Here is a 136,390-nt window from a genome sequence, read left to right as displayed (position 1 = left end):
TCTGAATCTAAGGCTTAAAAAGACAAAAAAAAAGAAAGATCCGTGCTTGATTTATTCAACAAAAATGATACGATTCATACCTATAAATCTGTACTGAATGTCTCACATTTCTATTCATCCAAAGAAAAGCTCAATCTCCCTTAGTTTCTTGTGCAAAAACCTTTTGCCATTGCCTTCATCCACTGTTTTCTTTTTGTGGAAGCAAACCCACATTTAAAGCCTATGATAAACCCTCCTTGCGGGGTTTCCTACTAGTTAGGCTTTCAATTTTCGGCAGAAGAAGAAAAATTCTCTGGTTTTCGTGCATTTCTTTGTTAGGAGGAAGAAGAAATGTTCTTTTCTAGTTTCCTTATCTGCTGAGGTAATGAAACCCTACAATAAAGTATTTATTAGGGAAATTATACCTCCGGCCCTGTCTTACCCGGGACAGCCCCCCATCTTTGTAAAAGAACAGGCATAGACACATGAAGGTGGCTGTCCCAAGAAAGAAAAATGTGGTACAGTGCATTAAATGACATGTTGGGCCCTTGTTCTTACTTGGGACAACCCCTTTAAGTTAAAGAAATGCTACAAAGTACAAACACACTTGAGGACCTTGAGGTGGCTGTCCTGAGTAAACAATGGAGCACATATAGTTTTAAACTTTTAATAAAGTGAGGAGTGCCTGAATCAAAATACAATAGTGCTGATAACATTTCCCTAAAAAAAGGGGAAAAAAATTCAAAATTGCTTTGACAGCCAGACCCATTTAATGCCATTTATTAAACACAGGCGTAGCATAGCATAGCATAGGTGTACTGGGCGGCTACCCATTTTTCTATGAAAAAGTTAGCTGCAATTAAACTTTTAATGTTGCATAATCCAAACCGTTGGATAATCCCCTGTCATATCTATTTTAATTGGTTTGATCATCTGAGCCGTCCATTTGATAGGTGACAACGTAAGTAGGTTATGCTCAAAAATTCATTTCAATACTTATTACTTTAAATGGCTATAACTTTTGGATGATCTCTTTCTTGTATGGCTTATGCCATAGGATGATCCAAATTGTCCATTAGATGGGCCATAGCCTAAATAGGTTATGCCCCAAAATTATTTCCATTGGTTGATTCTAACCCTCCGATCTATAGAGGGTTAGGATCAACCCTCTAACATTCAGATTGGAGGGTTAGGATCATCCTATGGAAATGATTTTTGGAGTATAACCTATTTAGGCTATGGCCCATCTAATGGACGGTTTGGATCATCCTATGGTGTGGGCCATACCATACTTTTAATAAAGTGAGAGTGCGCTCATAAGAAACAGTAGTGTTGATAACATTTCCATCTGTTTTTTATTTTATAAGAATTTGTTACCGAGCTTCTCCTATGGCAATTTCTCGGCAAGTGGCCATCGTGGTGCAAAGATACGCACATGGCGAATGTCGCTAGCAAACGAAAAAAAAAACTGAAAAAAAAGTAATCATTACACTGTAGACACCCCATTTTGACTGGACCCAAGTTCATGTTGATTTTTCAAAAAACCTCGTCAAATCAATCCATTAGGACCCCAAATTCAACCCTAGGCTAGGTTAGGGTCCCCCTTAGATCCCTGTAAAATTTTGTTGGAATCCGAGCTTGTTTGATCAGCGAACGGATCGAAACAGTGTCGTAGTTTAAACCTGTAAAGGGGGTAAATAATCTGCAGAGGGGGTGTATTTTCGAAAATCAAATAATGGCTTTTTGTTTTTCTCCTAATAAGACAAAGCGGCGGGGTGCGCTTAGCGAACCGCGCGCCCATCAAAAACAGTAGTGCCATTATCAACAGCCTTCTTTTTATATATATAAAAAATCAGAAAAAAACAAGGAGAACACTGTTCATTCTCGTTTGAAAACGCAGAGAAAGAGAGAGAGCGAGAGCAGAGAGGTTTAGGTTTAGGTTTTTCTTCCACCGATCGTTTTTTCTCCGATCGTTCGTCGGAAATCCTATTTCCGATCCGAAGTTGAGAGAGAGAGAGGGAGAGAAAGATCGGAAAAAGGGATTTCCGGATCTTCTTCTCTGGCTGAGAGCTCCGATTGTATTTTGGATCTCAGATCTGGGGATTTCTCCTCTTGAAGCTTGAGAGAAAGTCACAGATCTTAGATCTTGGGATAATTCCTGAGGCTTAAAAGGAAATAGTTGAGAGAGAAAGAAAAAATCTCCCGCAGCCTCTATTCCGATCATCTTCCCCCAAAACTCCGGTCATATTCCGGCGGATCTCCAATCATTTTCCGGCGAAATTCTTCTTCTCAGGTCAGATATTTTTACTAAGCGATCTTTGTTCTACTTTTGTTTTTGTTTAAAACCTTAATTGAAAGATCTGAGAGAGAGAGTGAGAGAGAGAGAGAGAAACCTGAGTTTTCTTTTTTTTTTCTTTTTTTTCCTTCTCCGATCAATTCGTGTTTTCCGGCAAGATTTTATCTGCATCTGACCGGAATCCGGTCAAATCTCTGTCAATTCCATCGCAGATCCTCTGCTTTTTCTAAGCTTTTGGATTTCATCTTTGAAATCTTATTTTGAAAATTAAAACCCTAGATCCCTCTCTAGAAACTCCATTCTTCTTTATCAGATCTGTATTTTCTCAGTTTTTTTTTTACAATTTCTAAACCTAATTTCTATTTTCGTTTGAAAATTCAAGGAGATATACAAAGAAATTAAGAGATCTAGGTGAGAATAGAGAGATCTCATCTTTCGTTAAGAGATTTTTTTGAGAGAAATAGGGAGGGAAAGCTAGGGTTTCAGATTTTCTTATCTCCTCCGGCTAAGATCTTGCTGGATTCCGGCCTTTTCCTCCTTAGCTCAGATCCAATCTTTGACTTCATTTCATTTTCCTTCCCTCTTTCAAATATTCTCAAATCTGATCTATCAGATGAGTTCGTAGGGCATTTTACATTTTCTTTCAAGCAATTCCATTCGGATCTGTAAAAAAAAAAAAAAAGGTGAGCGTATTTTATTTTAATTCCTTGATCCTCTAGTTTTCTTTTATTCATGAAAAAGTTTATTCTTCTTTGTTTGTTCCTTGGATTGATTCGAATTAATTTTTGCAAAGATTATCTGGAAATTGATTAATCCTCGTCTGTTTTTCTTTTGTTCTACATGTGGCATATTTGTGAGATTAAGATTTCACTTCAATTCATTACATTCCAAGATCTATGAAGTATTGATTAATATCATATGTAATGTAATGAACCTAATCCGAAAATTCGATTTCAAACTTATTAAATTGAGGTTAACAAATCTATTCTCTCACTTGATTTTAATGTTTGCATATTTTAGATTTTACATAACTTGGTTTATATGCTCTGGTATCTGTAAAGTGAATTAACACTGAATTCTCAAGTTTATCCTTGTGTTTGCAGTGAAATAATTCAAGGATAAGTTTATATGTGAATGTGGTTAATGAATATTGGAACTGTTATCTTCAACCTTGCACATCTGAAAGTCCATATAGGGTTGGATAGTTGCTTCGTACCAGCATTTGTGAAATTCACTCAGAGATGTTTGTTTCGTTGCATTTTACATGGATTTGTAGTCTAGCTGACATCAAATCAATTTACATAGTCGTTAGAATTAGGCGGCAGGGTAATAAAGTATATAAACATAGTTCTATGCTTCTCACTTTTGTTTCTTTGAATTGATTTGGATTAGCTTAATGCCGATCATTTGAAAACTGATTGATCTTCACTTGTTCTTTTCATATTTTCATATATGGAAGATGTCATTTTCTTATGGCTACATTTATAAATTATGATTTTTTATCTGTGGCATAATTAAGCAAGGCTTTGGTCAAAGAAATGTTCAGGGTATTATTGTCTCTGTTGATTGATCGTTTTCTCAGAAAAAAAAAATGTTATGAGGCTTCCTCAATTGGTTTCACATGTATAAGTGATTTTTGTTGATCGAAATGCATTCAAATGGATGATATTTCAATTGTTTCAAAGAGTTGTTTTTTTTTTATGGCTGAAAATTATTGAGGCTCTTTCAAGCAGTACAGAATAGTGTTTTGGATTGTTAGAAAATTTGTGTCTGATTTTGTAGATATTACAAATTATCTAGCTAGATTTGAAGCTGTTTAAGAAAAGAATTGTTCAGCTTTTGAGAGTAATATGTACGAACCGAGTAGTCATTTCACATGTTTGCTAATTCAATCCTTTATATTGTGGCTTGCTAGTCTAAGCAGCGCTCCCATCTTTCAACTAGTAGACTTACTTAGTCTTTTAGACACCCTTATTCATTAATCCCTCCATTTTAGGAGACATGATTTGTCTCGCTAGGCAGACTCTCCTCTGAGGACAAGCCTCGTTGCTTAGAGCCTCCCCCTTTAGGGAGTCAACCTTCGTCTCATTAGATGTTTTACCCGTAGGAGGCATGCCTTGCCTCATTTATAGGGTTCTTTTCCAAGTTGTATCCCAACTTGTACCTTTGATAGTTGGAGACCCATTTGGTCTGTTAGTTGCCTTAGTCTTTAATCATTGCCAGGGCAATGATAAGGTTACTTGGAGCCCGTCTTTGTGTTTTGTGGCTCACCATTTTCTGCACTTGAATCTGCACAAGTTGATGCCCCCTGTTATGTACCAAAATTTATAAAAATCAGAAATATCATTGCATGCATTTGTATAATCTGTTAAAATTTTTGATATTCTTCTCTTGTACTAAGCTTTGAGTTAGGGTTTGAATACGGTAATAAATGGTGTTCAGGTGAGATTATCTCAAAGCTTATCATACTCATTTCTTTTTATTTTAAATAAATTGTTTAATTGAAGAAGGAAATCAGATGATTTGCACTATTCGATGTCCTTGACACGAATATCGTCTGATTTCAAGGCGGTTTGTAGAAATATTATATGTGTAGGAAATCAGATGATTACTTTGGCATCATCTGATTTCATTGGAGTCCCCGTATTGGGGTTTGTGGTTGGTTTTGAAGTATTTGATATTGTTTTTACTTCATTAGGCTACCCAGCGGCTGGTCTGGGCTAATTAATTTTTATTTTAAATAAATTGTTTAATTGAAGAAGGAAATCAGATGATTTGCACTATTCGATGTCCTTGACACGAATATCATCTGATTTCAAGGCGGTTTGTAGAAATATTATATATGTAGGAAATCAGATGATTACTTTGGCATCATCTGATTTCATTGGAGTCCCCGTATTGGGGTTTGTGGTTGGCTTTAAAGTGTTTGGTATTGTTTTACTTCATTAGGCTACCCAGCGGCTGGTCTGGGCTAATTAATGTTGTTTATCATGCTATGATTGCTATTATTATTGTTTATCTTTTTTAGCTTAACCTCAAGGAGGTTGCTTTGATTTTGATAAATGGTGTACCCATAGGAGGCATGCTTTGCCTCATTTAGAGAGCCTTTGAATCTCTCGTTTGTGTGGTGATGTTATCGGGGGAGTCTTTGACTCATTTGATCTTTATTGATGTTATTAGGGAGTCATCTATCTTGGCTTTGTAAGTAATTAGCCTTTAGAAGGCCTGCTTGGCCTCATTTGTAGAATCCTCTCTGAGGTTGCACCTCAATTTGTTCCTCTGTAAATTAGAGACCAATTTGGTCAATTAGTTGTCTTAGCCTTGCTTCCCCTTTGCAAGGGCAATGATAAGGTTACTTGAAGCCCATCTTTGTGTGTGTTTGGGAGACCCACCCGGTTTCATTCTCTCGTTAGTCCTCTTTGTGCGCCGTTTGGTTTTGGGAGAACACCCTACTCGGCTTGGCTTCATACCCCTACCCTTATGGGTATCAGGTTGCATATTTGTTGCACCCTAGGGCTAGGTAGCTGTCTGGCCCGGCTGGGTGTTTTACCTTTGCCAAATATGCACAAGGTCTCTTATTCTTTTTAGACCCGCCCGGTTTCATTCTCTCGTTAGTCCTCTTTGTGCGCCGTTTGGTTTTGGGAGAACACCCTACTCGGCTTGGCAGCATACCCCTACCCTTATGGGTATCAGGTTGCACATTTGTTGCACCCTAGGGCTAGGTAGCCGTCCGGCCCGGCTGAGTGTTTTACCTCTGCCAAATGTGCAAATTCGTGTTTCCTTTTCTTTTAGAGAGTCTTTGACTCATCTATTCTTTAGTTGGTGTTAGTGGAGTCTTTGACTCATGTTTCTTTCTCTTTTAGAGAGTCTTTGACTCGTCTATTCTTTAGTTGGTATTAGTGGGGTCTTTGACTCGTGTTCCTTTTCTTTTAAGGAGTCTTTGACTCATTTATCCTTTAGTTGGTATTAGTGGAGTCTTTGATTCGTGTTTCATTCTCCTTAAGAGAATCTTTGATTCGTCTGTTCTTTAGTTGGTGTTATTGGAGTCTTTGACTCATGTTCCCTTTCCTTTTAAAGAGTCTTTGACTCATTCGTCCTTTGGATGATTTTGCTGGAGAGTCCTTGACTCGCTCGTCCTTTAGATAGTGTTATTAGAGAGTCTTTGACTCATTTGTCCTTTTAGGAGTGTTATTAGAGAATCTTTGATTCGTTTACCTTTGCTTTTGATAGTGTTATTTGCTTAAGGGTTTCCCCTATTTGCCCTAGGGTTTAGCCCTAGGGTTTTGCTTTGTATATTCCCTTAGGTCTTTGACCAAAAGGGTGGAAAACTCTTTAAATTTCAAAAATATTGGAAAAAGTTTTAAAATCCAAAAACATTGAATATTTTAAAAATTCAAAAACATTAAAAATTTAAAACATCAAAAACATCTGAAAAACCTTAAAAAGCTTAAAGTGTTGAGTGTTTTAGAATTAGTAGTTAGAGAGTTCGTTTCGAACTACGTTGGCTTGATCCTCTCCCACGAGGTACGTAGCGCAGCTCCGGATTTATATCCCAAGTCCAGCCAAACGTTTTTGTAAATAACATTTTAAAATCTTTTTCTTTGAATAAGCAACCTTTAAAAAAACTTTCATTTTCAAAAGATCTTCCTCTAGAGTTAGGAGTTTCTCCTAGATAGAGAGTTTTAGAGTTAGGTTGTGTCTTTTGATAGGTTGTTTGTTTATTTGCTTATCGTGTGCTTGTTTTAGAGTTAGGGGTCTGTCCTAGAGTTATAGGAGCGCCTCCGTCCGATCAGTCGGTGATCCACATCGCCGAGTGATGACTAGAGCAGGATACGCTAGTCCACCTTTGGTTTTCCTTAGGAAATGCAGCCTAGTTACACATAGGTTGTAGGAACCACCTGCATTAGCTTAGGGCTAATCTGCATTTAGTTAGGGAATATAGGGTGTCCTAAAATCCACAATTCACTGGAATTTAAATAATCGTACAATAAACTTTAATAATTGGTCCGGTCTTTTAGATCGAGTCTAGGATAGAGGTCTAGGTGTCTTAGGCATCCTAGCTTAGAATAGGCGCGAAGAACTACGTTGCCTTGATTCTCGTGGAGGCGGGGATACGTAGGCTTCTTTGGATGAATACCAGACCATCCGAGGATTCAGGTTAATAATTTAGAGTCTTAGGATTTGTTGTGTAGTCATTGTATGTTTTGATGTGTTTTCTTACTTTCTTGTACTGATCATGTACCTTTAGCTATAGCTTGCATGTGTTTGTACATCAGAATTTAGACACCCATTAGGTATGTCACTCATAACCTAGCTATGCTTAGGTGGCACATCTTTCATCTCATTTTATGTGTGCTTATTATTTTATCCTCAGGAAATGCATGCTTAGGTAGACGATTCCTGAGGATTATTCCCATTTCACATGATTTTTACCCAAACTTCTTTGAAGTTAATAAAAACGGCATAAGAGACCAAGTGCTTGCACTCGGACGAATTGGGGGTGCTCTCAGACCTTCCCCATTCGTAACCAGGCACGAACCCATATATATTTCTGGTTATCCATTGCACAGAGGATTTGATTTTAGGGTTCCATGGCATATCCATGGATGGCGACTCTGAGTTTATTTCAGGTATGTCTTGGTTTCGAGCCTTGGCTCCGGATCGAGACATATTTCTTTCTTTCTATATATCGCCACTCGTGCTATGCTATGAGGGTGGCATCCGTTTTAAGAGTTCCTTGGTAGAGCTCTCCACACACGTGGATGATCCGGATGGTGTTAGGGACCCGTTCCCTCGCCGCCTATCTCCGGATCGGGGTCCACATACACAGAAAAAAGTAAAATAGCTAAATTATAAAGTTTTAAATGAAAAATTACCTAAAAATGATTATAAAATTGTAAAATTACGAAAAAAATACCAATAAAATATAGAAGGTTATGAACAATCCCCATATTTGCGGCATATTTGCGGGTGACCCGCGGGCTGCGCGGGTCACCTAAATTTTGACCCGCAGAAATGCGGGTCATTTCCTCACCCGACCCGTGGACCCGCACCCGCATCACCCGCGGTTTGACCGGGCCCGACCCACCCGTTTGCCAGGTCTAAATGTGAGCCTTACAGTACTTCTTGAAAAATAATACATCTGGTATATTTTTTTGTATGGCTCACACATAGGATGATCCAAACCATCTATTTGTTGGGTCAAAACATCAATAGGTTGTGCCCAAAAAAATGATTGCCACAAGATGATCCTAAATCTATTGATAACTGCATATTATGGAAAGTTCTATAGATCAGAGGGTTGGGATCATCCTATGTAAATAATTTTTGGGCCACAATGCATTTACATTGTGGCTCATCCAATGGACAGTTGGGATCATGTTAGATTTTAAGCCATATAGTACTTCTTGAAAAATAATGGACTATAGGGGATTACACCATATAGAAACTCATATAATCTAATCCCTTATTTTAGTAATGACACTCCTCTCCTATTTTTACACTTTTCTAGATATAGTGACACACAATGCCGCTTGATCCTGCATGGGAGCATGGGACGATGTCGAATCCACCATCGAGAAAAATGGTGCGTTGTATTTATTGTAACAAAATCACTACCGGTGGGATTAATCGCTTTAAACATCATCTTGCTAAGTTACATGGCAACGTTGCCGGGTGTCCAAGCGTGCCTGAAAAAAGTGATGAAAGAAATGAGAGCTGCCCTCAAAAATTATAAAGAGGAGAAACAAGCAGTAAAGAACGTGAACGAACAGATTGCTGAAGAACGAGGCACACAAGAAGAAGACATGCTAAATAGAGATATGCGTGCGGCGAGGAAAGCTAGTCAACGTACATTCTTTATGGAAATGGAAGCACAACGCATCGCACGAGATGGAGCTGGCCCATCATCAGGACCTTCACGTAGGTCAGATGCAGACCCGTCATTTGCACCTAGACGTAGGTCTGATGCTGGTCCATTTGTGGCAGCACGAAGTTCTGATGTTGGCCCATCGGCGATAGGGCCCACAGGTACGGGCAGAGGTTTTCGTTCAGCCTCTTATCACGAGGTTCCTACAAGGACTGGAACTTTAGACCCACTTACGTTTGTACCCCCATCACGACAACCTACTTTAAGAGCAGCATGGGGGAAAGACTTGAAGAAGAAGTTGGGCAGGGTGGTGGGAAGACTATGGTATATTGCCGGACTGCCATTTCATGCGGCTTCCAATCCATACTATAGGGCGGCCATAGAAACAGCGCAACAAGTAGGACCTGGAGTTAATCCACCAACTCCATACGAACTTGGAGGTCCCATATTAGATGCAGAGGTTGAAGATGTCAGACAATATGTTAATGACTTTAAAAGAATATGGGACAGATCGAGATGTACAATTATGGGCGATGGCTGGAAAGACATCAATGGAAGGACACTGATCAACTTTTTGGCATATTGTCCTCGAGGGACAGTGTTCCTTAAATGCATTGATGCTTCAAGTGAGCAGAAGAACGCAAAATATTTATTCAAACTATTTGACAAAGTGGTTGAAGAAGTTGGAGAAAAATATGTTGTTCAGTTTGTAACTGATAATGCAGCGAACTATAAAGCAGCTGGAAGACTATTGATGGAGAAAAGAAAAATCTTTTTTGGGCCCCTTGTGCGGCACATTGCATTGACTTAATGCTGGAGGAGATAGGAGACTTGCCAGAATTAAAAGAGTGGATTGAGAAAGGAAGAAAGATAACAAAATTTATTTATAATCATTCACAAGTCCTAAATTGGATGAAACATCATACTGGTCAAAAAGATATTGTTAGGCCCGCTGTCACACGATTTGCTATCGCATACCTATCACTTTCTAGAATAAATGAGTGTCAAGCAGGGTTGAAAAGCTTGTTGGCTTCGAAAGAATGGAATGGATCCCGCTATGCAAAACTGGCAGATGGAAGAGAGGTTGAACAAATTATAACAGATCGAAAGTTTTGGGAAAATATTCAGCGAATCATCAAAGTCACACAGCCAATTGTTACCGTGCTAAGAATGGTAGATTCGGAAGAAAGACCTGCTATGGGGTTTATATATGAAGCTATCGATCGTTCAAAGGAGGAGATACAAAAACTAACAAAAAACTTATGCAAAAAGTTGTGGAATATCATTGACAAGCGATGGGCAGCGCAACTCCATCACCCTCTTCATGCAGCAGGTATAAAAGCTAGTTTTTTCTAATGTAATGTTGAGAATTTTGTTGGTAAAAACATCTGAAAATTCTGATTAACTTAACTTTTGCAGGCTACTATTTAAATTCAATATTTCAGTATGGTGGTAGAATGTCCAATCACCCGGAAATTATGGAAGGGTTATTAAAGTGCATCAACCGCTTGGAGCCAAGTTCCTCAAAGCGAATGAACGCATCAATTCAAGTATAAATATTTACCAATCAAACATAATTTATTCATTATAAATTCCTTTCATTAGATTCAATAGTATCTTATGTAGTATTACTGATGCATTCTCTTTTTATTTATAAGATTGCGGAGTTTCGCGATGTTATTGGTAATTTTGGGAGTGAAGATGCATTGAGATCCAAATCATCAATGGACCCAGGTAATTTATTACGATGTAATTGTAAATAACATATGATTACTATTTGACATGATTCTATCAAATTTATATGAATAATTATTTTTTACGTTTTTATTAAATACAGCGGAGTGGTGGAGTTTACATGGTACTAAGCATCCTGAATTGCAAAGGATTGCTGTGATTGTGTTAAGCCAAACTTGCTCATCTTCAGGATGTGAGCGCAATTGGAGTACATTTGCTCACATTCATACAAAGAAGAGAAACAGGCTTGCAGTGAAGAAGATGGAAAAACTAGTGTATGTCCATTACAATTTGAGATTGCGAGAACGAAATGTCAGAAGTGGTCCCAAAGGTCCAATCGATTTGGATATAATTTTTGCTGAAAAAAATGCTGAGGAATGGTTAGTTGAGAAGGAACCACCACTTTTAGATGTTCAGGCAAGTAGACGAAAAGAGATGGAATGTGAGGAGTCACCGACAAATGAAGGTGGGTCAAGTGACAGTTCTGATAGACATCAGCATTGCATAAATGATGAGCCTAGTGATAATGATGATGGTGATGGAGACGACGGAGGTGACTTTGCAGTTTATAATGAAGGTGTTGATGAGCCCAACCCTGATGCGCATGGAGACGCTGCGGGTCATGAATATTTTGTTGGATCTGATGATCAACATGATTATGATGACCGTGATCCGTATCAACACTACACTGGGGACGTTGACGCTTATGATTTGCATGGTGCTCTAGAGATGGATCCGAATATTGGCTATACATGGCAGCATAATATAAACACATTTGGCATATTTCCTGAATATTCTGAGAGTAAGTCGATTGATAACCATAATTACACCGACCAAAGAATCCATCAATTTCCATATAGCCACTACGAGAGTGGCTATGATCCACACTACTGATGTGCCTACTCTTATATTCATCGAGAAGAATTTGTCTAAGCGGAAGCCGTTGTAAAATTTTGAATTTAATGTAACACATTGATCATGGGCTTTCTTAGGCTCTTTTCCTTTTTGTCACCGTATCGACGCTTTGCATTTTTGTCAAATATAATGTATTCATTTTTTGTAGAAAAATATGATCCATTTCACTAATGATTTAGTTACTAATGATACTTTAATACTTATTTTTACATTATTTCTATTTTTTGAATTATTTTTTTATTTTTATAAAAAATTACGGCTCATCTGACTTGGAAATCCTCTCATTCAAAAACCGCCTGAAACCCGACTCCGAAATCCTCTCCTCCTTAAAACAAATATTCACCTCTACCAAAACCCCTCCTCCTCATCCTCCAAAACCCTAACCCTAACTGACCTAAACCTCGCCTCCCAATGCCGAGAAGTCTCCGATCTCTCCCCCGCCTTCGTCCAACTCTCCGTCGAATCCGCCGTCCTCCGCATCGCCTCCTCCATCCTCTCCGACAACGGATTCTCCTTCGCCATCCCTTCTCGAAGCAACGCAAACCAACTCTACGTTCCAGAGCTCGATCGCATTGTTCTCAAAGACAAAACCTCTCTCAGATCATTCTCAAATCTCTCCACTGTTCGGAAAACCACCATCACAACCAAAATCCTAACCCTAGTTCACCAGCTCTGCCTCAAGAACATCCACGTCACAAAGCGTGATTTATTCTACACAGATATTAAGCTCTTTCAGGATCAATCTCAGTCCGATTCAGTACTCGATGATGTGTCCTGTATTGAGTACTTATCCCACTACTGTCTTAGCCTGCACCTATACGAGCTAAAAGCTTCATATTCCTATTCCTTTAGCTTCCTATTCCTATTCCTTTATAGGAGTGGAGTGAGGTTCCTCGTTAGCCACACATCCAAACACACATCCAAACACACATCCAAACAGAAGAAGACAAAAACTGGAATAATGCTTGTTCAAATTAATTTGGATAAGATATAATGTGTGACAAATGATCGGGGCCATTAATCTAGCACCCTGAACCCAATCCATTGGTCCCAATTACATCAGGATCTGATGATCTCTGCCTATCATCGAAAGAGATTAGCCGTTGATTTTCGCAGCCATTTGAGTAAACGGATGATATCGCCGTGTCTCTTGATGGTGGCCCACCAGATCAACACTTCTAACATTACGCCACGTGTACGGCGGATGAGTAATATCTTGATGGTCAAACTTTCTCTCCTTAAAACCACCGCCTAGGGAAAAAAATGGTAAAAAATAGGAAGATTTTTTGCTGTATCAGCTCCACTCGACCTTCGTTTTTGCACTCCAGGTACGAATTTTTTTCTCCTCTCTTTTTGTATCTTGATCGACCTGTAAAATCTAGGGTTTCTGGTGCACCGGATTAGGGTTAGGGTTAGGGTTTGGGTTTTTCCTTCCCGGTGAACGCGAATCCGAAAGGTCACTGTATCTTGTTGAATCGATCTGAATTACAACGCTTCTCCTCTTGACGAGATGTTGGAAGGTTAGGGTTTCAGAAAAATTCGCAGATAAAACCTCATCCAACCATATTTCTAGAGAGGAGGAGGAATAGGTGTTGCTAGGGTTTGTGAGAGAAGAAAGCGTAGGATAGGACTTCTGTTTAACTGTTCTAATGCTCTGCAATTTTTATATATATATATTTTTTGTTAGGGTTAGGGTTTCTTGCATACACCCTTCCTTCTTTTTTCTTGGAGAATCTAAAAAACAATTATAAAATGTTACAACTGCAAATTCTGCAAGAAATCTTTCTCCGGAATTTTTCTAGGAGTACTTAAACGAGGTAATCAAAGCGATTTAACACTCAAAATGCTGATTTTTTATATGTTTAACATGATCTTTGAAAGCATTCCAAAGATTTCAATTTATCTAAAGTGAATACGCTTGTTTGTAATTTCTTTGATGATTCTCCTGGTTTGGTTTTAACTCAGACCACTTAAATTATATGCAGGTTTATTATTTGCATGCAAAAGGATGTCTTTATCTACGGCAATTGTGCCTGCACTCACCATCTCTACCAAGAGACCTCTAGGTACATAAATTTCTTTTTTATGATAGGCACTACTATTAGTATATGAATTTCATGCATATAGGATTTATATAAATTTTTTACCTTGATTAATTGAACTTTACTAATGAATGCCAATGAAAATCTTGTTTTTAGCCCTTCTCTATGTTTGGAGAAGGTTTTTTCATATCTTCTGTCGTGTTTTTTCTGTTGGATTGTATTGTGACCATCTCTGTCTCGGGTTGAATGCTAATGAAAGAGTGATATCCTCTCTATGGAAGGGATAGACCCAATTTGACGTAGCACGTCATACACAAATTAGCAAGTCAATGGCATTAACTTGGATCACCAAATTAGCAATATCATCAGTCGCAAGTTACTTATAATTTACTCTTTTGAAGTAAAGGATGCCTATAATAACAATTCATTTAATGGCATGTCAGTAGGAGGATAGCATTTAATAGCAAGCATTAGATTATTTCCCTTCTTTTGTTCGTTTCTTATATCAATAGGATTTATTTCCTTATTCTGGTTGCTCTTTTATGACAGTAGTATTAATATGTAATGGGAAGCATGAGAAGGCAATTTTGGCCATATTTTGCAATTGCAAGAACTCTCTCTCTCTCTCTCTCTCTCTCTCTCTCTCTCTCCTAGTGGATTCTAGGGCTATTCTTCTTCTTCCTAGTGGATTCTAGGGAATATTATCAGATCGTACGCTTTGATTGCGATTCCCGTTTGATCCACTGCGTTAGTTGGTATCAGAGCCTTGATTGACCTGGGCTGATGGCAACTCAAGACGGAGAGAACAACCCCAATGATGTTGATCGTGGGGAAGTCCTTACGAGGGCAGAGTTTCTTGAGTTCCAACGTGAAAATCAACGAATGTTGCAGTGTTTAGAGGCGGCAATCGGGAAGCTCGCGGTGGAGCCCAATCGGGATCGCAACAACGACAGACCTTGTACCGACGATGGGGCTCGCGGGCAGTCTGTTCTAGGGCGCTTGCCTGGGAACATTCCTACTCCGATTAGGCCTCAAACCTATGAGGAGGACTCCAGTGAAGATGATCAATATGCCGAAGGAGTATTTGCGAGACAAGGTAGCGCTGGAGGTTATCGTGAATGTGGAGATAGGAATTCGAGAGATTTTCGTATGAAGATCGACCTTTGCACTTTCAATGGTCATCTTCATATTGAAGATTTCTTGGATTGGCTTGCAGAGGTTGAGCGATTCTTTGATTATATGGAGATTCCGGAGGAGAAAAGAGCAAGCTTAAAGGGTGGAGCCTCGGCATGGTGGGATCAGTTACAACTTTCCCGAACGCGACAAAGAAAGGCACTTGTGTGAACGTGGACGAAAATGAAAAATTTGTTGAGAGCAAGATTTCTACCACCAGACTATGAGCAAACACTATTTCAACTGTATCAAGAATGTAGGCAAGGTGGTCGTTCAGTGCAGGCATCTATAGAAGAATTTCATAGATTCTCATCATGGAACGATTTAATGGAATCCGAACAACAACAAATTTCAAGATTCATCAGAGGGTTGCGAATGGCGATTCATGATCGGGTTTCATTACAGCCTGTATTTACCTTGACAGATTCTATCACTCTTGCTATGAGGGTTGAGATGCAACTAGAGAGGCCTCCTGGGAGAACACAGGGATCTGCTTCAACTTCTTCTGATTTATCACGTACTACTTCAGATAAAGGAAAGCAGACCGTAACTGCTCAGTCTTCTAAACCACTTGTTGATGGGACCCAGGATGCGGCGGTTAGTAATAGCCAAACAAAGCTAACAGGAGGGATTCCATCAAAGAATCCATATGCCCAACCAGTGCCAGATAAGTGCTATCGGTGCTGGGAACCAGGGCATAGGTCCAATCAGTGTCCCCAAAGAGGTTCAGTGAATTTGGTCGAGCCAGAAAATGAAGATGGTGAAGAGGAAGGTAAAGCTTTAGAATATGACGGTGTTGAGGTGACTGAAGGTGACGACGGAGATAGACTTTCACTTGTCGTAAGGCGATTGTTATATACACCAAAGCAGAAAGAAGATCCTCAACGACACAATATCTGTACGACACGATGCACCGTCAATCAAAAGGTCTGTGATGTAATCATAGACAGCAGCAGTAACGAAAACCTAGTGTCAAAATCGATGGTGACTAAGCTGCAGTTAAAGACGGAGAAACATCCATCACCTTACAAGATTGGCTGGATAAAAAAAGGCGACAAAATAAAGGTAACTGAAATCTGTCGAGTTCCTTTTTCGATTGGAAAGAATTATAAAGATCAAGTGTTATGTGATGTGGTTGACATGGATGCTTGTCACCTAATCCTGGGGAGACCTCGGCAATACGATGTCGATGCAACTCATAGGGGCAAGGATAATGTTTATATCCTTGAAAAAGATGGAAGAAAAATTGTCCTTGGGCCTACGAGCGGAAGAGACCTACCCAAAGCTTTACAAGTGGAGGGGAAAGCCTTTCTCACTATTAGTCGTAGAGATTTTAAACGGGAGGTACAAGAGATGGAAGGAGTTAAAGTATTTCAAGAAGACGGTTTGGGGATGGTGTATCTGCGCAATGAAATTTTTTTGTGGGAACTTGCCACAAATTGAAGTACAAGAAGTGTGGGCCTTATCCGATTGATAAGAAGAATAGTGACCATGCTTATGTTGCTGATATTTCAAAAGAGAAGACAATCCCTCCGACGTTGGATGTTGGTGACGTGATCAAGTACCACCCACCAGATGAGCCGAGCTATTCCATGCACAACTCGAGGGCAAGTTCTTTCCAAGTGGAGAGGACTGACGTAGCACGCCATACACAAATTAGCAAGTCAATGGCATTAACGTGGATCACCAAATTAGCAATATTATCAGTCGGCAGTTACTTAAAATTTACTCTTTTGAAGTAAAGGATGCCTATAATAACAATTCATTTAATTTCATGTCTATTAGGAGGATAGCATTTAATAGCAAGCATTAGATTATTTCCCTTCTTTTGTTCGTTTCTTATATCAATAGGATTTTTTTTTTGAAATGGAATGGATTTTTTTTATTTCTTTTCTTATTCAATAGGATTTATTTCCTTCTTCTTGTTGCTCTTTTATGACAGTGGTATTAATATGTAATGAGAAGCATGAGAAGGCAACCCAAAAAAGATGGGCCACATGTGAGCGGGAGTGTTGAAGTATAAATGATTAAATAACCGACTCTAACAGCTTAAGGTTTTAGAGTAATTGGTTGTTTCACAGGATTGAACCTCTGACCTCAGGGCTGAAGAACAAAGGAGGGGCTGTTTGAGGCTCCAATTAGCAAAACTATCAGCTAAAGTATTTGACCCCTTTAAGCATGACCAGTTCTACACATGCTCAACATCACCCGAAAATCCATGATCTTCTAATGGTTATGCATGAAATGTCTTGCTCCCTTGTTAACCCAAAGTAAGACATTGATAGAGGAACGCTCATGCTTACTCCAAAGCATTTCTTTAAAAAAAATCATGCCAAAGCCTTGATGTTGATGTTCGTGTGCATCTAAGCCGTATCCTCGATATCTTTGGAGTGGCATGTGGCCACTTCAGAGATACTAAATCTGAAATTAGAAGTTGCAAGGAGACACCTCTAAAGCGAGAAGGGAGGATGGATAATTTTTCACCAGCTTCCATATGTGACCGTTCTCATCAATTATGTTGGGATATCTTGCATGAAAAAAATGTGAGTTTTGCTACCCTGCTCTCCCCAAATGGACCCAGTGTTGGCAAAGAAAGAAATAATATGAAGACATCATAGCCTCTCATTGGTAGCCTCCTCCTTCAACGTTGTTGTAACTTATAAGTCAAGCAGCAAAAGAGAATGCCCCAACACAAGCCTAACTGTCTAAGTGCTACTATAAAGAAAGAGCACTCAAGAGGTAAGTGGTGACACATCTCTTCCACTTATCTATATAGAGGGACGACAATTAGGGTGAAGGGGACCACATTGCTAAAGTAGGTCAATATGCATGATATTGATCCACACCATGTATTATATATAGAGGGGTGATATTATATGCATGATCACCATGTATTGATCATTTTGAGAGAAGGGAATTTGTCCACCTACCAAGATCCTATAGAAAGAAATCACCAAGATTCAAGAAGTCAAATTGTCTGTTAAGTCGCCAACCCAAACCCTATTCCATCCCTAACTCACCTCCCTAGAACTCCAGCTTCACTCAACACCTCTCATCAAGACAAAATATCTAAAGGAACATGTTAATACATCCCTACCTCCGTGCATTTAATAAATCCTCCCTCTTATATATTATACATAATATAAGGGACTTCTACTCTACATCATGTGCAGCTGAGGTTAGTAAGTTCATGAAAATAAGTTGGACGTAAATTATCCCCGATTGTTGGCAAATGTGTAATTTTAACATGGTTTGCTGTCATTATGACTTATTCTAGTTCTAATTACAAAACTGCCATAAAAATGATATTTTTGTTACCCTTATTTTGGGGTTAATGTATCCTCTATATCCTCTCTCCAAACTTGCCCCTTCTTCATTTCAAAATGTGAGTTTTGCTATTGGGTCTTTGTTTGATTGTTCTTGCTTGGGCATTTTTATTGGGAATCTATGGTATATCATGCTTTCTTCTCCACCACGGGTGAAAGTGCCTTTCTTGAAAAAGAATGAGGAAAATGATATGGGGACTCCACATGCATATGTTGCTTAGGGCCATTACACAATGTGTTATAGGCCCATGCTAAATGGACGTCCTGCAAGCTCGATGAAGGCTTGGCGTAAGTAGTTGTCAAATTCTTTTTAGACAACCCTGAAGCAATGCCTGTTTGATGAAGTGGTGATCAACGATTGAGTATCATCCAATCATGGTTCTCTTGACTAGTCTGGTGGTGGCCCACTAAATCAGCCTATCATGTTCTCACGTGTAGCGTGGGTAATGCAAACCGTAAAGTTCATTAATCAGGTCCGGTGAAAATTTAGGAGCTTTAACGACGATTGATTCAACAAGGGCAGCAAACATACATTTCCAAACAATTTAAACAAAACATGGTAACTGAAATTTATGATTGTTGAGTTCAAATATCAATAAAGAACTTGATATATCCACAGAATAAATCCATGGTAACTCAAACCAATGATAAAAGAAACCAGACCAGAAAAAGTGCATGTGGAAAAAAAAAAATACAGATCTGAGATAGGTCTGAAAATAGTTCAGACCAGTCCCTAAATAGTGCTAAATGGTGGAAAGAAAGGTGACTAGTTTGGGGCAGGATGGTTGTGGACAGCAAGGAAGTTAGGGAATGGTTGGGGAAAAGAGGGGAGGAAGAAAAGGGGGGAATGTGAAGAAGGAAGAGGGGAGAGGAGAAAATCGTGATTCAAAGAAAAATAAAGAGAAAGGAGAAGGGGACGAGGGAACTAGAGAAGGAACATGGGTGTTCTGAGAGATAGAAAGGAAATGTGAAGGTGAGGGGAAACACAATAAGGGGAGAAGAGGAAAAGAAAAAGGAATGAGGGTGAAGGGGAGGAGAGTAGGAGAAAGGGAAGAGAGAGGAAGAGAGGGGGCGTACCTTGGAGGGGTGATGGTGCCTTTGGCCTATTGTTGTCCACCAAGAGGATGATAATGTGATATGTGAGAGGGAGGGAGGGAGGGTTTGGCTATAAGCTGGTGGACACTGGGTTTGGGTAAGTAGTGTAATAGGTTTAGGGTTAGCCGGTTAGGTCTAGTTGATGCCTGATGGGCCATCTGTCTAAATCATTGTTGTAAATTCCGTTTCGTTTCGTCCGGAATGGACGAAACGAACCGGTTTCGTTACAATTCCGTAACGAAATTCCAAAAATTTCGTTCCGGTGGAAATTTCGTTCCATTCCGGACGAAATTTTCCGAAATCCAGAATTTCGTCCGGAATGGACGAAATTCTCCATTCCGGCCGGAATCGTGCATAACCGCTAGTTTGACTGGATTTTGTAGATTTTACAACAATGCCCCTGGAACCTGGTGCGCACCACGCGTACTCGACATGTCCTGCTTCTTCCTGCTGCTTCTCTTTCCTCTCCTGTACTTCTCTCTACTTTCCTGTACTCGGTATTTACATGTAAACCATTTAAGTAAATGTCTTTACTATTTTAAGTAAATGTCTTTACTTAAAATAGTAAAGACATTTACTTAAGATTTACATGTAAATAACGGAATACCCCCCTTTTGGATTTATTAAAAATAGTTTCAACACCCAAATTTAAAAGGAAAAAAAGTCAACTCTCCAGTTCTAGTACAAAATTCAAAGAAAAATGGTCTGGTCAAAATTTTAACTTTCTTAACTTCCAAACGGTGGGTTATTTTTCAAATTTTAAAAATTCATAAAATCTATTTTGTCCAAACATTATTAAATCCCAAAAGTCCGGTAAAAAAAATCTCATAATTTGGTCTCTAAAAATTATTCATCTTGTCAGGCACTGGTCAACACACTGGTGACAGACTTTTTTTCTAATGAATGATGTATTGATGCCTCATGTTATGAAATATGGAACTTAATCACTTATGAAATGAAGAGTAATATTAGAATCATCCTTTTGGGACACATATTCTAATCATATTTTTTAATATATTTTTTGTGTGAACGAAAAGTTTCGACCGAAATGCACCGAAATGAACGAAATCCCACCGAAATTTCATTTCGGTGGCCAAAACGAAATGGCGACCGAAACGGAATTTACAACTAAGGTCTAAATGGGTTTGGGAAAAGGGTTTGGGGTCTTAAGTGGTGGGCCATAAATTTAAAAATGGGTAGAAGTTAAGGGTAGTGCATGGTTTTAAATTTCGGCCGAAACGAAATATTTCGGTTTTGGTGGAAAACGAAACGAAATTCACAGTGAGTCGGAAAATTACCAAACTTCGCCGAAACGTTTCGGAAATTTCGGCTAATTTCGGAAATTTCGGTGAAACGTTTCGGAAATTTTGTGAAACGTTTCGGTGAAGTACAAAATTTCACCCGAAATTTCGGAACTTTCGGTGAAACGTTTCGGAAATTGGTGAAATTTCGTACCGAAACCGAAACGTTTCGGTTTCGGTGATGTCCGAAATGTTTCGGTTTCGGTGATGACCGAAACCGAGATTTAAAACCTTGGGGTAGTGTGCTATGGGTAGTGATATGGACACCCTCCACATCTAGGTCTGATAAAACGTAACAATGACTATAAGTATAAATAGAATAAAATGTTTGAACAAAACAAACCAATAAATAGAACTAAGGCTTAAATCACATCAGTGAGGTAGGCAGTCATGTAAGACCACGATGGTTCCTTTAGCAAAGCTCAATAAATTCTTTTCATTTATAATAATTGTTTACTTCTTTCATCATCTGTTAGTGTTTACTTTGGTACAGGAAGTTTGTTCTCTTATCAGGAGTGGTGACTTGAGTTGAATACCAATCTTTCCACATAATCTCAGTGATTACATGTGTGCCATTAGGGCTGTGACTATATCTTTGCATGATACTTAATACTATTTGCCTTGATTTTGGAAGTTTTGATTAATGTAGTTTAGATTTAACTTCTAATGTAAGTCAACACATGAATGCAGGCAAAACAGAATTTCAGAATAGGGGAAGGCTTCAGCTTATTAAATCTAGGCTAGAGGTACCCAATACATGTTGTCAACCATTTCGACATGAAAGACCTCTTTCACTCTCTTGTCGACTGAGTCCCTCTACGGTGATATGTGCTGCTGCTTTGGTGAGTTGATATTGTAAACTTTTCTTGTGTGGTAAAACGATGCAGCCTGAAAAAGAGAATGAATTTTCTAGTGTGGAACTGACTGTACACGATCATTATCCCTTTGATGATTTTTTTGAATGGTATTATCCTTCTGATGATCTTCCTTGATATATTCCTCTGCTGTTTGTTCTTCTTGTTTTCTTTGGCCAGCTCGGTCAATTGTGTTTTTGCTGCTTTCTTCTTAATAAAGTTCACCCAGCAATTAACTTAAAAAAAAAAAAAACCTAAAGGAAAATCAAGTAAAACAATACCAACACTCTTCATACAGAAGAAGCAAGCGCGACAGAAAATAATGTAGGAACTAAATTAAGAATAATTTTAACAAAACTTATCCTGTTTGTGCTGCAACAAGCAAAAGAAAGAATAAGGAAACTACAAAAGCATAAAACTTGCCCACACAATCAACTTTTTAACTACCATTCAGAAGAAAAAAAAAACAATCAACTTTTTAACTAAACTCAGACCAGACCTGAAGTCATACTCCTAATCAAACAGCTTGCAGAAATTTGACTAAAACAAGAACTCAATTTTGAAATACAACTTTGTAGACCCCCAAAATCTACTTTAATCTCAATTCTTCATTCTCATCTATCCTAGTCCTTCATTATAACCATTTTCTAAGGACATTACAAACTTTTAAAACTGTAATTCTGAACTGAAGCAATTAGATCTCTAATTTATCTCCCTTCACAAGGCACAGAATTGTGAAATCTTTCCAAATTTATAGAAATACTTGTAGATCTTGAAACAATCTTTGAATCAGGCTATAGACTGCTAGAAACAGATACTTCTGATAAGAAGTTTCTACATCAATCTAAAAGACCTCTTGTTTTTTAACTGCATTATACAGGCATCTATTTTTACTCGTTAAGCCACGGGGTGTTATAAAGTCAGTGAATATTATAACCCAATGAATGAGTAGATGTTTTCCTAAGAGATATTTCATGAGTTGAGTGTTATAAAGTCAGTGAATATTATAACCCAATGAATAAGTAGATGTTTTCCTAAGAGATATTTCATGAGTTGAAATTGCTTAAATATTTGATGGTGGCTTCTCAATACATGGCACTCGTTAACTACTCAGATTCGTCAAGTTTGGTTTCAGTTCTATTGCCAGATGTAGATTGCTTTTTCATTATTATCTCCTTTCATTTATGTAATTGTGTAATGTCATTTTTGCTTACCTCAGCCTTGTAGATATCATAGAAGCCAATGTTGCTAAGAACATCTTACTTCGAGGTCCTAATGTTGATTTTCTTTCTTGGTAGAATGCGAGATGCTCAGCAGAGCAAACTCAGACTGTTGAACGCCAATCATCAACAATTACCATCGCACCGATACAAGGTAATATCCATTCATTGATAATCGTTTGATTAGTTGCATTATTCAAAAACTCAAAATTGAATATTTGTTCCAGTTTCCTTTGTTGACTTAGTTTGATTTGGCCAAGGCCAATGAAAACTCCTTGGTTTTATTAAAAAAACCCGATTGAGCTGATGTGATCATCAGCTCAAGTGATTTTTTTATGAAATTGATATCTGTAATATATTCATGGCCTGGACATATTAAGAACTTTGCGGAATTAGAATTCATCAACAAGCCTTCTTTTTTTTTGAGTGTTTGGCCGTTCACAATCATCATCAAGCTTTTGAATATTGATTAGTTATATTTTGTCCTTGATGTTTCTTGTAATGAAGCTAATGACTTTCTGATGTAGGACCGGGAAGAGAAATAGTAATGAAGCTAATGACTTTATGATGTAGGACCGGGAAGAGAAATAGAAGAAGAGGAGAAAAGAGAAGAGAAGAAGAGGAATAGGAGAAGAGAAGGAGAAAATAGGGCAAGAAGTGAAGGAGATGAGAGGAGAATTAGAAGTAGAAGAAGCATATAAGCTAAATAACAAGTAAATAAGAGTCCTAGAAACTAAATAACATGGAAATAAATCCTAATGGGCAAATATGCCACTTATTGGCCTATTATCTGCATCACTTTCTAATGATGATTGCTTATGTTTAAGGCCTTACACCATATAAAAACTCATATATATATATATATGAGGAAAGTGTTTCTACTCGGCCGAGTAGAAAAGCTTATCTACTCCTCCCTTTAAAAAGTACAGTGGGCCCACACATTGTGGATGATCCAAAGCATTCATTTGATAGGTCTTATCATAGATAGGGTGTGCCCAAAAAATCAGCACCAAAGGGTCATCCTAGCCCTTCGTTTTGTTGGGCCTTGTAGAAACAGAATGGACGCATCTTACGCATCTTACACAGTGCGTCCATTTTGTTTCTACAAGGCCCAACAAAACGAAGGGCTAGGATGACCCTTTGATGCTGATTTTTTGGGCACACCCTATCTATGATAAGACCTATCAAATGAATGCTTTGGATCATCCACAATGTGTGGGCCCACTGTACTTTTTAAAGGGAGGAGTAGATAAGCTTTTCTACTCGGCCGAGTAGAAACACTTTCCTCATATATATATATATCTGTGTGTGTGTGTGTGTGTGTGTTTGTGTGTGTAATTTTTTAATTTAAAAAATTATATGTATATATCTGAATGCGTGATTGGAATTTTCAATTCTTTTGTTTTTGTTTTCTTATTTTTACATTTTTTTTGAAAAAATAATAATCAGAATGTGAATTTCAGGAAAAGAAAAGTCACCTGAACTTGACGACGGTGGTACCGGGTTTCCCCCTCGTGACGACGGCGATGGTGGCGGCGGCGGGGGAGGTGGTGGTGGAGGCTGGTCGGGCGGTTTCTTCTTTTTCGGTCTGCTTGCATTTCTTGGATTGTTGAAGGATCAAGAGAGCGAAGGACCTTACAGGGACGACCGGAGAAGACGATGAATAACCAAGAGGAAGCAATTATTATTATTTTGGTAAAATTGCTTTTATTGTATCATTTTATTTGCATCAAAAGTGGAATTTTTTGTTAAAATAAAATCTAAGGTTTTCTTTGACAGGAAAAAAGTTTTAAAGGAAATCTATCTTGCTTATTTTACTTGCATTTTGCACTTAGACTCTGGTTGGGCTATTTATTCAGCATTCTAGACCCTATGTAAAATGATGGACAGTTCGAAATTTCTGAGCAATTGTTCAGGCTCAATATGATTGCTGTTGTTAGCTTCTCTTTAGTGGGACCACCTGATGGATAAGGTGAATGTTACCGATATCAATCGTATGGCCCCCAATCACTGAATATTAGAAGCAATTAGATCTTGTCAAATGTTTAGGGATTTTATATTTGAAGTGATTGTTGGGTTATATGATCTAAATTGTGGGACCCACTTGATGAACTGTATGGATCTTGCTGATGAGATGTTGGTGGGCCCTATAACTGAACTTATCCCTCTGAGAATTAAATTCGGTAATTGAAATGGTGTGCGGATGTGGCATTTATTTGAAAATTTAACCCTTAACCCAGGGTATTTTGTTCATTCAAACCACATTTTATTAGTGCTTTTGGCTAATATTTTTTTTGAAATGGGTGGTGGTTCAATTGAGTTCAGCCCCAACATGGGTTACAAGCTCTCGTGAGGTTGCTCTGCAATTGGCAAATAATCTCATGAACATAATTTCTAATCAAAAGATTTGGCTAATGGAAGTGTCCATGCCATTTTGGACAAAGCCATTAGAGACCCCACATTTTGCACATCAGCTGAATTTGTCTTGATATGAGGTGGCATCTGTCACCTGAAAAAGAGGGGCTGTAAAATTGCTTTTGGGACAACTAATGGTGACCAAAATTTTTTGAATTCTAAAATTGTATTTACCAAGAGGAAAATGATTGTGAGCTTGAAGCTCATATAGCTCATATGAGCTTGTGGCCCAAACACATGGGTCCTACATTTTTTGTGGTGATCCAAACCATTTATTTGCAAGGCCCCATCATAGATAGGGTGTGTACCAAAAATCAGCTCCATTGGATCATCCCAACCCCTCCAAAAGCAGAGGGCAAAAATGGGCAGATTTGTGGCAAACGGTGTCTGTCCATTTTGCCCTCCACTTTTGGATGGGTTAGGATGATCCTATGGAGCTGATTTTTTGTACACACCCTATCTATGTAAGGGCCTTTCAAATGAATGCTTTGAATCATCCTAACAATGTGGGCTCACATGTGTTTGGGCCCTCAAGCTCATATAAGCTATATTAGCTTCAAGCTCACAATCATTTTCCTCATTTACCAAATGATAGTTTACCAAACTTGATGTTGCATTTGTTTGCCATTCTAGAAATCATTATGGCAGCAGGGAAGAATTGTTTTTCATGATAAATAGCCACAAAATCCCAAAACTATGAAGTTGCTACAACCATGGAAACAAAAAACTCTACTCAAGACGGGATTTTGTTTCCTGGTTTTTAGCAACTACGCCCTCATCTCCACTTCAGAGACACTGATTTATCAAGAAAAACAATTCTTGGCAGTGAAACGTGCCCTCAGCAAAAGATTTTGTAATGGTGTTGTTGAAACCAACAGAATGGAATCTCAGGTGGTATACGGAATGCCGCCGTATGAGCTCTTTATTTGTGGTACGACAGAAGTACCGCTCTTGATATTTGATCCAACAACAGCATCTTAAAAGGGGTATGAGCTCTTTATTTGTGGTACGACGGAAGTACCGCTCTTGATATTTGATCCAACAACAGCATCTTAAAAAGGGTGCTTACAGTATGCCGCCATATGAGAGCTATTATTTGTGGTACGACAGAAGTACCGCTCTTGATATTTGATCCAACAGCAGCATCTTAAAAAGTGTGCTTGTGATGATGCGGTATGAGCTCATAAGGCCTTTCATCGTATAACTTCTGACATTCCCATTGTCTGGAGCGTCAAAATCAGAAAATTCAAAGCAAATGCACCTTGATTTAGTTCTCAAAATCTAATTTGTTTTTTACAAATCCTCCCCAAGTGCTATGTTTACACTACTAATCATGGAATCATAAGATTCAAAGCAAGTCCTATCAAGTGAACGGTTTGGATCAATCAAAGGAAGGATCCACAATGCCATTGTTGATCTTGAGTGAGGTGCTATCAAGTGAACAGTTTGGATCAATCAAAAGTGAGATTAGCTATGCCATAGTAGATCCAAAGCAAGTCCTATCAATCGGACGGTCGAGATCAATCCAAGATTTGTTCTTCTTTGCCATATTAGATCCAAAGAAAGTCGTATCAAGTGAATGGTTAGGATCGATCAAAGGTAGGATCCACTATGTCTTAGTAGATCCAAACCAAGTCCTATCAAGTGAACAGTCCGGATCAATCAACGGTGGGATCATAGTTCCAAAGCAAAGTCATACCAAGTGGACGAATCAGATCAATCAAAAAGTAGGATCCACATTGCCATATAGATCCAAACCAAGTCATAAATGAACGGTCCAGATCAATCCAAAGTGGGATCATATTACATCCAATCAAGTCATATCAAGTGGACGACTCAGATCAATCATAGGTGGGAACGAGTTCCCACCATACCTTTATAACGTCCACCCCGCCGACCTACTTTTTCCCGCCCCTCCCTCCCACTCCAATGGCCGACAAAAAACGCCGGCGACCGGACGATGACTCTGCCGGAAACTCTGCACCCCGACCCAAATCCCGATCCGGCGGCCTCACCGCCGGCAGCAGCGCCGCCCTCTCCTTCAAAAACCGCCTAAAACCCGACTCCGAAATCCTCTCCTCCTTAAAACAAATCTTCACCTCCTACCAAAACCCCTCCTCCTCATCCTCCAAAACCCTAACCCTAACTGACCTAAACCTCGCCTCCCAATGCCGAGAAGTCTCCGATCTCTCCCCCGCCTCCGTCCAACTCTCCGTCGAATCCGCCGTCCTCCGCATCGCCTCCTCCATCCTCTCCGGCAACGGATTCTCCTTCGCCATCCCTTCTCGAAGCAACGCAAACCAACTCTACGTTCCAGAGCTCGATCGCATTGTTCTCAAAGACAAAACCTCTCTCAGATCATTCTCAAATCTCTCCACTGTTCGGAAAACCACCATCACAACCAAAATCCTAACCCTAGTTCACCAGCTCTGCCTCAAGAACATCCACGTCACAAAGCGTGATTTATTCTACACAGATGTTAAGCTCTTTCAGGATCAATCTCAGTCCGATTCAGTACTCGATGATGTGTCCTGTATGCTTGGATGCACCAGATCTAGCCTGAATGTTGTTGCTTCCGAGAAAGGCGTGGTCGTTGGCCGGTTAATCTTTTCCGATGACGGTGATGTTTACTTCTTTTTTTTTTTAATACTGTTTCGGCTTTATTTCTATTGAATATTAGTATAATCTGAAATCTCTATGCATTTCCACCAACAGGCGACATCATAGATTGCACGAAAATGGGAGTCGGCGGGAAGGCCATTCCCCCAAATATAGATCGAGTAAGTGATATGGAGTCGGATGCGCTGTTCATCCTTCTCGTGGAGAAGGATGCTGCATTTATGAGGCTTGCAGAGGACAGATTCTACAATAGATTTCCCTGCATAATTGTCACCGCCAAGGGGCAACCTGATGTTGCGACTCGGCTTTTCTTGAAGAAGATGAAGACTGAGTTGAAATTACCAGTGCTTGCCTTGGTGGATAGTGATCCTTATGGGTTGAAAATTCTGTCAGTTTACATGTGTGGATCGAAGAACATGTCGTATGACAGTTCGAATCTTACGACTCCTGATATAAAATGGTTGGGTGTTCGCCCTAGTGATTTGGATAAGTATCGGATTCCCGAACAATGTCGGTTGGACATGACGGAGCAGGATATTAAGACGGGGAAGGATTTGTTGGAGGAGGATTTCATTAAGAAGAATCCGGGTTGGGTTGAGGAGCTAGGACTGATGGTTAAGACGAAGAAGAAGGCAGAAATTCAGGCGTTGAGTTCGTTCGGATTCCAGTATCTGTCGGAGGTGTATCTGCCACTCAAGTTACAGCAGAAAGACTGGTTGTGATCATTGTCAAGGTAAGAATGAGAAAATGATGATTTTCCATATCCATGTTTGAAGTTTGATCTTTATTTTGTTTAAGATTGTGAAACTAGTTTTAAATATGGATGATTCTATTATTCTAATATTCTTTTTCGATCAAGCTGTAGAACCAAACCTGTCGCAAACAAGGGTACTGGAGAAGAAATTATCACTGATTTCATTTTCTCTCTCACAAATCGCACAAAATTGTATATTTCAAAACCTAGACATCATAATTTGTGATAGAGAACACAAGAAGGCACTGGAATACATGTACTGACAATTTCCAATGAACTTTATCTATCTCAAAATGGTCTTTGCTCTTTCAATTCAACATCAACATTAGGCATAGTACTATAGAGCATAGTTTCAATCCCCCGTGTCATCGCTGAAGCCCCCAAGTCAACTTCCTTTTATCTTGGCTGCGTTCTTGTCAGAGTCAGCGTTTTGCCCTACGAGGCAAATCAGAACTCCTTTGACTCTCTCAAGTTATGACCGCGCTATCAGAGTACTCAGCCGTGTCAACTGAGTACCCGGCCGCGTCGCTCCGAGTCGACTAGTGTAATGGCCCGGATTTTCGGAGGTCCCGAAGCCCGGTCCGTTAACTAAAAGACATCAATTTTCTTTTTTCTTTTTGGTGGTGAAATAACAACCAACACCTAGCAGACTAAACAATGAAATAAATTGAATCATTGTCTTAATATTCCTATAATGGTAACATAAAATAAAACAATCACCAAGTCTAAAATAATACAAAACTAAAAATACATAAAAGGAAACTACCCCTAGAATATGTAGAACGCCGCTCCTTCATAAGTTCCCATCCTCGGCCATATCTTCTTTAAGGTAAATAGTGTCCATCCTGAAAATATTTTTGGTGTGAGTTTCAACCACAGAAACCCAGTAGGGAAAATAAAGTTTTATATCATCTAAAAGCATGAAAAGAACAATGATAATCTATACTTTAATTCATTTTCTTCATAATATTAGCATGAATTATTGCTTATTAAAACATAGTACAATATTACTGCATCATATCTTTATCAATTTCATTTTCTTAAATCATTTTCTTTCTTGTTTTACAAATATATGCAAATATGCCATGTACATAGGATCATGGTTTGCAGAAATATGCACTTATGCTCTTGAAGACTCATGATGCATAACTCGTCATTGTGTAACATCCTATTATTCTTTTAATCACAAATTTCAGCATCTAAATAAAGGGATCAAATATGGGTCAAATATTAACATAAAGATATCATTTTGTCAACTGTATCAACATTCAATCAGGAAATTGTAAAACCAATTAGTGACATTATCACAATATGGTACTGCGAGTATCAATCTACTTAATTTAATCATTTTTTTCTTCACAATGTGTAAATATCAAAAGTGAGGGCTTTTAATTAATAACTCACCTGACTTTAGGATGTTAATATGAGAACTAAGTGTCATAATATCATTATGACTGTTATTTGTAACCCCTCATAAAAATCCTTTTTAAACTATTTCATATATCGTGCCTTTATTAAAAGAGAAGGGTCAATAATTTAAGACTAATCATTGCACTTGAAACCAAACAATCTTAGAGTAAATATCTAGCAATTCTTTTCTTTTTTTTGGTCAACATTACTCTATTTACAATTTAAAAGAAACTTACGATCCTAATAGCTTAAGATTAATCAAATTTTATATCCTTAAAAAGCATATGTAAATCTAATATGTAGAAAAATATGCCCTTCACACAATTAAATGCCACAAAACATAAATTTTCACCTACTTTTTCACGCACATCCCAATTCTGGATCGTCGCGTCTCCAGACGGAATCTCCACTTTTTCCTTCTTTTCTTTTCTTTCTCTTTGACTAGGGTTCCTTTCGGCTCTTTACTGGAAATTGAGCAGCAAGATGTGAGGGCGTTATCCCACCTTCTTGTTTCCTCGCCTGGGTCCCGATCCTTCAATGATGCGGGATTCGTTGATGGAAGCCCCAAGCCCCAATTGTTACACAACTGCTTGCAATTGAGAGAGGTGATGAGATAGAGAGTTAGAACTGGTGGTAGCAAAGTCAGTTGGGCTAGGCCTCTAGGGTAAGAAACAAAGGTGATGAACCTGCTTTGGCTAATATGAGTGGAGACTTAAATGGGAATGGTCGGCTAATGTGGAGGCCTCGGGTCAAACTTAAACCAAGGTGGGACTCATATCATGAGGGATTAGCAAAGGTTTTCAGGATGACATTGAATGGGTGTTGGTAGTGCTAGGCTTAGGTGGAAATATGAGGTAGAAGCGATGGTGGTTTGGAAACAACCTAGAGAAGGAGGTGATTTGTGGGAGGCGCCCATAACATCCAATCTCAGTGTGGCTCAATAGTCAAAAGACATCAACCCGAACCTACCACTACGCCCAACAACATATCCTACATTAAACTCTCTTTCTTGGTTCTTGCTACATGCCCCCTTTTTATTTGAAGACCCCTCCTTCGATTTGCATTGTATGCCATCCTCTGTGTAGAAAAAGTTTCCTCTCTCTCTCTCTCTCTCTCTCTCTCTCTCTCTCTCTCTCTCTCTTAGATATGAGTTTTAACGTGTGGGAAGTCTAGGCAATACATGTTCATGAAAATATATCTCCAAGGAGATCACAACCTATCAGAACCCACCTACGTGCACAACCGTCCAACAAAACCTAAAATAACTCTTGAATCTTTACCACTTCACCTAAAATATAGAAATTCAAACTGTAACTAACACATTTTCTTTTCTTTTTTTGAATTAATTGAAGGACTAGGACTCTTGGTAGCCAATGGAAAGAAACCACTTGTAACTAACCCACTAACTTAGAGAAAGTTTAGGAGTAAAATTCTATAACCACGCACCTAGCAAGAGTTGTGTGGCACGTCTAACGCATATAAACTCATATAACTATTCCTATATGGACTCTACTCCTGGGCATGTGGATTGTAGTACCCTGTCAAACACTCATGTTTTCACTTACCTATAGAAATAGAATACTGGATCAAATAATCCAAGTTGACCAGCCATCTATATGTAATTGGAATTTAACACCAACCAACTAGAACTCATCACAACAGACTCCAAAAGGGGCCACTTGGACATAGATATCTATATATATCATCTCTCTCTCTATATAAGATCTTATATGGTGGAAGGCCTATATATAAGGTCTTATATGATGAAAGGCCCTATAGTCCATTACTTTTCAAAATCTGCTGCAAGGATTGCACCATGTGATGATCCAAACGACCATTTGATGGGCCATATAGAAGGTTTTGCCTAAAAAAAATTCCCATAGGATGGTCCTAGCCCATTCTATGCAAGGGAGTAAAACGGTTGGGTCCATCCTATAGAAAAATGGGCTGTGATTGGCCTATCCTAATGCATAGTTTTGAGTTTTTTTGGGTTTGCCAAGACACTCCTTTGTACTAGTTAGAAACATCTATTTCCATAGCTATTAATAACACCCCCTCATTTTGGCACTACCACCCATGTACTCGGATTACACCCTTAAGCTTACACCCTTGAGCTTTGTTTTGATAAGCACACCCAAGGTTCGATTAAGCGTCCTCACATAGCAATTCATAAGATTAAGAACATTCTAGTATCCTATTGGTAGTTGAATCTTACGGGGAAAGGACCACATCTATATTGCTGACCAATGTTTGATAACAGTTGGCTTCTACATGCAAATCAAAATTGTAATACTTTGGGCAACGGTGGAGGTCTTTTGAAATACTTTTAGCATAGAGATGATTTTGATATTTGCACCCACCTTGCTTTGGTAATTGCACTCCATAATTAAACACCTGTTTCCTTGGCTATTTCAAGCATTTTGGAAGTTGTGGATAGACACAAACACTTATGGAATATGCTTTCTTTAAAGACCTCCTTCTTAGAGATATAAATGTTTAGTGGCATTGTCCTCTAGTCTTTGCATTTGTCATTTTGTGATGATCTAAGCCATTGATATGTTTGCCACTAATGGACTGGTCTAGCATAGCTAGTCCCTAACTAATAGACCTAACCCTCAATTAAAGAAAAAAGGGTTTACTGGGCCTTCAATCCAATGGTTCTAAAGGTGGTCCGATCAAATATCCAAAGCGACTGACATTCCAGGCCATTGATCTAAGCAATCCAAATCCGATGGCCCTAAGTGATCTCATCACAAATCTTAAGTTTTTGGCTGCTGATCTTGTCGATCCAATCACTCCGATCACTTTTGTAACACCTAGCATCTAGTCTACTAAGGTGCACCTACATTGTGACTGATGGGGGGCCAGGTTTTACAACTAGGATTTGCTTTGGCTGCATTTTGACCTGCATCTGCATTTTGAAACACTGCTAGGATGGAGTTTTATCCAACCCATAATAACCTTCATTTTATCATGTTCCCCAATAGAAAGTCAACTTTATGAATTACCATGATCTTGGGTCTAAAACCTTTACACCTTAGAACTTTCTTGAAAAGCACTAAACAAACATTAATCTGGGTTTAAGACCTTGAGATTTTGATTTTTCTTTAAAATCATTGTGTATCTCACGAATTTCTTAATCATGCTCAGAAAGGTGCACTTCTCAAACCCAAATGTTATAACTCACGATTGACATTGAGATGCTCACCTAAATCTTAGGGGGGTTAGTGTTTTTCTGCTAAAACTAATGGAAAATAAGAAGCCGAAGGTGTATACCTACAGCTAGAATAGGTTCTAACTATTGTTTCCCACATAGTTGACCGCAATTTCCAGCTCCCCTCTATGCAGCAGCTGACCTTATCATATTTTTCAGGGTAAGGCGAATGAAACTGTAGTGCGCACTAGTGATCCCCCTCCAATTTCCTGATGCAATGTCCGTAAAACCAATGGCACTCCCAAAGAAAATATTTCTAGGGCATTTCACAAGGGTAATCCTCCAAAGGGGCAACTGAGTTCACTTTCATTTCTCAGTTGATAAAATGAGGATGGAAATATATTGTGGGTTTGGATTTTTCTTTGGGGAGAGGTGAGGGCGTGAACTTCAAGCTTTTGGCTTGATTTGAAAGATAAATGGTGAGAAGAGGGCATTTCATGATTACCATGATGTTTCACTGACAAAATTCTAGAAGTAATTAAGGCTCTTTCTTTATGGAAATTTTACGGTATGTAAGTTTGGCTCTTCTATTACACTCTAGGCATCATTTAAAAACTCGTACTTGGACAAAAGCCCTCACCAGAGAAAATGACTCGAAACAATCAGCTCAATGTTTGAAGTGGCAAGTTTTTTATTGACTTACAGTACTTAAAGGACTTAGCGCCTCTGCTCCCATGGTAAAAATGTAAATGGATAGAGGGTCAACTTTGTTTGATACCTCTCGGGCTATTGAAAAAGCTGTCTGGGGATCCATTCACCAGTATAGAGAACAATGATGTTGATATACAATATTTTACCCAATTTATCCATTTCTCTCTAAAACCTATACTTTCCTTTATCGAATCCACAAAGTTCTCGTCTACGTGGTCGTATGCCATCTCCATTTCAATCTTGCCAATGACTCCTTCCCCGTCTTCTCTCTTCCTGGAATCAATGACTTCATTGGCTAATGAGTATTCCATCCAATATCTACGGCCTTTTACAAAAGCTCCTTGAAACTATGACATTATGACCCCTGTTGCTTCGTTGATCCTTCTCCCTAGCACCTTCGCCAATGTTTTGTTTGTACTATGAGCAAGATTAATTGGTCGAAAATCCCTCAGCTCCAAGACACCCTCTTTCTTTGGAATGAGGGTAGTGACATTTGCTTTCATCTCCTTCCCCATTTTACCTCTATGGTGTAACTCCGACATAAATGCTATAATGTCTTCTTTGATCACTTCCCAAACTCCGACATAGGGAAGCCATTTGGGTCAGGGGATTTATCTTTCTTCATGCTAAATATTACAGTCTGAATCTTCTTTTCTTCAATTTCTCTTTACAACCATCTAACCTGGTCCTGCCTAAGTTGTTTGAAATCCAAACTCTCCAAGCTCATGTCTTCAGTCGTGGTCCTCGGTGTATAACTTGGAAAAATATTGGACAATCAATTTCTTTATCCCATCTTTCTCTCGCACCAACCCATCATCGCCAATAAGGCAATTGTTTCTCCTTGCCATCATCTGGAAAAACTTCTCTCAGCAGAAAGGGGATGTATAAGAGGGTTGGAATTAGGGGTGTAAACGAGCCGAGACGAGCCTGGCCAGGCTCGGCTAGGCTCGCGAGCGGCTTGCGAGCCTTATCGAGCTTGGGTTATATTAAATTCAGTACAACATTTTTGGAAAAATTCTGGACTATACGTGACCTATCAAATGGACGGTTTGGATTATCCTAGTGAGAGTGCCCTCGTAAGAAAACAGTAGTTGATAACATTTCCTTCTTCTTTTTTTATAGGAATTTGCTAGCAAACTTCTCCTATGCCCACTTCTCGGCATATGACCATCCTTAGTGCAAAGATTCGCACACGGCAAAGGTGGCTAGCAAAAGTAAAAATAAGAAAAAAAAAAGTAATCATTACAAAAAAAGTAAAATAGCTGAAGGTATAAAGTTTTAAATGAAAAATTACCAACAAAAGGTAGAAAGTTATGACAATTACCAAAAAAATACGTAGAAAGTTATTATAATTACGGAAAAAATTAATTTCTCATGAGAATTAACCGTTTGATACGCACTGCATTTCGAGAAAGACAAAAACTCATGATGTTGACAAAACAGATGTTGACAACACCAACCTCATGATGATGATTATGCCTCCAGCTGTTTCCTACTGTATTATATTTAGGACTATTCTTTTATACGGTTTTCTTAACGAGCCTTAAGAAGCCGAGCCGAGCCTGGCCTAACTCGGGCTCGGCTCGGCTCGTTAAGGATTCGAGCCAAGCTCAAGCCGAGCTTTTTTCGAGCGAGCTTCCGAGCCCGAGCTAAAATTGACACCCCTAGTTGGAATGTAGAAGAAATGTGCAACTTCTATCCCGCTTGTAGTTTGTTTATGATACACTCATCGTCCTTAAGGAGAATCCAGCTTGCACTAGAAACTTAAAAGATTTTCACGTGGTTTGAAATGACATCGTGATTAAAGATCATTTTTTGTCTAAAAGGCTGTTATTTGAGATCAATAGGCAGGGTGAGGAGGTGCAAGAGTATACCATACTTGGATGCAGGAAGAGTGCCATCACTTGGCTTTACTTTTGTACTAGGTTATTCCAAAAGCAGCCCTGTCGGATCATGTGATCGACCGAGTGGAATGGAAATTTGTCTAATGGAAGAAAAATTATCTATTTTTTGATGGTAGAATCGCCCTTATCAAGACAACACTTGCAAATTTCCTGGTGTACTATATGCCACTTCATAAAATACCGACCAAGGTGGCAAAGAGAATTGAAAAGCTCCAAATGGTCTTCCAGAAGATAGGGAGTGAGGGTGTAAGTTGAAAGTTGAAACATTTGCTGTGTTAGGAGAAAATATTTAGATCAAAGAATCAAGGAGAGCTTGACATTGGAAGAATATGACTAAGAAACAAAGCTTCGTCCGGAAAGTGGCTCTGGGAGTTTGGAGAGGAAGCACTATGGCATAAAATAACCGCGGATAAGTATGGGCAGGAATTGGGGGATTGGGGACTAGGAACATATCAATAGGAAAAGGTCAGGGTGTAAGTTGAAACATTTGCTGTGTTCGGAGAAAGTATGCAGATCAAAGAAACGAGGAGGGCTTGACATTAGAAGAATATGACTAAGAAAGAGTGCCTCGTTACCATTTAAAAGAAAGAAAGAAAGAAAGAAAGAAACAGAGCTTCGATGGGAAAGTGGCTCTAGAAGTATGGAGAGGAGGAGGCACTATGGCATAAAATAATCGAGGATAAGTATGGGCAGGAATGTGGGGATTGGGGTTAGGGGTGTCAATTTTAGCTCGGGCTCGGAAGCTCACTCGAGCTCGGCTCGAATCCTTAACGAGCCGAGCCCGAGTTAGGCCAGGCTCGGCTCGGCTCGACTTCTTAAGGCTCGTTAAGAAAACCGTATAAAAGAATAGTCCTAAATATAATACAGTAGGAAACTGCTGGAGGCATAATCATCATCATGAGGTTGGTGTTGTCAACATCATGAGTTTTTGTCTTTCTCGGAATGCAGTGCGTATCAAACGGTTAATTCTCGTGAGAAATTAATTTTTTTCGTAATTGTAATAACTTTCTACATATTTTTTTGGTAATTGTCATAACTTTCTACCTTTTGTTGGTAATTTTTCATTTAAAACTTTATACCTTCAGCTATTTTACTTTTTTTGTAATGATTACTTTTTTTTTCTTATTTTTGCTTTTGCTAGCCACCTTTGCCATGTGCGAATCTTTGCACCAAGGATGGTCACATGCCGAGAAGTGGCATAGGAGAAGTTTGCTAGCAAATTCCTATAAAAAAAGAAAGAAGAAAATGTTATCAACTACTGTTTTCTTACGAGGGCACTCTCACTAGGATAATCTAAACCGTCCATTTGATAGGTCACGTATAGTCCAGAATTTTTTCAAAAATGTTGTACTGAATTTAATATAGCCCAAGCTCGATAAGGCTCGCGAGCCTAGCCGAGCCCGAGCCCGAGCCCGAGCCGAGCCTTTGAGCTTAACGAGCCGAGCCGAGCCTGGCCAAGCTCGGCTTGTTTACACCCCTAATTGGGGTGACTGGGAACATATCTGTAGGAAAGAGTTCCAGAGCATGGAAGTTCATTTGTGTGTCCAAACCCATTGTTTCAACCTCTAGTTAGATTTAGAGTGGAGAGGGGGGTGGGGACTCTTTTTTGGGTATATCTCTGGTTAGGAGAGTCATTGTTATGCTATGCTTTCCCGGACCTGTCCCTGTTAGCTACCAGTGAAGGAGCCGGGGTGTGCAATTATTTGGAAAAGAAGGGGGTTGAGGCTGTGGGGTGGGATATTAGACTTAGGAGGAACCTTAAGGATAGTGAGATTAACTGTCTTTCATCATTTTTGGGTCTCCTTGAATCCTATTATGTTTCTTCTTCTCACCACGGTTAGAATGTGGACCCCTGCCATCTCTGGTTCCTTTTCTGTGTGCTCGTTCTTTTACAGGTTGTCATATGATGTCGGGTATGCATATAGACTTACAATCATTTGGCTATAGTCGGCCCCACCTTGGGTGGCCGCTTTTGCATGGTGGTGGTGAAAAAAGGATCAACACTTGTGACCGCCTTAAAAATAAGGAAATGTCAACTTGCCAATTAGAGCATTTTGTGAAAAAAAGGAAGACGAATCCCTTGGCCACGTTCAGAAACGGGTCACAATCTTTGAAGACTAAGTACTCTTTGCAACGACGTGGCACACGTGGAAAGAAAGGAACACTAAGATTTTTTAAGATAAAGGAAGGCGTGAGGGAAGAATCACATGGGATATCAAGTTGGATATCATATCTTGGGAGAGGAACAACTCCTCTTTACATTTCTATAGCACTAGGGAAATAGTTAAGGAACAACTCCTCTTTACCTTTCCATAGCACTAGGGAAATATTAAGGAAATAGAGAACTGTGATTTTTGAAAAAGGACAAAAAATATTATAGCTCCAAGGCGGAATCATCCTCCATTAGTTTCACTGAAATTTAATTTTGATGGGAGTTCCAAAAGGAATCTGGGTTGTGCGGGGATATGCAGCCTTTTTGGAGGTTCTAAAGGGCACAACGTCTTCTGGACCAATTGGGTTTAGTGGCTCTAATGAAGTGGCAGTGCGAACTCTCTTGTGGGGTTTAAGATAATTTGCCAAGTCCATGGCTGGTCCTCTTATGTTTGAAACCTAGTAGGAGATTCTTCTAATGCCTTAGCATAGGCGATAAGCAAGGCCCCGGGTCCTTGGCAGCTAGCTGACGTCATCTTGGAGATTTGTGATTTATGCTTGATCATTTAACCGGTGTTTAGCCACATGAAGCGGTCAGCAAACTCGCATGCGGATAAGTTGGTGAATGAGGGAGTGGATAAGGAGTCAGTCACATTTTCAACCGGAATAGAGCGGTTCTATAATTGATGTGAGAGGGCCCCTGGGCTTCAATGGGTGTGTTCGTTTTTTTGGGACATCTTGCCCCACTTATGTATTATGGTTGCTTGTGTTTAATAAAATTTTGTCACGCTCTAAAAAAAAACATCCCTTAAAGGAGTTTTAGATTGACTTAAGTAGGCCCAAAACAGTGTCAACTTGGACGAGCCAATGATGGATTCAAGGAATTTTAGACTGTGATTATTTTGAGTGTTTTTGATGAGTAAGTGTTATGTAGTGAAGTTTTTTGCTTTCTGCGTGCATGGATAAAAAATTTATTGTTGCTTGATTTGCATGTACTCTTGCATCATTTTAGGCTGACTAGAGTATGCAGCTAAACAACTTTCTTCCAGTTCAAAGATAATAAGACTTAATCTCGTCTGAAAATCTAATCTGCTTCTGATATGCAAAGCAGGTTCAAGGATCAAATAGTTTCTGAACAGATGCTGGGGTGATCTCCAGTTCCATTTCAAGTCAAGATGAGTCCAAGTATTCCATTTCAAAACAAAAGAGTCAGAAACCCATACAACAAATGTACAAGGTGCAATCAAAAGATTTAGCTCTTATTTCTGTAAACCATTTGCTTTGTGTTATTTGCTGTATAAAACTCTTTTGGTTTTTGGGTTCCCCAAAGCTTTAGATGTAATGTAGTTATCAGATCAATCAGAGTTGCTTGCTCGGTTTCCATGTAGATTAATGCGCACAAAGTAATCTCTTTATGACTTCGAACATCAGAACTGAATTGTACAAGGTACAATCAAAAGATTCAGTGCTTATTTCTACCAAGCATTTGCTTTTTGTTATTTGCTGTGTAAAACTCTTCTGGTTTTGAGTTCTCTAATGCATTAAATGTGTTGTAGTTATCAGACCGAAAGGGGTTATTTGCCTGGTTTTCATTTAGATTAATACGCACAAAGTACTCTTGGTATGAGATTGAACACCAGAACCGAACTAGTTCCATCTATATTTTGAGCTTGATCTTGAGATGCAATGTTGTATGGTCGTATGACACATTTTTTCAAGATTTGTTTATGAGATGTGTCTGGGTGAATGTATTCACCCTTGAAAATGAAATTTAATGATGTCTGGTAACCCATCTTCGTTTCTTGAATGGTAAAAAATTCATTTAATCGGACCGAGATGGACAAAGATACACTTGACACCAATAATTACAACACACAAAGATGATCACTTATGGAGGAAGAAAATCATACTGCTCCAAGGATGCCAAATGAACACCCCTTCTAGCAAGAGAGTCAGCTGCCCCGTTGGACGATCTTATAACATTGCGAAAAGATGCAGCAGAGGACCAAACAATATCTCTAATCTCATTGAAATAATCCACAGAATGCCAAGAAAACGGATGTGGTCCAGAAAGCCGACGGATGACATTGATAGAGTTCCCTTCAACCGCTATACGATCAAAATTCTCCCCCTCCAATAGTTTAATCCCTTGGCTTACCGCCCTAACTTCCGCCTCATTTGAATCGGTAGTACCCAAAGGACCCGCAAACGACCATTTAACCTCACCCATCTCATCCCGCAACACCCCTCCGATGCCGACTGGTCTCGGATTGCCAAGGCTAGAGCCATCGAAGTTCAACTTAACGAAGCCACTCTCTGGCGGTCCCCAAGGCTGAGAAACGGGGGAAACTATATGAGAACTACGACACATTTCTCTCCAACCATACCAGAGATCGTAGATAGAAACAAATTTAAAGGAAGGGATTTTGCCCAAAAAGTAGTAAGCGCCGTCACCTTAGAAGCAAGGTAAGAAGCACTCCTAACCGATCCCTTAAAAATTCTAGCATTTCTTTCATTCCAAATCATCCATAACACCACTAAAAACGATATAAGCTAACCCATCTTTTTAAGTAGAAGCTTTTTCAGGTAAAAAAATTTCATCAATAAACCTTGAAAAAAATGCATGCTATATAATGGATTCTTTTAAGCATAACCAAACATGGCCTAAGTTAATTAAGTCACTCTACAGTTCAAATATTGACTTAGGAATTAGGAGCTTAAGGGCATGTTTGGTTGCCCTAAACAATATTTTGATGAAAAAAAAAATCTTCCAATGAAAAATCATCCTTATAATATGTCATTTGTTGACGAATTTTTTGTACCTAAACAATTGGATTATTCTTGTAAGCATAACCAAACATGGCCTAAGTTAATTAAGTCATTCTACAATTCAAATATTGACTTAGGAATTAGGAGCTTAAGGGCATGTTTGGTTACCCTAAACAATATTTCGATGGAAAAATCTTCCAATGAAAAAGCATCCTTATGTCATTTTTCGATGAATTTTCTTTTACTTTAACAAATGGATTATTTTGGATTGAATCTAATTCTGCCCTTGTGGTCGATGATAATCTGTCTCTTTGAATCGCCTGTGACATTCGGGTTGAACTTCAAAACTAGATGATACGGATGTGATGTTCATCTTTTCCTTTGACTACTGATATTGGCACTACTATGTTTTACTAATTGAACAAACTTATCTTTATCTTTTATTATTTAAACAGCTGTCAAAGGTTATTACAGTTCCCAAAAAACTCTCAGAAGCCAATTAAAACGTAAAAGACAAGCTGAATTTGTGCAATTATTAAAACATGGTAGTGCCAATATCAGTGCCTTTTTTTTTTTTTTTTTTTAAGAAATTGGTACGTTTCCTGGTTCAGTAACTAGAAAATCAATTATGCTCCTGCAGAAGTATCTAATCGTTACGGAATCTCAGGCCGGAGAGGTGAATCCAGCCAAGTTCTTTCTTTGCCTTATGTATCAGCTGGACTAGTTCGTGATGATCATGGAAACTGCTTTTTCACTCTGTTCGTTTAAGATTATGACAACCGATTGTGAGTGCCAAACCGATTAGATTATGACAACCGATTGTGAGTGCCAGACCGATTAAATAGTGCCAGACCGATTATTTAATCGGTCTGGCACTCACAATCGGTTGTCATAATCTTAAACGGACAGGGCCTTATCGGTTCATTTGGTTTGGATTCAGGTTTTCATTTTGCAACTTTTATACGAACCTGATTTGTTATGGATCAACCTTTTTGTTCATACTGAAAATCTCTAGTATAAAAGATTGTCTTCTAACTTTTTGAATAACAGATTGCCTTCTGACTTTTTCACAGCATTGCCTTCCAACTTTTTGAAAATCTCTAGTATAACAGATTGTTTATGGAGATTTCACAGCATTGCCTTCTAACTTTTTGAGCCGTCCATTCACAAATCTAGAGTTTTTAAGGGTTCGGATCATCCAGTGGACAAGAGACATGGCCTTCCCACTATTGAGGCCAACAAATGAATGGTTTAAATCATTGAATGAGCGCTTTTGATTGCCTGCCCCTATTTTCTGTTTATAAAAATAGGATGGTGATAAATTCACACCCTTATAGTATAAATTCAACCCCCCTTTACAGGTTGTGGTTGTCACATTGTCACAACCGGTTGAACACTTTTGTACAGCAAGTACCCCTCCCTCTCGCTTTGCAATCCCTTGAGAGGAGAGACGACGATAGTAACCGCTAGATTTAGGGATGTCAGTGGGGATGAATTTTGAGCCTTTAGATTTAAATAATTGAGCATTTTTGTTTTAAATATTGATTTGTAGACCACCTAGCTTAAGCTTAGGGTTATGCAGTCGGTGCAATTTTGGCCAATAACCCAACCATGGGCCCCATTCATTTATTGGGCCCTACTTTAGATAGGCAAAATTTCCCTTTAAATGATCTCAACTTTGACCATTGGCCAACAAAAGGTTGGCCCAGCTAAAACAAAATAAGCCTATAATCCAGATTTAGTACCATTGACTGGAGGGTTAAGATAGTCCAAAGAGTTCGGGACATGCATGGTGGCCCACCGAATGATTTTTTGGATCACTTAACAAATGGTTGAACTTTCATGGCTCTTATTTTAGGTGGAGAAACCATATTAATTCCTCATACATATGGTGTCAACATGCACATTAAATGTGACTAACAAAGGCATTTGTCATGGTGTGATGAATGTATATATATATGTGTGTGTTTATGCCTATGGACAACATTTCTTATTCACTTTAGTTTATTTTAGCCAATGGACTTGAAAATTTATTCCACATGGTGGGATATCGGAGGAAACCAACAAAGAAAAGAAACGGGTGGTGACTTTCTACATTTTTAGAGCGAAGGTAATCTCTCCATTCCGGCATTAAAAGAGAAAAAAATTTTACAAAAAAAAACTTTTCTGAGGAATTTTTTCATTTCCCAATTTAGAGTAAAAAAGGTAAGAAATTTTAAAAACACTCACTTTAAAATTTTAAAAACTTTTCTAACATTTCGGTTTCGGCATAAATTTCGGACCTAGCCGAAACCAAAATCCCGAAATTTCAGCCGAAATTCGGTAAAGAAGCACGAAATGTTGATTTTTGGGGATAAATTACCATTTCGGCTGAAATTTGATAAAGGAATAAAAAATTAATATTTTTCCCAAATTTCGCTGAAATTGCCGAAATTTCCTAACCGAAATTTCGGCCGTTTTGGTCCGAAATTTCGGATTTCAATCCAAATTTAAAACCATGGATACAACCAAACCAAAATTAGCAGTTTGAAGCCTAGTTTTTCGACTTCGAACATCCTCAGTTGTAAGTTTCCTATATATTTTTCACCATCCTTTGAGTAGACATTTGCCATGTTTTGAAACCATTAAAAATTAATCCATAAAATATTGGTCGGCCCCATTCTATGAGGGGGAATCGCAGAAATGAGAGAGATAAAATTGAGTCAATGAGACTAGAGAGGGCATAATGCTCGCCTCACTCCCATGCTCTAAGTTTCTCCCTCTCCTGCAAATCGTTTTTTAGAAGCAGACATAGTTAAAATCTTTTACCTTTCCTCGGAATATTTTTTTTTTAAAATTTGGCAAGTTAAGGGAAAAATACACTTAGACCTCCCGAAACCCTATTGTTTAAAAAGTTACAAGTAGACCCCATGTGGTTTCAATTTGTGTAAAGTACACTCTATCAGCTATAGATTGAGGGGTTAAGATGATCTGATGGAGCTGATTTTTTAGGCACACCATATCTATGTCAGCCACATCAAATGAACGCTTTGGATCATCCAAACAATGTGGGCCCACTCTGTTTTTGGTAGTATTTGGATTCTGGTATGGCCCCACATTGTTTGGATGATCCAAAGCATTCATTTGATTGGCCCTACATAGATAGGGTGTGCCCAAAAAATCAGCTCCATCGGATCGTCCTAACCCTTTGGTCTGTGGACGAACCGTCACCTGAGGGAGCCTACCTCGTACAAATTGAAACCACAGGGTCACTTATAACCTTTTCAACCGTCAACTGAGGGGGCCTACCTCGTACAAATTGAAACCACAGGGGTCTACTTATAACCTTTTAATCATGAGGGGTTGAGTTGAATGTGTCAGAAGGTCTAAGTGTATTTTTCCCTTTACCTCTCCTCTTCATAATTTTGGGCGTAATTGTGAGAGAGGAGTTGAGGAGAGGGGGAGACATCTGAGATGCTTGACATCCTCTCCTCTCTCACGTCTCTTCGGCCGATACTCGTCGCCAATAAGGTCTCTCTGTCTCTCTGTGTATCCCTTCCTATTGGAATCTCTCTTTTTATATCCCTTCCTCTTGGAATGTATTTTTTAGGGTTTTTATTTCCAGAAAGCATTGAAATCATTGTCGTTTGGTTGATTATTTCAGGCGAAACACAGCCTAGCTTTCATCATGGAAACTTGAAGATTTAAACATTTGCAACTTTTCCGGTGTTTGAAGATTTAAACATTTGCAACTTTTCCGGTGTTTGGGCTGTTTGGTAAGTAATGTGATTTGAAAAGATGGATTTGACTAGGTTTTTTTTTTTTTTGATTTGAGAAAGTGTTTTTAGTAGATGAATTTGATCTATTGGAGTGGGTTTTTCTTGCAGAATTGTATTGCGATTTTGTTGAAGAGAATCATGTCGATTTTGTTAAAGAGAATCATATCTAACACGAAATTACCCTAAACTTTAATTTTCAATAAATGTTTGATAAAATGCCAGGGAGAGTTTTGCTTATTGGGCTCGATAGAATTCTGAACATAATTATTCTTCTTGGATGTAAACCCATAAAAATTGAGATGGTTTCTAATACCAGTATTTGGTCCAATGGATGTCCTTCGCGCACATCTTTGCACTCGAGGCTTAGCTGTAAATTTTGTTTTGGTCGCCATTTCGTTTTGGTGACCGGAATGGAACGTTTCGATCATTTTGGTCTGATTTGGGTCGAAACTTTCGTTCTGCTACGACGAGGGAATTTTTTTAATACTAAAAAAATCCGAAATTGTTAGAAAAATATAAGAAATAATTAAATGAACCAATTTTTTTAATATTTTGAATGGTACAATTAAATGAACCAATTATGTAAAAGATCCAACATTTACTTAAAAGGAAAATCATTTTCAGCAGAAATGCCTGTGTTGACCTGTGTGGTGTTACAAGATTAAAAAAATTTAAAGATCAAATTATGAGATTTTTTTACTAGACGTTTGGGATTTAATAATGTTTGGACATGATAGAATTTATGAATTTTAAAAATTGGAAAAATAACACATCGTTTGGAAGTTAATATTTTTACTCAGCTCATTTTTCTTTCGAATTATATGCTAGAATTGGAAAGTTGACTTTTTATCCTTTTAGAATTGGGTCTTGAAACCAAGGTTCTGAAAATTGGAATCGAATCGTAGATTGTAACAGGGTTCGAGTTGTATCGAATCCTAAATCGGATCGTAAATCGTAAGATTTTTTCAGATTTATATATAAAAATGAGAAAAAATATTAAAAAATATAAAAAGGTAAAAAATAAGAATAAAATGAGTAGTTATCTATTTTTCATTTGAAACTATTTAAATTAAATATAAATCCCATGATTAGTAATTCAAAGCACAAACCATATTCATTGTACAAAAAATCACTAAACAGAGCACAAACTATATTCGTCATACAATAAATCATTATATAATTTAGCACAACAGTAAACAAAGCACATACTCAAATCTATAATAATCATCATACAAAGAAATATCAGCAATAAACAAAGCATATTGAAATCATAGTCAGTTCTCAAAATCCAAAACAGACAGAATCGTAAAAATCGCAAAAAAAATCATAAAAATCATAGAAGTCGTATGATTCAAAGTCGAATCGTATGATTTTTACGAAAAACGATTCTTCTTTCGATTTGAATCGTTAAACCTAAGATTTTAACAACAGTTCTTGAAACTATTTTAATGAATCCAAATGGGGTTATTCCCTTATTTACATGCAAATCTTAAGTAAATGGACATTTAATATAGTAAAGACATTTACTTGAATGACTTTACTTGTAAATACTAAGAAGAGGGGAAAATAAGAGAAGAGAACCAAGAAGAGACAAGGAGAGCAAAAGAAAAACAAATAATTTTTCAAATTTCGGCCATTTCGGACAAAATTTCGGATGTCGGAAAATTTTGGACGAAATTTCGGATTTCGGAAAATTTCATCCGAAATTACCCAAGTCCACTGAAATCCGGAACGAAATGGTATGTATGGCCATTTCATTCCGGTTTTTGGACTGAACCGAAAAGTTTCACCCATTTCGGGCAAAAATGAAATGAAATTTACTTCCAAGACTCGAGGTCACGTACTCTTCAACAAGTACGGATTGATGAGAAGCATAGTCGCAAATATCTCCGACATTTTTTAAAATGTTGCGATATTTAGTGATTTTTTTGGTAAAATGCAATCCGAAAAGTTTCCCAAGATTATGAAAAATCATCAAGATACTGTAATATTTTATTTTTACCGCAACAATATCATGAAAATATCACAGTAAATCCACGATATTATTTGTTGTCTTAAAATTTATATTTTATATATTTGAACTTTATTTTATTTTTCAAATTTTTTCCAATATAAGCCCAAAATAATTAAAAAAAATCCCGAGTACACCTTTACTCGAGAAATCCCTATGAAAAATATTTGTTACTATCTATGATTTAGCTCACACTTTGAATTTGTTGATGACACATGTGTGGACACGAGACACGAGTCCACACATGTCAAAGCTAAATGTACTTCTAGAATTGTCCGAATTAATGTGGGTGCGTTGACATGTTTCTGTACTATTTCAAGTGTGACATTCTGTTTTATTATTGAAAATTGTGTTTACCTTATTATTTACTCTTCTTTTATTATCACCTCTTCTTTTAGCTCTTCTTTAACTAATATTTGATGCACTATCCCCTCCTCCAAACCTAAAACCCCTAAACAAATTCTTGTTCTAATATTATATTCATTATATCCTATTGATCATCCTTTCTCGTTGCATATTGAAGAGTGAACACAGCTAGATTAAATTGATGAATGCCTTGCTATATGATTATCTCATTTTTGTTTTAGTTTATAGTTGATTAATCATAAGATTTATTAGTTTGTTAAATGAATACCATATTTTATTATTGTAAATTATGATAGTAATCATTAATTTTATATGTATGTGCATGGGTGTGTCACCTTTCTAGATTTTTAGGGGTCGCCATGCCAGACACCTCGTATCCATGTCGAAACTCAACCCACGAATCCGTGTCCACGAATCATGATTACTATGATGAGAAGGGATCGTTTTTTTTTAAAAATGGGCAAAAGGGGCTGGATTTTTTACCAAATGAATATTTGGGCATTATGAGTATTTAAGAATATTTACGACCTTGGAGATTTGCTGGTTTTGTGGCTCAGCTGCCCCCATGGAGATTTACGACCTTTTTTATGAGATCTTTTGATCGGATTAGTGGATCTTTTGTAGTATTCAAGCACGTCAGAAGATCTGCTATAATGGCGTTGTGGATAGGCTAGCCAAAGATGGTGTGGGGAAGGCAAATTTGGAGTTGTTTGATTTCCTTCCCACTTTACCACATGCCCCCTTTTCCTTTTGTTCTTTTTATATGTAATTTTATCTTCAAGTTTGTATTCTTGGGTGGACCATCTCAGTCTCGCCCTTTATTGAATGAAATTGTTGTCATTTTAAAAAAAAAAAAAAAGAATAATTTTTTCGACCTTACTTGAACCGGATCTTCTCTGTAGGCTTATATGTTTGTATCCTTGCGTTCTAGGGAGACATGCATCCAAGTCTAGTGAATGAATCATAACTGTGTGATCAGAGCGCGATTAATGGTTCGGATCTCTACATGAGGACCTAGTTATAGAGTATCATTCTCTGCCCCTGCTTGCCAACTTTGACAATCACACAGTTGTCTGCTAGATATTAACAAACAATGGGCTCTTGGTATTATTAAGTGCCTTTTGAGATCGTGACTATTTTTCTTTTCCAGCCTTGTCTATAGGTGCAACGGAGGATGTAAACTGTTTTAAGCTTATTGGTTTGAGTTTGCTAGATTGGGAAATTTCTTTTTAAAATATCCAAAAATCTGATGTACTTTTTTGTTTGTCCTAAAATTATGGATTTTATAGTGGTCTTCAGCTTTCCTATTGTATGAAACCTACTGATTATTTACTTGATTTCAGTACAATTAGATAATTTCAGTACAATTAGATACTTTGGCTGTAGTATGCTTGTGGTGTTTTTTGTACTATCATTATACAACACTTAGGTGTGTAAATCATAGATGCCGGAGTGAGCAGTGAGTGAGAAAGGCGATGCGGGAAGCGAGGGGTTTAGAAAAGAGAAAATTTGGGAAGCGAAAATCTCTAAAGAAAGTAAAGAGAAAATGGTGGGAAGCTGTCATTTGAAGCCAACTTGGAGCATGTAATAAGCCTCATTGGAAGCAAACAAGAAGTACATAGAGTAGGATTATAGTAGGTTAGGGAGGAATGATTAATATAGGTAAGAATTACAAGCTAACAAGAAGACTTTGCGACTAATTAGAATTACAAGTTTTAGGAATTTACAATTTCACATGTTTATTCACATATATTTAATGTTTAAGTGTTTGGAAAAAGATGCACATAATTTTAGTTTGAAGCTTAAGTTGATTTTCAAGCTTTAAATGTACTCTTTTTAAAAAAAAATATGCTCCTTTAGCATAATCAAAATGAGAAAATATTCTTTTAGGAAGAAATAATTAACTAAATAGGAAGTGTACTCTTAATTAAGAGGAAACACGTAGGAAGCGTCTGGGAAGTGCGCTTCTCCTAACTTAGCTTCTGAAGCGAGTTTCCGGGGAAGCGAGCTTCCCATCCAACTAGGAAGTTTTTGGTGACTATGGTTTAAACCTTGGTTTTTGTTAGTAACGGTGTTAATAGGACTAATTGGAGGTTAGCTTGTAAAAATGACTGATGGAAGAGCTTGGTACATAGAAACGCCCTTGGGGCCTCAAGCATATACTTCGCCACTTGCATGATGAAGGAAGACATGCCCCAATTATTTTATTTTGCTTCTTTTCTTACTATTTCCTGGTCCAGGGTATGCCCGGACCAATTTTTTGATATTTTATAATACGGGATGGGACTCCTGGTCCCCAACGTAATTCTAATATAATGAAAATATGTCAACTTTAAAAAAAATGAGAATTATAAAAATGACTTCATTTTCTTTTCTCTACAAATTTGTTAGAATTGTCTTCATTATCCTTTTCTCTATATCATGTTAGAATTGCCTATCTGATTTATGTGGTTATTGGCCAAAGGATGGGTTTTTGTCTCAAATATATGCTGTTAAACAATACATGATGCACTCTCATATAGCCAGGCCTAATTTTGTTCATAATATTTCCAGTTTTATTTTCTGATCTCTAGTTTCAATGTCCATAATGTGGGTGATCACACTATCTTCACTCTAGTTTGGTATCAATATTGACGATGTCTTCAATGCCAACAATATCCCTTGTGTTTTCTTCCTCTTGAGGAAGTGGGTTATCCTGGTTATTTGCATAGTAATATAAGCTGATCTGGCTATCTACTGTTTGGGTGTTTTGAAGCAGGATTGATGATATATATATTCCAATGGTGAAGGCAAAGTGTAGACAGCTGGCAGCAATAGCTACAGGGAAAGGTACTCTCTCATCCGGCAGCCTCATCAATTCTTCGAACTCTGGAATTGAGGGGGAACTAGACGATGACAGTTGGGTGGTTGTTAGAAAACAGAGAATCACCATTCTGGTTCCTCCCTCACCAAGTATTCAGTCTCGGCCTCAAAGTTCAATGGTGAAACAAATACAGACCAAGCCGAAAAGAACAACTAAAAGCAGATCTCAGATTATGACTAAGAAGCATTGCAAGCCTTCGAGGGGTGATATGAAGGAATCCATTGCTTGCCATTTCAAAAAGGGAATTCAAATTGTTGGACGTAGAGCAGAAGGTTCAAAAATCCACGATCTAGCTGCTTCACCTAGCCCTACCGAAGACCATTTACCTCTGTCCACTTGGAAGACCACAATAAAAGGTTCAGATGTGTTTGTTGGCGAGTCAACCTTGCGACTTTTAGATCCTGTTCTCAATTCCTCGAAAAATTGTGGAAGTACCTCTCGAACACCCATTGGGGTATCAGAAGGTTTGAATACACGACCCTTGTCATCATTTCCAGCTTCAGAGGGACGAGATTCAATTCCAATTTATGGAGGGAAAGATAAGTTATTGCTTAGACAGTTCAGCTGCCTCAATGCATGCTTGTTGCAGAATCATCAGTTGCGAGCATCGAATCTTGACAGGAAGCTCAAAAGGGCTGGTGGATTGAGCAGGTGGCTTGTGTCTCAAGGCCTAGGGAATTTCATACATATGTTTCAGAGGGAAAATGTCGATAAATTACAATTATTGAATATGACTATGGGCAAGCTTAAAGATATGGGAGCAGATGCAGTTGGACCCAGAAGAAAACTGATACATGCCATTGACCGTCTTTGTCAGCCTTATTATATCTAATGCATGGATTGGGAATCCTTTTTGCAACTTACAATGACGTCTCCACGCAAGCGAAAACTCATGGCGATTTATTGGTTTGGAATTTGGTTGTTTCGGGCTGATGATGTGTTATGTACTGGATGATGTTGAATTTGGACGGTCCTATTGTTTCTCACTGTCTTTCTTATAAACATATATGAGTTTTTGTTTTGTATTTTTTTTCTTCATAATCACCGGATGATACTTATTAATTTTAAAACTTGAAGTTTTTGTTATGCCTCAACCAAACATGTTATAATATTTTCTTCGAATGAAAGGAACTACTTATGCTTGTTTTCTTAACACAGATCTGTGTTATCTGGTCTGCTCACCTGCATACTGATTTGCAATAAAGAATGGCAGTGAGTGAACCAGGTAACCAAGCTTTGACTTTCCCAAGTATTAATCAAAAGACTATCAATGCATCATAGCAACCAAACTAGTGAATTTAGGCAAACCAAAAAAATCCACCTCTAATGAACCTGGTTCCTGGTTCTTATAAAAGATTGATGTGAACTGCAAATCACAAATCCAGACCTGAACAAAACTAATTAATGAACAAGGTAACACAATCCAAAAATATGTTACCTAGCTCATCCGTTCGTGTTTTGAACTATCGGTCGATGGAGATACGTATTGGCCGATTTGTATCTGTATCTTTTGATACAATATGGACCCAGTATTGGTGCTCACAAAATAGTTGCTAGTGTGTCGGTTGATAAGCAAAGTGTATCAGCCAATATGACCTATGCGGGGCTGGCATGAATATGATACGACCCCTTGGATAAAAGTAAAAATAAGAGAGAAAGAAACAATGTAGGCTTATTCGAGATGGCCAAATCTCCTAAAACAGTCCTTGCTTTTCCATTCATACGTTAAAAAGAAAGAGATTACATACTTATAGAATGCATTTCTACTATTTAGGAAACAATCAAAACTTCCCAAATCCTAAAGGATACTTAGGAAACAAGATAATAATAAAAGGAAACTAATATTAAGGGGAATATCTTAGCTATAGCAAGAAATAAGAAAATCTACTACTAAGGAAATCAAGAAGATCTTCCAGCTAATCTTGGGTACGTAACATTCCCTTCCTCTTAAGAGTCCTTGTCCTCAAGGACTAAGATCCTTCTACTTTTATTATTTCTTCTTCCTCGTTTTCAAATCCAAATCCTTCTAATATCGCCAACTGTCCTCGACATTGATAGAGTGGGCTATACTTCTCATTGCAATTATAGCATAACCCTTTCTTGCGCCGCTCGATCATTTCGGTAGGTGTTAATTTTTTTGCTGGTAATGGTCCTTCCTTCATGAGGGCAACCGCCGTAGAAGTAGACGTCGATGGATTTGGTAGTGGGGGGCGCGAGTATCGACCACTAGCTAGAGATAATTCCTCATGTAACAAGGCTAGTTGGGATGCATGCTGGAGAGTAATCGGTTGAAACATTTTAACGCAGGCCCGAATATCGTCATGAAGGCCCGAAATAAAACATTCGATTAAGAATGATTCGGGTAATCGTACGGTTCGGTTGACCAATCGCTCAAACTCCGATTGATATTCCCGAACAGATACCGTTTGTTCTAATTTTGATAGTGCTCCTCCTGGATCGTCACTTCCAGGCGGCCCAAACCGAGCACATAAAGCATGCTTGAATTGTGACCATGCCATTACACCCATGGTCTTCTCCATCCAACAAAACCATGGTATTGCATCCCTAGTAAGGTGGATCGATGCCAAATCTACCATACGCTCATCGGGTATTTTATTGAACCTTTGAAATTGTTCAGCACTAAAAACCCACCCGGCTGGATCGGATCCGTCAAATCTAGGAAATTCTAGACGGAGGGTACGGAGATGTGTCTGCACATCTTCAAGATTTCCTTGATTTACTTGTGGTGCTACGGGGGCATCATCCAATTCGTCCTGAACCTTTGATGTGACTAATCTTTGGCATGTTGCATCTAAGGCCGTCAATTTCTTTAGAATATCTTCAAGAATACGTCCGTGCGCTTCATAGCCTTCCTTAAGAGATTGAATCTCTGCCTCCATCCGCTGGTTTCGGGTAGCATGACTTTCATCAGCCATAGCTCTGATACCAGATGATACGACCCCTTGGATAAAAGTAAAAATAAGAGAGAAAGAAACAATGTAGGCCTATTCGAGATGGCCAAATCTCCTAAAACAGTCCTTGCTTTTCCATTCATACGTTAAAAAGAAAGAGATTACATACTTATAGAATTAGCATTTCTACTATTTAGGAAACAATCCAAACTTCCCAAATCCTAAAGGATACTTAGGAAACAAGGTAATAATAAAAGGAAACTAATATTAAGGGGAATATCCTAGCTATAGCAAGAAATAAGAAAATCTACTACTAAGGAAATCAAGAAGATCTTCCAGCTAATCTTGGGTACGTAACAGAATACCCTTAACTTTATTATTTCATTTTTTTTGCCATTTTAGGGCGGTTTTCTTGATTTAAACGAATTAAATCAGCATTGATCTACTAAATTCATCTACCAAAAAAAAAAAAAAATGAGGCATGAATCAATAGATCGAAGATGGACACATATATTTTGGAATTTTTTGGTTTGAGGAAGAAACTTCGTGTTTTTTTCGTTTTCTGTTCATGGATTAATAATAATACATCAAAATCATGCATGATTCATTCCATATGCATGTTTGAGAAAATATTTGAAGAAATTTAGGTGTTACTTAAGCAAGTTTTATGGGTTTTACTTTTCCTTATATTTTTCTATATTTGAAATATCTCATCTTTTAATGATAGATTTAGGGAAATGTTATCAGCACGACTGTATTTTGATGAGGGCACTCCTCACTTTATTAAAAATACGGTATGGCTCGCACCATAGGATGATCCAAACCGTCCATTAGATGGGCCACAGCCTAAATAGGTTGTGCCCCAAAAATTATTTCCATAGGTTGATCCTAACTCTCCAACCTATACATGGTTAGGATCAACCTTCTAACATTCATATCCTAAATCTATGTGTGGCTTATTCTTGTCTATTTTCATAATTTTTTCTTCTGTTTTATTTATGGGACTACTTTTTGCTTATGCGATTATGTTAGTATTTTAGCTATTTTTATTGTTTATTTAATCATTTTTTATTTTAGATAATTGTTGCAACTTTTTTAGTTCAATTAATAACAAAAGAAAAACTTGGCAAACAAGTAGACAGGCAGGCAACTGATATACCTGCCAATGAAATACAAATCTAATAAATCACATTAAAAATATCAAATTTTAATTGTTAGCTTAAGATACATGATTGCATTACTCCCTTTTGTAATCTTTGTTTATTCTTTTATATAGAAATTGGTTCTCTCTCTTCGGACATAGGCATTGTTGTTGAACTGTATACATCTTGTTTGTATGTGTTTACATCATTATTATCTTTCCATTACTTTAAATGTGATCAGGATTTTTGTGCGTCAGATTTTTCTACAAAGTGGTATCATAGCTAGGTTGGATAGATCTAATGGGAGCAGATTGGCATATTTAGAAAGCTTGTTTGGGACATTCTCATTGGAGGTGAAGTTCTACAACAACATCTTTATCATCTATACTTTCCTGTGATTTCTGTAGGTTATTAAATCAACCTAGGATTTTTTAAATTAATTGATGCGTGGAAAGAGAGTTTTTTGCTAGTCTTTCTCGTGTTACTTGCTTTTGTGTGGAGCGACCGAATTTAAAGATTATCATTTAGAGGTGTGATTTATATGAAATGGAAGAAAAGGGCTTAACCTCAAAATTTGAGACTGAGAAATTTGATTAAATGGGGAGATTCACCTTTTAGCAGAGAAGAGTGAATGACATCCTAGTTCAATAGGGCTTGGCTGTGACGTTGAAGGGAAAGGATGGGAAGCCAGAGAAGATGTATATAATGCTAAATCGAGGCTTGTCAACACTATTTAATTTTGTCTTCGTGATGATGTTATGTTTAATGTTATGGAAGAAGAATCAATGCCAAAATTATGTGAGATTTGGAGATGCTTTACATGTTGAAAACTTGGTCAAGCGATTGTATCTAAAGGGGTAGTTGTATTGGTTGAAGATGTAGAAAGGTGAGAATCTTCTGGAACACATGATTGTGTTCAACTGACTCAACTCTACAAGGTTTGGGGAAACGATGAAGGAAGAAAACAAGGCCTTGTTATTTCTTATTTCTCGTCTTGATTCTTACGATAATATGGTTACTATATACTCCTACTCGGGAAGGATACAATGAAGCTAGAAGAAGTCATAGTGGCACTCTTTTCAAATAAGATTAGGAGGAGGCCTAAACGCGATGACGGTCAAGAGCATGCATTGATTGTTTGTGGGGAGAATAAAAAAAGATTGGGAAGGGATAAAGAAGTAGCATGTCGAGATCTAGAGTGAGCGGCACACTGTTATCATTGCAGGGTTACCATCACAGCAGGCATAATTCTCTAAAGTGAGCTGACAAGTCAGTTAGTGATGCTGAAAATACAATGGCGGCGGTAACTGATGGGCAGAATCAGATGGTTGGAGATTTGCTCATAGTCTCTGTAGGTACACTTCTAAAGATGAATTAATTCTAGATTTAGGTTTCTATGTTATATGCTCCAGGATGTTCTATGAGATAAGGTTTCTATGTTCATATATGCTCCAGGATGTCCTTGGATGATGGGTCGACTTGCTACGTCTATGAATTTGTTACTATGAAAATTAGAATGTTTGATGAAGTACACAATTTAGGTTGTGTGGTGAATTGTACCGGGAAATACACTGACAAATGGTGTTCCTAGTATCCTGATGGATGATTAAAAATGGAGTAGAATGCACACACAGTCTCTTTCGCAGTTGATGCAGAGACGAGTTTCTAGGCTATAGATGATGGGGAGGTGACACTCCACTAGCAGGAAGTGTCACAGTGACACTTCTTGCTAGTGGAGTAGACGGGTTGAGGTCCCTCTCCAAAGTTGACTCGGGGCGGCTACACATGTGCATTGGTCTTGTTGATTGAGTTAGTTGGCCGAGAGAATTCAATAGTGTGTATAGCTAGTACTTCAGAAGGCCATGGATGTTTTGCTGCTACAACGAATTGGTGGGGACGACATCATAAAATCTTTAGGATGGTTGTGAAACAAGCTAAGATGGAGATTGTTGGCTTTGGTGTCTTGTTTCCATGCAAGTGGAGTGGGGTCATCCCAGTAGACTAGGAGACTTCTCTCTTTGAGGTTTCCATGTTTAAATAGGGTCTAAGAGGAGATACATTATGCCAAAATATTCAATAGACGGAGAAGGGAAGATACTTCCATGTCTCTTTGCCCTTATGAACAAGAACAAATGATTTATCTCTCCCCTAGTCTCCTTCCTCGTGAGTCAGTCAGTCGCCTCATGGTGGTCTTACTGCCAACCAATTTAGACACTTGGCCAAATGAAGTACACCACCTTCAGACTGAAGCCTCCTCATTTGTCGACTATGATGCCGTCAAGTTGCCTTTCAGCGTGGTACTACATTCGTTGGTGTTGGTTTTAAGTGTCAGATTTATCGAGGAGTTAACGACTCTGGGGTTTCGTTTAACTGAGCCTCATTTGACCCATTCCTAGAGATCCTCCAACTCGACTTGGACGCCTCCACTCATGACATTTTACGAAATTGACTACCTTAGTCGCCCAAAGCAGATTTGAAAGTTGTACTTATTGCTAAGCTGTGAGTTCAATAATGGAAGGCTCACCTCTAGGTACACCCACTTTGAATAACCAATCTGTTAGTGATTTTGGTTTTTTCAAAATCATGTATTTTTCATGTTTTAGGCGTTTTGGAAAATGTTTTATCAAAAGCGTTTGGGAAAAAGAAAATATTTTCTTGGAAAGATTTGCTTTTACAAAAGGATGTAGAAGTGTAGTTGAAAAGATAGTCCCGTACCGAATGAGAGAAAGGAAAGAGAAGGGCTTATAAAGCACTACACTTCTCTAATACTTGTTTGATTGCACATTGGGTTAAACCCATGGTTGGACCCGCGGGACGGTGCAACGCACTGTTCGCACACGCGCGCGCGGCATGGGCAATGGGCTATGGGCTATAGGGCACATAGTGGCGCTTTATTGGCACTTTTTTAGGCGCACTTTGCACGTCGAGAGGAGCGATTGGAGCCTTTGATTTTTCCAGAGCCTTTGATTTTTCTAGATTTGATCTGGACCGTTGGATCAAGATGAAGGTTGACCGGTCGGATGGGTGGGCCAAATGGTTTGTATGAAAAGACACCTGGTGGTCTGTAAAATGTGCAGAATTCGGTCATTTAAGAACAGAATCGAATTACCAATTTCCTTCTGCTATCTGACAGATTCTAAACACACTTCTACATTCTTACAAATTCCCTAAGTATTTCTACATATTGTTTTCTTTTGTTTTATTATTCTAGATACTGTTCTTCTGCAGAAACAGTATCTGAAAATTTCTCTAAGGCTTGAAATTCTGAAGGGCATTTCGGGTTTGATTCCGCTAGTGCGAGGCGTCATCAAATGTTAGTAGGGCTTCCCTACTAGGCTTCATTGTATCTTGGAGGCAATTCGCGGATCCTCTTTGCACACTACTGGTGGGGGCGAATCTTGTCTTAAGGAAAGTGATATCACGCCTTGAAGCAACAGTCTTTAGTTTCTGTTTTCTATCACAAACAGTACCCTCGAATTCTCCAACACAATCAAGGGCAAAGCTTTTTTCAGTTTTCTACTGATTACTGGCCGCTACCAGACTCTTAGGTATTCGCCTAGCTATGATGTCGTTTTTTAGATATGCCAGTAGTGCCCAAACATGTGACACTTGGCAATGACTTTGTGAGTGCTCACTGTAGATTAAGACAGGTAATGCGGCCACGACTGGATTCCGACCCCTCCGAAGCCAAGGGCAACACATCGATGTCTTCATCACATATGCCAATTGGCAACCCTAAGGAAAGCAAAGGACAACACATGACTAGTAAGGCAAGGGAAGGAAAGCGAAGGACATCACATGACATGAAAGGAACGTACAAGAGAAGAAAGGAACGGGCAGCCAAGCAAACTGCTATTGAGGGGGCTGCGAGGCCTTGCCAAGAGGACAACAACAAAGCCCTAAGCCGCCCGTTGTTCCTATCAGGAAACATATAACCTATACGGCGTTTTCCTTCGGGTTGTGAGGCTACGCTGACCGAGAACATAGGCCTCACGGACTGAGAGTTAAGGTCAAGCTAGGAGGACAACAACCAAGAATAAAGCCCTAAGAGGGCCACAACAACAACAACAACAACAAAGTATTCTGCGTAATGATTGATCCGCTGTTTCGTTCCTTGTTGTGCATTTGAACTTATTGTATGCAATGTTTTGTTTTTAGAATTCGTTTATAGGAGGGAATGCAACTACTAAATACCTTGCTTGTAGCCAGGCGTAGCCAGGCCTCGCCACTTGAGAGGAAAAGCCTCGCCGATTAAGAGTCGAGGGTCAAGCTACGCAATTGTGAGGCTTCGCCAATCGAGAACATTGGACTCACCGACTGAGAGGAAAAATTTTAGAATCTCTCCTTGTGTTCCTTGAGTTAGGGAAGTAAAGGAAAAGCAAAATATCTGGATGCGTCTCCACCAGTCTGCTGTAGTAGCAAACCAACTATGGCTTTCTGAAGTACCAGCTACACACACTATCGAATCGCCTTGGTCAGCTGACTCGATCAACATGGCCAATGTACATGTGTAGCTGCCTCAAGTCAACTTTGGAGAGGGACTTCGGCCAATCTACTCCAGTACTCCACCACCCGAAAATGTTACCTTACCCATCATCTGCAGCATAGGAACCCATCCTTGCATCAACCGCGAAAGAGACCCCAACGGAAAATCTTCAGGATGGCTGAGAAACAAGCCAAGGTGGAGATTGTTGGGTTTGATATCTTGTTTCCACGCAGGTGGAGCACCACCCATCCTAGTTTGACTAGGACATTTCTCTCTCTGAGGTTTCCTTGTTTGAATAGGAAACGAAGAATAGGACGGTTGGGAATTTCTCTTGTTGTATCCTAGCTAGAGTAGGAGAGAGTCAGGTGTTTGTCTCTTCTCTGTAGCTACCTAGTTAGACTAAGAAAGGATTTCTAGTTTGACTGTGATATAGGGAGGTTGTGAGCTTTCTTAGTTGCAGCAAGAGTAGGCTTTAGGTTATGAAAAAACTATATGCGCCCAAACTATAGAAAAGAGAAGGTAACACGAGGGAACGACACAAAGCACTATTTCATGAGAAATTACTGAAAAAGTTATTCTCTTGGTCTTGAGTGGGAGATAGGAAGGGTTTTAGAATGGGATTGCCATGGTGAGAGAAGGACATGGTTACGGAATACGGGATTGGTTTAATCTATTTTGCAATCTTCGTTTATTCTTTCCATGAAATCGGTTCCCGCCTTATAGACATAGCCATTGTTGCTAAATCATGTGTATCTTGTGTTTATGTGTATGTTTGCATCACTATTATGTTTCCATTACTTTGCGTGTTATCAGATCAGTTTTTGCCCATCAGATTTCTCCACACATACCATGCTCTATCAACTGTACTTACTTTTGAGAGTATTCAATATTCTAACTACAGTATGAATTGCTCAGTAAGTACAGCCCTCTGTGTTTCACAGGTTGATATCTCCGCCTTGAACACCTTTATTTTATTTGATTTTGTCATGTTGTGCCCACATTTAAGGCACGAGAGGCTGAAGAACTTTTGTAGCATATTTTACTTTTTTCTTGTCTTCCCGAAACTCAGAACATCCTGAGCTTCATTTTGTCAAATTCTGTTGAATTTTTTGCAGCATGCATTATATGACGACCAAATTGTGTTTGTACTTTGTATGATGCTTTTGATTACTCAGAATTTCCTGAGCTTTACTTGTCAAGTTCTGTTGAATTTTTCCAGCATGCATTAGCATGACTCCCAATTAGTTTTTGTATGATGTTTATGATTGCTGTTCAGGGAATGGTTTAGAGCTGAGATTGGTTGTTCCATAAGTGGGTTCAGAATTTCGGGTTAGTTTCTGAGGAGGAGTTTGGGGTTGACGTAAATTTGTTAGATTGGGGTGATTTTTTGGATTTGAGGTGCTTTTTGGCTCAGATTGGTGGTTTTAGAAGTGGGTTCTCTTCATTATGGAGTTGTTTCAGGGCAGAATTTTTTTTCTTCTAGTTTCTAGCCTCAATTTTTTGAAATTCGAATCTACATCAAATACAAATTTAGCATGGTATGCCTGAGCAAATTAATGTCTGCAATTTATGATTGTGTGTTGATTCTTTGCAGATATCTATTATCAAAAATGTATTTTATGCTTATACCTGTTATGAAATTAATATGTTAAATATTGGCTTATTATAGTATGCCATGTATTGGGAAAGCAGATTACTTGTTTTAAGCTGTATCTGTAGATATGAACTATGAAATGTGCTGTAGACTTGCACTTTAAGAACATAAACATCTGATGTATCTTGGATTTCCCTCTCATTCCAGTGTTCCCAATGATAATTGATCTTAGTAAAAGATGAGGGAATTATTTGCTTAACGACGCCCATTTAGCACTTAATTGTTAAGATGCATATAATTGTCACGTTAATTGCACATCTTCTCATTTGAAGGGAATGTGAAGGGGAGAGGAGGATGAAATATATTTTAGCTGGTTTTGTGTTCAATGGATTTCAAACTCAGCCGCGTCAATCTCAATGTTGTGGCCTAGGTGTCGATTTCTTCAATTGTCTTTTTTCTTCTGTTTTACCTTCTTCCATTTTCTCAAGATGATCTGACTTTCGTTCTGATAGAATTAATAGAACAAAAATCAAATGGGTTTTTTGGTGGCTGATGACAGTCATGTAACCCTCACGAAAACTCTCAACTTCCTGGTATTTATGAGGGCCTGTTAGTTTCAGATTGTGAGAACCGATGGGTTAGGGCCCTCACATTTTGATCTCATTTTTTGTGGCCATCTATGGGGGTTTTAAGTGCTTTATCCAGATAATGATAAAAATTCAGTGTTGGGCTTTCTGCTTGTAAGTTTTTCTCCCCCCTGAAACTATCACTAAAGTGGGGTTTTCAGAGAATAATAGAATTTAAAAGGATACTGCAGTTCTCAATGGATGGTAGAGGGACAGCATCAATTCCCAAACAGATTTGAGGTACCCACTTTCAAATGAAAGTGGGAATAATTTCACTTACAGCCCAAATTGATTTAAGGAGGAACTTTAATCCGATGAAACTTTGACTTACAGCCCAAATTGATTTAAGGAGGAATAATTTATCCAGTGAACTTTTCATAATATTTCTAGCAATATAATATTGGGAAATGATATTCCAAGCATTTCCACCCCTTCTGTTTGTTTTCTCCCAAAAATAATTGCATTTCAACCCATTTGTTTTTTCCCTAAAATTAGGTCATTTCAAGAAAAGACAAACAAAAGTGGCTGGAAATGCTGAGATAGGGGGTGGAAATATCATTTCCCAATAACATAGCTCAAGCAACCCCAAAAAAAACTTAAGAGAAACAGTTCAAATACCATATTATGAGAAAAAGTTGAAGAGAACATGTGTTTAGCGCCTTTCCGGTCCCTATTAGATTCCTTATTATCTTATTAACTCAATTGATATAATTATACCCCTCATACATGGATTGAAAATTGGGGAACTAGTAACAAAATTTCTCAAACATCTAGGTTCAAGTAAAGTTTGTTACTTGGAAGACATTTGGAAGATAGGAGTCAAACATTAAGTGGGCACATCTAGTTCAGAATGAATGAAGAAAATAAGGTATATTTTATTCTTCCTTTCTGTATAAGAATACAATCCAGCTTCATGCCCCAAATATTTATATATATTTTATATTAAGATACCAGCCCCAGCTGTTTCAGTTCCTGTGAAGACATATCAAGCAAACACAGCATATATGGATCAAAATGCTTTCTAACATAATATCATATGTTCAAATTTGCAACAGCCAAAATGAACAGATACCTTGTGTGATTTTTCATGAGCAACATGCTTTCAAAATATCTTCAATATCTGGATCATCTCCAGCTTCTTTGTCCTATTTAAAAATAAATAAAAAATAAAAAAGCTAATAGTTTTCTACTGATTCCATGGGAAAAAAAATTAACAAAGTCGATTAGGAATTTCATTGAATATCAAAAGCACCTAAATGCAGAGTGTACTTCACTCATTCACAATCACAGGTAGCATGTGTAAAATATCAATTGCTTGGATGAAAAAATAGCATGTCTAAAATTCTAAAAGTAAACATAAACCATAGGAAATGAACATGGATGAGATAACAGGGTTTCTATGCACATATACATTTGTAAAACTGATTTGCATCCCCTGATTTGAGGTTGGCACACATCTTTTTATTTTGAATCTCTCATTTGAGATTGGCACACATCTTTTTATCTTGAATCTCTCATTGGCTGTTACATATCCCAACAAGCTATCAATAACCAATGAGAGAGCAATCTAAAATAAAGAGGGAACTCACTGTAAATAGAGGATTTATATTTCCATTCCGAACTTTGCAGTTTTGCAACATTCGAACAGGGGAGTAATGGCAGTCCAGCTTCTTTTCTTCTTTTTTTAAATTGCCATATATATATATATATATATATATATATATATATATATATATATATGAGGAAAAGGATTGTACACTCAAGCGTACCAAGCTTATGGTACGCTCGAGTGCCCAATCACATGGGTCCCACAAATTTTGTGGTGATCCAAAGCATTCATTTGCAAGGCCCTATCATAGATAGGGTGTGTATCCTAACCCCTTCAAAAGTGGAGGGCAAAAAATGGGCAGATTTGTGGACAAACAGTGTCTGTCCATTTTGACCTCCACAAATGGATGGGTTAGGATGATCCTATGGAGCTGATTTTTGGTACACACCCCATCTATGTAAGGGCCTTTCAAATGAATGCTTTGGATCATCCTAACAAAGTGGGCTCACATGTGATTGGGTACTCGAGCGTAGATTTACAAAGATTGGGGACAAGTAGTCCCACCCCATTACATACATCATGAACAGCCAGAAGAGTAACCTCCAAACGGCCAAAAACAACAAAGAAGAAAGAACATCATCAAGAACATTCTAAAAACTTCAGTTGGTAACCCATGCTGCATCTCCAGAATGAAGCACAAAATTACAACATCCTCCCATACCCCAAGAACCCAAATGTCAGCACCATACTAGACTTACATTATCAACAAACCAAACCCTCTAATATTTAGAACCCCATACCTTCAATACAACCATAGGCTATCATCCAAGGGCAAGACAAACCATGAGCAGCGAAGAACCAAGGTTCCCACCTCTCGGATATTTCTACAATTCATCCCCTTCAGCATATCAGCCCAGAAAACAAGATTCTTGTCAAAAACCATCATTTAATCAGTTGAAGCTTCCTCCAGAAGCACAAAGAGAAAAAACTTTTCTTAAAGCAAACCATATCATATCCTTTAACCCTAAGTAAAGTAGGGATTAAACAGAGGAAAAATCTTCGAGCAGCGAAGGACCCAAGGTCCCTCAAGCACACTCCAAATAATCTCGGTTCGCATCCACCTCCACAATAAGGGCAAGGTTCCCATCATCAAAAAAAGGTTCCCATCATCAGACCTTTACAACACGCCTCTTCAACATTCAAACAAAGAAAAAACTTGCACCATTCTCCAGAGAAGACAAAAAACGCCAAACAAAAACATATCAAAACCCAAAAAAACATTTACAGCAAAAGGCCAAGGAAACCCCTAGTTCTTAAGAGCCTTAAGCTCCCTGCTTCCCTTGGCCGGTGTTTTTCCTTTCTACGTTGCGTCCCACTTCTCGATGTCTAGAAGCATCTCCTTTGTCTTCGACACGTTTCTTCAAATCCGAACCCTAGAGACTTACCCATTTTCGCCATTTCTCCAAATTCTTCCTGAAATGCTTGGTTTTCCTCGTTCACTTCTTCCGCACAGTCGTTCCCCACTTCCTTTTCAGCCCTTTTCATACAACTCTTGATCTGCCCGCTAAGATTGGCATCCATGGAGTCCCTGGATTGAGCGGTCTAATGGCTGACAATAGTCTCTCACTCTTTCTCTCCGGAGTACGTATCCACTTCCAAGGCCTCTTTTTCTTCAGCCATGGCTTTTTGAAAGTGTGGGAGTTTGTGGAGAGGGACACAGACCTCCTCCAATGATCTTTTGCCAGAAAGGGCCTCGATCTCATCCTACTACTCTTTAGCCTCCTGTAAGGGCCTCCAATGATCTTTTTCTTCAGCCACTAAGATCTGCAGTCCAGCTGTTTATCATTCTCACAATTAAAAGAAATCTTTCGTCTCCTGTCTTCAGACTAGCAAGTTGAAATTGATGATCATGGGCTGAGGAAGATAAAGCAGCTGTTTAACTACATAGTATCAAAGCCTGTTTAAATCAAGATTCAAGATAACATCCGATCCAACCCTAATCAAGATGCAAGGGATTGCATCAGCAATATCACTCCATATTTCTGAGATCTGGAAAAACGCACCATGGCCTGATACAGATCCCCTTTGAGGTATTTGTGAGCATTTTTCAATTTCCAATTTCCTAAAAACCAACAGACCAGATCTGGACTTTTATTGGATGCATTCACATAAATCGATTTTTATGTCAATTCAGTTTCCTCCCCATTGTTTCTTTGGCACATAAAGGATGCCAGTGGTTTGGTTTCATTCCGGTCATTATCGGGAGTGTAAGAACAATTGTTTCAATTTTTGTCCGAGCAAAGGGCATTTTTCAAGTATTTTGATAATATCCCAATTTAATAAATTGAAAATAGGCATAAAATGTTCTCTTCGAGGGGAATGATTCCTCCTATTCACCTTTCGGTTTTACAAAGATTTCTCTAGATAGCTCTCTTCTCTCTCACCTTCCTATTTATCCTCTCCTAATTCAAATTCAAATTAACTAGTAGGAATACTCCCTCCTAATCTCCCTCTTAATTGCAATTACTTTACTAACCTACCGTTCTTAGCCATCATTCAGATTCAAATCAACTAATAGAAAGATTTTCTCCTAATCTACCTCCTAATTGCAAGCCATTATTCATATTCAGATGAGCTACTAGACAGATTTTCTCTTAATCTCCATCCAAATCTCATCAACCTACCATTCATAGCCATTATTCAAATTCAAAAGATATACGGTTGGATTGTGGCAATATGGACGGCTATGATTAATCATGCATAAATCCTGCCCGGGTTTGTATCATATCACCCCCTATTGAAGGAACCTGGTCCTCCAGGTTCATCTTTGAATTTGTCATCACCCTGGCCTCCATCAACCACATCCGGCCACTTCCCTTTGATAAGAAATAATTGTTAATGTTTTACAACGATGCCCGGACTAAACTTATCGTCACATTGTAGCAAAAACCCTTGTCGCGACGTTCTTTAGCCTCGATTGGTGTTAAGCGTTTGATTGAGGGAGGAGGATAGTTACTTGATCCAGTTGAAGCCCGCACATCAATTTCAAGATTCCATGGTATCGTGGCCCTATCATGATGGTGTTGTGCCGCCAGCTTCTGCTCTTGAGATCGAGAGGCATCAAAGTACTCAGACGTAGTACTTGAACCTCACGACGGATGTCCTCTCTAAGGCTACTAATAAAGCAGCTGATTCCATGAGTCCATAGGTGCGGTTGGCAAGTCTTTCAAACTGTTGTTGATATTCTCGAACAATGGTCTTTTGAGAGAGTCAAATGATTTGGTGAAATCTTCAAATTGGCTTGATCCAAAACGAACACATAGAGCCTCAACAAATTCGATCCACGACGGCATGCCTTTCGTCTTCTCATACCATTGGTACCATTGGATGGCCTCCCCCTCCAGATGGACAGATGCAATTTGTACTCATGCTCCCTCTTGTATATGACAAAAGAGATAATTCTTGGCCCTATAGATCCATCCGGTTGGATCATCCCCATCGAACTTCAGAAGGTTAAGCTTGGGTGGGCGTGGAACTCCATGTTTGTGAAAAGTGTCTTCGTATTGTTGAGCTGGCGGGGGAGGTTGGGGGCTTGACTATCATGATCAGTTCTTGATCGAACCAATCTCCTCTTGCATCACTTGTATTGACGATGCTACTTGATCAAATCGCTCATGAATCATTGCTACTTGATCAAATCGCTCATGAATCATTCCTACTAACTCGGCAAAATGATCCTTCATGTGATCGATCTACTCGGCAAGCTCTGAATTAGTAATAGATCGAAATGCTCTGGAGATGATAAGATCCCAATATAATAAAATGAAAATAACATAAAACGTTCTCTTCAAGCGAAACGATTCCTCCAATTCACCGATTTTACAAAGATTTCTATAGATAGCTCTCTTCTCTCTCACCTTCCTATTTATCCTCTCCTAATTCTAATTCAAATTCAAATTTAAATTCAAATCAACTACTAGGAATATTCCCTCCTAATCTCCCTCTCAATTTCAATTACTTTACTATCCTACCGTCTTAGCCATCATTCAAATTCAAATCAACTAATAGATTCTCTCCTAGTTTACCTCCTTATTACAAGCCAGTATTCATATTCAAATGAGCTACTAGAGAGATTCTCTCTTAATCTCCATCCAAATCCTATCAACCTACCATTCTTAGCTATTATTCAAATTCAAAACCTATACAGTTGGATTGTGGCAATATGGACGGCTAGGATTAATCATGCATGAATCCTACCCGGGTTCATATCAGATTTTTTTGAAAAATCAAATAAGAAATCAGATCATCAACAACTTTATATATGGTTTTTGTAGTACTTAAACCTTGAAAATGGCTGAAATACATAATTGGTAGTTCCGTGACTATTTCAACCCCTCCTCCGACCCAGAGAAGGTCAGATTGACTGCCCTGGAGTCTAGATCACGACTATCCGATTAGACGTATCAAATTACTAGGAAAGGTCACAATCCACCAAGTTGTTCATTGGCGATGGATCAAAATTGGGTTATATAAATGGTAGGTTAAAGGACCAGAAGGAAGATGATCCCAATTATGAGAAGTAGCAATCCGAGAACCTTATGATAATATCTTGGTTATTACGCTCAATGACACCAAGTATATTAATGGATTGCACTATAAAATGGCAAATTTTACTCAGGGAGATGTCGGTGGAACGGTATTGTGGGCTGCTCAGGAGAAAATGAGAAGAGTTGAATCATTACCAACCCATTGCTTCCCCTGATGAGGACTTTTGCAGACAGACTGAGCAAAGAGGACTTTTGAGATCCTCACTGAATTGGATCCTAATTTAGAGCTCATAGGGTTCAAATCATAGGCAAGGCTTCTCTGCCACCACTAGACACAACCTATAGCCATATCAGAGAGGAAGCAAGCAAGAGACCTACTACAAAGTGATGTAGGCTGGGGAAGAAAATAAGGAGAAGAAGAAAGAAGAAGAGAGAAGAAGAAGAGAAGTAGAAGAGAATTAGAAGTAGAAGAGAGGAATTTAGGGAAGACGAGAAGAAGAAGAATTCAAGCAAAGGAAGAAATCTCACTCAATCAATATCAATAATCATCAAAATTACAAATAAGCTGTAGCTTAGCCTATATATAGGCAATTAAGAGTCCTAAAATAAAGAAACTTGCTAAATTAAGAATCCCTAAAAGACTAAAACACCCTAAAGACTAAAATAACCCTAATAAATCAACTATGCCCCAAAATACCCCTAATAACACTAAAAATAACAAAAAGATCCCTAAGGGCACAAATAACAATAAAAAAGATCTATATGGGGCTCCTCGAGGGCGATCCCGTCGAGAATAAACTCGCAAGGGACGTCGATCCGCATCACAAAGCTTCTCAGAGTAGCTACATCTTAGCTCGACCAATTCACACTAGTTTATAATGTCCACAAATGGAAGGGTTATGATAATCCTATGAAATTGATTTTTTGGGTACACCCTATCTATATGTGGGCCTATCAAATGAAAGCTTTAGATCATCCAAACAATGTGGGCCTCCTATGTTAGTGAGGTCTAGCTCATATAAGCTTATATGAGCTCTAGCTCACAAACATTTTCCCCTACACACACACACACACACACACACACACACACACACACACACACACACACACACACACTAGAGAGAGAGAGAGGGAGGGAGAATCCTTAGACTAAATAATTTAATCCTCGTCACAACGGATGTGGAGTAGGTGTCCCATTATACTGATGGAATCAGGACTAGAAGCCTGAGTTTATAATTTAATCCTCGTCACAACGGATGTGGAGTAGGTGTCCCAAACTCACATTCACTATTAGCCAACTATATTCCATTTACTAGTAAAATAAGTCAAACGGAACTAACCTTGTGCATGTATGAGATGGTACTTTTACCAGGACCTGCAACAAGTATTCCTCCTTGCTGCCTAAGAAAACAAAACAACAACATTTCTTATACATTTATAATTTGCATGTAAACCACTATTTGCTTATTCCAATTGATAATAAAAATAAATAAACATCAATTTTTTGCGAGAAGGCAAAAACAGTTTATAGTCTAAGCATAATGTCTAAAGACAACAATTTCTTGCCAAGACTATGGAACCGAGTTTTCTCCAGTTCAAGATTCACACCAACAAATGCAAGAGAGAGAGAAGGTGAGGGGGGGGGGGGGGGGGGGGGGGGGGGGAGCAAGTGAAGAACGTGATGCTTATCATAAATAATGCATATGCGAGTCATTAAAGAGTTTCTGCATAACTGCATAGATAATTCAAAGATATGCGGAGCCTCGGCCATGGATACCCCATCCCAGGGGTCCTCATCTGGGTGTTGGTATGAAATGATAGTGGTAATAAAAGTCTCTGTTAATTGAAATGCTCTTCAACAAGTTTCAACTATAATTGGAAGGGTTTTAGAATTTTAGATGTAACTGAAATATTTCTTCGTAAAAGCTAAACCATTTTTTCTTTTTTTTGAAAATCACAAAAATCTACGTGCATTTTAAAAGCTAAACCATTTTTAATTCGAAAAAAATAAAGCAAGTATGTGTTTCGTGTGTAGGAATGCAGAAGAGATGGTTGATGACCTCTTCTTCTATTGCAAGAAATTCAGATGAATTTGGTATTGCTTCCTCGTGATTTTTGGGTGGAGTGGATATTTCCAAGCACAATGGCTTGTTTTGGCAGGTGATCAGGTGAACCATTTGCCAAGAGAGGATGCTTCCTATTGAAAGCTAACCCATTTCTTGTGCTCTAGAGACTATGGGGGGGGAGGGAACTAGGAAGTTAAAGATAAGATAGTTTCTGTGTAGAAGACATCAAGGTAAATAAAGGGCTTGGTCATCCAATGGGCTACGTTGAAGAAGGAATCTTGAGGCATTAAGCCTCAAGATCAAAATATTAGAAATCTCTCCCACATTCTGAGATTTCTAAAATCTGGAAACATGGGACGATCTGTTGCTCTCTTGCTGTCGGAAAGAAGGGCGAGAAATCAGAAAACGAGGCTGGCCTCTTTCTTCTCTTGTCTCCCATCTACAATTTTGAAGAAATCAAGGATTCTAAAATCCGCGTATCCAACGGCCCTTAAAGGTCTTCGAATACTTGACAAAGACTTTCCCAGAAAGTCGGCAGTGGAAGGAGATTTGACATGTGCCATCACTTAGACTACAAAGAGAATTCCTGATGCATGGATACTAGCTTATATCATAGATTAAATTTTAGACTTGGTAAGAGGCAAGTAAGTACCTATTTAGCCATGTTCCATGTAAAGCTAAATAGGCTTGCTGACAATGGAGTTCTTCAGCTAGAATTATGTATATGGAAATTGGTGACTCTCTTATAATCATTTAATTTGGGTTTATAAGCAAATGTTGCCATTTATTAAAAAAAAAAGGTAAAAAAACAGCTAAACAAAGTTCCCAATCTGACTTGCAGCTGATGGCGTGTCATGGGACAGGTAACATAAAATATGGGAATTAGGCCACAAATATTAGTTTGTCGGTTTGTCCTATATGTAAAAAGGTAGAAGCATAATGAATCGAACTGAATGGGCGAAAGTTCCTAAATTTATGGCTGGTTTCCAATCCGACTTGCAGCTGATGGCGTGTCATGAGACAGGTAACAAAAATATGGAGTCTTGTATTGCTACCCCAATTTTAGTTTGTCCTTGTTAAAAGTATAAAAGAATAAATAACGCCTCCTCCAACAGCTTAAGTTTTTTGAGTAACTGGTCGTTTCACATGGTATCAGAGCAAAGATCCTGAGTTCAAACCTCCTTGATGTCAAAAATCCACATGCAATGGTCAACCCCCAAAAGTGGGGCCACATGTGCCAAGTGTAGGCCAACCCAAAGAAAGAAGGGCCACTAATGCAGGACAATACCTAAATAAGGGAAAAATCCTACACTCCTAATGGGATTAAAGACTTTACGAACTCTTATGGCTGAATCTAAAGGCTAGAGGCACCTACGGGTTAAGTAGGGCTGATTTAAAGCAGAATTAATTTTGCGGACAGCAGCAATATCGAGGCATAAATTTGCATTAAATAATGAGAAAGAGCACAATTAGCATGAAATAAACCTTAAACAAATTAGCCGACAGTTAAAGGGTCCTTTGGGTAACTAGTGAAGGGTAAAATTAGCCCAAAACGGGGTTTTAAACGTGCGACCAAGTAGAATAATTAAAACAATACGAAAACCTATGAATTAAACCTTATTTTGATGAGAAATCAGCAATAATCTAATGAAAAAAAAAACAGTAATAAATTTCTGTAGCAACAAAACGGGATCAAATCGGTCCAATTTAGGCCAAAAGGGTATTCTGGTAATTTGGACAGATCTGGAAATTCTGGGTAAACTGCTGTGAGTTGAAAGATAATAGGTTTAAATGATGAAAGAAATCAGATTTTCAGGTTTAAGGGGGCTGCTACGTTGGCCGATTACGTTTTCAATCTCCAAAAGAAAGTTTTGGGGCTTGAAAGGTGTGAAAATTTGATTGGCGTCGAAAGAGGCTGTAAAACTACGAATTTTGATTGCTATAGCTAAGGTTAGTCCTTCAAAGTTTCAAGATGAAATCTTAAACGATGTAGGAGATTTTTGGATTTTGGGTTTTTGTATTTTAGGGTTCAAGAACACACAAAAAATTGAAGAACTAATGACTTGTTTATAGTTGATTTGAGAGGAGAATATAAGTGAGAAGATGAGAGGGGATTGAGAAGAATGGCTCCAAGCCACCTAGAAGTGAGAAGAGAAGAAGTTCCAAGCTTCAATAGCTTCTTTTGCAAAAACTTTAATTCTTTATTCAATAGTCAGAAGTCTCTTACATAGTTACATTGCTTTCATAAGATGTATTTATAAGAAAAGAAACCCTGGAAGATAACTTAAAGTTAAAAACTAATCTTAACCATTCATCTAATCTAAAGTAGAACTAAATAAAGATAAAAACTAACCTAAAATAGTAATCCCGTAATAGACCTATACCACTTACTAAAAACACCCTGCTCAAATCACATCCAAATCATGTGATCTTGGGCTCATTAGATAGGTAATTGAAAAACCTTTCTAATAATACCAAAAATATGCCAAATGGATGAGATTTGATGCCTAAAAAGTAGGCTACACAGAAAATGACGAAAATAGAAGATAAATAATAATAATAAAAATATGACAATGTCTGTGACCCATGCTAGAGTCTCCGCCATTAATCTCATCCACGTTTACGCTTGTAAACCTTGAATCCACGCCCATTGCTGATGTCCCCATCAGCCACACGTGAGGGGGAGTGTTAAAAGTATAAAAGAATAAATAATGCCTTCTCCAACAGCTTAAGCTTGTGGAGTAACTGGTCGTTTCACAGTCCTATATGTAAAAAGGTAAAGTATAATAAGGCAAACTGAGATGGGTAGATTAGAACCGCCTTGCCGGCAATACGATCCCCCTTGAGATGTTTACCATGCCTACCTCCTTATTTATGTATTCGAGAGGTTTTACTCTCCATAAGTCTTCACATAAAATTTCTGAAAGCATATAATTTTGTAAGAAAAATGAGATATATCCTAGGATTTTTTTTATGGAATAGTTACATACCAACCGCCTTTGTTCACTGTGTCCTTTTGAAAGGAAAGCTGCCAGTCTTGTCTGTATCCTTCAAGATATGACTGAACTATCTTCAAACCTGCCTAAAATGTCATAAAAGAAACTCCATTAGATGACGCTAAATTCAATTAGGTTGGATACGTCTTATATTGTATTTGGATTTGGAATTGAGTTTTGAATACAAAATGAATAGATCTGCCAGCTCATGTTGAGGGAGACAGAGAGGGAAGGGGGTTCCTACTGGAGGGGAGAGGTTGAGGAGCAAAGAGGGTGAAGGAAACTGCCAGATCTGTGGATTTCTAATTACTTATTTCCACAGCATATTTGGAAATCCAAGGATTTGATCCGGATCCAAATCACAACGCAAAATGGGCTGCAAATGTGAGAAATCCAAATCAAAATCTTCTTGGCATCCAAAAGGGCCCTTGCTGAACTCGAAAAAGTCAAAAACCAGTTTCAGCCATAGAGAAAGCATCATGCATACTATATCTTCACTACCAAAACAATTATTTCCATAAAAGAACTATGAGCAGCAATACCAATGGAGTAAATGTAGTTGCAATCCCAGACACAAAACTTAACGCATTAAATGATGAGTGGCTGGGATCTGCATAAACTTCTGCGTCCAAAAACAAAAATGTCATCGCATTGGATAGAATTACAGATATGTAAAGGGAAAATTTCATGAAACTTATAACTAGGAATTTATGAGGGAAAGTGCTGTCAAGTACAAAATACATGTGTAATGTTATGTTGTTAAAATTCCAAAGGCAAAGGATTCATCGCGGAATAAGAAACATGAGGAGAAATCAAACATAGAGAAGGTTGTAGAGAAGTAGAGAGATGGGAGAAACCACTCAATTCATGTGGTTTGCTGATGCAGGGCAAGTCCAAGAAAGCGCGAAGCTCGGAGATGATGTCGATTCCAATAGATGTGCCAGAAGAGAGCGAGCTCTTTCAAACTATTTGATCCAAATCATGGTTCTTAGGCAATTCATTTTGGACCAATGAAAACCCAATATCTGTAATGCTTAATTAAGTCTTTTGTAGCTTCATAGCAATTGACATTACCAATGTCAAAAATTAAATACAATAGCAAACAGAAAGTATGCTTGTGTTCATTAACCGAGGCATTAAACCGAACATATGATGGATGCTAGTTGCAACACATGATGGATGCTAGTTGCAGGTGCTTAGCTAAAATAGTGGGTCTTATATGGTCTTATGGGGGAGCCCTGCCAAACCGTGTACAATGGGAATAATAAATGAACCAATTGGTGTAAGCCTTTGTAGGAGAAAACAACGACCTTGGCCATTCTGGATTATAGTTCGTCCAGCTTAACTTAGGCAATTCCATGCACCTTCAATAACAGAGCAGGGCACCAACTTCTAGGGTTGCAAAATTGGCTAAATAGGGATGGAGCTCAGAGAAAGGAATTCATTCCAAAATAACTGGGAGCTTGGGTTTAATAGCAACTTAGCAAGTTCTAAATGAGAATAAAATGAACTCCAGATTTCCACCAAAGATTCAAGAGATGTGATGAAATTTAAACATCAGGGTTCAAATCCTTACCAAACCCATAATCAAAGGTAGAGTTCGATGCATTCAACCCTTGCAATTTTCCACAAGCAACAAGGAGTACACAAACATACAAAGATACGAAGCTACCTTTTATTTCTGGGTGAAACTCGACCAACTAACCGAGCTGAGTGGGGGGACGCAAAGCCATTGATCTTGATAGAATCCTTGATTAACGAGGAAAATTCAATGAAAGGGAATAGAAAACTGCATTCAACAGTACTTAATCTCTTCCCAATCAAAATAAAAAGCAAGAAAACCTTGCAAAACTTCCAAACCCTAGGTTTCAAAAACAATTCATCAAAAAATCCCGCAACCTAAAGAAGGAGTTGGGCTTTAGATATCAGCCCAACTTACAAAGAGAAACCTAATTACGCCTATTGAACCAAAAACAACATAAAAGGACATGAACAACTGAAATGACAAAACTACCCTACATCATTAGCAAACTAATCCTATGCTAATGAGCCTATGAAGACCGATGTAGAATTTCTCTTCTCGTGCATCATTTGCCTTGGATTCAATAATCAATCTAAACACACTACAACTTATAAATCAATTACATGTAAAATTATGAGTACACCCTTAGAGTCTAATAATGTTCTCTCTAACACTCCCCCTCATGCCGAAGTGTTCCTTTGAATATTTCAGCTTGTCGAGTAGATGGAAATGATAATAGGTAATCAGTCTTTTGGTAAATTTATCAGCAATGTTTTAAATTTCGGTTTCGGATTCATTCACCATGGAAACAGAAACATTTCAGTTTCAGTTGGAACTAGTGGGGAAATTCCTGAAAAATCACAAAACATGTATGAAATTATATGCAAATGATAGAATTTTAAGATGAAACTTCAAGAAATGTTACAATGCACACAAATAAACACTTATTAACCGTTGCATAAGACAATCTATAATGATTTAACAACATCAAACACCTAATTACGCGCGCGTTCGCGCATGTCTAATAATTCAATACATATCAAATTTCACATGTAATTCATATAAATTTTTTTCCACCGAGATGGTCGAAACTCCAAAGATTACAAGGAGAGAAAAACAAGAGAAACATAAAGAGAGAAACAATTATGGAGGAAAAAAATAAAAAAATCCCAAATTTGCCTGCCACAACACTCCTTGACGAGCAAGGCCATCTGCCACATTATTTGCCGACCTCCGGATATGCTTGAATGTAATAGATGAGCCCCCAATTTTGTCATGGATCTCATAAAAAAAGTGAGCAAATAGCCATGGAGGGACCACCACGCCTTTCAACCATCGAATGACATTCATTGAGTCACCTTCCATAATCGTCTTCTCCAAGAGCTCTCTCCTTAACCTTTTTATGCCTTGATAAGCTGCCCGCCCTTACTTCCGCTTCACTATCGTCTGCCGATCCAATCGGACCCAACATGTAATTCATATAAATATTTATACATAATACACACACCACAATTTATACATAATACATACACCACATTTCACACATAATTCATGTAATTATGTAACATATACTAATATGATGTACCACTAATTCATTTAAATATTTATACATAATACCAGGGGCGGAGCCAGGAATATGCTTTAGGCGGGGCAGAAAATGGTCATTGTAGCATTTTGAGGTCCACCATTTTGCACTTCATGTTTTGATAGGTGGGGCCCACCTTCTCCCCCTAACCCATGGTTAAGGTAGAGCCGACAATTTACCCATCATATTTCGATGGGGTGGGTCCCACTCTCATGCTCTGCACCGTGTAAATCATCGCCATAGGGTGATCCTAACCATCTGATTGAGCTGGTGATTCCATTATAGATTGGAGGGTTAGGATCATCCTATGGAGATGATTTACGTGATGCATCCTATTTATGTTGTGGCCCAACAAATGAGCAGTTTGGATCATCCAATGAAGTGGGCCTGCAGTACTTTTTGAAAATATTTGCACGAAATATATAAAATCTCATAATTACATATCTACCTCAGGTGACATTATCTCAGCCACTTATTTATATTTTTAATGAGAGAGAGAGAGAGAGAGAGAGATGGCTCGTTGGGAGGGACTTACTCAAAATCGCTATAATATGGGAACTTTACACGATAATGCTAACATTATGGAGGAAAAATTCCTGAATTTTAGATAGGCAACTTTACAAAAAATCGCAAACAAACCTATCGACTCAGGAAAAATCAACAAAATCAAGGGGGCAACCCTAACTTCAAGGGGGGCAACTTTAAAAAAAATTGGTAACTAACCTATCGACTTAGAAAAATTCGGAATTTTAAGGGGGGCAATTGCCCCCATGACCCCCAGATCCGCCCATATACATATGCCACATTTCACATGCAATTATATCAGGGATTTGCTAGGGACCATAGCAGAAGACATTTGCTGCTGGGCTGTTGCATGTGAGAGCAGCCACCTCAGGTGAATTAAATGAATAAGACAAAATCTGCTGAAAACTGAGCCTATGTGGCCACCAATTTTAGATTGGTTGAGATGCGATCTAAATCCCTCACTTCACAATGTTTTGTCTTGAAGCTTCCTTGGAGTCGAGTGATTGAAAGATCTAGAGATCGGGTTCCCTTGGATCCAGATCCGCTCAAATACCATGTAGAATCTCCTAGATTTTTAAAGGAAAGTAAGAGGAAGAAGATGAGAAGATGATGGAGAAGGAGAAGAAGAAAGATGAGAGTTTTGTGGGGATTGGAGCTACACAATTTGTATTGCCTCCTCTCTTACACAATTTGTGGTGCATCCTCCTTTATTAACTTCAGTGAGTTTACATGATAATGAATAAAATACCCTTCATACAATGATACAAAATAATGATGAACTATTCTATTTCAGTATACAGAACTGTTCACTCACATCGTTCTCAGGATATGGTGCCTCATTCTTTTGCTTCTCAATCACATAATCTCTCTTTTATTAACCTGAGTTTACATGATATTACCTAAAATGCCCATCATACAAAATATATGATAAAGAGCAACCCTATTTCAACATACATAACTGCTCACTCATATTGTTCTTAAAATATTCTTTTGCTTATGTGGTTAATCTTTTTCTGATTTTTTATTTATTTTTTGAATGGTGCAGAATCTTATTAAGAAAGGGGTAATCCCCAAGACTGAGGTGGGAATTTTTTTTCGCGGTTTTAATGGAATAGTTGTGATGAGATATCTGAAAAAGTGTTCTTTATTGAATATTGCTTACAAGCACGCCATATGCTTGATGGAAGCTTAAATGATAAATATGCATGAACTTGCATATGAAGTTAGTCTAAGTTCAATAACTTCAAAGTAGACGCATATTCAAGTGGTACTCCTGCAAGGGGATCCTAGGTGTGTGGGGTTTAGATTAAGTTACAATACATGATGCTTTACATTATGTGATGTTACATGACTTTTTCCACGATTATGTGGAACTACAGAACCAAGCTTGCCTATCAGTTAGAGGTATTTTCTACAAAGATGCAGTCATGCAACATAGAATAGCATTCATCTTATCTTGATCCTATGACTAGAACTCTTTTCCTTCAAGAAAATATAAATTAATTGAATGATACAGAATTTACAGATAAAGGAATCTGACTACCCATTTCAAAGGATTTTAAAATTTTACCTCATTTGAGGGAATAAACATTGAATCTTATGATCATCAAATATGACACTTCTGATGATACTCATGTTCTTCAAAAAGCATACCTCCCTTGAAATTTGTCTGCATGGAAAATGCCTTCGCCTAAACCAACATTGCAAGATAGTAAGGACATAAATTGATCTACATAAGAAAGAAACCGATGCTAGAGTAGAAAATGTATACACAATGCAGTGGGATGAACATTATATTATCTTAACTATAAAAAAATCATAGTCTTCAAAAAATATCAAAGGCAAAAGATATTGTATTTTATAATGTCACTTATGATGCCCAATATACTCAATAAATCATGAAAGACCAAGAATGTGAATTAATTCAAGAGGCACATGGTTCTGGTCCTTTCTTAAAATGTATACAAACAAATCTACCAATAATACGTCTATTAGGAGGCAAACACAATGCATTACATGGATTTTTTTTGTTTTTTACAGATAAAAAAGAACTCTATAAATAACAAAAAATGATCAAATTTACAAGAGGTCAGAGGTTGGCCCAATAAACATTCCCTAGTTAAGGAATATGCGACTTCGTTTGCCTCCAAGTTATATAGGATATACAAAGGACGCATTTGATCTTTGTTAACATATGGGAGATAGATTTTTATTTCCATTACTTATGCATTTAAAATGGGACCAAACATAGAGTGGCAAAATCATAATTATTTTGATTCGCATTAAAATATAAATGAAGTTTATGGGGTTCATAAGGAATACACTAGAAACCCTATGAATTCTTTTCTCCTTCCCTTCTTTCTTTTCTCTTTCTCCTTGGCTTGGATTCTTTCTTCAAGCCCTTTCATTCATCCTATTTACATTAACATGTAATCAGAGCACTGATCTGATCCGCAAATTCCTTTTCCCTCCTCTTTGTATCTTCCTTTTCCTTCTAGTTTCATCTATTGGAAACTCTTGATCTGTCCTATGATGATAGGACCACAAGATCTAGGTTTTTCCCATTGACTGTGCATAGAAACCCTATCCCCATGAGGTTCTCTTTGCCTCTGTGCATGGGTGTCTGCTACTTAAGAGTTCCCTCTTTCGATATTAAATCAAGGAAGAATTATGACCTAGATAGGTGGATCCTGCCCTATTTGAAAAAGGCATGCAGTGCTGCCCTGTTTTTGGAGTTACTATGCAGTCGGTGTGAGCTATTATTGATGTGATTCAGTCATCTTAGCAGCCGTTAGATTTATTTTTTTTCCTATTGGACTATTGGACATGTTTTATTTTCTTTTATTAGAATTTTATTTAGACTATAAGCATTTTTATTTAGGAGAATGATAAATTCACCTCCTTGTTTTCCTTCCCCGGACCCCTTTTGCCAGTTATGAAGCTTGCAACAGGTAAATTGCTTCACAGCCGGTAAATCTGTTGGGAACAACCAATTTTTTCCTCACAGAAAGCAATCTATGACCAATAGAAACACCAGCCCAGAGCAGCTACGGTTAATGGGCAAACCAATCCTCTCAGCACCATTTTCCCGCCCACAAACAATAGCTCTTTCTCATTCATTTCTGAAACTCCAGCTGTGTCATCCCTCTATTCCTCTCTGCAGGCCTCGACCTTCCGCTAGGTCACTATGGCAGAATGTCAGTCGCCATTGGCACAAATATACCCCGACCAGCGACCACCATTTTCAGATGCAACTTGCCACTGTTTCCGTTTGCAATCCCACCGTTGCTGCCGCTTGCCTCCAGCATCTTTCTTGCAACACCAATCTGCAACTCGAGAATTTTTCCAGCAGATATCGCTGCCAGAAAACCGATGCCGATCAACAGCCTAGCCGTTGTTCACCATCAAGATCGTGCCATCTCTGCCACGATAGCTGATCGTTACACATGAAGCCTTCCATCAATCTTTCCCTCTGCAACAAGACAATCGAAATCAACTCAATCTCTCATCTCATCCAACAACAAAACACCCTGTTTCAAAGACACTCAATCTCACTCCCACTAATTCCCCATTTCAAGCCACCTTCATCCTCTTCATCGTTTCACAACAAATCCTGAAAACTTTTGCCCCAGACATTAACAACAAATTCCCAACCCCACTATCATTCTTCTTCAATTCAAGCAAAAGAGTAAAAATCCTATTCATCTTCTACCACCTTCTCTCCATTCCTCACAATCCCCCAAAACACGGTCTCTTAGCTGACAACAAACCTCCCCGAAAATCCAATGCACTTTCTTTTTTCTTGTACTTAGCTAGCTAGCTTGCATTTCTAGAACCAAAGGCAGGAAATTTGCATCCCAATACAACTGACAAATAAAAAGAAAAAGAAAAAAGAAGCTAAAACTATAAGTACGGGAGAAGATTCGGTAAAAGATCGCGATGTTCTCATCGGGAAGGAAAGGAAAGGAACAGCATGCCAGTCCAGGGGAGAGAGATATGGTGGTTACCAAGAAAAGAAGGTGAGCTATGGCATATCCTTTTACAGAGAGAGAGAGAGAGAGAGAGAGAGAGAGAGAGAGAGAGAGATTATTAACATAAAGTTGGGTAAATGGGGCGGAAATGGGAAAGAAAGGGGGTGAATTTTTCACCCCAAACCAAAGTTCTCAAGATACCCCCATTCACATTATACATACTAGGAAATAAGCACACACATAAGCACCACCTTTTCAATCCAATAAAATGTCAACACATACAATCTAACACAGCCCAAGCAGTACATTTCAATCACCACGGAAAAACCTTGCATGAGAATTTATGTTCGTTTCTTTCCCTGCTATCTTAATGGTCAAATTGATACAAAGAGATTGTACCTTTAGGTTTTTTTTTTATGCATTACAATATTCAAATTATTGACTCGTATTTAGGACTTCTACAATGGCATACCTGATCAACGCTGCCAGGTCCAATTAAAACTAATGCCACACCAGCTGCATCCATTCTCTCCTATAAATGAACAATAAGATTATGTTGTGATCGAAGTTAACGAAAATAGCTTTCAGAGAACAAGCAAAATAGTTACCTTTTGCTACTCAAGAAAAATATGTAATTGGAAAACCAAAGACTAGTACATGGGTGAAACATGGATGAAGTGCATTGAAATAATAAAAATCGACCATTTAACTGGTTCACTGTATCTACGCTTGGAGATGTGACCTCAGCATATACATTTTAGAGGAAAGCAAATAAATCATTTGCTATTGTACTCATTCGATAGACCTGGCCCATTTGATGAATAGGGACAACACTATTTTATAAACTATGATTGTATTCTTTACAAACCTAATAAAGTCAATAAAATTGAATTACAAAATTTTAACAATCACATGTTGGATAAAAAGATGGAGTAATGAGAGAGAGCAAGAGATGGAGAAATAGATGGACAGAGGTGGCATGGTGTGCATGTGCTCATCTTTCATCAAGAATATTAAACTATACAGAAGAGAGAATAAATAGTGGTTGTATAAAAGTGGAGTAATGAGAGGTTGCAAAAAATGGAGTAACCAGAGAAGGGGAGGGGGGGGAGATTTATTGGGAAAAACAATGAGGTGTGTGAAGAGGTGGGGATCAAATCACTTAGTATTTCTCTTCTTGGCTTGAATTTTTTGTCCATCTACGGTGTTCTGAACCTTCCTGAGATAGAGATCTACTTTGGTATTGGGCTCTTTCACTGCGTCCGGTGTCTGAACCCTAAACTTTTTGAAATAGTGCTATTCGGTGCTTGTTTTTTTCTAGGCCTTTTCCTTAGACTCTGTTTACAGAGTTGTCATCTGTCATCCCTTGTAGTGATGTGCCTTCTCAGGAATGGTTGATAGAGATCTACTTTGGCATTGGGTTCTTTTACTGTGTATGATGCTGAACTTACCCTTTTGGACATAGTGCTCTTTGGTTGCTTGCTGTGTTCTTGGTCTTTTCCTTAGACTCCTTCTGTTTACAAAGTTGTCATCCCTTGCAATCATATGCCTTTCCAGGAATAGTTGATAGAGATCTACTTTGTTATTGGGTTCTTTCACTGTATGGTGTCTGAACCCACCCCTTTTGGAAATAGTGCTCATTGGCAGCTTGTTGTGTTCTAAGCCTTTTGCTTAGACTACCTGTTTATAGAGTTATCATCCCTCACAGTCATGTGCCTTCCCGGTAGTAGTTTCGTATGTTCTAAAATTTGGAGATCTGTCATTTATTATGCAGACCCGGATTTTAGAGAAGACACTTCGAATCATTTTTTGTATAAATAGATCAGGTGCGGAAGTCGTTGAATTAAATCTAAGGGAAGGCCTAAATTATTGATTTCTGATATTCATGAACTTTTAGGGACAGATCTTGATCTTCTAACAAATTAACTTAATTAACCATGGATCACCACGAGTTTGGGGTTGTAATTTAATTACCAATCCGTTACTTGCATCAAAATATATAATGATAGAACTAGGCTACTACATTTATTAATAAACAAAATAATTAGAGGGCGCGCATAAGAGCATTAAGGATGAGACAGATACTCCTTGTGCATCGCATGTTTGGTCAGACCCTTGACCGAACAGGTGGCACCAAGGGAGTGGTTGTCTTAGTACTGACGCTCTCCATGAGCATCCCACCAATACTTCTCTATTAATAACTAACATGATTCAAAATATTCATATTTAAGAGACATCATAATCTTACAAGAATAATAAATGTGCCCTTGAGATGGGACTTTGATGAATTCTAAATCCTATACACCCCGAAATGCAGAGAAATTCCTCACACTTCCAAAGTTAAGTCCTAGTCAAGTTTGGGGTTTGAACCCTTAATAAATAAATAAATAAACAGATGAAGGGACACATATAGCCCAAAATATCCTTGAAAAATAAGATGATAGAACCACTGGCGGAGCCAGGATATATTCATTAAGGGGCGAGCGGGGGGGCGAGCGGGGGGGCGGGCGGGGGAGCAGGTTATATATACATAAGGGGGGCATTATACATAAGGCCATGCCCAATTGAGTTGGGCCTATTAAGGAGTTTTGCCCAACTCAACAGGGGCAGCTGCGCCCCTTATGCTACACGTAGCTCCGCCCCTGGATAGAACTCTGAACGCAAACTATTTTACATACATGTGTTAATGCATGCACATATATTAAGAAATAAAGAAAATGGGAAAGTGTCAATCCATAAATTGGAAAAACTCAAAACAAGATTCTGAACAAACCTCGAAGAAGGTATTCCGGTTTCCGATATTTACAAAGTATATTTGAAAGTGTAACAACAAATAAAAATGACTTAAAAGCAACCCCTATACATAGAATTAAAAACCTTTCTATGGCATTTTAAAGGGTATGCTTTTTACCTTTTTAGAAGCAAGTAAATCAGCTCGTTTACGACAAAGAACGCATCTGCAGTTACCAAAAAAAGAAAAGAAACATGTTATTTCTACTATTGGAAGCATCTTCATAAAAAAAAAAAAACTTAAAATGGAAGTGAAATTAGGTTACTAAAAATCACCCAAAATGACGTGCAAATGCAACTACAGCTTTCCTATCCTTCCACAAATCAGATATTGGAATTGCTTTTCCATTCAAATCAAACACTTCAACACTTTCCAACAACCTTGCAATATCTTCAGACATCTGAATAGCTGCACTTCCTGCTTGCATCAACATGGTACAAAAGTTATGCAAGAGAACATCGAAAATGAAAACTTCAGCGCAAAACATACAAGAATCCAACCATTCAAAAATTCAAGAATCTTATCAAATAAAAAAATGTGGAATGATAATCCAATTAAATTTAATCCAATTGTATTATCTTTGTTCCTTCAGGACCACCTCGGTTCTGTTTTTACATATATATATATATATATATATATATATATATATATATATATATATATATATATATATATATATATATATTCTGTTGCCCTTTTCAAAAAAAATAATCCAATTAAATTTAAGAATCTCGTCGAATAAAAATATGTGGAATGATATATAAATTAGAAGGTAAGTATGCCATTATTTAACTTTCCAAAAGAAGCCCAAGAAAGATAGGTTTCACATCCTTAGTGACAACTTCTAACATTTTGGTCCTCATATTATGCCATCATCTAACTCAATCAGATTAATCTTCCCCAAAAGAGTGACACAAGGAACTATCCGAATGGACCGAATCTGCCTATGTCGTATAGAAAGCTATACGAAGGCCCCGTTTGGATTTCAAGAAAAACATTTCTAACCGACAATTTTCCGCAAGAAATTTTTTTTCTTTCCACAATTTAGAGAGAAATGATATGATTATGGTTAACTTAGAATGATAATATCATAAATTGAAGGTTCCCTTGAGTAAAATGGAATAGAATTAGTACTTCAAGTTATCTTTTTAGTGTGTTAAAAAAAGTAGATACTTTTAAAAATACTTTTCCTTTCCCATCTTATTGAAAGCTTCTTTGATTGGTTGTTGATAACTTTTTAGGAATTATAAGCCAGTTAGAGCAGAGAAAAGTATAAGCAGACAGAGGAATGCCCCATTTTCAAAACAAGGGAGTGCGGAGTGGACTTCAATTCCCTTTCCAAAATCAAACATTTTCTAATCACAAAAATTCATAGAGAGATTATTGAAAAATTCGTGTTTCACTGTTTCAAACAATCGGTAACTGGAATCTATTAAGGGCCTGTTTGTTTTAGATTATGACAACCGATTGTGGATTCCCCAACCGATTATTGGACTGACTCCACAATCGGTTGTCATAATCTAAAACAAACAGGCCCTAAAGAGATGCAGAAATCTTGGAAATGCGGAATTCAAGAAAAGGGGGGAAAGAAAGGGTTTTACCAGAGGAGCCTGAGATTGCAAACACCGTGTTCCTGTTTCGCCCTAGGGGAAATCTCGACCGTTGATTCGTCCGGTTAGAATCTACGGAGAAGAGTGGAGTTGATTTGGAGAAGGGTTTTCTTAAGAGAGTAGTTGGATGGAGAAAGTGATTCTTGTTCGAACAATCAAAAGCGGCGCTCGGGAGAGGATTTGTACGGACCGCCGTTGCCATGAGAGAGATTTTGTGGGTTCGAGTTTATGAACTGCAACGTTTAAGTCTATGGAGTTAGCGGTTTGAGGTGGGGCACGTGGCACTAGAAAATGCGAAGTTATCAGCCCGCGACGGACGAGCCACGGTGACCGTAGTTTTCTATTTTATTTTATTTTTCTGGTAAAGTGTGCTGGATGGAAATAGGTCCGTCCGATAGTTAACTTTCGTAGGCCCCATCTTGCAAGAGCGATGATCTAAAATTCGCACTGATTGGATGGTTTTTAACGGTTCGATCATTGGATTTTTTTTTTACTGATTTGTGTGAATATCTTTCGGTATTTTACAGTAAGTTTTATGGATGGTGATCTAACGATCAGGATTGTCAGATCAGTGTGGATTTTTAGACTATGCCATCTGTCTGTGGGGTCCAGTTGGTGAATGGTCAAGATCGTTGAAAGATGAGCTCAACATGGTGATGATAAACGGTACATTTGGTTTCATCTTGACTTGTTATGGACTTAAGTTTTTTTAAAAATCTCATACGTGTCGTGATCGAAGCCGCTGATACTCTGGGCAAAGACCTTGAGTTACGATGGGCGTAGATCTTACCTTAGATGGAGATTTTGTGATCCCAAATTGAGTTAGATTAAGGTATATACCTAAACAGGAATGATAGATGCAAGGGCCCTCTTTATGCAAGGGCTGAAGAAGGGCTCTTGAATAGATCCACATTATTTTTTAATTCCGTTAAGAAACTGAAATCGGTTGCACTTAATGACGTGGATGTATTCCAGGGCCCTTCTTTAGCCCTTGCATAAAGAGGGCCCTTGCATTTATCATTCCTCATATCTAAAAAGCAATAGATGTATTGAATATTGGTAGCATATATTTCAAGAGCTTTTATATTTACATAAGCCCGTATAGTTCATAATTTTTCAAAAAGTACTATGCGGCTTAAATCACAGTATGATCCAAACTGTCTATTAAGATGCCATATATAATTCTCTATGGATTGAAAGAGTTAGGATCATACTATGTAAATGATTTTTGGGGAAGGCTGATTTACGTTGGGACCCAGCAAACGAACGGTTTGGATATTTGAATAGAGTGAGCCCAAGTGATTTTTCAAAAAATACATCGATACACATATTATAATTCAAAAAATCACTTGGGCTCACTTTGTTCAAAAGATCCAAACGGTTCATTTACTGGGCGCTGACGTAAATCAGGCTTTCCCCAAAAATTATCTCTATAAAATGATCCTAATTCTTTCAATCGGTAGAGAATTATATACAGCGTCATTACTCGTTAGTCTACAGACGTTCAACGACTATCTACGCTTTTTCTTGATGCACCTGTATATCGGGTAATGGGTCGATGATGTATTTGGATTGATTGGCAGAATGAGTTGATTTGTAGGTGATTTTTGGGTTACAACCAAAGTTTTAATTTTCGACCGTCCGTCAACCGAAATCGAAATACATGCTAATGTTACATTATTTCGATCCTGAAATTTCGGTCGAAATTTCATTTTGCTAAAAAATTTGGAATTTCTTCCCGAAATTTCAGCCGAAATTACCAAAATTTCGGTTTCGGTGAGTAATGCATTCCGAAACCGAAATTTAAATCCTTGGTACTTACAACCTAATTACATTGAGGCGAAACAAGTGAATGGTTTGGATCCTATATGGTGTCCGTAATAAGGTGCACATATAATAGGTGGGCCCCACTGTACCTGGCGTCAACATATATTTTTTTGTTACGGATAGGTCTTCGAACAAGGTGGGGCCCACCTATTATATCGCATAAAATAGGTGATATTTTAAATTATTGCCCAGAAGTCCCTAAAACAGAGCTATTGCAAAATTTCTCTTTTAATATTTTTCAAAATGACAAAATTACCCATTAATATACCTTGCAGTTAATGTTTTACCTTCTCTGATTTATAAACGAAATCCTAGTTTTTCTTCTCTATTCACAAACAAAACCAATGGATTTTGTTTCTTCTGTTCTTGAGTGTTTGGAAATTGAATTCCAGTTTTGTAAATGCATTTCTGCTTTCCAAAACAAGGTAACTTTTATCACTATGCTGTGTAGACATTTATGAGTTTTTATATGGTGAACTCCCATGAAAGGTGATCTAAAGTCTAAACCATTTACTTTTTTTGCAGCTAATTTTTCATAGATGCATGTCACATGCGTGTTCCTGTCGAACACACATTGGCCCCTAAACATCTTAACAGCTAGTGATATCTTAATAGTTCCATCAATGACTAACAATTTTCAGGTGGGTGCTGTTGTTGAATTGTCCAAATTTTATTTTCATTAGACGGTATGAAATATATAGAGATTTTTACCTCATTTTATCTAGCATGAATTTGAGGCATGGCTGATTGTTTTCCCATATAGTTTTGCTACCAACTTATAAATGAATGGGTATTTTTGCCAATTTTCTATGAAAAATAAGGTTATTGTCTGTAAAGTTAGGGGAAAAACTTCTTTAAGTTCATTCACTTTAGGTTCTCTTACTTGCTCAGGCAAACGCCAATCGAGAGGTTGACGGTAGAACGAATAGCTCAGGAATTGACCGGTTCCGAGTTGACTCGTGGAGCTGGTGCTTGGATTATCGTAGAATAAGAGGAGCCATCTTACTTTTGCTAATTTTCTTTGAAAAATGAGGTTATTCCTTCCTTAAATACAACAAATATCTGCAATTAAAATGGTGTCAAGATTTCTAGAATGTGGGCCATTCATGTAGGTCTACACTCATATCAAAGGTCTCCATTACACATCTATTTTTTGAGATGTTGATCAACCTTGAGGGTCTTGATATTTCATTTCATCTCTCGTAGACTCCCTTCAGGCAGCTCCATAACAATGAGGCAGTGATCGAAATCACGTCTGTACAACAGAATCGTCTTCTTTGGAGGACAGTTGCTCCAGTTCGGCGACGGATTGTTCAACAACAAGATAGAGAGAAAGTTGCATCGTCTTATTCGGAGGACAGTTGCTCCAGTTCGGCGACGGATCGTTCAACAACAAGATAGATAGAAAGTTGTAAATAGGGACAATTGCTCCAGTTCGGTGACGGATCGTTTATGGGAAAGTTGTACGCTGGAGGAAGAAAGGGAAAGTCATCATAACTCATAAGATTTTATTTTATATTATAAAATAGGGAAATAATTTCACTAAGCAACAAGATGCTTCGCGCGTCTTATTAAAACATTGCGGTGCTAATATCAGCTCCCTTAAATTATAATAAAAACAAAAATAACATAGAGACGGGTTTTTCCTCTCTAATGAAACCCAACCCATCCATGCCACGTGCTTTTCAAACCTGATCGAGGGTTTTCTTCAAGTTTTTGGTGTACATCCCGGCACCACTCATTTTATTTGATCCCATAACATCCAACTTTTCTGCCCCATTACATGCATGTATGCATATACACCATAATTAATTTCCCTCCCATTAATTGTAGCTTGTTTTCAATCACAAAATTTGAATCAGATGTTTATATATTTTGGCACATGGACAAAGACAATATTTCTAAAATTTCCTCCTGTTTTTTTACTCTTAATCAAAAGAACAAATTTTTTAAGAAAAGTTTTTAATCATAAATGTTTTTTCTTGCCCGGGATGGAGAACTTACCTTTCCTCCAACAATTCATGGCCCTTTTCTCTTCTTTCTTGGTTTCCTCCAATATCCCACCCATGTCTAATAAATTGTGAAGCCGATTGGCTACGCCACAAACTAAAGTGAATAGGAAATGTTCTCTCTCTCTCTCTCATATATATATATATATATATATGAGTGTCTCTAGTCTCTCCCCTAGATAAGATCTACTCCTCCCTTTAAAAAAACACAGTGGGCCCACGCTGTTTGGATGATCCAAAGCATTCATTTGATAGGTCCTAACATAGATAAGGTGTGCCAAAAAAATCAACACCAAAGGGTCATCCTAGAACTTCGTTTTGTGGTGCCTTGTGGTACCCAGAATGGACACATATAAACGGACACGGTGTGCCCAACAAAATGAAGTTCTAGGATGACCCTTTGGTGCTGATTTTTTGGGCACACCCTATCTATATTAGGACCTATCAAATGAATGCTTTGGATCATCCAAACAGCGTGGGCCCACTGTGTTTTTTTAAAGGGAGGAGTAGATAAGCTTATCTAGGGGAGAGACTAGAGACACTTTCCTCTCTCTCTCTCTCTCTCTCTCTCTATATATATATATATATATATATATATATATATCTACTATAATAAGCTGGATGGAAAAGAAGAGAATTTTTTGATTTTTTTGAAAATTCTATGAGAATTACACATAACTTTTTTTGACTTTTTTTAACAAATGCACCCATTCAACTCACATATTTTCAATCCTACCCCCTCCTTTATGCTTTTAGCAAAGGTACCCATTAAAGCCATATAATTTCAATCTTACCCGCCTCCTTTATGGTTTTTTACTAAAAAATCTATAGGGTGATCTTAACCATCCGATTTAAGAGGAATTATGGAAACAGGAAACATCTATAGATTGGAGGGCTAGGATCAGCCTACGAAAATGATTTTTGGGGCACAACCTATTTATGTTGTGTTCCATCACATGGACGGTTTGGATCAACCTATGACGTGGTCCGTACAGTTCTTTGTCGGCCCGTGCATCGCACACACCCATTAAAGCCACATAATTTCAATCTTAGCCCCCTCCTTTTTAATAAAAAATCTATAGGGTGATCTTAACCATCCGATTTAAGGGGAATTATGGAAACCTCTATAGATTGGACGGCTAGGATCAGCCTATGGAAATGATTTTTGGGGCACAACTTATTTATGTTGTGTTCCATCACATAGACGGTTTGGATCAACCTATGACGTGGTTCGTACAGTTTTTTGCCGGGCCGTGCATCGCACAGGGTTTTTTACTAGTATACTATATAGCATAAGAGAAATTAGAGAATTTTTTGAATTATTTTAAAAATCTGTCAATTTAACACGCTAGTGTGCAAGGTATTTACTCTTTTTTGCCCTCCCACATATCTGCATATACTAGCTATAGGAGGGTAAAAACGACATTTTCTTATTTCCCCCCAAATATCTTCCCCCTTTTTGACCTACTTCAGAGATATTTTTATACAGATGTCCTCCATTCCTCTCTCGGTCGTCGGAGATATTTTTATACAACTCTCTTTCTCTAACCTCAGATGATAACCATAAACACCATAGCATCCTCTCACCTCAAATCAAAACCCTAAACGTATTAAACCCATTCACGTCAACAATCTGAGACGGGGCTTAGCTTAGGGTTATCAATTGCAGCAAGTTTCAGGAAATCAAGGGTTTTCAGTTCTGTTTCGTTTCCCTCTGTGCTCGAACAATCTGAGACGGGGCTTAGCTTAGGGTCTGAAGCTTTCCTTGGAAATATCGGCCAACCATTCTCCCCCAGAAATTAGCATGACGGTGTTCTTCAACCGCTTCAACTTCTTGCCTGGAATGGTGAGTTTCACAGCTCCTCTAAACCTTATTTCCTGGCTATAAAAAGCTTTAGGTTTGTTTTAATCCCATTTTAATTTAGTCTATTAGGCCCTGTTCTTTTTAGATTATTACTACCGATTATCAGTCCAAAATGTATTAGTTTATAGCAGTTGATGATAAATGCATCTCTTTTTTCTTCCTTTGTTCCACTCTGATATGTGGAAATTTGAGTCCAAAATGTACTGCCATTTATATTTTCCGGTATTTTTGATATATGCTGTTTTTGTGTTTCACATTTCTACACCTAGAGTTTTTTTTAACCATCATCTGTATGTTAAATTGCTGTAATTACTCTTTTCTTCCTTCTATGTTTCCATCATTCCATTCATCTGTCTAAATTAAGTGGCATATGTTTTTTTTTAATGATTAAGTGGCATATGTTTTATTATTATATTATTTACTGTAGGTAACATTTATATTGAACATCTTCATTTATCATGCAGGTCGTTGGTTGTCAATTCCCTTCTTGAAAAGCTAGCAATTCCTTTTGATCCTACAATCGCATAAGCTTTCTCCTATTTCTCTTTCTTTTCTTTATTTTTTCCCTCTAATGCTCCTATACATGCAGGAATTGTTTTGGTGCCTCCTCTTGGTAGAAATGCACATGGGGCCTCCCTATTTCCCTTTTCTCTTTTGGTTAGTTACTTTCTTTTACATTGTTTTTTGTTTTTGCTGTAATTATTTCATTTGCTTAATTATAGTAGTACATAGCAAGAACAAAGTACATTTGACATTAATAATTTTCTTAAGATTGTTTTCTCTTTTCTTATTGCTACCAAGACAGGAATTGCCTAGACATAGCACATCTCGGAGATCAAATTCATACGCTGTTTATGGGCCAGGTAAATACTTTGGTTTTGGTTATTAGGGCATAGTTAGAATGATTTTCACGATATATTATCGTAATATAATTCCCATCCATCTTAGAATTCCATTTCTCTTCCTTTCTGTTTTTCCTTTCTTTTTTTTTCTTTTTGGCTGTGTTAGTGGGGTTTAGTTGTTCAAATTAATTGGTAATATTATCAACATTAAATATGTATATTAATTGTATTCCTAAGATGGATTAAGAAAAAAAGTTGAAAAGTAGTGGTAGGAGAGAAAAATCGATAAATGGAATTTGAATATTTTGGCCTTTTAAATGCTATCTTCTTCTACTTGGATTTATTTAGTTTATTTTCTGGCTTTTCTTTCTTACTGTTACTAATTCAATTTTGTTTCTCACAACGATATGTAGAAACATTTGGATTGACCCACCCAACTACTTGGGATCTGCTTTGGGAGGAGAAGAAAAGGCATAGGTAGAAAAGATTTTGAAGAATGTTAGCAATCCAGTATATGCTATTCTTAGTGTTCTTGAGAAGTATGGCAGCCTCAAATCATATTTCCCTCCAAAATTCCAAGTAACCATATTGTGTTTGATGAGAATTAAAAATTCATATTTTCTGTATGCTAAACCAAATTTTATCACTGAGTCTCTGTTTCTTTCAACATAAAAATGGAGGAAAATTTTGTTTTATGTTGTAAAAATGAACGTAAAACAAAATTTACTTCCATTTTTACGTTGAAAAGAACGGAGCCTAAATGAATATACAATCTTTTTTCATTTCAGGTACGTTGAGATTCATGTGTTATATATTACTAAAACAAAATTGCATCGTTCAGATCGATGGTCCATCTTGGTCATCCTCTGTGCTAACTTTTGGAACCTGAGCACATGTTTGCATAAATGTATGTTCGTGCCCATATCTATAGGCCTCATATTCTTATGAATTGACGTTTATTTTCAATTGGATAAAGACAAGTTAGAAAAAAAGTTATTGATTCATTTGCCCTGGCTTTTGCTTTATTTATTGGACACTATATGTTGGTATTACATGAGCTTTAAACCCATCAACCTATATTCAATTGCATGCTTAAAATTTTAATACAGCAGCTGCTGCTATCTCTGTTAAATTTGGGGACCAATTGAAACATTTGACAATAGGTCATTTTATGCTTGTGATTCTGCATATTGGCCAGCCTATGTTTTAGGAGCACTGCAACTAATTGTGGTGGTGAGTAAGGATCACTTATCAGGTCTGCCTCATTTCATATTTTCTGTAATTGATGTCATAATTTCCGATCATGCCATTAGTATATATGTTTGTCCATGCCCAAACTTCTCAGACAGATCCCATACACGCATTCTGACATTAGAATTTCTGCTTTAGTTTCTTTTAATGCGAAAGAATATCTCTTTCTCCATGAACTTTTGTATGTTTGCCTATGACATGATGCTACCAGGCTACTGAGTTTATCAATGTTACTTTGGTAACTTCTGCCTTGCTAGATCTTGCGGTGCTCAATGTCTGTTACATATCCAATTGTCTTGGTATTTTACTCATGAGATATAAGTATTTAACAATTATCATTTTCTGCCACTAGCTCTTTGATTGAACTGACATTTTTTAATGCAGCTTCAAGATAAAGTAATTGTTCCTGATTTTAAGAGTGTGGATTACACAAACCATTGTGAAAATCATATGTCATCAACTATCTATTATTTGAGACACATTAACTTGCAATGCTTTTGACTGTTGTAGCTGAACTATTTGTCAAGGGAGAGAGTTCAAAGATCACTTGAAAGGCGGAGGAGGGTTGAGTCAGTGCCTCAGAGATCTCAAGACAAGCCCAGTCCTATGGTAAGTTAAGAGACTTTAAACTGCGCCGGGGTCCATGTTTTCTTTTTTTCACTTTTTAAGTTCTATCCATGTTGGATCTTCACTATTTGCTCTTTTGCTTTTGCAGGTGAAAGGTTAGGGAATCATATACTTACTGAGGCAGTCACCACCCTGATAATCAATACTTCCACTTCTATGTTCAAGAATATGGATGATCCACTTCTCATTGCTTGATAAAAATTTCGAGAAGCTAGAGTTATTACTTTTTAAAAATTTTAACTGATTTTCTGCCTTGGAATGTCGAGACGACTGGAAAGAAACATGGTGAATAGATTGAATGTTTTTAGCCTTTTTTTTTTTTTTTTGCTTTGTTTTTTTCAAGGTAGGACTGTTTGATGGCTGTTTCACTAATATGCAGATTCAGTTGTGTTATGACTCTGTTCTTTATCACATTCTAAAAGAATATTGTTGCATGTGTTTTAATCAAATGTTATTACTTTTTTCCCATTGTAACACCATTTTCTTCTATTGTCTATATTAATAGTGTTACTTTTTAATCGGATTATCGTGTTATTCTGATGATTGTGCTAGCTATCCTGTCCCATGATTCTGCTAGCTATGTTGTAGCTACTGCTTCTAGATCCTCTATTCCTCTTAAATCGGATGGTTAAGATCACCCTATAGATTTTTTATTAAATATATATAGTAGAAGAGAAAATAAGATAATTTTTTGTAGAATTACACATCGCTCTTTTTGACTTTTTTAAACAAAGGCACCCATTCAACACACATATTTTCAATCCTACCCCCTCCTTCATGCTTTTTTAAGAAAGGCAACCATTAAAGCCAAATACTTTCAATCCTAACCCCCCTCCTTTATGCTTTTTTAATAAAAAATCTATAGGGTGATCTTAACCATCCGATTTAAGAGGAACAACATGTTATGGAAACCTCTATAGATTGGAGGGCTAGGATCAGCCTATGAAAATGATTTTTGGGGCACAACCTATTTATGTTGTGTTCCATCACATGGACGGTTTGGATCAACCCGTGATGTGGTCCGTATAGTTCTTTGTCGGCCCGGGGTTTTTTACTAGTATATATATATATATATATATATATAGAGAGAGAGAGAGAGAGAGAGAGAGAGAGAGAGAGAGAAAACGGTTCCTACACACATGTGTAGATAAGTTATCTACACAGTAGCTTAAAATACAGTGGAGGCCACATTATTTGGGTGATCCAAACCATTCATTTTTAAGGCCCTCTAATAGATAGGGTGTCCACAAAAAATTAGATCCATAGGATCATCTAACCATTCGAACTTTGGAGGCAAAAAATGAACTAATTTGTGAAGGTTTAAAGACATCCATTTTACCTCCACAAATAGTAGGGTTGGAATGATCCTATGGATCTGATTTTTTGTAGATATCCTATCTATGTGAGGGCCTTTAAAATGGATGGCTTGGATCACCCAAACAATGTGGCCCCCCACTGTATTTTAAGCTAGTGTGTAGAGAACTCTCTACACATATGTGTAGGAACCGTTTTCTCATATATATATATATATATATATATATATATATATATATATATATATATATATGAGGAATATGATTGTGAGCTTGAGGCCTAAACACATGTGGCCCCACATTGTTAGGATGATCCAAACCATTCATTTGAAAGGCCCTTATATAGATAGGATGTGTACAAAAAATCAGCTCCATAGGATCATCCTAACCCATCCAAAAGTGGAGGGCAAAATGGATAGACACCGTTTGCCACAAATCTGCCCATTTTTGCCCTCCGCTTTTGGAGGGGTTAGGGTGATCCAATGGAGCTGATTTTTTGTATACACCCTATCTATGATGGGGTCTTGTAAATGAATGGTTTGGATCACCACAAAAAATGTGGGACCCATGTGTTTGGGCCCTCAAGCTCATATAAGCTATATGAGCTTCAAGCTCACAATCATTTTCCTCACTCTCTCTCTCTCTCTCTCTCTCTCTCTATATATATATATATATATATAGCAGAAGAGAAAATGAGAAAATTTTGTCCATTTAACACGCCGATGTGATATTTTTACCGTTTTTAGCCCTCCCCACATATCTGTACATCCTATCGATGCGAGGGTAAAAAAGGTATGAATGTCGCTAACCACCTTCTCCAAACGCTATGTCTCGCCCATCATTTGCAACTGTATGTATTCAGAGATTTGTCTTATTAGATGTGATGAAAAACTGCACGGATGTGATGATTTTTACCGTTTTAGCCCTCCCCACATATCTGTATATCCTATCGATATGAGGGTAAAAAAGGTATGAATGTTCGCTAGCCACCTTCTCCAAACGCTATGTCTCGCCCATCCTTTGCAACTGTATGTATTCAGAGATTTGTCTTATTAGATGTGATGAAAGACTGCACGGAAATACTATTTCTTTAAAGGTTGCTAGCAATAATACCTAAAGAAAGAAGCTAGCGATAACAATCATTACACAGTAAAGTTTGGGAGGGAAATTACGGACAACGGGTACCTGGATATGACAATTACGGAAAAAACTACAAAGAAGATGTATCAAAATATGACAATTACGAAAAAATTACTTTTCCTTATTAATTTTTTTAGAATATTACGAATTCCGCACACCTGTAAAAATATTTACAAATTCTGTGCACCTTCAAACGAACAACAGATTATGAAAACCTCTATAGATTGGAGGGCTAGGATCAGCCTATGGAAATGATTTTACGGGCACAACCTATTGATATTGTGTTCCATCACATTGACGGTTTGGATCAACCTATGATGTGGTATGTACAGTTCTTTGTTGGCCCGTGCATCACACAGGGTTTTTTACTAGTATGTGTGTGTGCGTGCGTGTGTGTGTGTGTGTGTGTGTGTGTGTGTGTGTGTGTGTGTATAGGTAGGGCTGCAAATGAACCGAGCCGGCTCGCGAACATGTTTGGGTTCGGCTCGTTAAAAGCTCGGCTCGGGCTCGTTCGTTTACTAAATGAGCCAAACCCGAGCCCAAAAATTAGGCTCGCCAAATATACGAGTCGAACTTGAGTTTTGTATAGTTCGGCTCGGAAAAGCTCGCAAGCTTTTTAGGCCCGGTTCATAAACGAGCCGAGCCGAGCTTTAATGCTTGGATTATGTTTGCTTTTTATATATAAAATAAAAGAATGTGGGTTATTTATCACAAATGAAAGTTTGGCCGAGTGGTTAAGGTGCTGGATCTAGAGGGGGCTTCGGTTCAAATCCCACAGATGTATATTTTTATCATTTTTGAGACGAGCCGAGCCGGGTCGAGCTTTGGGGTGTTCGGGCTCGTCTCGTGAAATATTTGAGAAAGCTCGGCTCGTCTCAAGAATGATAAAAACATACATCTGTGGGATTTGAACCCAAGCCCCCTCTAAATCCAGTGCCTTAACCACTCGGCTAAACTTTCATTTGTGATAAACAACCCACATTCTTTTATTTTATATATATAAAGTAAACATAATCCAAGCTTTAAAGCTCGGCTCGGCTCGTTTATGAACCGAGCCTAAAAAGCTCGCTAGCTTTTCCGAGCTAAACTATTCAAAGCTCAAGTTCGGCTCGTTTATTTTGCGAGCCTAATTTTTGGGCTCGGGTTCGGCTCGTTTAGTAAACGAACGAGCCCGAGCCGATGTTTTAACGAGTCGAACCCAAACATGTTCGCGAGCCGGCTCGGTTCATTTGCAGCCCTAGCTCTACTTAGTAATTTCGAGAGCTTCACCCTATGGAGTATTTTCGGGAGTGTAATCCCGTACAAGATCGTTGGGATTTGCCTTCCTGTGAGTTAGTAGGCAAGTTCCGTTGACTACGTAGTTTAGCAGTACTAGTCTCATTACACTAGGCATCAGGCACAAATAGATAGCTTCGATCTCAAGGTTTTGGATTGCATCAGGTTGGGTGTTAAGGGAGAGTTTTGACGTACATACTGGGAGAGTAATTAAAACTTTGAGAAGTTAGGGTATTTTTGTTATTTTATAAATTTTAAAAAATCAAGTTTGTTTGTTTTGGGGACTTTTTGGGAATAATTTTCTAAAAACAGTGCTATTTGAATAGAGGAAAGTGTTCATGAGCTTTAGCTTAGATAAGCTTATCTGAGCAAGAGCTCAAAAACACATGTGGCCGCACATTTTTGGGGTGATCCAAAGCATTCATTTGGAAGGCCCTTTCATGGATAGGGTGTGTCCCAAAAATCAGCCCTATAGGATCATCCTAACCCTGCCATTTGTGGAGGGAAAAAATGGGCAGAAACATGGACACCATTTTCCCCTCCACCTTTGATTAGGTTAGGATGATCTTATCAATCTGATTTTTGGTACACACCCTATCCATGGAAGGCCCTTCCAAATGAATGCTTTGGATGCCCCAAAAAATGTGGGTCCACATGTGTTTTGGAACACTTTCCTCATTCGAATAACACACAATTCTTTAGGATCTTTTAGCATTTATTTAGCTAGGGAGGGACTAATGGCGAATATCCCACGCTAAAAGACTGCATAAAGTGGGCCCTAAACTTTGGTTAATCTTGACTGTCTATCAAGTCGGCCCCATCTTAGATCTCCAAAGTGTCGAAAAACATGCTGATTAGACGATCCTAACCATGGATCCGAAGCTGATGAATGGGCGACAAAATAATAGATTAATAGGTACACAATTAATTTGAGTTATAACTGGGCATCATTGATGATCTATGTAGGCTAATATAGACGGCCTGGATGGACCAAAACTGGGCCCCACTTGGTAAAAGGTCGTCTATTTGAGAAAACAAATTTCCACCCTCTTTGTTTGTCTTTTCCTTAAAAAGTGAAGAAGAAGTCAAAAGGTGTGTCAATGACTCAATGTAGTCGTTTGTAGGAAAAGACAAAAAAGAAGGGGTGGAAGTAGAATGCAGGTGCCCTCATTTCTATAAAAAGACAAACAAAAGGGGTGGCAATATCATTCCCCTCATTTCAAAAGACAGCTCCCACTGAAACATAGAAGGTATTTCCATGGCATTTCTCCCCTAACGAGTGATGAGGATTCTCTCCGTATTTATGGTTTCACACAGCAAAATCAGAGCCCAATTACAGCCATTCCGTGCTGAAATTTCCCGCGCATTTTCGAATCTACCACCACCAGAAAGGTTTCTTAGCATAAATCACTTCCCGTTGATTCTCTACTTCTCCCTCTCAAAAAACCCTAATTTTTTTGAATTCTCATATTTTTTGTAGGGCTTCTCCCTCTTTTGGTATCGCCTTCGACATCGATGGGGTAATTCTTAGAGGCCGCACACCTATTGGAGGGTCTCCCGCCGCATTGAAAAGGTTGTATAGCGATTGCGGTACGGTTTTTCTGACTTTTATTATAACCTTTTTTGAATTCACTTCTAGATTTCTATTTCATGTCTTGATTGGCGTTTGCTGCATTGTTTTGAGGTGGTTCTTGAAATTTAACTTTAGTTTTTTTGTTTTTGTTTTTTTTTTTTAAATATTGATCCTGTGTTCCAAATTGGACTTTTTAGCTTTGTTCTCTTGCAAATGCTGCATTTTTAAGTAAGAGAACTGATACTGTGTAAAACACTTCATCATGCCAACATATGAGGAAGCCTCACAACAAGCAATATTGATACTTGGGTATGAAAAGAAGAGAACAGATTGTAGCAGAAAAAAATACAGTGAGGCTCACATATTGGGTGATCTTAACCACTCATTTGCTGGTCCCTGACGTTGATGGGCCATGCCCCAAAAATCTTCTCTATGAGATCGATTCTAACCCTCCGATATGTGGAGGTTTCTATACCATGCCGTCCATTTTAAACCTCTACAAATCATAGGGTTAGGATCATCCTATTGAGAAGATTTTTGGGGCTCTGCGTATGTTGTATTGGGGCCCAACAAATGAGTGGTTTAGATCACCCAAATATGTTCGTGCCACTGTATTTTTTGCTACATTCGCATGTTCGCTAGTTCACTATGTAAAAACTCATATAAAAGAATGACTTGTTCATAAATCATAACATATCTTCATGGATATGTTTGAGTAATTTGAGTATCTCAGTGCCATTGGCACCATCCCAAGCCTTGAACCCATCCATGAAGGTAGGGAAGCTAAGGATGCCCTGTAACATATATGGTCTTTGCTCAACTTCTAATAGGTTGTATCTTAATGAAATGCCCAATGATTGTTATCAGTCCCATTGATCTCTCTTTTCAACTTTCGCTCTTTATGGATGTCTGTTCATGTGACATGATTCAAATAAACTAGATGGATTTAATTTTTCGATTTCGTATTTAAGTTTAACCTTTATCTGCATTGGAAGCGTAATCCGTACCTTTGACATTCTATAGTGTACTTATCTCTGTATGATTCCATAAAGCATGCATGCCTTATTCTTCCATTTTTTTGGATGATATTATTGCTTCTCATGTCTTGTTAAATGATGATATCAGTGTATCTTGAAATTCACCTACTTTTTGTCTTTTCATCCGCTCACCAAAATATTCCTTCTTGGCAGGCACTTTGAAGATTCCATTTCTGTTCTTAACTAACGGTGAGCCATGTGCATTATTCATTTTTGTTTTTGATTTGAATAGTCATTATTCATTTCTGTTCCATCAAGATTAACTTCATAAAGAAAATGACATTAATTCTTGATTGTTTCTCTAATATTCAAAGTACTTCTATGAAATCCTTTTGCATGTTCAGTGGACCTATATGTTTACGAATTTCTTTTACAAACTTTCAAAATTGAGTGATGCATTATGTTATCAATCCATGTGCCACAACGAGTTCTACTCTATTGTAAAACACTTCTGCTATAGATGTCGTAGCGCGATTCAAAAGATTCCATTGTTTTCATTAACAGGAAGCACTTTTATACATCATACTCAAGGCATGTTGAACATAAGACATGGAAAGTGGGCGAACTATCCCAGCCCTAGACCTCCTTCAAGATCTACGTTATTGAACTCTAAAACTAATCTCAGCCCTTAAACTCACTTATAACAAACTATCCTAGACCCTATTGGATCTAAAAATAGAAATAGAAAGAAAATCAAACTGGCCTTAAAATTTTCTCTCCTGGGTACTTCTAAGTTCCTTTAAATGCATTCAAATAGAATAATAATAATCATCATCTCCTAAAAGTTCTAGAAACCAAACCCACCCAAAATTTCTTCCCTAATGTGTTTAGGAAATTTAGAAAATAAATAGAGACAAATAGACAAATTATCCCTTCACAAGAATTTTCCACATGCAACTTACACAAAGAAAAATCTACAAATTCTGTATTGGGCCAAGTTAACAATGCTGTACAAGTAACACCAACATTAGCAAGAGCATCTTCATGACCGTTGCCTTCTCGATGGAGGTGAGACTATGAACAGTCGACGGTTCAAGTTTTCTTAGATACACCCTTTGTCTAAGAGCTCATCCACATGCCTCTTGATCATAGTTAACAACGCTGTTCCGCATTTTGCCCAACAGAGTCAATAAAAACTCCTTTGACTCTCTCGAATTATAACTGTGTCAACTGAGTACTCATCAGCATCAACCGAGTACTCGACCACGTCCTGCCGAGTCGACTAGGATTTTCTTCGGCTGCGTTCTGCGCCGCATCCGTGTTTTTAAACACTGCTCTTGATCTCTTGATGCTCCGTAGGGCTCATCCGGTAGTGTGCACGGTCATATATGCTTGGTCAGAAGAATTGCTACAGGCAGCAAAGTATATGGTGCGGAATTTCTCGCATTGTGGCAATTTGACTAGCAAATATCTTGGTAAAACATCACTAAACTCATCAACTAGGGATTGGCATATCTTAGGTACAGCAGTATGCTCTATCTCACCCTTGCTTATCAATACAAAGACAACTTTGATTCTTCCATGGCAGTTGTGAACCTGGCACAAAATTGGTACCCTCATTGGTTTTGTTATAGGTCCAAATTCTTTTGATGGTGCTAAGTATGACTTTCAAATTATTATAAATTAAGGAATATGTATGTTTTGTCTCATGATGATCAAATTATCATGGTCTACCAAATAGAAACTCACAGACAACTATGATAACCACATTGCACCATGCTTGGTCTTTATAATTATTACTCCATCAACTTGGCACGAGTCACTTCTTCTCACTGGAGCATCCCAAGGCCTACGTTGGATATGCGCAAGCCATCTTAAGTTGTATCTCTCACCTGCTCCTCAATTGGTGCCAACTCCACCTCAATTGTGCGGCCGCACATCCATCTAAGCATTCGCATCTCCGCCACACTCATCTTATGCACATGCTGCTTCTTGGTGGTCCAACATTCTGAGCCGTACAGCATGGCTGGCCTCAGAGCTGTCTTATAAAACTTTCCCTTCAACTTGGTAGGTATTTTACAATCGCACAGAACTCCTGAAGCATGCTTCCACTTCAACCAACCTTGCTCTTATTCTGTGGTTAACATCCTCTTCAATTTCTCCTTCCTTATATAGGATTGAACCAAGATAGCGAAAGACATCCCTCTTAGGTACCTCTTGTCCAGTCATATTTACTATATCCTCACCCTGCCTCCTTACATTACTAAAGTTGCACTCCATATACTCTGTCTTAGTCCTGCTCAGTCTAAAACCTTTGGATTCCAAAGAAGTTCTCCATAACACAAACTTAGCATTAACTCCTGCTTTGGTTTCGTCAATTAATACTATGTCATCTGCAAATAACATACACCACGTCACCTCGTCTTGGATACCCTCCGTAAGTTCATCCATAACTAGGGTAAAAAGATAAGGGCTTAGAGCTCATCCTTGGTGCAGTTATATTGTAATTGGAAACTCACTAGACATGCCATCCGTAGTCTGACACTAGTTACTGCTCCATCATACATATCCGTAATCATATCAGCATATTGAGTAGGCACTTTTTTCCTTTCAAGGACCCAACACATAACACACCTGGGAACCCTATCATATGTTTTCTCCAAGTCAATGAAAACCATATGAAGGTCCTTTTTATTTTCTCTAAATCTCTCCATTAACCTCCCAATCAAGAAGATAGCTTCCATAGTCGATCTTCCAGGGATGAAGCCAAACTGATTCTCTTACACCTTAGTCTCTTTTCTTAGTCTATGCTCAATTACTCTCTCCCAAAGCTTCATGGTGTGACTCATTAGCTTAATTCCTTGCCTCCTCGGTAATTGGTTCAACTCTGGACATCCCCTTTATTCTTATAAACAGTTACTAATATACTCTTCCTCCACTCATCAGGCATCTTCTTAGTCTTCAAAATATTGTTAATTAATTTAGTTAACCAAACCAAACCCACATCACCCAAGCATCTCCAAGTCTCGATAGGAATACCGTCAGGCCCCATAGCCTTACCTAATTTCATCTTTTTCATAGCCCCGTACGCACCTTTTTTTTTTTTTTTTTTCGGTTTATTTTGTTATAGTTTTCTTTCCTTTTGATTAATAAAATTAATTGTTTGGATACATCAACCAGTCTTCATGTTAGCGATATTGGATAACGGAAGGATTATTCATATATTTGACTGATGTTCAACACAGGCATTATTCTAACATTTTACATTTCATTCTTCTTCATCTTAGAATTAAGTGATTAACAGTGCAATATGTTCGCTGTAATAACTTGGAAGCATTGTGAGTTATTGCTTTTACTTGTATTATTCATCCTTAAGGATTCTAAATATTGATTGCTTTTTAAATTGATTTATGTCGTGGTTGAATTTCAGTCAAATCAGTGTTGTGCTTCATCTTTTATGATTTTATGGAGTTTATACAGATCTTATGGTTATTTTCACCTCAAGAGCTTTTACGTCTTATTTATGCATGTCCCCTACACAAAAGGGGCTGCTACTTCTATAGATTAATGTATCATTCTATATAAATAGGAGGTGGCATCCCAGAATCCAAAAGAGCCTATGAACTAAGTAAACTCTTGGGAGTTCACATTTTACCTCTGCAGGTACTGTGTTTCAGTGCATGCTTATTATATTCTCTTGTGCAGTGTATATGGCACGTACATAGATACATACATGTATGGCTGCATAGATATATGTGTAAACTCACATATGTACATATATACATGTTCATGCAACATGCATGCATATTTCAAGCCTTTAAAGCATACATTCATTAATAAATCGGATGCAGTGCATACATCATTGTATCATTTGCATTGATTAATAAATGAATCCATAGTCTTGATTCTTGAATATCTTGGTTAATATATGGTATTCTATTCTTTTTTCTTTTCTGGAAGATGCCTGAACTTTATTAAAACAAGAGGAAGGGAACAAGATAAGGGGCAAGAAGGGAAACTAAAGGAAAACAAAATGCAACACGTTCACTGGAATAGTGGTAGATTAGTGCCGCAACTAGTTCTCTATCCAATTCATCTTAGCCAAGCTATCCTTGGTTTCGTTAGCGCTGCGTGGGATATGAAGGACAAGGGAAGAAATTCACGCAAGTCTTTAATCTGCTCACTAAAGTTTGCCAACCTCCACGACCGAAGGCACCTTTTAGGAGTCCAAGCCATGACTATTTTTTCAAGTTTCCTTCCACCCAAAGAAACACAATAAGATCTTCCTAGAACACCCTAAGCCCTCCAAGAAGCGGCCAGTATATGATTTTATTGTCGTCTTATTATGCTTATCTTCATTTTCTCTTGTAGAAAATAAGTCCCATATCTAGTTTCTCTTATAAAGAGAAAGTAACCCATCAGTTTCCGGTGGAAAGATTAAGAGTACACCAAATATTTCTTTGACTAATTAAGGCTAGTTGTCAAATGCATGTATGCTTCTTAATAGCAAGTTTGCCTTTTCTGGATTATTTTATTCTTTTTAGCTTCTTTCACCCGCACCAATGCTATTTGGTATTCTTATTATTTATTTATATTGGGTTACTTAGGTTTAGTCAACACATGGTCCTTTGTCAAATCAGTCAACTTGTAATTAACCAATGCAAACCCCTTTTGGGTTTAGTTGAGGGTTATGTTGGATGGAGATAATCTTTTCAATGATCAGGTGGTCACGAGATTCAGATTAGATACTAATGCCTCTAATAATTTAACAACATTCTAGTTGAAATGAGAAAGATTAAACATCTATTGAGCTCAAAATCCATGCGACGTCTTTGATATTGTTAGTGTTCCACCTGTATCTAAACATCCATTCAGTATTGTCGCTGACTGAGCGGTATTCTTGAAACTAAACTTTTGATTTTTGTAATCTGCATAATCCGAAGTGCAAATGGAATTGCAGAACTTCTTTGGTGGTGGTTTTTTTTTTTTTTTTTTTATGGTTGGGGTTTGCGGGCGTGGGGTGTGTGTGGGTGCGTGGGTGGGGGTGGGGGGGAGGAATCTCTGCTCCATGTGTAATTTCTCTGCTGTTTTTTTTTTCCAGCAATGAAATTTTATTAATGAGTGGAGAACCCCATTACTGAGGTAGTCTGATAAAAATAGAAGGAAAATTTTCTGCTGTTTACCTTTTTTTTAATGACATTGTTCTGCCATTTATTGTTTTCTGCTTTGTTTTTAACAAAATCTGATTACATTTCCAAAAAGAATATTCCAGACAGCCATATTCTTGAAATTAAAATTCGTAAGTGAATAATGTGTACCATTCATCTAGACAACAATAAGGGGTCCATGATCCAAGATCAATCCCACTAATGAGAAAGGTGGCGTCGCCATTGACATAAAAATTGTAGTTTTACTGCATTGACAAAAGATTGAGAGTTAGCTCTCTTTGTAGAGCCTTTATCATAGAGATTCTTTTTTTGAGGTGCAATCTCGGTCTCCTTTGTAGTTGTGTCTTTTGTCTTTCTTTCCTTAATAAATTTTTGTTGTAGTTTCACAAAAGGAAAAAGGGCAAGATGATTCATCTTTCTTTGATCCAGGGATCTTGACAAAATGTAGTGACTTTCTGTCCTCCTTTGGGAAAGATTTATATTCTCTCGACACGAAGCTCAGTTTGAGCTGGGAAATCCCCATTTAGTAGGAGAGAACTCTCTAGCAAGCTCCATATACCAGAACTTATCTATTGGTGAAGTCCTGCCGTTTCTACCACATTGAGACACTCCTCTTGTTCTAGCCGAAACACGTTGTTTTGAACAGACCTAATGGTTTTTAACCAATCAGGCAAATTGGGTAGAGAATCCTGTCATTTTTCTCCCTGTTCTCTTCTAGATCCATGACCAGGGGCTAGAAATGATCTCTCTGTTCCTTTTTTTTTTCTCTTTGAACACTTAATTCATCAACTGAAAAAGTTATAAATTATGCTAGGGGCAAGGATTGCCATGTACATTTCTCATGCCTTGGAACACCTTCTATTGCTAGTTTATCACACTCTCATTTGCTTTACTGAGGTAAAAAGATATCAAGATTACTCGCACAGTCCTTAACGTTACCAATAATATTGGCTAATCACAAGTTAGCATCCACTTTATTGATCAACTTGACCTTAAATTCAACGTATGGACCTGAGTAATTTTTGTCTTGGACTGCAGTTAACTATCTTGACCTTAAATTCAATGGCTATATCTGCTCATATAAGTGAAAATGCACCCAAACCCGAGATCAATTGAATTTGATTGGAATTTCATACAGTCAAATATTGGATATTAGGTCTCCTTCTAGTTTTGCATCATTTAGTATCGGAGCTATGAGAACTAGTTTCTTCCCTATGTGCTCTGCATCAGGTTTGCAGAAAGGTGAAAACTAGGTTATTCTTCATAGGGTAGATGGGTCATTGAACACAAAAGGCTCAAAAGTTTCGATGAAAGATCTAAATCATCTCAAATCTGAGCGAGTGTGATGATGAGTGCTTTTTTTAGTTTCCAAATGGATGGGGGCATGTTGGAATGACTGTGTTCAAATGCAGCGTCACATTTATGCATATTACTAGTAAGATGTACTGTTACACTGCACCTGCTTGATTGATACTAATTTAGTGAATGCAGGAGTGAATAATCACAATGATATTAAATTAAATGCAGCAGAAACTTCATGATTAACTTGATGAAGTTAGCAGCTCTGTAATAAGAGAGGAAAATAGATGAACTTGGGGATGCATGGACAGAAATTGAAGATATAAAACAAATATTGAATGTGTGTGTTGATTTTGGGGCTGACGTGAGTACAGTACGTGCCCAGATATTGGGTTGCACCAAATCAAGGACCAAGACATTTCTCCACTTCTCATTAAATTGGTCTCTGATAATAAACCTTTTATTTTCTGAAAATTTGTTGTAAATGTATTATGGATGACCTTTCCTTGTTTTTATCCTTCAAGTGGCTGTTGTCAGAGTACTTAACACATCCGTGGAAAAGCCCTTTCCATTGACTGTGATTGTAATGCAGGTTGTACAGGGACATTCACCTTTCAAAGAGCTTGTGAATAGGTATACACATCTTAGTTTTTTCCACTGGACTATATTTACTTTCTGAATGGCTTAGGAGCATCACTTTTCTCTATCCATTGATTCATTATCTTATTTCGTATATGGATGTTTTCCTTTTGCAGGTTTGAAAATGAACTTATCATCGCTGTTGGAAAAGGGGAACCTGATGTGGTTATGTCTGAGTACGGCTTTAAGTAAGGGCTTATCCTATAGTCTCGGTTTGAGTATTCCCGATTTTCAGTAACTAGATTTTTCCATGGCGAACTTTTTCCCTGATTTATAAAAATTAGTTTCTGCCCCAACTATTGAATAACTTTTACATTTGATATGTGTTGGTCTGACTTATCTAGCTTGTGATTTTGATTTTGATTGCAGAAAAATTCTTTCCATAGATGAATATGCATCCTACTTCAATGACATCGATCCCTTATCTCCGTATAAGACTTGGGTGACCAAGCAAACATTTGATAGGAAGAGCACCTCCAAGGAGATGCATCCAAGATACAATGTTTCTTCAGACAAAGTTCATGCAGCATTTGTTGTTAGTGATCCTGTTGACTGGGGCAGGGATATTCAGGTTTTCCTTTTAACCTTTTCATCTGGTTGTCAAACCTTAGCTACAATTCCTCAGCACGTATTCCAAAACTTCATTTTTGTTTGCAGAAAGTAAATTATCATATAACTGCATTGATACTCAATATGGCATTTGATAGACCATAATTGAAGTCTCAAATTCCTGGATTTACAGATATCTTAAGGGACCATTTGGATACGCGGATTTTAGAATCCTGGATTTCCTCAAAATCCTGGATGGGAGACAAGAGAAGAAAGAGACCGTCCGTTTCGCTTCTCTTTAGAATCTTGAGTTTTCAAGTAAGAAATCCAAGTTTTAGAAATCTCCCCCATCCTGAGATTTCTAAAACCTGGAAACCTGGGATGATCTCCTACTCTCTTGCTGACGGAAAGAAGGGTGAGAAATCAGAAACCGACGGCTGGTCTCCTTCTCTCTTCTTCCATCGACGATTTTGAGGAAATCCAAGATTCTAAAATCCTCCAAACGGCCCCTAATGGGTTTAGATACCATTGACTATGCAGTGGAAGGATTAAATGACAGTCACCATGTGGTTTAATGCTATGCATACTAATAAAAATTGACTGCTACATGTATAAATAGATTATATTCGGATAGAGGAAAAGAACAGGAGATGATGGGATGGCGCCTCACTGAAACATCGGAAAAAATACTCAAAATGGTTTCATCCAAAAGCTATTACAGGGTAGCCCATCACCATGTCAATATTCAAGAGTATCCCTACTGTGCCTACTCACACCATCCCTAGCTAAACCGCAATCCAATTCATTGCGCTCCACAAAATATGAGTGAAGGATAGGGATAGTCGTTACTAGGGTTCTTAATAATATGTGACAACTGCTGGGAGCCCAAGCGACTGTCTTCGCCAAGTCACCTTCCACACATAACCAAGATTTTCCTTGAAAATCTGGAATCAACTACGGAAAGTACGGCCGCAAAAATGCTTTGATCACCGCTCCAAAGCTGCAACCAACATATTTACTTGTTCGGAGTAGAATTTCAGGAAAATAATCGTATTAACGAATTGAATTGCCCCTATAGTTCTTTTTGGCTTTGCTTTATGCAGGTTTTCTCATAAGCATTTTAGTCATACGCCTCAAGGCGAGACATTTTGGTGCAAACCGGGAGGGTTCGCGAAATACACCAGGATTTTAGGAGCTTATGGGAATCAAGCTTCAGAATTCATATAACCATAGCATGTCCCAGAAAGCAAATAAACAAACAGAAATGACTAATTTCAGCAAAGAAACCAATTTATGCTATCCTTAAAGATAGAACATCAATGTGAAAAGGCTATAAAAAGCAATATTGCATATAATGATTTAAATAACACAAAAAAGAGAAGGACATGTGGTTCAAATAATTGAATTAAATAACTGATTTATTGCTGTCCACATAATAAAATAGATATCTAGGGCCCAAATCTACTAAACAAAAAAAAAATCCTAAGATGATATAAGGTAAAAGTCTACTAAACAAGGGTAAAAATCCTAAGATGATATAAGGTAAAAAAGTACAAGGTTCCTACGGGCTACGGATGCTAAAAGGCTAAAAAAGGGCTGAAAATAATGGAAAAATCTCACTGGGAAAATGCAGCAGCCTTTCCACCTCAAATCCGTGCTAAAAAGAGGCCCAAGAGAGTGGGGGAGAGACCCATGGGCGTGCTTTGAAACTCCGGGCAGCAGTCTCGTCCTCCAAAACAATGAATCTGAAGGGGAAAAGGGAAGTGGAGAAGAGAAAATTGAGAGAGAAGTGAAGAGAGGAGATTATTGAGAGTTCGAGGGAATGAGAGAAGGAGCCGAAAGAAGCAAAGAGGGAGTCCGAAGAGAAAGATGGATCAAGAAAGGGGAGGTGAGAGAAAGAAGAGAAATATGAGGGGGAAGACGAGATAATGAAAGGGAAATCTGGGACAATAGAGAAGGGCGTGAGAAGAACAAAGAGATAATGAAAGGGATATTTGTGATGATGGAGGAGGGTGTGGAAAGAATAGAGTGATAATAAAAGGGATACCTGGGAAGATGGAGACGGGCGTGATGAGAGAGAGAGAGAGAGAGAGAGAGAGAGAGAGAGAGAGAGAGAGATGAGGGGGCGTGAGGGAGAGAAAGAGAAGAGAGAAGAGAGAGTAAGATCAGAGAGAAGAACGAGAGTGATAGAGAGAGCAGAGATGAGAGAATAGAAGGGGGAAAGGGAGAGAGATAGGAGAAGAAAGCTAGGGAGTGGAGAGACCTACCTTGTATGCGGGGCGGGGGGGGGGGGGGGGGGGGGGGGAGAGAAGGACGTCCATGGCGTCAGGGAGAGAGAGGGAGGCTGTGGCTCCTTTTTGGTTTTGTATTTTCTCAAATCATCAAATCTAGAGCACTTCTCCCCCTTGTGTTCTCTTTATACTTCTTCTTGATGGGCCCCTTGCTAGCTTACTTGAATGAAGTTGAAAAGACTCCCATGCCCTAAACACAAGTAAATATTAGTAGCACAAGGGCATAAGAGGAAAAGCTAACTAAACTGTTAAAGTATAAAAGATAAATAACGCCTTTCTCCAACAGCTTAAGCTTTTGGAGAAGTTGGTAAGTTAACATGGTATCAGAGCCAAAGGTCTCGAGTTCAAACCTCCCGGATAGCAAAAATCCACATGCGATGGTCGGCCCAAAGTGGGACCACATGTGCCACGTGTTTGCCAAGTAGGCCACACGTGCGGGGGAGTGTTAAAGTATAAAAGATAAATAACGCCTTTCTCCAACAGCTTAAGCTTTTGGAGAAGATGGTAAGTTAACATAAACAAATAGGAAAAGGGAAAAAATAGTGTGCAAGGGTGGGCCCTAGATGATGTGGACATCCCCTACACCTAGGTCCAGCAAATAGAACTAAATAAGTCCAATAGTCCTCAATAATAATATTAAAAGCAATGTGATATGCGATGAAAGTAGAGATCCAACGGTCGGATCACATCACATTTGCAAATCCCCATTCTATATGACTTTAGAGGAAGACTTTCTCCTCATAGCCATTTACAAATGACCATAACATCTGAGTTTGTACCTCGTAACAAAATAGTTTCTACTGTTTTTATTATCTCCAATGGACCATGAATACTCACACCAGGCTGACCTGTATGTAAATGTGTAAATTCAGTACGCTTATTTTTGTTCAAGAAATTATCTTTGGGAACTATTTACTTTCTTTGGATCTCATTATTTGTATTATGTATTAGTTTCAAAGCTTTGGAAGCTGTTGAGCAGTTCCTTTAGAACAAGATGCCTTGATCTCTTTCACATGAACGATTAATTGCTCCTACAATTATTTATGCCAATTGAAACATTAATTGAGGGTTTTTCTTCACCATTGATTTTAACTTTATCAAAATTGTCAGTTCTGATTTCAGAGCAGTTGGGTTGCTCTTGGTCTTTAGTAATATAGAACTTATGTATAATTTTGTATCAGCTGAACTGATCCACCATTAGATTTCTTTCTTTTTTATTTAATTAGGATTAAGCTTAAAAAGATTGGATAAACACATTGTAAAGTAACAGGGATAATGATAATGACTACTACTTTGGTTCTGTTTGAGATGATTTAATTACCCTTTTATACGCAACTGTGAATATGCATCCCTATTATCATATTGAACTTCTTACCCTGCATGGTGCTGTTGGGTTGTGAGGCATCTGATTTTTCTAACATTTAAAGTGGATTGGACTTTAGATTAATCACCTTCTGGCATATGTCGCACTACTTATTTTCATGGAAAAATATTTGAAATAATCAATGGACGGTTTAGGTTCTTTGCGACGTATTAAGATCTGGTGGTATCCCTGCCAAGGAGAATGGACATCAACCTCCTTTGTATTTTGCAGCTGATGATCTCGAATACCAGGTCGGCGAAGATGCTGCTTCCATTTTTAATGACACTTTTGCGTCTTTGCAAAACTGTGGACACTAGAAATGTCGTGTTTGTGTACAGCATCATCTCTTCTTTGCTGCTGGTTTTTGTAAGGTTAATATGTGCTGAACAAGCATGCATTGCATGCATATTTCAATCCAGGCCGCATTTCCTTCTGAACGTCTTGGTATGGGCGCTTTCAGGATTGCTCTAGAATCTGTCTTCAACAGGTAAGTGGTGAAAATGCATTTGAAATGCCCTTCAAGATGGGACATGAACTAGGGGTGCAACTTGGGTCGGGCTCAACCAGAACCCGGCGGTTTTAACCCATTTTGGCTCGGGTTGGATTGGAAAAAGCCAACCCGATTTAATTTCGGGTTGGGTTAGGGTTGAGGCCTTGGCAACCTGACCTGACCGAACCCGACATCCATCCTCTAATTTTATCATGATTTTCTTTGGGTTATTTTTTTCTTGTATTTTTCTGTTTTGCCCTAGGTGAACCCGAACCCAACTCGACCCGATTTCAGCTAAGATGGATTGGGTTAGGGTTGAGAGATTTAGAGGCGGGTTGGGTTAGGGTTGACCATCCTCGACCGGAGGCTCAGGTTGGGCCGGGTTACGATCGAGGGAATGCTAACTTGGGTTGGGCTAGGGTTGGCCTCAACCCGACTCGAGTTGCACCCCTAGCATGAACAGCATTCCATGTGAATTTTCATTTTCTTGTTTGAGAAGAACTAGAATTGTGCCCCGTCCTCACTCGTTTGGACTAAAATATGCAGAATTCACTATAATCCTCTGAAGTATACAACTTTTGGAAAACCAAATCCATTTGTGTTCAACAATGCAGAAGCTATACTGAAACAACTAAAGTCAGCCAGTTATGTTGATGACGGTACTATGAAGAATGGCCTCCCTGAAAATCATTCATTCAAAACCATTTATATGGTTGGAGATAACCCAGCAGTTGATATCAAAGGTGCCCAGCAGGTTTGTCTCTGAAGAGCTCTTGTTTTCAACCTATTTCTTGCATACTCAACCTTTGATACCATTATCCATAAATCTATCATTTTTTTTTCATCTCCAACTAATATGAAGAAATGAAGCTCCCAGTGTTTTCTCTCAGGCAGGACATCCCTGGTTTTCTATTTTAACGAGGACAGGAGTTTTCAGGGGAAAAGAAAATCATGCACAATTTCCAGCAGATCTGGTACGTTAAATAATGCATTCCAGTATATCTTTAAAAGTCAAGGTTTTTCCCATTCCACCAAAATATATGCTAACCATCATTCCAATTCTAGAGACATCTTACATTTTCTTTCTTTTTTTTCTAAAAAATGTCCTCACATTTTCCTTCTGATGTCCATCTACTGTTTTACCCCTCCAAAAACTTCATGTTTCCTTGAAGGAAATGATATCTGCACTCCCTTGTTCTAGTAAAGACTCATTCTCTTCATTTACCACTTCTCTAAATAGCTGTTGAATGCCGTTTTCTAGGGAAATTGTAATCCTACTTGACCAGGATTTTTTTTCCTAGATCCAAATGGCCATCTCCTTTTCTTAACTTTGCTTGATTCTCTTCTTGTTTACAGGTAGTTGACACTGTGGATGAGGCAGTGGATTATATTTTGAGAAAGGAGTGTGTGTAAAGCCTATAACATTCTTTTTTATTTGTTATTTATGGCTCACTCTTTCTGTGTTGAATAAGGGAAGAACATACCATGGAATGAAAAGGTGATTTGTACATAAAATTGGAGAAACAACATGCCAGGAAATCCAATAAAATCTTGTTGATGGATCCAACTCTTTGCAACTTCTTGGAACTGGAAAAACTAAAACTTTTGGACTCAAAATCAATTCTCAAAATCCTAAACGAACAAGGCCGAGAGAGACTGGTGGTGTCTGCTAGTCTTTTTCCCAACAGCCATTTCCTGGGCACTAGGGGGTGGCAACGGTTTCAGTTCGGTTTGACCCCCAAACCGAACCGAACTGAAATTTGAATTGGTTTGGTTCTACTGAACCGGAACCGAACTGAAATTTGAATCGGTTTGGTTAAACCAAACCAAAACCAAATTTTTAGTTCGGTTTGGCTCGGCCAATTTTACCACCTCTACTGGGCACACGTGTGCCATGTGGAGATGATTGGGTCTATCGACATCGTCAGCAAGCACAAACCCATTTCATTGCCTTTGATCTCAGCTAGATCTGATGATCCTAGCCCTTTGATCCATCAAGCCTTGTTCAGGATATGGCCAAAAAAAATTCAATCATTAATTTTTGGAGGCCTTGATATCAACGTTTTAAATTTCAGCCACGACCGAAGAAGCGTTCTGAAACCAAAATTGACGCAATTTAACAAATTTCGGTGAAATTTTTGATAAAATATTAATTTTTATTGCTTTATAAAATTTCAGCCGAAATTACCCAAATTTCGGCCAAAGAAACCGACATTTCGGCCAAAATTTCAGTTTCAGTGAGGACTGAAATTACCCCCGAAACCGAAATTTAAAACCTTGCTTGATATTACAGATGGGATCCGTTCAGCATGAGACCGAGACTGTTGGTCGGCTACAAGTTCAAAGGTCTCAGTTACACCTCTCTGCATGTGCGATATCAATGTTACCATATACATAGTGAACTCAACTAAATACATGTGAACTGTTAGTAAGATATCCATTTTCTAACAAAATAGATTCTTATAGGCAAAGGAGAACTATGATAATCATTCGAACAAAAAAAGAACTTTGATCCATCAGCTTTGGAGATCCAAGCAATTCATTTTCTTGGTTCTGAATCTGATGCAGAAATCTTCAACATCTGATGATTCTAACCCAGTTTTGTGATAATGTGTTGTTACTCTGCTTTAAAGCGAATAAACTCGGGCATTCCTTCCCTTCCGCCGTCATTGACGTGGTTAGATAGATGTCAGGCTGAAAAGCCATAGTGCTAATGCTAGCCCTTACGTTTTGAAGCTCGTTCCCGTGGGAGATGTTCCTGCCTCCCTCCCAGCCTCTCGTGGACCAATGTTTCTTGTTTTGAATCATCTGCTCATTTTATAGGAATAAATTGTTACGATCATTGAACAAGGGGGAAGCTTTAGCCCACCCTTTTCTTCTTTCCTTTGGAGATTTGGGGCAGATATCATATAATTTTTGTCATTGACTGGCTATATTCTACTGGGATATTGGGTTTTTGTTCCAAAGAGTTCTAAGGACAGTAGGGCCTATAGATGTGTTTTGCAAGACCTAGTTTGTTTTAGTACAAGTTAAAAGGGTCAAGTGATATATTCACCCCACTTTTTTTACTTGGGACAGCCCCCACTGGTGTATTTATGAATTATGACTACTCTTTTACTCTAGAGGTGGCTGGCCCAAGTAAAAAAGGGGCGAATATATCATTTCCCATTATGCCTTTACTTTAACAAATTTATAGAGCAATGATAAATTCACAACCCCAGTATGATAATTCGCACCCCTTTGACGTGAATTGATGTTAAAAAACAGTCTGCCGCATAACCTCCTTTACAGGGATGCTAATTCATCATCGCCCAATTTATAACATAGCTCAGTATAATAAATTAGAAATGATATCAGCACAACCATGTTTGTATAATTGCACTAACTCTTGTTGTCTTTTATTTTTTTAAAAGCTGTCAAAGGTTATTACCTTCCTAAAAAGTTGACAATTGAGAAGGAAAAATGACCATATAATCCATTGTACTCTAGCAGCGCTTGGTGACTATCCAATGAGCCGTCACAGGGCAACCTAGTGTAAATGGAGGTCTCATTCTCAAGATTAAGGCATTAAGAAATTAATGGCTTATCATTAAAAAAGAAGAAGAAGAAACTAATGGCTTAAAATCATCTTGAGGACGTCTTTTTTCATCACGCTTGATCAAAGGTCTAAAATCGTCTGATGAGGGTGGGATCAAGGTCAGCAGGAATATTCATGGACCTGATCTCCGCAATCAAGATTAGGCCATAAAAAATTTACACATTGCATAAACAAGTGATCGAGTTCTATCGTAAAATAATTACCGATAGAACTCGATCACTTGTTTGAAAAAAGGATTTAGATGAAAAATATAATTATAAACTGCATGGAAGTTTGGTTAATGCATATTTTAGAAGCTCTTTCAAATGATACATACATTAAAACTTAAGAACCTGTTTGGGGTGGCTTCCTAGTTTCCCTAGTGCCTTATCCAGAGCCACATTGAAATCTTGGAAGGGAACCAGCTCCAACCTGCATAAATGTGCTCGAAATTATCCATTGACATTCTACAATCATTGACGTTAAAAAACAACTATCAATTGAAGACACTCATCGATTAGATGAATAGCACTGAAAGTAGAACTAAAGTAATTAGCTAAAGTTAGGTAGGTAAAAAGGAATATAGTCGCAAACCACATTAAGAATCTGTTCATAAACTTGGAACATAAGTTACATACTAAACAGTAATATTAACGAAAACATACTCATATTTCAACTTCCCATCACAAATTAGGCCCATGAGGTAATCGATCATCAGTCTGCACTCTTTTGCTCTCTCAGAACTCATCCACTTCTGCAGCCAGAACCCCCGCAAGGAAAGATCCTACAATAGAATTAGTAAAAATGGAGTCACAGAAAGTTGTGTGTAGTGGGACAGGCATGAAAAGATTTTACTGATTATAAATGCACATGGTTAATGTTTTCTAAGTTATCCCTTCTAGAGTGTGGATGCCCTTGGATTATGACTTAAACCTCAGACTAAAGCAAACAGAGCCTTTGACATAAAACTACTCTTTAAGGGGTTAAGGCACTCTAAAATTTTCTCCAAATCTACAATGGAGAAGACAGCTGATTAGGATTCTTTTGTAGTCAGCGAGCAGCACTAAGAGTATCATTTTTGAACCGTTGAGATATAGAAGAAGAAAAAGCTTTTCTTTCTATCGAAGAAGAATCATGACACCAAACAAGGGAAAGAAAAGGGCAGTAGTTTGATAGAGAACACGATCATCAGGGGCACTAGGTGTATAGACTTGTCTCACTCCAACAAACCGTAAATCTACCAAGCTTACAAAATTGATCGAATTTGGTGATTACACCATGTGCGTAGCTTGGAGCCTTGGACCACTTGAGACATAAGATATTATTAATATACAAAGCAGATGCATACATCTCAAGGAGAGGGGATTTAGAGGCCCAATTCAATACCACAAATGCCCATAGAAAATTCTAGAATCTCATAACTTTATTCGATAGATCTTATTTAAGAACTAAAAGGAGTAAATATCATGTATGGTGGCCAAACATTTGGCTCTTCCCAAATGGAAAGAAGAATACAAAGCGGGAGTGAGAGAGCCTTTATTGATGAGTTCATCATATAATAAAGTGGTTCAAAGTTCAAACCTCTTAAGCAAAGGAATGAGGTTAGAGGCATATTTCATCTATGAAATATGCAATACAATCACCTCGCACACCACTTACAAAGATCTTGAGTCTCCCTAATATTGCTCCACAAATCTTGTCTAAGAAAATAGCATGAAAAATAAACCTTTGGTCGAGTGAGCTTTCGTATTGTACCAGGGTAGCTATAGGGGGAAACCAATGGATGGATGGTGCTAATAGCATTTCTATAACATGTTAATTTGCCCAAAATTTCAGCCCTTAGTTGCAAAATCGGAATTTTTTTAACGGCAAGTTGCAAAATACAATTCAAGCAGGAATTATGGCATTCATTTAACCTTATTATGAGGAATGCTAATGGTATGACAGATTCTCTAGCTAGGGAAGGTATCAGGTGGCAGAATATTGAATTGGGTAAACCTTACCCACTTAGCACACTGGCTTTTTTTCTTGGGTTCATTTCACTCCCTCTCTCTTATTGTACCTTTTGATTTCTTAATAAAATTCCCATTCCATTATCATTGAAACAAGAAAAGAAAAAACTAAAAATGCACACTGATACAATATTTACTACATTTGAAGAATGGAAAAATGATTTCACTAATCGCATGTAACTTCAAGAAAGACTGAAAGTTTTGATACCCGGGCATTACACATCCATGATGCTACAATGACATCTATGTTGCATGGATTCTCTGCCCCCCTATGCCGAATCCGTGTCGACACGTCTCCGCATCCGAATCGGACATGGATTCACGTGGGACACACCCAGATTCTTGTCGTAGCCGTGTCCCGTAGGAATCCCTTTTTTCCGGGCGAATCCGATTCATCGTTGTCTCTTTTGAAATGTGAATCCTGTGTATTTTCGCTTTAAACATATTTTCTTCTTAACTTTATTTTATATGAAAGCACAACCCGTACTCTTTTAATAAAACCCTAGCGCCTCGACCTTCGAACATCAACCCCCTTCCTCCTCCAACTCTCTTAATACAAAACTCGCCACAACCCTCTACCCTCAAAATTTTCATATATATATAAATATATACTAGTAAAAAACCCCGTGCGATGCACGGGCAGACAAAGAATTGTACGGACCACATCACGGGTTGATCCAAACCGTCCATGTGATGGAACACAACATAAATAGGTTGTGCCCCAAATATCATTTCCATAGGCTGATCCTAGCCCCCCAATCTATAGAGATTTCCATAATATGTTGTTCCTCTTAAATTGGATGGTTAAGATCACCCTATAGATTTTTTATTAAAAAAGCATAAAGGAGGGGGGTAGGATTGAAATTATTTGGCTTTAATGGGTGCCTTTGTTAAAAAGCATAAAGGAAGGGGTAGGATTGAAAATATGTGTGTTGAATGGGTGCCTTTGTTAAAAAATGTCAAAAAGAGTGATGTGTAATTCTACAAAAAATTCTCTTATTTTCTCTTTTACTATATAGATATAGATATATATGGGGAAAGTGATTGTGAGCGTCCCCTCATATAAGCTTATATGAGGTGAGTCAGGTGACCGCTAAAAACATGGTGGGCCCACATTTTTTGGGTGATCCGAACCACTCATTTGATAGACCCTGACGTAGATAGGGGGTGCCCAAAAAATCAGCTCCATAGGATCATCCTAACCTTCGAACTGTGGACGTGAAAGAGGGGAAAATGGGCGGGCATAAATTTGCCCAGTTACTCGTCCATTTTCCCCTCTACAGTACAAAGGGTTGGAATGATCCCATGGAGCTGATTTTTTGGGCATCCCCTATCTACGTCAGGGCCTATCAAATGACTGGTTTGGATCACCCCAAAAATGTGGGCCCACCATGTTTTTAGTGGTCACCTCATATGAGGGGCCGCTCACAATCACTTTCCCCTATATATATATATATATATATATATATATACGGAAAAGTGTTGCTACTCGGTCTTGTAGCTAAGCTTATCTACTCGGTCGGGTTAAATACAGTGGGGGCCCACATTGTTTGGGTGATCCAAACCATTCATTTGAAAGCCCCTTACCTAGATAGGGTGTCCACAAAAAATCAGACCCATAGGATCATCCTAACCCATCCAACAGTGGAGGGAAAAATGGGCAGATTTGTGGACAAACTGTGTCTGTCCATTTTTTTTCCATTTCCCCCTCCACTGTTGGATGGGTTAGAATGATCCTATGGGTCTGATTTTTTGTGGACACCCTATCTAGGTAAGGGGCTTTCAAATGAATGGTTTGGATCACCCAAACAATGTGGGCCCCCACTGCATTTAACCCAACCGAGTAGATAAGCTTAGCTACAAGACCGAGTAGCAACACTTTTCCGTATCCGAATTTGTGTCGGATATATATAAATTTTAAATTTTGGAAATTTTATTTTATTTAAAAATTACCGAATCCGAATCCTACTTATGGGGGTTTGCCGATCCCGACACCTCGAATCCGTGTCGGATCCCGACACACGAATCCGAATCCATGCAACAATGAATGACATGGAGATGCCATGAATGATGCTAATGTGAACAACAATTTAAAAAGTGAAAAAGGAAAAAAGAAGCATTTTTAGACCTTACCTTAAATATGAAAGATGAAGTAGATGCTGTGATAGGTTTCTTTGACATACCACCGTAAGTTACCATAGACCCTCCCTGGCTGGAGAGGAAAGATTTAAGTAGGTCAAAAAGAGAAAACTTGCATGAGGAATTAATGTTCTTTAAGATTTCAGCAAGAATGCTTCACCTTAAAAACTTTAGGACTAAAGAAGCAGGATTGCCCCCGACACAGTTGAATCCTAGTGCAGGTTCGGGTAGATCACCCTAAGCATGTTCGTTGAATGCAAAAATGTCAAATAAATAAGTAAGTAAATAAATATATACTTGCTAAATAAACCAACCAGAACAAACAAAACCTGAAAGAGCAACTGAAGAAATCACATATAATTTCCACATGGAAATCAAACAGAAAACAATCCTCTCTTTAAAAGTAATAATTATTTATTAGGGAAGTTAAAAGATAATGGTACCAGCAGACCCTTAACATTCTTCACTTCCAGCTGACTTTCAGTAAACACCTCATCTGCACCAAGTTTCTTGAGTTTTTGTTTAACGTCTTCTGACCCGACCCTACAAAAACTCAGGAAATGGTACAGCAAAATGTCAGTTCTTGCAAAAGGACAAACTAATCCTTTTGCTGGGAAAGCTGTAGGTTACGTAACAAAGAAACTAACACTAGTAAATGCTCATTTCTGCATAGCACGCACGCACACGCGCACACTATGGTTGGTAGTCACACTTGTATGCATAGCAATCAAGGCGAAATCCGTAACCTTCATCTGTTTTAGTATTGAAATATGAATGTTTATATGTTTTGTTTTCATTTCTGCATGTGTCTTAATATATTGAGAGAGATAGAGAATATCATGTTTTGCAGGGTTTTCCTTACTTTTTTCTGAGAGATAACAAGCAATGTTATTAAATAAAGAAAAAGAGGGGACAAGTTGATCCCAGAACAAGACAAAGAAAGAAAAAAAAGGACAAGCAAAGAACACAAGCTACATCTCAAGAATGTTATCTCCCACCCATAACAATTCCCCATCCAGCCCCTCTCTAGCCAATCCACAGACTATTCCATTGGCCGACCTGGAGATATGACAAAAGGATATTGTAATCCGTCTACAGATGTCTCTTATCTGCGATAAAATATTCGCCAAATGCCATGGGCCAGAGCCATTTGTTAGAAGCTAATGCAAACCCTAGGCTCGGATACCAAATTGGTGCACCCATGGTATGAAATTCTAAGGCACCAGCAAAGCTCTAATTTCTGCTTCATTTGAATCCACCACCACAATAGGGATGGGGAAAGCTTTGATAATGGAGCACTGGTCATCTCTAATCACATCGCCTATGCTCACCAGGTCGGATTACCCTAGAGTTGCCATCGGAATTTGATTCTAAAGAGTTAGGCAGAGGCGAAGTCCACTCAGTAATTCGTATATTCTTCTAACTCACACCAGGCAATCTCATACCAAGTCCTCCAGTAGTCACCCATTAAAATTATCCAAGTTACATAATTTTGAAGGGCAATAAAAGGTAAAAACTAAAAAGGGCATGCTCATTATATTGGAAAGCTGTCCCCTAGCAATGCTAAATCAGATGTAAATCTGATATATTGGATTGATAGGAAGAAGTCTCCCTTATCTGGTCTGAAACGAGAAACTCATGCCAGATTTAAGCTGGCATGGAACCAGAGTTGTCAACTCCGATTTATTCTACCACATTCGGTAAGGAAACTAAACACACTTGCATTGGAATCAACCAGTTCCAGTCCATTCTGGACTGTTGCAATTGTTTTGGTTTCTTCCAGTCAGTTCCTTTTAGTTTATGCATTTTTTATCAGTTTAGCCTTCCTAGTAAAATGCCTTTGGGTCAATCATCCCCAATGGAATTGGGGGTCCCCACAGGGGGTTGGGGGGGTGTTATGTGGATGGTACTTACATTATGTTGATTTAAGATGGATGTTAGCAATAGCATATCAGCCATAAAAAATAAAATATGTACTTATGTTTTGCTTTAGTTTTTTCCACTGTTCTTATGAATTTTTCTTTTTTCTTTTACTAAATTAATTTTTCAACTTAAAATTTATGTTGCAACTTCTGCAAAAGTTGAAAAACAAAATGATTAAATCTTAATTCCAACCAAGAAACAACCAAAGTTTATAATGAGTATCTTCTCAGTTTCTTTAGTTAAGGTTTCTAAAAGATAGTGGGACCTAAAATCCATTTTTAGTAAGATGAAAAACAGAAAATGGTTGGTGTATTTTGTATTTTTTCCAGCCAAATGCAGCTGCTATCAAGGTTTTCGTAAAAAAACTAACAGGAGGTGGTCTTTTGTAAAATATACCCCTAGGTGAGGTGATCTTTTACAAATTTTGAAAGTGGTTTTTGCAAAAAACCCTAAATATTTTTTGGCATGTTCAGTTTATACAAAATATATATACGTGCACATACATGCTACAAAACTAAAGCAATTCACAAATATAAGAAGTGAAAGCCATGCAAATATATCTTAAAATGACATTCTATGGAAAGATGAGCACTTTGAGAAACATGGTTTATGCATGTGCCTATGAGCTGGAGAAACCAATTAGTTGGATCAATTTAACCAAGACATTCCATTTTCTAAAACATCTGACATGTTAAACACAAGTGTACAATGCATTAAGGGCCTATCCCTTATCAATTTCCTATTCTATGGTATTATTTAAATGCTAATTATATAGTTTTGAGTCTTTTGACTTTTGATGTGTATTTGTGTAACTAGATACACTCTTCTATATTTTATAACTCTACATCCTGATGTTTATGTCATATTTTGTGCTTCAACATCATTATCTAAATGGTATGATTCGTGGACACTTCGGATTTTTAACACAAATGCGTGTCAACACGGACACGGCCATGGACACGTGTCGACATGTTTATAAGATTTTCTGAGATTTCACATCGACCACTTTTCCAGTAGCTTCTTTAGAGTCGAAATATTAGTGCTTTTGATGTGGAAGACAGAAATAACTGAGCTTTTCCTTGGTGTCAACCGTTAGAATAAAAGTATGCTGAAGGGTCTTGGTCATAGTACTTGTCAGCTAGTCATAGTACTGTTTAGTAAAAACAAAAAAGCTAGAAGATAAAAAAGGATGAGTTTTTCCTTGGCTGGTTCAATTGTCAGATACAAATAAGATGCATAGTAAACTAAATAGTCTTAGTCACAGTTCAGTTGTCAGATGGAAAAAGTACTGTCTAGAAAAGACAAAAAGCTTTGAACACAATTTTAAATTTTTAGTTCATGTTGCTGGGCAATTGGTTAATCTCTGTCCATTTAATTTATCTGAGCCATCCATTTTATTAATCTGAGCTATAAAATGGACGATACAGATCAGTAAGAGAGCAAGGCCTATCAAATGGACACTACAGATCAGTCATGTGGAACCTGCAACACCTCAAAAAGTCCAAACTCTATTGATCAGAGAGGTGGAACCTCCACCTGCAGCACCTCAAAAAGTTCAAACTCTAACTTCCCAAAACATGCATGTCAAACAATTCAAAGTCATTATCAGCAATAAAGTCATCTTTCAAAAAAAAAAAACAATTCAAAGTCAACGACTGTCTTCCCAACATCTTGTTTTGATAATAGCACTCACTTTTTGAAAACTCTCTCTAATCAGCCTAGAAATGTTACCTTGTCACAATTTCCCAAGGCGGCCGTTACCCTCAGTCCATGCCTATGAGAAGTTGGATGCTAGTCAGGTTGCTTAAACTGTCTAAGTTTCTCCTACAGATGGGATACAAAGAAATTGAGCTGGCCAAGTGCTAGTAAAACATTCTTTTCTCCGACATTATGAGGGATATGGAGGGAGCATAATTTTGAATCTTCCATGGAGGTCAAACTAAAAGTTGAAGTTCAAATGAATTGTCTAAGACGGGAATGGTACCTGTGGGGTTTTCGGTTCCAGAGTGGGATAGAATATTAAATGTGCCCATCTAGTGAATTTTAATTTTTTATGTTTGTGATGGGAACCCAGGCAACCAAAATTTGGAGGCAGTTTTTCCTACGGGCCAGTGATGTAAACTCATTTATTCAGGGCCATAATTATAACTACAACAGCATGAAGGTCATTTCTCTATGAAACAAGAATAATCTCCCAGATGAGATGCCCTGCGTGACATTGTGATTTCAGATTATTTCCTCAACACAATTTGATGGATCAAAGGGTACTCACCCCTAGATTGGATCAGGATCAGGGTTTTTAGACTGGATTTGGCAATGTTCCTTCTAACAACATGAACAGAAAGAGGCATTAATAATTGAGATGTTTCAGATTCAAGTTCTCACAAGTTTAACTAAAAATAATAATTGGGATTTTTCTTCTAATATTTCAATATTCGCCATCGAGATTCAGTAATGGATTAGAAGAAGCTACCAAATACAAAACAAAAGAGAGAACCCATTGCCAAATTTATTCAAATTGACGAAATTGCCGGAAGAGAATTATCATGAAGTCTATAGGATTGGAACTTAAAAGAATGCCAATTTGCACCTGTCTCTGATAATATTTATGCTATGGATGCCCCGGATTTGTGCCAGCTGAATAATACACTGCCCTACAATACTTGTAGCACCATTTTGCACAATAGCATCTCCTACTCATTTCCAAACCATTAGTCAGAGGAAACAAATGGGAGGGGATATAGAAAGCTAAATACAAGAAAATGACAATCTGATACAACAAAATTAGATAAGCCAGCACTTACCAGGATTCAACTTAACAAAGTCTTCGAGCATTCGCAAAGCGGTCAAAGGATTTACAGTGACTGTAGCAGCATACTCCATAGGGACATCCTTATTAACTTTGTGCCACACGCTCTCCTCTTTCACAATACATGTTTGCCATGTTCCTAAGCAGTGCATACTTCATCATTGTCTAAGAAGATCAGGTAGAACAAGACAAACACCACGAGATGACTTTTGAGTACCAGAAATACTATAAAAACATTGGAAACACTAGCAGAGGATTATCAAGTATAAGAATTCCGGTCACTGGAATACCTACAAGAAAACATTCACAATCCTAAATGCCTAAATAGTTAGGAAATACCGAAAGATGGAGGGGATGGAATGACCCAATCACCGATCGAAAGATCCTTAACTGCAGAACCCAAAGCTTGTATTTCCCCAACCCCTTCGTATCCTCCAATTGCGGGCACTGAAGGCCTTACAGGATATACACCTAAGATACATATATGTAAAGAAGCAAAAATCAAGTAACCAAAATGACAATTTAGCTACTGTAAGGAAGCCTATTTAATGCTTATGTAAATCTTCAGTATTAGCAATTAGTAAACAAATAACATGGAACTATAAACCAACCAAACAGCTAGATTAAATGAAATAGAAAAGCCTATATAAATATATAATGCTTCTGAAAAAAACATAATGCAGTTAGATTAAACCAACCAAGAAATTATTTGTTACCTTTCAAAAAAAATAATATAATGCCTCTGAAATCTGCAGTATTAGCAAGTAGTAACAAATAGCATAGAACTATAAACCGTCCATTCAGTTAGATTAAATGCAATAGAAAGCAATATGTATTATAATGCTCTTTTTTCTAAAGAAAGGTGATTCTATTTTCCAAAAGAGAATGAGATAAAATCAGCTCGTCAGTGGCACACAATACACTTCATTTTACACCAGTAATGGAAGGATTTATCTTGTTCTTGCATACCAATCCACATGGCTTTGTGCTTTATTGAATAGGAGAAAAGTCAGGTTTTGCAGTTTGCCAACAATCACTGTTGAGCATCAGAATTCAGAAATGAGAAATCACTGGGATTAAATCATCTGAGTCAGGTGGCACCCTTAGAAGCAGGAATCTTCCCTCGGGGTGCCGCTCCCACCTCAGAACCTCGATTCAGCGCTCCTTAGGAAGGAGCTTCCAGGGAGCGCCACCCCAAAGAGACGGGAACCTCTCCCATGACGCTCCAAGCCCGCTTCCGCTCCCAGTCTGTTTCTATTACTACATAAGTCCCACCATCACCAACTTTCTTGCATCAAACCCCTCCAACTCTTCAAAGTACTTCATTGGAGCAAGCACGAAGGCTTGTGGATCTTCAAAAGGCACGAGGAACGAGTGCACGGAAATGAAGATGGTTAGAAATTACAGTTTTTATTATGTACTTAAATTTTGAAAGATACATATGAAAATGGTTACAAACTATTATTTTTTGATGTACTTGAATTTGAGAGATATATAAAGAAAATATTACATACACGCTCCCATGTCGCTCCCAAACTTAGACTCTTCTAGACCCTCAAACTTCCTCGCCCCCGCCTCCACCCCCACACCCACTTCGTGCTTCTAAGGTGACACCAATGGAAAGACTTGAACCTGTGAATGTTATTCCTCCGACTGATCTTAGCGATGGGCTTCTAATTCTAGGACGTTGCAAATCAGATCACTCCACATGCAATCTTTCCTCTTCATCAAGGTCCTTCACCTGCAACATTATCTAGGTCTAGTTTTGTACAATTGTGGTTGGCATACACAACAATTTCCTTGGCCAATCAATCCGTCAATCACTGTTTGGGAGGCCCTTGATGAACCTACATCATGTTGTTAGTGTCTGATTGGTTGCTAGATTGTGCTGTACAGAAAGATTGACACTGGCGATCTAGGAACCAAAGTTGGAGGTAGTTGTGAACTCAATCATTAATCAGACTAGAAATAAAAGAAATACTATCCAGCTTGTCTGTCGGCAAGGGGATTTGCTAGGAAACCATTGGTGGAGACTTCAACAATAAAGAATGAATGATATGCTTGCCATATATAATGTAACATATATGAATTAGGTAACACACACACACACACACACACACACACACACACACACACACACACACACACACACACACACTGATATTTGAGAATATAATAATATAAGTTTGTTCTTCTTTGTCCATAGGAAAAAGTTTCCTCTCTCTATTTTTAACTAAATAATAAACAAAAGGAGAAGGCCATATAACAAAAAACAGCTTTTGAAAAAATAAAATATAAAGCATAACAACCTTCAATTCTATTGATATCAGAAGGATTGATTGGGGCTGCAAGCATTTTGACACAAACATCATTTCCTCTAAGTTCAACTGGAGGAAGATCAATCACCCTGCAAGTGAAGCAAAGACCCACATTACAATAATCAAAGTTGGATTTATTCTTTCTTTCTTTCTTTATTATGTGCAATTAAAATTCTACAAATGAAAAATGAAAAGACAAAGGCTTTGCAAGCAAAGTAGACAACCTAACTACCACAAGACTATATATCTAGTGCATATTAGGGTTACAGAGTGTGAGGTGTTTGTGCGTTTCTTAGCCGAGAGAAAAGAAAACAACGTTTGTATCTCTAACCGAAATAGTGAAAATCTATTATCCCGTGGACGGAGGCACACTACCGAACTATGTAAATCTTATGTCTTCTTACTTTGTGTTTGTGTTTCTTACATCTTATCTCTCCACTAGCTGTGTATCGTGTTTGATCATGTTTTGAAAGATTAGAGATCTCTTAGTTTTCAACACAGGCAAAAGACTTGTATGTTGAATCAACTGGTTATATAAGGCATGAACCGAAAAATTTACCCATCTAAGACCAACATCAAATTATCTTATCAACACCAGCTCTCTCTACATAAATCAAATTAATTGTTTCAGGAAATACACAAATGAGTCAACCTTCAAATCGGAAAAAATTTCTTCGAAACTAAAATTTCCAATCCATCACCCCATTCTGCTTGCAAAAAAAATTGACCACACTAATCCTTTGATCGGAAGCCACATTGAAGAGCATAAAGAAATCCAATTTCAGAGGTCTATGTCCACACCCCTCATCACCCAAAATCTGATCTTCACCCCACTACCAATTCTAAGGTGGACGCCTACTTGAAAAAGGGATTTAGCCTTCTTAATATCATGGCAGACCGAGATACTAAAGGCTTTACGCTTATCATATAGGAGACTATCCCCCAAAAAATAGATCCATACTTAGCTTCAATGTCCATTCTCCAGAGACAATCTCTATCTTCTCCAAACCTCCACTCATTCCCCTAGCAAAGCCTTATTCATCAATCTCAACCTTTTGATGCCAAAGTCCACAATTTTTTTTCCGACTTACATACCTCTTCTCAAATGAGTAAGTGATATTTAATGTTATCCTTCGTCGTTTTATAGAAATTTTCGTTGGAGTTCATCAATCCTATTAATCATTGACATGGGGTATAGGAATAATGACGTGAAGCAAATGGGAAGATTTAGCAAAACGGCCTTAACAAGAGTAATTCTACCCCCTACCATTCAAAAAAGAAGGGATTAATTCTAAGGACAAAAGGCTTTTTCCAAAGGGACAATATCTCGATAACCGGATCCCAAAGACTCTTTGAGGAACTATCAATGCACAACAAAAGACCCAAATAAGAATTAGGGATTGTTCTAGACCTACAACCAAAGATCTTAGCAAATTTTGTGACTTCTGAGTCATTTTATATGGATTCCCATAACCTCAGATTTAAAAAACCTAATCCATAGACCAGTAATATCCTTGTACCATATGAGGAGAGCATTTAGGTTTTCAAAATTGTAGATGTCAGGGGTATTGAAGGGAAGAGTATCATTAACATATTAAAGGTGTGTGATTGTCACCCGATTTTGACTGACATTAAACCCTTCAATCAGTCCTCTGGATTTGGCCATTTTCATTATCCTATCAAGATAATCCTCCATGATAGTAAATATGGAAGGGAGATAGGGGTCGCTCTGACATAATCCTCCGGATGTCCTGAAGAACCATTTAGGTGAACTATTAACCAGAACTGAGCACCACGCCGGCCATTTGCAGCTTCTCATCCAGCCATGCCACTTAATTTCGAATCCCATTCTTCCCATGAGAAAATCTAGGTAGCTCCACTCCACTCTATCATACACTTTTTCAATATAAATTTCACATAGAACTCCTCGTTTCCCATTCCGATGGTAAAATCTATAAATTCATTTGTGAGTAAATCTCCATCGAGAATTTGTCTGCAATGAATGAAGTGAACACACTTTGAGCTTTCGAAATAGTTCCTCCAAGTGCCACAAAACCTATTAACCAACACTTTGTCCAAAATCTTGTAAATACTTCCCACCAGACTAATGGGTCGAAAATCGAACAAGTTGGATTCTTCTAGCTTTGATCTTGTGAGTGGATTCTTCTTGTTTTATCAATCAGCCAACACCAATTTCTAGGATTTTTCTCAAATTTTCTTTTTTTTTTATTTTTATTTTTGTATTTCGATAAAAACATTATCTTGGTCATAAATAATACTATGAAATAAACCACGTAGTGGATCCCACTTATTTCGATGATCAAAATCATTCATTTAGTGATCTTTACCATAGACTGACAGAAAAATCTCATCGGAAAGATCATCTTATCCCTATAATATGTTTTGTGACATAAGCACAATTGAGAAAAGTCATACATTTACCACTGCGACATGTGGTTACTCGAATACTGGAAATGGAATACGAGCCTTAGTTTATGCTTAACATTGGAATAAAGGAAATCACTTCAAGGCTTAACCACTTCAGATATCCCCTCTTATCCTAACTGGAACGGACCCTATATGACCCCATTGAAGAACATCTAAGTGTCTCCATTGTTATGCTACTTCTATTTTCGAAGCATTTTTCTTCAAATTCACTTCTCTACATCTATGTTTGCAGTATTTTTCTTCTGATTCACTTCTCTCTTATTGAGTGGTTTTTCTATTATGAAATAAGGAAGGATGCAACTTGGGTCAAGTTTTACCATTTTACGATACCCGAAAATACCCCGGGGTCGAGTTCAGAAATTATGAGTCTTGAGTTGGGTCGGATTTCAAATTGAAAAGCCCGACCCAATCTCGGCTCGGATTGATTTTTAAGAAGAAAAAAAAACCCGAAAACCCAACCCAACTAGAGCTTCATAACATAAAAAATTTCCCACTTCTTCGTCAACACGTAAAAGACAAAAGCCTAACACTCCTCTCTCACCCAATGACCCAATGCACTCGACGGCGACCGACGCCTCTCCACTTTTCACTTCTTCAACCACCTTCATTCCTCCCAACTCCAAAGTGAAAACCATTAGTTGTATCAAAGATATCTCTTCATAGGAGAAGCATTTCCAAACCAGAAATACCTGACCCGCCCGACACAACTCGTAACCCTAGTAATAAGTCCATGAAAACTCCATGGACCCCTTTACTGAATGCAATGGAAAACACAATTACAACAAAGAACATATAAGAGCCTACCCCATTTCGTTTTACTTCTCTATTTTTTACATTTGTCTTTGATTTGGGTATTGGGTGTAATGGTTTAAAAGATTTCACTGTGCATTCATTTCTTTATGCTTGGATATATAAACATTTTAGCGCATTATTTTCTCTGCAATGACAGAAAAAACATACAATTTTGAAGAATGCATGATGAGAAAGTAGAGCCTACCTCTAAAATCCAAATCTTAAAAGATATGAACTTATATATAGAAATAGGTAGAAATTAGGAGTAGGAAAGATGAAACCCTAGATTGAATTGAGAAGAGTGGAACCTGGTAACCTGGTCTGGTGGACCGTGGTGCTCGTAGACGACGGCTTTGGACGGTGGAGATAGATTAGAGGCGAATGCGCGAATGCTGACCGTTGGATTGCCCGGAGTTCTATAGCGGCGGAGAGATGGAGAGTGGAATAATTTTAGGGTTAACCTCACACACCCCATTCTCTCTGCCAAGGAGTGATTAGGGTTTGAATGATTTTTTATTATCCCTTTCTCTCAAAATGAGAAATTATATAGATACCATAGGATGATCGAAACCGTCCATTAATTGGGGCAAAACGTAAATAGAATGTGCCCCCAAAAATCATTTCCATAGGATGATCCTAGCCCTCCGATCCATTGAGGAACTGACCATTATGGAAATTCAATAGATCGGAGGGTTAGGATTGGAAATTCAATAGATCGGAGGGTTAGGATCATGGTATGTAAATGATTTTTGGGGAATAACTTATTTAAGTTGTGGATCAACAAATGGACGGTTTGGATCATCGTATGGAGGGGGCATTAAAGTGTGACCCAATCTCATTGGCCCCACAATAGTCTGCGATCCTAGCCTTTGGATCTTGCTTCATGTAAAAGGGTTAGGGTTAGGGTTTGATTCCCACTTCAATTTCACTTTAAATATTTTTTGAATTTCTCACAGCATTTTTTAATATAATATATGAAGAAATTAGTAGTTAATTTTCTGTTAAATTGGAAATTCACAATTACGAGTTAATTTTGTGTCAACTGGAAATTCCCATTTATCCCAAAGAAAAACAAGTAGTCATTTGGAAAATGTTGTGAAGAAATTCACTTTTACTAACTTCCTAAAAGACCATTATTCATGTTTTACCATATCAAAGCTCATAAAATTCCCTAAACTGCCTTTTTACATTTGATAGTACAAGTGACAGTTCGCTAGTCTTCTTATCATTGTATCCACCAAAAAAGGGTGTTATTTTTATGCAAGGAGGCCCCTCAGTTTAGAATTCCTCTACTTTTATATATCATCTGTTTGGCACAAAAGGGTTTTTTAAAATGCTAAACTGAAGGGTGTACTCACAAAAAACTCAGCCACAAGGGTTCCCCATTGGATCCACATCACCCAATCGCATTTATACGTGCAAAATTAAAGGAATGATAAATGTGGTTGGGTGAGGTGTATCCAATGAGGTGCCCTTGCAGTAAGGTTTTCATAAATAAATATGTGATGTCTGCCATGAAACTGATACAGAGCAAGATTTCTAACTGAATAAAACTAGATAATGTTACCATTCCCATGGGAACCAAGATCAGGAATAGACCCACTGAATATCAATGTACCAAAAGGGAAGGCAATTGCTATACAAAGGATTCAGATATTTCTAGCAGAAATGTACCAGTGCTACCTCTTTCAGGATAAAGAAGGAATGTTTGATTTACCCTTCATGTACATTCCTAAATTGCCCACAAAAAAAAAACAAAAAACTCGGCTTTGATTACACTCTCTTCAGATAACTGGTCTCTAATTACTATTAAACTTCGAACAAAATGACCCACAATTGCAATCCTATATCGACAGAACTGGACAGGGCTAGCAGCACTGTGGGAACACACAAACAGGAATGGATTCATTAGTCTGACAAAGCCTCAAGTTCAATATATAGTGGGTAATGTGGTTACTGTACAAAGAGTTCAGATGTGTTACCAGAAGGCGCCGCAAAGTAATCGGATACTAGATTTTCAAAACTAGTATTGCATAGCTTCAGAAGCAAGCCTGTGACGATGATAAGAGCATCAAGATAAAATGCCAACCACTATTGCCTCAAGATATAATTGGATCTGGCCCATATTTGAATTTTGGAATGTACTCATCTCTGCCAATGAGAAATTACAATTAGTTCCCAAATGCTGAAGACGAGACAAAAAACTTAATTTTTTTTTGATTGGATGGTAGATTTCTTGATGAATCCTGAAATAAAAAAGATCTTTCTTATCAATTATTTCATAATCATTAATCCCATTCTAAGTAATGAGAATTTTGTTATTGTGAAAGCGATGGGGAAAATGATCATTAATCCCATTCTTAGTAATGAGATTTTTGTTGTTGTGAAAGAGATGGGGAAAATGACAATCCTTGTTTCACAAATTATAAAATTCTAATAGAATACCATTATAGAATACTGTAACGTTTTTTTTCTTACAAATAAAAAAAAAAAAAAAAATGATAAATGCGCCCCTTTTCATTGGGACACCCAGGTGCACTTTATCTATGACTGCAAAGAGGCAGCTGTACATCACATGGGAAGAATTGAAGGGACCTGACTGCAAAGAGGCAGCTGTACATCACATGGGAAGAATTGAAGGGACCTGATTGCCATCGTACACTGGCACCTGGGTGTCCCAAGTAATGAAAAGGGGCGCATTTATCATTTCCCATAAAAAAATATCTCTATTTCTATACTCTGCTGAAAAATGAAGACTAAGACCGGAGCTTCATGAAAAAGGGCTTTATCAGATTTGAACCGATTTCTTACGCCTGAGTTAAAAGGGCCAATTTTCTTCAATTCATGAATTAGGCAAAGATACCAGAAGAAATTGAGTATAGGGGCCACCTTGTGCCTGTGAGAAGTGCTAATGCACGCCGGTGCGTAACATACCTTGACAAAACTTGACAACACCTACATATCCATCTCAAAAAAACTAGGCAATGTTGCCTCCACTAGACTTATCCTGTGACTATGGCACGAGTAAGCCCCAATCCCAAACTGTGCAATCTACGCACAATGCACCGAATTAAAGAATTCTATGCACATACATGGGATAGCCAGCTTGGGTGGGTGGGAAAGCTGCCAAAACGGCATTCAGGTCAGTATATGTTGGGAGCTAGGACACCTGAGGTTTATAACTCAAGTGATTTTCCACAAGCTAGCCCTTCAGCTGAAAATTGTATCAGGAGTGGCTGAAATTTTAAAATTTGACAATTTGGTTGCAGAAATCCCCTCGTTACCAAATTCTTGTGTCGCTTGTGGATGAGGGGTTCCCCCAAGTGCTGGTGCGAGTTTGGGGGCTTAAATCCGGAGAAGACAATATCTTTGATCTATTGAAGGCTACTAGAGGAATGATTGAAATATCTGCTTCGGTCAGACCACCCAAGAAATATCTGGCATATGAATAAAGTATTCATTTCTTGAGAACTTATCATATTTTGGGAGGCCGCGGATTTTACTTGTAAAGGGGGATTGGAAATGACCTCCTTGGTGCAATTAATGCTCATGAATGACAGCGGGAGATCTTTGCACGCCTCATTTAATTCGGATACTTGGCTTTTACAAAGTATCTGCCCCGAGGCGGTTTAACATACAACTAGACTTTCTTGGCCTTTAGTCTCCCTTTAATATTTCTGGACTCAGGCATCTCTATCAAAAAATGGAAAAACAAATCAATTCGTCCTCCTCTGGCCCTGCTTCTTCAAGCCTCTTGACCTGCGGCCAAAGGAGAAAACGGATGGTGGATTTATCTGATTTGGAGGAATCCTTAAACCAGATAAAAGAGATGGTTTATATAGAGGGGCTAGCTTCCAAGAATTCGCCTACTCATAGAGAAGTTATCAGGGATTTCTTAGAAAGGCAATGGAAGCTATTTAAAGAGGCTGCAAGTAGGAGGTCGGAGGTGTTTTTTACTTTGACTGGTTTACGAAATGTGAAAGAAACTCACTCCCTATGCACAAGCACCTTTTCTTCATCAAGATGATGGAGCATGAAAAGACCACAAGACGTCTTTGGTGGGAGGAATATAAGGAGGTAGGTGTCAAAAAATTAGAGGCTATGATTATTAGGAAGAAAGCGATAGGAGAGAAAGAACCATCTGATGAGGAGCGCTCGACCTTGAGCTTAGACGAGGAGGTTTTCGCCTCTGAGATTTTGGGCTTCTCCTGGAATTAAAGAAGTGCTCAACTTAAAGGGAGTTTCTGTTTGGTCCCTGTTCATGTTAAAATGGTTTTGTTTTTGGTTGTTGGTATCTTTGCCAACTGTAAATAGGCAAGGGACAGCTGGTCCCTATCTTATGTAATTTTGCTTTCATATATTAATATATATAAATCTGTCGCTTGTCAAAAAAAATAACTCAACTATATGTTACAATGGATAGTCAGATTTGGCAATAGAAAAGTCAAAGATGCAAATCCTATATCAATATACGAAACTGTTTTAGAATCAAGGATTTAATCCTTTTATCCAATTTTTCGACATACTCAATAAGGAAAAGAGTTGGCAAAAACATATACTGGTTCAAAATGAGTTTTGAGATGTATCATGAATATACCTTTGTTTAATTTTGAAGATTCCGGTACCTATCTGCATTGGAATGCCCATGATGATGCACTCACTCACTCCCTCAATCTGGTCATCTCTCCCGCTAACTGAAGCATTGAAAAGGTGATCCGCTGTTTTCTCAAATGAAGCTAACATTAAAACACTGTCCTTCATCTTAGCAATGCCGTATCTCGTGATTCCAAGTACTTCACCCTGTTAACAAAAAACATTAACACAAAACAAGGACCATGCCAACACATGAACACCAGTTTGAAACATTTCATATGCATAATATACTTGAAAACTACAAGCAAATGATTACCTTATATGTCATTACATCTGCCAAAAGCATCATATGGCGTATGTCAATGCTCATTCCATGACTTGCCATGGTGAACTTTATTTCATCGATGATACACTGTCTTGCGGCTTCAATTCCTAGAGTATTCAGGACTTCCATGACATGATTACTTGTTGTGTTTCTTCCATCAACACCAGGAATGCCCATGACTGCTAGAAGGTTCATACTGCAATGTGCATTGTATACAGTACAATTTGTAAATTGGGACACCAGATTTTTCTATTTATATTTAGCACCATTATTATATTAAATTCTAAATGGAGAAGCCATAATATCGTTAATAGGGATTTGCTAGGGTCCATCGCAGAAAGCATTTCACGGCTGGTCTGTTGCATGTCAGACCAGCCACCTCGTGAATGAAGACAATAGCTTTTGTCTCCATGCACGAGGTGGCTGGTCTAACGTGAGACAGACCAACCGTGAAATGCCTTTTGAGATGGGCAGTAGCAATTTCCTCGTTAATAATATCGTTACCTTTCAAAAAAAATAAAAAATAAAATAGAGAAGCCACAATAGGAAACACTACAATTTCACAATGAAAAAACATGCAACTATCCCAAAAGTTTCCAATTTATTTCATCCAAAGAACAGTTTATTATAAGACATAATCCTGAAGCCACCTATTCAGTATGTTAGTCAGGAAATAGGAGAAGGGCGCACCATTCTGTTGATGTCCTACATGACTAGATGGCATGCTTGATATGAATGTGCATAACATCCAACTACCTTGTCATGCATCTTATGATTGATGGCTTACGCTAAATTTGTTTTCCTGGAAGCTTTCACAATGCACCAAGCCAAGTGCGCAATATGATAGTGAGCAAAAATCGTTTTATTGCTCTGCAACAATTGGCTAGAGCTTTGCATTTAGTCACATTTACATTATTGAGCAATATGTATTTTTCTCCAGGGATGCTTGCAACAGATTCCACTCAAATGTTGCGAGTAATGAGTAGACTAATAATATGAAAAGATGGACTATGGAAAAATACCAGAATGAAAATATCAGGAAAGAAAAGTCTTTAAAAAAAGGTGTTAGGAAAAGGCCACTTGGTTGTCAGCAGTTTGTGCATGTACGCAAGAGTGTTGTCTATGTAATATCAAGATTATATGCATGATGGTACTTAAGCGTTAAAAATTAACAAATATTAAAAGTCCCAAATGAGTTTGTACCCTTTTTTTATACAAATTTTGCAGCATATTTGCTACTCGTATAAATGTGAGTAGCAGCTGGGACTGAATTCTTTCCTATGCGTAAGTGGTGATAAGTCCTACATTGATCAGTTCTGTGTCCCATACCATTGTTGTCACGATTAGGACAGCGTTACATTAGCTCGGACAAACACATTTCCGATCTCTAGCTTCATATTTTGTTAGTTTCAACTTCATTCACAAGTCCGATATTCCTTGCATTATGCAAGTTATATGGAGAGTATGATGAACACATTCAATATTTCAACTAGATTAAGTATGAAAAGAAACTGAATGCAGAAATATAATAAACTAACCCTTCTACAAGCAGCTCGTACTTCTTCTTATTGTCGTTAATAACTGCACGCTCGACAGTTGGGATGCCCTACATTAAAACATAATAATAAGTTAACAAAATTAAACATAGCATTACTACAACACTCACTGATAAATTTGGCAACCTCTATTAAGGGCCACCTTCTTTAAAAAGATAATCTTCAACAACAATCAGATGACAAAGCTGTAAGTGTCTAACCTTCACAATAACCTTTGGAAGCATGGATTGAAGAGAATGTAACCCAAAGTGAAGATTATTTCTATCAGCTTCAGGAGGAAAAATTTTCAACTTTTCCAGGCCCAGGATCACAAGATGCTGCAAGATGGTCATACCCGTTAGATGCTATCATGCATAAACACAAACATTAAGTAGGAACTAAATTACCATAGCAGGATTTTCTCACCTGTTCTTTTAATTTTGTTTTTGGATGTTGCAAAATCGATTTTTTTACAGTATCTGCAGAAAGCTCCATCTGCAATGCTTGAATCCTTCTCATGTCCAGCGTCACAATTATAAATGCTTCTCTGGATGTCAACACAATCTTGATACTTTCAGCAACCTACATAGCATAGTGATAATCATCAACACATCACACGCACATGTGTTTGTGTGTCTATCTCTCTGTGTGTGTGTGTGTGTGTGTGTGTGTGTGTGTGTGTGTGTGTGTGTGTGTGTGTGTGTTTAAAGGGACCAAACTTGGCATCAAACCTAAGTTGAAGATAAAGATGTTTATGCTCAATATGAAATGAATGTCTCACATTGACAGACTAGAGTATATGAGCTCTTCATTATAAAGGGTGTACATAGTAGATGAGTTGTCTATTTCGTAGGATTTAGCATCCAAAGATACAAAAAATGACTTGGAGATAATTACAATCAATTTACCACAGATGCAATCAATCATATATATGAGGAGGACCAACCATGTTGCCATCTCTAGAGAGATAAGATTAGGATCTATTCCATCTTTAGAGAGATGGTGAGGTTCGACTGCCATCTTTAGAGGTTGTTATCTTTATCAACTCCAATGGCTCATTCCTTTTCTGGCTCTCCCCCAATAATCCTCCGACGCTCCTTTCAAGCTGGTTGTAGATGTCACGCATGCCCGACTTGCCTTATACATCATGAAAGATTGCTTGAACTGTCGCTTTTCTGAGGATATCGGTTAATTGGAAGGTAGATCTAATAAATGGAGTGGCAGAGATCTTGGATGTCACATGGACCTGAACAAAATGACAATCAACTTCGATGTACTCTGTCCTTTCATTAAAAACTAGATTAGAAGCAATGTCTTGATTGTCACAATGGAGTTTCATTGGAATACAAACCCCAAATCTCATCTCAGTTTGGAGAGAGTGCATCCACATCAACTCGCTAAGTGCACAAAATACCCCATAACTTGCTCAGATACCATTCACAATCTACCCTATAAATGGGTTATTAACTTAGTCGAAAGATTCAAGACAGATAATGTAAGGATTTAAATTTCGATTTCAATTGCTACAAAAATTGGAACATTTTGGTTTTTGAAAACTCGGTAAAATCATGAAAGCGTATGGAATACCAAACTGATGTGATCCTATGAGGAGGGAAATATAAGAAAGAGGATAAAAGAGAAGAAGAAGAGGAAGAGAAGAAGAATGGGAGAAGAGGAAAAAGAGAAGAATAAGAGAATAGGAGTAGAAGAGTAGAAGGAAAAGAGAAATAGAGGAATAAGAGGAGAAATAGGAGAAAAAAGAAGATGAAGAGTTGAGGTGAAAGAGGGGAAGAGAGGGGAAGAGAGGAGAAA

General features: G+C 38.0%; 6 protein-coding genes and 1 non-coding gene across 11 annotated transcripts in view; 4 read left to right on the top strand and 3 right to left on the bottom strand.

Moving 5' to 3' along the window:
* Positions 1-27,116: 27,116 nt before the first annotated feature.
* Positions 27,117-39,308, top strand: LOC143848961 (DNA topoisomerase 6 subunit A-like). Its single transcript, XM_077358001.1, has 3 exons — positions 27,117-27,838; positions 27,934-28,570; positions 39,033-39,308. Exons 1-2 carry the CDS (start codon positions 27,148-27,150, stop codon positions 28,557-28,559), a joined length of 1,317 nt encoding a protein of 438 aa, XP_077214116.1. The 5' UTR covers positions 27,117-27,147; the 3' UTR covers positions 28,560-28,570; positions 39,033-39,308.
* Positions 39,309-44,405: 5,097 nt separating this feature from the next.
* LOC143848518 (uncharacterized) lies at positions 44,406-50,713 on the top strand. The gene is made up of 2 exons (XM_077357472.1): positions 44,406-44,445; positions 49,584-50,713. Exon 2 carries the CDS (start codon positions 49,606-49,608, stop codon positions 50,518-50,520), a length of 915 nt encoding a protein of 304 aa, XP_077213587.1. The 5' UTR covers positions 44,406-44,445; positions 49,584-49,605; the 3' UTR covers positions 50,521-50,713.
* Positions 47,696-47,908, top strand: LOC143849228 (small nucleolar RNA U3). Its single transcript, XR_013235601.1, has one exon. It is a non-coding gene; the product is annotated as a small nucleolar RNA U3 (small nucleolar RNA).
* A 10,590-nt stretch (positions 50,714-61,303) lies between the features above and the next one.
* On the bottom strand, positions 61,304-83,846 carry LOC143848887 (thioredoxin-like protein AAED1, chloroplastic). Of its 2 annotated transcripts, none has more exons than XM_077357939.1 (10): positions 83,602-83,846; positions 82,276-82,417; positions 82,121-82,166; positions 79,682-79,741; positions 76,892-76,928; positions 72,149-72,228; positions 71,601-71,692; positions 67,885-67,945; positions 61,521-61,593; positions 61,304-61,420 (listed from the first exon to the last, which is right to left on the bottom strand). In XM_077357939.1, the coding sequence occupies exons 1-9, from the start codon at positions 83,810-83,812 to the stop codon at positions 61,534-61,536; spliced, it is 789 nt and encodes a 262-aa protein (XP_077214054.1). In that variant the 5' UTR covers positions 83,813-83,846; the 3' UTR covers positions 61,304-61,420; positions 61,521-61,533. The 2 variants fall into 2 exon arrangements, with proteins under 2 accessions (XP_077214054.1, XP_077214055.1); XM_077357940.1 differs by having other exon boundaries at positions 72,149-72,225.
* A 13,201-nt stretch (positions 83,847-97,047) lies between these two features.
* On the top strand, positions 97,048-111,669 carry LOC143848101 (mitochondrial hydrolase YKR070W-like). Its single transcript, XM_077356908.1, has 12 exons — positions 97,048-97,150; positions 97,239-97,348; positions 98,522-98,557; positions 101,898-101,971; positions 105,368-105,408; positions 105,531-105,602; positions 105,784-105,985; positions 109,773-109,868; positions 110,037-110,104; positions 110,654-110,861; positions 110,998-111,081; positions 111,464-111,669. Exons 1-12 carry the CDS (start codon positions 97,062-97,064, stop codon positions 111,518-111,520), a joined length of 1,137 nt encoding a protein of 378 aa, XP_077213023.1. The 5' UTR covers positions 97,048-97,061; the 3' UTR covers positions 111,521-111,669.
* On the bottom strand, positions 108,301-128,626 carry LOC143848102 (enoyl-[acyl-carrier-protein] reductase, mitochondrial-like). 4 transcript variants are annotated; one of them, XM_077356911.1, is made up of 11 exons: positions 128,434-128,626; positions 124,877-124,974; positions 122,907-123,038; positions 122,563-122,706; positions 122,349-122,451; positions 118,279-118,378; positions 117,996-118,072; positions 117,830-117,908; positions 114,350-114,468; positions 114,022-114,116; positions 108,301-108,444 (listed from the first exon to the last, which is right to left on the bottom strand). In XM_077356911.1, exons 1-10 carry the CDS (start codon positions 128,598-128,600, stop codon positions 114,023-114,025), a joined length of 1,113 nt encoding a protein of 370 aa, XP_077213026.1. In that variant the 5' UTR covers positions 128,601-128,626; the 3' UTR covers positions 108,301-108,444; position 114,022. The 4 variants fall into 4 exon arrangements, with proteins under 4 accessions (XP_077213026.1, XP_077213025.1, XP_077213024.1 ...); XM_077356910.1 differs by lacking the exon at positions 108,301-108,444 and adding an exon at positions 113,538-113,636; XM_077356909.1 differs by lacking the exon at positions 108,301-108,444 and having other exon boundaries at positions 113,942-114,116.
* Positions 128,627-129,721: 1,095 nt separating this feature from the next.
* LOC143848786 (DNA-directed RNA polymerase III subunit 1-like) overlaps positions 129,722-136,390 on the bottom strand; it is a 114,666-nt gene continuing 107,997 nt past the window's right edge. Inside the window, exons 23-29 of the mRNA XM_077357847.1 lie at positions 135,005-135,160; positions 134,800-134,916; positions 134,582-134,649; positions 133,035-133,239; positions 132,723-132,925; positions 130,108-130,276; positions 129,722-130,002 (exon numbers count right to left, since the gene is read on the bottom strand). Of these exons, the coding sequence (XP_077213962.1) occupies positions 130,225-130,276; positions 132,723-132,925; positions 133,035-133,239; positions 134,582-134,649; positions 134,800-134,916; positions 135,005-135,160 (801 nt within the window). The 3' untranslated portion in view covers positions 129,722-130,002; positions 130,108-130,224. The remainder of the gene's footprint in view (positions 130,003-130,107; positions 130,277-132,722; positions 132,926-133,034; positions 133,240-134,581; positions 134,650-134,799; positions 134,917-135,004; positions 135,161-136,390) is intronic.

This window comes from Tasmannia lanceolata, unplaced genomic scaffold, assembly GCF_043159265.1.
Source record: "Tasmannia lanceolata isolate RefF3 unplaced genomic scaffold, GAP_Taslan_0.1 ptg000016l, whole genome shotgun sequence".
Classification (NCBI taxonomy): Eukaryota; Viridiplantae; Streptophyta; class Magnoliopsida; order Canellales; family Winteraceae; genus Tasmannia; species Tasmannia lanceolata.
Note: the sequence above shows the minus strand (reverse complement) of the source record. Positions and strands in the feature narration are given on the sequence as shown.

Excerpts from the sequence above, each read along its gene's own strand:
- LOC143848961 (XM_077358001.1), top strand. The coding sequence starts at position 27,148 with ATGGCCGACAAAAAACGCCGGCGACCGGACGATGACTCTGCCGGAAAC. Across the intron at positions 27,839-27,933 it reads GTTAATCTTTTCCGATGACG|GCGACATCATAGATTGCACG; the intron begins GTGATGTTTACT and ends TTCCACCAACAG.
- LOC143848518 (XM_077357472.1), top strand. The coding sequence starts at position 49,606 with ATGGTGAAGGCAAAGTGTAGACAGCTGGCAGCAATAGCTACAGGGAAA.
- LOC143848887 (XM_077357939.1), bottom strand. The coding sequence starts at position 83,812 with ATGGCAACGGCGGTCCGTACAAATCCTCTCCCGAGCGCCGCTTTTGAT. Across the intron at positions 79,742-82,120 it reads ATTTACTTGCTTCTAAAAAG|GAGAGAATGGATGCAGCTGG; the intron begins GTAAAAAGCATA and ends GTTCATTTATAG. Across the intron at positions 76,929-79,681 it reads GACCTGGCAGCGTTGATCAG|GCGAAGGCATTTTCCATGCA; the intron begins GTATGCCATTGT and ends ATGTTGGTTTAG.
- LOC143848101 (XM_077356908.1), top strand. The coding sequence starts at position 97,062 with ATGGTTTCACACAGCAAAATCAGAGCCCAATTACAGCCATTCCGTGCT. Across the intron at positions 97,349-98,521 it reads AAGGTTGTATAGCGATTGCG|GCACTTTGAAGATTCCATTT; the intron begins GTACGGTTTTTC and ends CCTTCTTGGCAG. Across the intron at positions 110,105-110,653 it reads CTAGAATCTGTCTTCAACAG|AATTCACTATAATCCTCTGA; the intron begins GTAAGTGGTGAA and ends TAAAATATGCAG.
- LOC143848102 (XM_077356911.1), bottom strand. The coding sequence starts at position 128,600 with ATGGGGTGTGTGAGGTTAACCCTAAAATTATTCCACTCTCCATCTCTC. Across the intron at positions 124,975-128,433 it reads CCACCAGACCAGGTTACCAG|GGTGATTGATCTTCCTCCAG; the intron begins GTTCCACTCTTC and ends CTTCACTTGCAG. Across the intron at positions 122,452-122,562 it reads CTTTGTTAAGTTGAATCCTG|GAGATGCTATTGTGCAAAAT; the intron begins GTAAGTGCTGGC and ends GGAAATGAGTAG.